The following is a 144,179-nucleotide window of genomic DNA, read 5'->3' on the forward strand; positions in this document are numbered from 1 at the left end:
GATGCGAAGTGATAGAAGCCTAACAGAAAGAATGCGGTGATTGACAGTGTTGAATGCAGCAGGAAGGTCTAGTATGATAAATAGGGAAGAGTGCTTAGTATATCAAGCAACTAGAAGGGAGTCAGTTACAGAGAGTAAAGTAGTTTCAGTAGAGTGAAAGGGTTTAGTTTAGTTTAGTTTAGTTTAGTTTATTATTTATAATGCGCCGAAAAGCCCAAGGGTAACAAGGCGCAGCAGATACAAGAATTTGCAAGACTTAGTTACAGACAGTAATATATGTACAGGTATGAATACAGTAATAATATCAATCAGCGGTAAATATAACATATGTACAGTTAGCAGTTGTGTATCCAGGATGTGGGCCAGGAGGTTCTAGATGATGGCTGTCTTCAGCCAGGATTTGAACTTTGAGCGAAAGTTTTGGTAGGGTAGGTCCATTCTAAGAGTGGGTGGTAGGGAGTTCCAAAGCTTGGCTGCTTTCACTGGGAAGCTATTCCCACCTATAGTTGCACGTTTGTAAGAAGGGACGGATAGGCAGTCTCTGTAAGCTAACCTCGTCGGTCTTATGGATGTTAGTCTGTGAAATCTGTTAATCAGATAGGTAGGGGCTGCATTATTAATGGACTTATGGGTGAGTGAGGCAGTTTTCAAGGAGATTTTATCTATAATGGGGGTCCAGTTTTGTTGTTTGCTATATGTAGTGATGTGGTCTCTTCTTGAGATGCCCAGGGCCGCTCTAAGTGCGTTATTCTGGAGAGTTTGTAATTTGCCAGTGACGGCTTTGGATGACCCAAGGTAGAGGGCGTTGCAATAGTCCAAGCGGGAGAGTATAAGGGCTCTGGCCAGGGTCAGACAACTGGCCTCGGATAAAAAAGGTTTAGCTGTCCGGATCAATTTACAAGTATACGACGTGGAGGAGGCTAGTGAGTTCACTTGTCTGTTAAAATTGAAGTTAGAGTCCAAGTAAAAGCCCAGTGTTTTGACTTCATGTCCAACCCTGATAGTATTACCATCAATTATAAATGATGAGTATGCCGGGCTCAGGTTCTTTAGGCTAGTTTTAGTACCCAGTGTGATGAGTTCCGTTTTATCATCATTCAGGCATAGACCGTGAGTGGCCATCCATGCCTGGATGATGATGTAGACCCTATTCACCAAGGCCAAATCCTTTGCATAATCTCCAGAAAGCGGAAGGAGGATCTGGGTATCATCTGCATAGTTAGTGTAGGTGATACCGAGATGATCCAGATCATCGAAAAGGGGCTTGGTAAATATGTTGTACAGTGTCGGGGAGACACAGGAACCCTGAGGCACACCGCAGGTGATGGGTATAGGGTCTGCCGCGTCTGTCGGCGAGAAGACCCTCATAGTTCTGCCATCAAGGAAGGATCTGATCCAAGTAATAGCCTCTGGGGAAAAATGGGCAGCCGAGTGGAGATGGGAACAGAGGACAGCGTGGTCGACCAGGTTGAATGCTGCGGAAAGGTCAAGGAGGAGGAGTAAAGCTGCTTGACCATTGTCTTTGAGCAGATCAATCTGTGTTTTAAGGTCGATGAGAGCTGTTTCGGTCCCATGTTGGGGTCGGAAGCCTGATTGTCTGGCTCCTAGCAAGTGGTGATCCTCCAGGTGCTTCTGTATTTGTACATAGGCGACCTTATCCAGAATTTTCAGAAGGAATGGTACTGTTGTTATAGGCCTATAGTTAGTTGGTATTGCTGGGTCGAGGGTGTTTTTTTTTAGTAGGGGCAGTACCCAGGATTGTTTTAGATTAGTTGGGATGGAACCGGTGGAGAAGGAAGCATTGATTAATTTAGTGATAAAAGGGGAAAGGTCACGGGCAGCGTCTTTTATGAGCTGTGCTGGGCATAAGTCTCCTTGGCAGTTAGATGGCTTTAATGACATGATGATTTTTTCCACTTCAAGTATGGTCACTTTAGTGAAGTTAAATCGTAAATGTTCAGTTGTGGACCGTTTCTCAGGTTTAGGCAGGGCAGGATTGTTCAAGGAGGCTTTTTTACAAGATATTTTCTTTTGTAGCGTGGCGATTTTGTTAGCTAGGGCAAGTTGGATGTTGGTACACCAGTTCTTGTCTTTTATACAGGTGTCTATGGGTGCTATGGGGGTTTCTACTTCTTTTAGAATTGAGAATAGTTCCTTTGTATTTGAACTGGCTTGGGAGATGCGAGAGTCAAAGGAGGTACGTTTAGCAAGGAGGATTTCTTTTTTTTACAGGGCCGCTAATTTGGTAAATTTAAGTTTGGAATCTAGTTGGAACCTAGATTGCAGGAGCAGGAGCAAGGAATGGAGGTTTAGAAAAGAGGGTACCTGGGAATAAAGGATTTGTTGTAGAATTTGAGAAAGAAAGGATAGGAGGGCGATAGGGTGGAAATTAGAAGAAATAGAGGGTACAAGAGTGGGTTTTTGTAGGATGGGAATGACCATAGCATTTTCAATGGTAATAGGACAAACAGCAGACAATAGAGAGTTGTTGAATAAGGAGGTGAGATGAGGAATTTAAAGAGGAAAGATTTGAGGATTAAGAGAGGACAGCACTGGATCTGTGGGAGCAGCTGTGGGGTTGGCCCAATCAAGTAAAAGAGTGCTATCAGTAAGAGAGGAGAAGAAGGGTAAGGAATAAGGAAGAGGGGGATTGTCAGTAGGAAGTAAAGTTTCAGAGTTAGTCGAGCAGGATGATGGAAGATTGAAAACTTTAGTGGGGAAGTAAGAGGCAAAATCATCAAGTGTAAGAGGGGAATACAAAGTAGGATCAGTACGAGGGGAGAGAAGGGAATTTAGTTCATGGAATATTCTGCGAGGATGGGCCGAAAGAGTCGTAAGAAGACTAGAGTAGTAGGGTTGGTTAGCAGAAAGTAAAGGGTTGTCATAGAGAGAATGGAAGTAAGAGCAACGCAAGGTCAAAAGACAAGTGATTTTCTTTCAACTATGCTCTACCAGGAGTAGCTGGGTTCTAAGAAAATGAAGAGAAGAAGTAAGCCAGGGTTAAGGAGTTTTACAGGAGGAGGAGAAAGAACGAGCGGGATGAAGATGATCCAGGAAAGATTGAAGACCAGAGGAAAAGAAATGTGCAGCAGTCTCAGCCGAGAATAATGCAAATTGAGTAACAGAAGGCAGAGTAGAACTAAGCAAAGAAGCGAACATAGATGGGTTAAACTTTCTAAGGTCAAGGCAAAAATATCAGATGGGAAGGAGAAAGGGGCAACGATTGTGGGAAGGAGAGAGAAAAAAAGAAGGGAGTGGTCCAAAAAAAGGATAGTGGAAATAGAAGAATAGGAGGGAAGAGAAATAAAGAGGTGGTTCAGTGAGGAACCCAAGAAATAAGGGGGAGGCCTAGGCATGTGGAACAAGTGATACGATTCAGTTGGAATGAAGTAACATGAATTATGAACAGTAGCAAGGTGGCGATTGAAGTCACAAAGGAAAATAGTAGGAATAGAAGTAACACGCCCAGGTCTTCACAGAAAGATGCACTAGGTCCAGGGGGGCCATAGATAACAATTACATTCAGAAGAAAAGCAGACTTAAAGGAATTAAAGTTGAATTCAAAGTAGGAAAAAGACAGTAGTTCAAGGCCCGGGAAGGACAATAGCCATGAAGAGTTTGAATCCCGGTTCCACCCCCACGACCAGTGGAATGAAGTGAGTGAGAGAATTTAGAGAGAGGGGTAGACAGAGCAGCAACAGGGGCAGTGTTAGAGGGAAAAAGCCAGGTTCTAGTAAGACACACGAGTTGTAGAATTAGTCAAAAGAATTGGACCCGAATAGAATGCGTTTTGTTACAAATGGAACAAGCGTTCGTTCGAGAGGGCTACAGAGAGAGTGGTATCAAGATAAGGAGTAGTGAAGGCATAACACAGGTTAGAAAGATTACGACCACCAGACAGGGAAGAATGAGATGGGGGCTGAGAGGAGTAATGTACAGGTATAGAGCCTGGTATTGTCTGTGAAAGAATGCGAATGGAAACAGTGAGAGCAGCACAGAGAAAAGGTAAAGAACAGGGAGTAGAACATTAGCTGAATAGAGGAGTAACGTGGTGCACGTGGACAGTCGGGCATTGATGAAAGACAACCTTCGATGAATGGTTGAGGGGCCCCTCTGAGCTTCAACAAAGCAGGAGAAAAGGAAGTGCGACCCAGGCATCTGCCTGAAAGGTGGAAGGATACAGGCGGAGTAATTGCTGGACGGGGATGGTGATGGTACCGGAGACATAGATCGAGAGAATAGAGGACCTAACCACCGAGGACAGCCGCAGGCAGCAGTGCAGTCACTTGCCCGACTTCGCCCCAGTAGCAGCTCTTGCTGCCTCGTGGTTCCGTCATTCGGTGTCGAGGGGGAAGGGCTCTGATGTAAAAGGAGGGCGAAGCTCACCATGTCGAGCAGGGGAGGAGGTGTTCCCTCAGGCAGATCTCGGCCCCAGCATAGGGGCAGCAACAAGCAACACCAGCAGGACGGGCTCGGCAAGTCCCCCAGGATGTTAGCAGTCTAACGTATAAAGTGTCTAAGCTTTGTATTGCCACATCCATGGGCGTCATTTTAGGGGGGGACATGGGTGTTTGTCCCCCCCAACTTTCATGGCACACCATTTTGTCCCCATTCATTTGGCTGGGGCGCCTTTTCTTCAGATGTCATGTTGCCCCCAGCATTTTCAGCAAAGTTACTCCACTGGCAGTCACGAGGATGCAAAGCGGCAGAAGAGGTGAGTCTCCTTCCTTCCCCAAAACAGTGCAGGTATCAGTGCAGTGACTTGGCTTATCCTACATACTGGTACTAAGCCACCTTTGATTGTGTTCAAGGTGCAGAAAATGTATACAATACCAACGACCAGGGGTTTTAGTTCTGATATGTGGATGGAAGGTTGTATCTCACAGAGTTTCGTTCAAATACAATTTGCTCCCACAGGACCTTAAATGGAATTTAAGTCTGTAGTTATTTTACTCTAGGGCAGCGGATGAGGAATTATAACCACAGATATCTTTACTTTCAACCGACTCAGTTTTCTTCATAAAAGGAGATGACACAATAGAAAGATAACGGAGTTAAATAACATTATTAACAATGCAAGTTATTAATGCAAAAAACTGCAATAAAACATTTACATTTAGATCTAATTGCATACAATGTACTCACATTTCTGATAGTGTGCAAAAAGTGCACATTTCTGATGGAAATATATAAACGTGCAAAAATACTCATTTACATTTTTTGACAATCCTCATTCATTTACCTTTTCAGGTTTACTAAATTCAAGCCATATTTTAAATGGCTGGAGATACAGTGTGGTCCCTCAGACAGATGAGTTCAGTGACGTGAAACAATACGATGGCATATTACGCCACAAGTCTACGCTGTTTCAAAAGTCTACGCTGTTTCAAACAGTTAGTCCTAATTCATAGTGCATGTTAATGATACAGAAGGTTGCAGTGTTCTTATCAGGTACAGCAAGAAGATGAAATAAAATTGCCCAGGTCGGGCTATATTTTTTAAAAAATGAGGCGTTTTTTACTTCTTAGGTTTGTTCGCCCTCATTTTTAATTTTGGCTGTTAGGTGGTTCTGTAAGCATCACCTATAATCCAAAATTACTGTCATTGGAATTAAAGATAGGGGAACAATGGGAACCTAAGGGGCACAGAGCCTATGGGGTGATTGGCCTTTTCCTACCCATTGAGCGCCCATGACCACTAGTCCCTAGGGCCACTCTGCCTCACTTTCCTTCCACTCCCTGCCGAAAACGTGTCCTCCAGTACCTCTCTGAGCTACCACTGTGCTTTCAGAGCAACCTTTTGAAAGGTAATGGCTCATTTGCGGCTATAAACCGGCTAAACCAGCTCCTGGTGTTATAGAAATGTCTGAACAAAGTATGGCTGTTTTATAAGCAGCATATGTGTCCTTGCATCTGATCCTTGCACTGAGTTCCTGTTTAAAAAAAAAAACAAGCATTGGCAAAGCCAACAGTGTTGGCTCTTGTATAGGCATTAAATAGGCACCAGTTTCCCCACCAGTCCAAAACTCAGTCTTGGTAGCATTCCAAAAACTAGTCTTGAAAGACTTGCAAAACAAATCAAATTCCAGAACAGAACACGATCCTCTTATAAAAGCCAAGACGGCAGTAATGTCTATTCAGTGCTTTTATTGTGCAATGTTAAGCACAACATATAAAGACCCCCAACACATTCAGGATATCAGCCTTAACTGAAATTACTTAAGAAACAACAACACTGCTAAAACATTCCACATTCCAATAGAACATTCCCTTGCATGGCTATTCTAGAATAAGCATGGTTAAGCAAACCATGAAATAGCTAGACATTTATAGAACACATCCCCCTCCCCTATTTTACAAACAATAATTATATACGAGAACACAGATTTTTGTCTTAAATAAATGAAAAACAAATAAAATTTAAATCATCTTTCAATCTTCGCAACTCTGGACATATTCCAGACTTGACCACATTAAATCATCTTTTAATCTTCGCAACTCTGGACATATTCCAGACTTGACCACTTTCCAACCCTACAGCGTTCCTGAAAACTCGCACAACCCTAACAGGGTCAGTGTACAGGGGCTCTCCTTTCTTCGAGAGCACAGCTTTTCTTATTCGAACCCAATCTCCAACTTCAACCACAGTTCTCTTTTTGGGATGTTTCTCATTGACTCTCTCCACCCATTTACCTTTGCGCACATCCATTTTCCCTTTTACCTCATCTACAACCACATCTGTCTCTCTCGCTCTGCCCAACCAGGCTGGCGACACCATGGTGTTGGCTTTTCGACTCCTCATGAGTTCAAAGGACTCATACCTGTCTCGACACCTGGAGCCATCCGCAACGCATACAACCTTTCCTTCACCGCCACTCTCCTGTCTAGGCCACACGCATTTGCTCCTCGAATGGCTTCCATAATACATCGATTTACCCTTTCAACCATACCATTTCCTTGAGGATAATATAAAGGAGTTCTTTTGTGCCCAATCCCACATTTAACAAGGTAATCCCGGAGCAACTTTCCCGTGAATTGTGGCCCATTATCTGTGAGAATACTCTTAGGTAGGCCCTCTCTCTCAAATACATTTTCCAGAAATTCTATAACACATTGACAAGTGACTTCTCTCCCAATCTTGAATTCAGTCCATCTTGAGAAGGTATCAACTAGGGCAAGGATGAACCTTCCTCTACCCATCCCCATATCAACCGCACCCAAAACATCCATGGCTAAATCCTGCCACACTCCCTCAGGAGTGCTTGTCTTCCCCATTGGCTGGGAAACTGCTAACACATTTTTCCCGGATTTGACACAATCAGTGCATGCACCAACTACCCTCTCAATTTCACGGTCAATCCCTGGCCACCAATAATCTGCTTTTATCACTTCTTTCGTTTTACACACGCCTATATGTCCTTGATGGGCAGATCTTATCAACTTTTCCCTCAAACTTCCAGGAACCACCAGTTTGTCCCACCGAAATAGGAAACCCCCTTTCACCGACAATTCAATTCTTACTTCCCATAGGGACCTTTCCTCTACAGTAAGTAATATTTTTTCAGGCCATCCTTCTTCTACAAAGGTCATCACACGTTTCCACATTTCATCTGATTCTAAAACACAAATCCATTCTTGCCTCTGTATAATACCTTCCACAGTTACAAAAACCATTTCATTTTCACCATATCCATTGCTGCCTCCCTCACTGGCACCATTCTCCACTTTCACCCTTGAGGCATAATCTGCTTGTACATTCTTTTTGCCTGCAACCACCTCTATTGTGAATTTGTGGCATTGTAGCCTTGTCACCCAACCCGCAACTCTCCTAGATATTTTGTCAAGGCCTTTACATTCAAAAATTGACTTAAGAGGCTTATGGTCTGTTCTTAAGGTAAAATCTTGTCCCCACACGAAATTCTTCATTTTCTCTATGCTCCAATGGCACGCCAAAGCTTCCTTTTCCAAAACAGAATAATTGAGTTCTGCACCTCTTAACTTGCGGGATGCATGCATGACAACCATCTCTGTGCCATCAACATCTGGCTGCAACATTACCACACCTATACCAGTATCACTGGCATTGACCGACAAAATAGTCCTCTTCCGAGTGTCAAACATTGATAAAGGTTTGGCCATATCAATCTTTCTTTTCATCACTTCAAATTCTCTCTCACAATCATTGATCCAAATAAATTCAACACCTTTTTTTAATAGTCCCCTTGAACTGGTTATACAGTCAACATAATTTTCAACGAACAGATGATAAAATTCAATAGTACCAAGAAATGACCGCAATTCTGCTTTATTCTTTGGCACTTGTGTTTTAAGAATGGAATCTACCAAATTCCTTTTTGGTCTGAGCCCTTGCTCCGATATCTCATGACCTAAATATTCAACAACCCGAGTCATAAAAACACATTTATCACCCCGCAACATTATACCCCTCGCCTTAAAAATGGTCAGGACCTCATCAAGTCTTCCCTTCAATTCTTCCTCATCTTTACCACATATGAGAACATCGCCCTGAAAGCACCACACTTCGCTAGCATATCTTAACAACTTGTCCATAACTTTTTGGAATACTGAAGATGCCGATATTAATCCAAAAGGCATGCGCCGAAATTGATATATTCCCTCATAGGTAATGAACGCAGTCAATTTGCGTGATTCAGCATCTAAACTAATTTGATGGTAAGCACTTGCCATATCAAGTTTTGCAAAGAATTTTGCACTTCCAATCCTACTCAGCAACTCACCCATGTTAGGGAGAGGGTGACGATCAGCCACAGCGCACCGATTGAGTTCTCTCAGGTCAACACATACTCTCAAATCCCCACTACTTTTCTTTACTACTACCACAGGAGAAATCCACTCCACTGCCTTGGCGGGCTCAATAATACCTTCTTTTTCCAATTTCATGAGCTCCTCACGCACAGCTTTTCGCATTGACAAAGGTAAAGGCATAAGTTTAGATGCAACTGGTTTGCTTCCATCTTTTACAACAATCTTGTGGACCATTCCTTTTAGGCAGCCTACATTACTGCTGAATACTTCTGGGTACTTAAGTAACATCTCATGACTTCTGGGATTATTTCTACTCGATCCAGGTATATTGGCCACATTAAGTACTTGCTCCTCACTATTGGGATCTAACTTAATACACAATCCTCTCTGTTCCTTCCAGCCCAGCAATGTTTCACCCCTTTTTGTGACATACATTTTTCCATAAGTCACTCTGCCCTTAAACTTGAACTCAGCATTGCAACATCCCAAAATGTCTATCTCGTCTCCATTGTACCCACCAGGCATTTTATCGGAGGGAAACAGATGCTCTATAGAACCACCAACCACATTTTCAAAAACCACTCTGGACATCAACTTGATTTTTAAACATGAGTCTGCTAACATTTTAACTAAACGTCCATTCACTTCTATCCAGGCAGAGGGGTGTTCACATTCATCAGACCCGGTGCACTTTACCATGTGAACAGTAACAATTTCATTCTCAGACATGTCACCTTCCTCAGATGATGCACCATCATACTCTTCAATAAGAAGCGTTCCTTTTCCACTACCAACCCGATAATTTTTGCAGCAATTCTCAAAATGACCCCATCTTTTACAAATACTGCAATTGACACGCCTTCCAGGACATATGGGAGACGTGGACAAATGTCGAGGGCTGCCACATCGAAAACACAATCTATCATCCCTTTTTATGTTACCCTGGGCGCTATCTTTCCGAATACTTCTATTTCCTTGTTCACTACCCCCAACTTTGCTTTGAGTAGCCTCATGACGCCTATTAGGTTTGAACTTCTGCCTCTTCTTTTCTTTCGGATAGGCTCCCTTCTTTTACCCACCCTCAAAACCTCAACATTTGGCACTGACTTATTTTCTTTAACCGCCAATTTTGCTACACACTGTAAGGTGTGCTCGATCCTTTTTGCAATGCCTATAACCTCCTCTAAATTGGGGTCGTCTTTCAACCAAATTTCTTCACGAATTTTATCATTCACACAGTGTAACATAAACTGGTCCCTTATATGTTCATCTAGACTATCACCAAATTTATAATTAAGAGACAAATGTCTCAGAGCCATAATATAGTCTTCGACAGATTCTCCCTCATTCTGGAATCTCATGCCACAATGGTATCTTTCCAAGACAGTACTCGTCTTAGCCTCAAAATGTTTGTCCAACTTAGACAAAGCCTCATCAAAATCGTTAGATCCCCCTTCCAAGTCCAGCTCAGGAATGTCTGGGAGAGTGTCATATATTCTCTGACCCTCATATCCCAAAAAGTGCATCAGCATTGCCACCTTCCGCTCCAACGACATTCCATTTTCACAGGTAGCTTTAACATAATGTAAAAACCCCTTTTTCCAGGGTGCCCACTTGATCTTGGGAGGGCCTGGAGTGGGCATAAACACTTGGGGACCAGGAACCCCAGAAAGCGCCATGTTATATCTTCACTCCACAACACTGGATATTAAATGAGCGTCTGGGATCCCTTGTCCAGCACCAGAGCACCAACTCAGATGGCCCCTCCCCTTCCGGTATAATTGGTGTCACAAAACTGGAGGCAGTCCTCCTCAAAGGGTTCCCCCTTGTCAAAGGGATTATGGGAATTACACAAGCAAGTCAGTACTCTTTCCCGCTGGGAAAATATTTTCCTCCCTTGCGGACACACCTCCCCAGTGCGATCTCACCTGGGTATCTCCGTGTACCACAGCACTCCCAGACCGGCTTCCCCAGAGGGCCCTGGGTGGGTTCAACACATCACTCGCTCCGCGCCGCAATGTGAGACCGCTAATTCAAACGCGGACTCACTTGCTCAGAGCCGCGATCCGAGGAAATACAAACACGCGGTTCCTTCCGTGATGATTGCTCAATATCCGGACACGTGACAATTCACGGGATAGGCGCATGCTTGGACGCGTTCTGTGCCACCGCCTCACCCAAAATGTAGAGCGATCTCCGCGCCGTGATCGAAAGCAAGCTCCTTCAGTGCATTGGGCTTTGAAAGGACGTGCCGCGCCTCCAGGTCCCGATGAGATTCCGCACCCGGCGTCTCACTGCTCCCTCCGCTACTCGGATCGGCACAGCTGTCTGGGTCAGCACAAATCCGCTCCTCTGCACAGACGAGGCGCAGGTGGCAAACCAACGCTACCACACTCTGGGCGCCAGTTCCTAATCACTGCATGAGACATGGCGAGGGTTGCCCTTTCGGCCAGCCGGTGTTGGGGGTCTTGATGGGGATCAATGATTGTTGATGAAGCGGGACAGGCTTCACAGGAACACACATCCCATCCTCGTCGCCATTCTTATAAAAGCCAACACGCCAGTAATGTCTTTTCAGTGCTTTTATTGTGCAATGTTAAGCACAACATATAAAGACCCCCAACACATTCAGGATATCAGCCTTAACTGAAATTACTTAAGAAACAACAACACTGCTAAAACATTCCACATTCCAATAGAACATTCCCTCGCATGGCTATTCTAGAATAAGCATGGTTAAGCAAACCATGAAATAGCTAGACATTTATACAACAGATCCAATTTATCAAACAGGGAGAATCAAGTCTTACAAAAGTTGTGGCAGAATCCTGATATAATCATCAACCCCGCCAATAAGGCGGGAGCCTTAATGAGCTGGGATACAATCAAGTACAAAATTGAGATGGAAAAACAACTGAGTGATCAAGACACCTTTCTTGAAATATTCAATGACCCAATCGAACAGGTACGGGAAATAATCAAGAAGACATTGGACGAGGCAGAATTAGATGAAATCATCACACATAAAACCAAAGCATTCCTTACCAACATACATCCCATGATGCCAGTCATTTATATTTTGCCTAAAGTCCCAAAACGTTTTGAAGAACCACCTGGACGCCCCATCATAGCAGGAACCAACAGCTTGTTAGAACCACTGGCCCAGTACATTGACAAAGTCATTCAACCTCTAACACATAAATCGAGAACATACATTTAAGACACCAATCATTTCCTGAAGAAACTGGATTCAGTCACTTTTGAAGAAAACGTGTACATTCTGTTTACAATGGACGTAACAAGCCTTTATACCAACATCACCCAGCATGCAGGGCTCGAAGCAATGGAATGGATGTTACATAACACTGAAGAAGTAGTAAAAGGTGATCGGTTATTGATTCTCAAAATTCTGAGCATTGTACTTAATAACAACTTTTTCTATGTTTGAGGACCGTTATTTCGTCCAAATCTCCGGAACCTCGATGGGGCCGTGATGGCCCCAAGTTATGCTAATGTCTATATGGCATACCTAGAGGAGACTCAAGTGATAAAAAATCCAAGATGGGAGAGAAAACTCAAATGCCTAGTAAAGTATATTGATGAGCTTTTTGGAGTTTGGTATGGTACCGAAGAGGAGTTGGGAGATTTTTTTCAATTCATGGACATTCTAGCCCCGAGGATTAAATTCACGCACGATAGAATTTCTAGATATTTTGGTTTACCTTAAATGGTACCAGTTAGAGACAACGACTTTTACCAAATCAACAGATAGGAACAGCTTACTATTAGCATCGAGCTTTCACCCAAAAAACTCACTATAGAAAGTATCCCTCGTAGCCAGTGCCCTAGATATAGGAGAATTGTATCTGATGTAGAAGAATATGACATCAAGGCTACGGAACTGACCAATATGTTTCTGAATAGAGGATATAATGAGGAGACAGTGTCAAAACATGCTACCAGAGTAGAAAATACACCAAGACCGGAGGCTTTGAAACCAAGCATGAAAACTGCCAAGACCGATTTGGTATATGTCACTACGTTCTCTCAACAAAGCAGTAGGATAAAGAAAATATTCAAGAAAAATTTGAAAATGTTATCATTGGATCCAATATTAGCAAATGTGTTGCCAACCCCGCAACTGTTTGCCTACAGTAAAAGCAGATCACTTCGGGATCACCTTATTAAATCTGATTTTAGTCATAAAAGATCGAACAAAAAGACCTTTATTGGAACTATTCCTTGTAACAACTGCAATTGCTGTAATAATGTGATCAAAGGTAATTACATTAATCACCCACATAAAGGACACAGAATTCCACTAATACACACATCCACGTGTGACACAAAGAATGTCAGTGTCATGGCCACTGGTCAAGGGACATTAACTGTGTGCCCTGCAGGGTCCCAATGGACCCAGTCCTGGCACCTATGGCACCAAGCTCATTTAAAAGTGTGCTGTGCACACAGTATGCTTAAAGCACATGCATCTAGTCCGGGCGTGGCCATACAGAGGCATTGGAAGCACATGCAGAAGACAGGGGGAGTGGCAAGGTGGGACCACAAGGCCTAAGGGAGTAGCTGGGGCCAGGCTATACAAGCCAGCCCCACCAGCATGTTGGCGCTTCGTGTTAGTCTGCTGGATCAGCGTAACACTTACCGCCGTCTACAGATCCTTACCTTTTCCAGTTCAGCATGAGCATCGTACTCTCCGGAGTCCATCCTGCATCTTACCTGGAACCAGCCACGCCATCGCTGGAAGCACTGCTACCCACTTCCAACTCTGCAGTTGCCGTGTGCATCTTACCTGGAACCACCCACGCCATCGCTGGAATCAATGGTACCTGCTTCCAACTCTGCAGTCACTGCGCGCATCTTACCTGAGGCAAGCCACGCCATTGCTTGAAGCCGTACTACCGCTTCCAACTCTACAGCTATCACACGCCTCTTACCTGTCTCCACGAAACCACCTCTTGCAGCTCCTTGCATCCCTACCTGACCCGAACGCCCATCAACACAGTCATCTTCCGGCGCAGCATCCTCGCGGATCCTTCCATCTGGCAGCCGGCAGGAATTCGGAGTACCGCTCGCCATCAAACACTGACGAGCTGCACCTGAAAAAGAGACAGAAAGCACAAGGTTAGCAATTGCACAAACTTTAAACGCTGGGCAGGACAACTTGCAAACTTTGCGCATCATCTGGAAATTCAACTTACCTCTTTTAGGTTTTCCGGATTGGACTCTCTTCCATCACCTCATACTTGTGGGGCCATCTTCATACCTGGAGGGAGAGGAAAGGACAATATAACGTTACGGACAATAATCATTGGGGATATCATCACCACGAATAGGGACAATAATCATTATTATAAAACATCTACCTTCAAGGCAGTATTGGTCGCAGCCAGTCTGGGCCACCACACAAAGGACCAGTGACGCAACTAGGTCCATCCACAGCGCCCCAGCTGAGAGAAAGCAGGACGGAGGTCATCCTTACACTAAAACAGGTGAGCTTGCATGGGCAAACTCTTGCTCACTTCATTCTGGCACAGAAGGGTCGAGGGGAATCACGACACCACCACGCCATTCTCATTGCCTCTCATCTTCCCTCAGGGGCAGTACCAGCATCCAGAGACTTCGATTTTGCATCAGCTGGGGGGTAAGAGTCGATCCAAGAGAGCCAGGTCCTGGGAGGGCTCCAACCGTGCCCCAACATCCCCGCAGAGACCAGGTGAGCGTAACATTCAGATATGGGAGAAAATGCCCATGTGGGTTATACTACGTGGGACTTATGGGCAGAAAGGCGAAAATCCGATGGGGAGAAAATAAATCAAACATCAGACAGTTCTCAGTAAAATCACCAGTAGCACAACATTTCAATTATCAGAAACACACAATTGCACAAATCCAGTTTGTGATTTTGGAACATGTGATCCTACCCAGGAGGGGGGGGCTAACTAAACTGCTCCTACAAAGAGAAATGTATTGGATTGATAAGCTCGACACAATGTACCACGTGGGATGATTTTCAATAGGGATCTGAACTGTTATTTGTAAATCAATGATTTAGCTAATTAATTAGCTAATTAATACAATTTTTACATCTGAATCTATATGAAATTCTTACAAGGAATGTGTTAACTAGATGTACATATGTGTTACACGATTGTATAATGCCTAGGAAAAACTCACACATTTGTTACCAGACATGACAATTAGAAAATCAGTAGTTATCTGATCAGTTTAGACTTTCATAACCAAATGGAGATTTATTTAGAGAGTATGTTATACTTACCATGAACCAACTTGCGAGCAGGATGTATGTAGAGGCTATATTCACAAATTACCAAATTGTAAAAAATTATATCTCTGCAAGTTAACTTAAAGGGAGATTTATTCAGAGAGTATGATACACTTACCATGAACTAACCCCTCAACAGGAGGCATGTACAGGTAATGCTCACAAATTACTATGTGTGAAATTTATCTTCGCAAGCTAATCTATGATTTTTATCAGAATGTTCACTACGTGCTATCCCCCAAAGATGAGGCATATTTAGTCAATACTCAGTAGTCACCATATGTAAAATGTAACAAACATATTTACAACTTAAATTGGTCAGAAAAATTATTGAAGATCAAGTACACGCATGCTTGACTTACTGTAACTGTATAGATTGTCCTGACAGTACATGCTTATTGTAATGCCAGTTGAATCATTACCCATTGTTTAGACAATGCCGCAGACTAAGTCCATTCATACATGATTTATTCTAATTATACGGCTTTCCATCGTAACATTCAGTGAACAGGTGTTCTGTGTAGCGCAAACAAGATTATCTAAATCGGACAGATTAGTTTATAATTTTTCACCGAAGAAATAACCATTCTCAAATACGTATAGAGTAAATGATTAGACGTATTCACTATACACGCAAGATGGCGTCCGAATGCCGACAAATGAGAAACTAAGTGCACACACAAAAGACAGACAAACATCGGGGTTGACCAGCAACACGCCGATGCACACTCTGTGTGAAGCTGATCAGAGTGGCTGAGGACCCACGGGAACATCAAACGCTACTGAGGACGACGCCACAGCGTTTCCGAGCAACACAGAAAAGACATGCGGGAACAGGACAAACGTTCCGTGCTTAAAGGTATGAGCGGACAGATATCAAATACATCCCTAAAAGAATGTTGTAACACAGTAAAAGTAATTAAATAGCAGATCATTAACACCCATGATTATTTCCAGCTAATGAAGACACAACACACCAGTAAAAAGAAGCAGCTTATACAATACACCACAGTAAACCTGCTAGGTGAATGTAATTGGCCTAATAGATCTAGCACATCATGAGTTTTTATGTACATTGGTCTCCTAGTGGGACACAACGCCTTACCACCGACTTGTCCCACAGGAGAGCATTTTTAGCCACTGTAGATACAATAATAGAGTATTCTTACCTCTAGAACAGGCAGGTGAAAACATTATTTCTGACAAACAAAAAGTGTCTGGCAATCTGGCTCTCTTCTGATTCTAAGGTTAGTGACCATGAGTTTTAAGAACCAATTTGTATTATGAGTGAGTAGAAACTGCAACACGAAGTATTAACATTAGTAAATTGCATAAAGCCTTGATAGCTTTACCTCAGGAAGGGCACTTCGAAGCCCGAAATGCGTAGTGAAGAATAGGGGATGCCTATTTTAGAGTTACCAACACGACTGCAGCATCCATAATTAGTTCCTATCAAGATATCTGGGTCCATAAATTACTTTGAATGCAATGTTGACAATTTTATTGGAATGTGATATACGCTTTGAGAAAATAATGTTGATTCAATGAAAGTCTTCATATTACCCGCAAATTGATAAACCTAAATGCTGATATGAGAAGCACCGTAATGAGGAATAATTACTTTGTATAACCATTGATCGTATTGTAAACTGAAACAATACATTTGTCTGTATATTTATTGACCTAGCACACTAATTGTAGAAAGTAAAAAAATCAAACTGTATGGCTGAAAATTATAGATTTTTTACCAATTATTTTGGAACAAGTGTGCCCTTGTTTCCCCCTCGTTTTGTTTCGTGGGGCTTGTATTAAATAGGCATTTGCCAGGCACTGCCATCATTTCCCCAGGCACTAACGACATCTTGTCAGGTGTTGCCATCCTATAGCCAAGAATGACAATGCATTGCAACATTTAATGGGTTAAGCGAGCTTTATAGGAATATCATCATGGAATCTATTTTAAGGGCTCATATAAAGGATTTCAGAGTGCCTGCCCCCTTGCAAATTACTCCTTCTCAACTTTTTCATCTTTAAGTGGTGCTATTGGTGAAGGTAATTACACCATCTATAAGGGTCACAGTCAATATTTTATGTGGGAATATTTTCATGTGCTGCAAAGGTAGCCATTTGTGGGGCTCCCACTCTTCAATGTTCCCCACTATATTGTTTGTTTGTTTAGGTCTACTGAGGACAGTTGGTGTGCATTGCGACCACAAACTGCGGACCACCGACACCGAGCGCTGTTGCTGCTGTGTCCGCAGCGGCACTGCTGAGTCAGTAGTTTGCATCAACTTTGCCAACTTGCATACATGCTCGAAGAAGGAGCGGGAAACTGCAGCGCAACCAGATTGCAGTGGTTAGGGCTGGTGTAATGGTCAAGACAGACCATGCCACTATGAAGTCCATGATGAAACGTTAATGAGACACTGTGGGTGAAATGCAAGCCAGGGTTCTTCTGAAACATGTGTTCATTCTTTGCAGCTTTTGCAGTCAGGGGACCGGCCTGGTTTTTTCACATCTTGCCTCACTTGTGTGCTGCTCATTGCTGTGCACTCTTCGGTCAATATGTTTGAAGCCTATTTTACTCTTATCCCTTGTAGTGTCTCCCTATTGACTTTGACGTACATGCGTCCGCGTATTGCCGTCTGCAGCCAACGGTTTGTAGCCATTTGCACATGTTGCAATGTTGTTTTAATCCATTTAATGTCGGTGTGTGATTATATTGCATTCCCCCGGACAAAGGTGTGGGTTTGTCTCTGCTTACCCCATCTGAAACCAGATAAAAATTAAGTTGTCTGTTCGTTCATTGTTTGTCAAGTCAGTAATGACTCACGGAGATTCAGTCACATTACTAGCAACGTTGGTTTTATCTCCTTTTAAAGGCCTGGGATTGGTGCAAGGTGACAGCTGCTCGCGCCTTCCGGCACATGTTATCCGCCTCTCTCCACACCTAAGGCATTTTCCCAGCCAAGCCCCACTTACCTCAGGCCTGCAGCTGCTGCCTCATCCTACTTACTGCCTGCCACGTGCGTTCCTCCCTCCTCGGCATCATGGAAATTAATGAGGGTGCTTCACTGGAGCCCTGGTGGCCATCATTAACATTGTTTTATATTGTGTGAAATAGGGTCCTGTATTTTGTGGTGCTGTCTCAATTTAGTGGGCTGTTGCCCCGCATGTAACACACAGGCTGTCGGGGATGAGATACATTTTCCGACTGGGACCCACTGTAGCAGGATAAGCTCTATAAAGCTTTCCAAGACCAGACTTCCCGCTTTTTCGTGTGATAGTTCAAATGGGAGAGGGGCGCCTCCCCTCCTCCCCTTACTTTCTTCTATGCACCTACTCTATCAGAATTGTCCCTGGACCTAGTATGATAGCAACCTTGTCTGTCTCCTCGCTCCTCCCCTTTCTTGTCCCCCCCCAGCACTATCTGAAATGTCGTCAGGCCTAGTACAATAGTCGCTTGTTTTTTTCCTCCCCTCCCTTTCTACACCCCTCTCCCTCACCTTTTGTTTTCTCCGGCTCTACCAGAAATGTCGCCAGGCCTAGTACAGTAGTCACCTGTCTGTTTCCATTTCCTTCTCCCTCTCCCCCTCCCTTGCTTATCTATGTCTTAGCTCTTGCATTATCTGACATGTCGTCAGGCCAAGTATGATAATGAATTTCAGATCCTTACTGTTCATGACCTGTAAGAATGTCATTGTATTTTCCCTTGTTCCCTCCCTTGCCTTGAAGCGCTTTGAAACACATTGTGTATGGGAATTATATAAATAAACTATCATATCATATCATATCCTCCTGAGGTCCAGCTTTGTTTCAACAAAGCATTACAATACGAGCGTAGAGGTTGATGACTCAGGCACCCAATACATGGGAAGGACTATTGTTCCATAAGAGATGCAAATGGTGGGCGATATGGGAGGGGAGCATAACACTGCATTTTATTTCGCTGGTGGATACAGGTTTAAACCCCCAATGAGATTTGTTTGGGTTCATGTACCTTTCCACGCTGCTGCTGAAATTGCCCAATCACGATGAGGACAAGTAAGGCTATGTGTACATTAATTTATCCCAACTTGTTTCTATAACAATTTATATGTAGTTCGGGTAGCTTCTTAGGTCGTTCGTGTACTTTTCAAGGCATTACAATAAAATGAATATTATTTATTCTTTTGAAGCCCAACCCCTAACAAATACGTATATGTACTAAAACTGGGAAAATATCTGGTCAGCTGCTTATATCATCCGCTAGGCCCAAATCTCGTTTCATCACTTAACTGAAGTGTGTAATCCTGGTCAAATGGTATCCCTACGAAATATCCCCACCAAAAATATTGCTGTACATATTGCCGTTTGACTCGCCATAGGCGATATTTTTGGGAGGGATAATTTGTGGGAGGGGTGTCCCGCGCACATTTTAAAACAATGCAGGAGTTGCAGGGGTGTCCCCCGCAAGGTCCATAGGTCAATATTGTGCAAAAATATGGCGAAATTTTTGTATCGCAATATTTTTGTGGGGATATTAACACATGGAAACGGTCAAATCTTCAATCTCACCTTGTTTTATCTGCGAAAATTGATAGACCCTGGAGGTGGTTCAGTTGGCACCCTTTTCTATTAAAAATACATTCTCGTGGTTTGCGCGACTGCAGAGTTGCTACATGTACAATAATAGTAATCATTAATTTATTGAACACCACAAAGTTATTTGGCTCTTGGTTTAAACATGGCCACTTTTAATTTCACTGCCACTAATGCTCGATAGTATCAAAGTATGATGGCACTCCTGGCAATGTTATTTCCTGCGATATCACTTCTGATGATGTCAATATATATATGCAAATGAGGGTGCTGCATGGCTTTTGCTACATAGAGCCTTGAAAATCCCAGCACAGACCCTGGAGACAATTCTAACAGATCAGTGGCCTATATGCAAAACACTCCGACAGGTTTCCTAGTTTTCTTTTGTGTTCAGCGTGTGTTAAAATGCCTGTGTCACTAATGTTACCATGAAAAGGGGCACACGTGATGCTGCATGGAGCCACGTAAACTGCAAACTACTACTGATGCGCCTCTGCATCTAAACTGTCTTGGGAAATCATTTTGTGAAATATGAAAAGACTGGCGGTATGCTTGGCGCGGCCCCTTTTTTCCATATGAAAAAGTCCCTTAGCACACCAGATATTTTGCTGGCGTTCTAACATTATATATGATGGATTCGATGAGCCTAACTGCATTATGACAATCCACTGATCTCATTAAAGCTGCTCATTTTGCTCAAGTCAATGAACCTGGCGGTGATTTGCCAATCCCACCCAGCATGGCCCCCAGAACTCACCATTAATGATTTACTTAGTATCATTGCGGGTTCTAGTTTACTTTTATGATATCCTGATCTCATGTCCTCTCCAACCCGATGAATGATTACTGGGTCAGAACTCGCATTTGACTTTTATTTTTGCCTCAAACTGTCCCTGCTGAGAATTACAGGAAAGTATACAATTGTGCTGACTTGAAAGAATCTTTATTCCGCAGCAGTAAACCTTTGAGCCACAGTAAAACTCTATTTTCTACCTGAGCAAACCCCAAATTAGAGATGAACGTTTGTGTTTTGTGAGGGGAAATCGAAAGACAGCAATTTGTTCCTAGCTGAAGAAAGCCAGAAATGTGTGCTTTTATCTTGTGCCGGCTTTCATCATATAAGTAGCCTGATTCCATAAGATCAGAGGCTCTTAATTCCTCTGGAGAATAATACAGAGGTCATTTCGAAGATGCTTATTTCGTTTTTGTATCTCTGCAAACTATTCTCTAAGTAACTGTGTTTTCTCAGGACACAGTATGAGTGTTGCACAGGCTGCTTATTACAACTTATTTTGCTTGTCACTGTGCACCATTTTCAATACCTGACTACTGTAAAGGAAACTGACAAAAACACGTTCACCCAACTGCCTTTGGGTTTGAGGGCAGGGGTGGACTGGGAAGCAAAAGAGGCCCTGGAAATAATTTTCAGCAAGCCCAACCCTTTTCTTATGGGAAAATTTGAAAATACCACACAAAAGAGGCCCACCGGGCTAGTCCACCCCTGGTTGAGGGCTCTGTGGGGAGCTGCCAGGCAAGGGCCTTGAATTTCAACTCTTCTTTTCCAGATCCTAATGTAATCAGGCAAGCCAAAGAGGTGCGCCTTATGGGCATTTGGTTCATTGATTTCAGTGAATTCCTTGCCGGAAGACAAGTCGCACAATAGGCAAGGGTGACACTTAGAATAAAGACAGGACAGATTGATGACATCCATGCAGAATTCTGCTAGGTCAGAGTTCAATATTCGGAGTTCGTTTAGGGTCCCCTCAACTTTTGTCTGGATATCTTGGGTTTTGGACTTTATTTTTCCTCCCAGCTGAACTTAATCCAAAACCTGACAGAGTGTGAACACTATTTTGTGTGCTCTGCCTTAGGAATCCGTATGACTCCTAAGGCAGGGGTACCTCAAAAGTACCCATAGTGTTCCAGAGTGGGTACTACGTCTTTGTAAGTAGGGTGGCTAGGCAGGTGGCAGCTTTACGCTTTGTGTAATATGTTTCCTCATGGCGGAATCCATTTGACCAAGTTGGGTGCTTTTTTACCCCCTAATTCTTTGTGTGTGTGGAGGGAAGTAGCCGTCTTTAGCCACAGGATGCCTGTATCCCACGTCTGAGGGCGGTAGTAATAGTATGATCAGACATTGGCCAAACACCCCTCTGTTTGAATGATATGATATGATATGGCATTTATAACACACCTATACACAAGTGTTTCAATGCGCGATGAGGCAAGGGAGGGGGAACAGAGGAAAGACAGACACAACGATATTACTAGGCCAGGTGACATTGAGATCGAGATGATGCTTGGTGTGTAATTTGGTGCTGCTTTCACTCACTGCCTCCCAAGGGGGATGAAAGTAGACCCTAGAGCCACTCATATAGTCTTCTGCTGAATTCTGAAGGACCAAAACTCTACACCTGCACCCTCTGACACTCCACTGAAACTGATCACAAAGCTCTACAAAAGACAAAAAGGAACTGACTGTATCTCTCTTTTCCCCTGATCAAGCAGGAATAACTAGATCACAGCTCCTGCTCAAAGGACCTATCTCCCAGAAGCTCCTGACTTTGCCTTCATCAACAGATCCAGAAGTGTGAGGCGCTTCCCTGCCAGATACCGGAAGACTCTCCGGCCTCTTGGACATGTGTTTCTTCATCCCAGGACATCGGGCAAGCTTCCTGGTTCCATATACCACCTCTGGGAATCTACATCAGCCTGTGCTGCACTTTGTCCTGCAATTGCACTCAGAACTCGCCTCCCGGTCCTCCTTCCATGCCTGGATCCTATAAAGTGAGCCTCTGTGGGTGAATTGTCAATAATCATCCTGCACAGGGATCTCATCAATCTGACCCCATATTCAGAAGATGAATCCTGAACCTGAGGATGGCAGAGGATCCCTGCAATTTCAATTACCACCGACCACAGCTTCATCATCTTTCAGCTTCTCTGGCTCAGAAGTTCGACCCTAAAGATACTGAATCTTCAACAATCCTCCTTCCCAAGGGTCTTGATATCCCTCCTGCATTGGTGTGTCATCAATGAAACCCTTTGTGGTCGCAAAGCAAAATGCACAGTTATTTCATTAGGAAACCTCTAAACGGCTGCTTTAGAATTGCTTTTTGGACACAGAGCATTGCTCTCCTGACTGCTGCTGACGAGTAATTATTTCCCCTCTGGGTCCCCTCTTTATCAAAAAGGTCTTCTGTAGATTATACTCCACCAGATCTCCAGGCGCTGCTTCTTTGCACATGTTTGCAAAAAATTCCCTCTTTCCAAAAAGCCAGGCCAAATCTTCCCAATCAGATTGACCCTTGGTAGCTCTGAAAATAAACTCTTTCTAGCTTAATTAGGAAAATTAGTTTACCGACCTTTGAACGCACTTTCCTTCCTGGGATGGACTCTTTGCTGAACCTTTGGGAGCTCTTTCAAAACTATTTCTGCTTACCTATTACAGCATTTATTTTATGAAGTTTACTTACCTGCTAGTATAGTATTTTATCTCTTGCATTTTTCACAAAAAGAATATATTTTTATCATTTATTATTTGTGAAAAGTGTGTGCTGTACCTGTTAACCACCCTGCTCAGCTCATAAGAGTTAAGCTTGGGCTGCTCTGCCACATTACCTCTCATGCAGCGTTGGAAAACCTGATAACATCTTTCTTCTTGGTATTCATTATCAATCCCTGACCTGGATTGAATCCTACTTTGCGCCTCGCCAATTCTTTGTCTCCTGGAGCATCAACACCTCTCAACTCACTCCTCTAACTGTTGTTGTTCCACAAGGCTCTGTCTTGGGTCCACTCCTCTTTACACTCTACACCTCTGCTCTTGGAGCACTAATCTCCTCCTTTGGGTTCTCTGTTATGCTATGGTTAATCAATATAAATTGAATCACAGAAGATCACCTTACCTTGAACCTTGCCCCGGGGATACAGCAGCTGAAGCTAATAGTAATCCCCCTGTGAGTCCCTAAGCGGTCCGGCCAATAAGAGCTTGACCAGGGAAACCCTCATTGGGAAAAAAACCTTGGTGGAGCTGATGGGGAGCACTGGTTAGATGCCTCTTCTTATGAAAGATGGTATTCCCACCAGTATGAACCCATCCAGCAGGTTAAGGTTAGGATTCGGAATCCCTTCTAGGCAGTACTAGAAAAGTAGGAGGAGACAATTAGTTTAGGGAGATAAGCCACAGAGGAATAGAAAGAATCCTACCTATCCCCGTCTTTCTTACCACTGTGAAAACAAAAGTAAGGCTTTCCTCAGAAAGTTGTGGTCACCAGAAGCTGATCTGTTGATTATGTTGTTTCTGGGTCGCTAACAAGAGGAAGTGAAAAAGATATGAATAAAAGTTGGGCTGAAAAAAGGGAGATACCCCAGATAAGAGGGAGGACAAAGGCTGACCTGTCAGGATGAGCCTTAATGATCCGATATGAAGTGAAGGATCCTGGGATATGTAGTCCCAATAAACAGTCCCGAGGACTAGCGTAACACAACTACAGAAAGGACGTTAATGAGCAATATAGAATATGATGGATACACAGGCGTATCCTTAAGTAGATTCTAACACCTAGCCGTGAGCTGAGCAGGGAACAGCTGATCAAGTGGAGAGCCGCAAGGTCGAATGTGCGTTCCTCCGACGCTGACCGCGGTGTGACAGAGAACTGTAAACCCAATAGAACATACGTCTAGCAAAGAAGGAAAGAAGGTTAGAAGGAGGCGGACACAGGGATGAAGATTAAAGTTCTTAGGTTTAGAGTTCCCTAAAGCAAAACTTACGGAGCGTGTGGCAACTCCTTGGAGAGTAGCTACGCAAGAGTCTTTCCTTCTGATGATGTTTATACCAGCAGTGACCCGCAGTGGAGGCGTGTCCCAATCCGGAAGTCGTTCTACTCCACAGTCCAAATGAACTAGACTGTTACACTGTTCAGGAGGGGACACGTTGGGGGGAGATAGTGCCCGCGCAATATGGGATACCGCTGGGGTGATCATCACAGTATGACCCTCTTAGAGGGAGTCCCTCCTGGTTTACCCGGATGAACTTGGTGAAACTTTTTCACCAAACGAGGTGCATGAACTGCAGTTGCAGATTCCCAGGACCTTTCTGCAGGGGAGTACCCCTTCCAGTCCACCAGGTACTGTAGCTTTCCACGATGGTAGCGTGAGTCACAAATATCTGCCACTTCGAATTCTGGCCCTAATGCGGTAAGGATGGGTGGAGTTCTTACTGTGGCCTTAGGATGAAACCACTTCTTTGGTCTGGTTTCAATTGGGATATATGAAAAACCGGATGAATTCAAGACCATGAATTTGGGAGACGAAGTCGGAAGGCTGCAGACCCAATTAATGCCAAGACCCTAAAAGGCCCAAAGAACCTAGGGGATAGTTTGTATGGTACCAGATGTCTTGGGAGAAAGCGTGAGGACAACCACACAGAATCACCAGGTTCGATGACAGGCGCGGGTGTTCGGTGTCTGTCGGCAAATCGCTTTACCCGATCTTGTGAGTCTCGGAGCACCATTCTAGCTGCGGTATGACACTGTTGGAGTTGTTTCATCAGATGATCTGTGTCAGGGAATTGCGAACTGATGGTTTAAGAACAGGAAAGGAGGAGGGATGGAACAAATAAGTGCAGTAAAAAGGACTCATCTTGATGGTGTAATGGTAGGAATTATTATAAGCGTACTCTGCTATTGGTAACTCTGTACGGACGACACCCAAATCTTCTTCTCTTTTCCTGAACTCTCCTCTGATCTCGCTTTCAAAATTTCAAAATGTTTCTCTGCCAATAAATATTGTATGGCTTTGCACTCTCTGATGTTAACCTCTACCAAAACAGGGGTGTTCTTCTTTCCTGCCAAAAGCTCTCTCTCATCTCTTCCTCTGCCTATCCAGTTCCCACCACACGCTCCCCTACACTTCTTCAGCTAGAAACCTTGGCATCATCTATTACCCTTCTCATAACTTCTTTACTCTCATCTCCAAAACTGGAACAGTAGCTCACCTTATCCTCCTAAATATTAGGAAAATCATACACCTCCTTCTTCTCAACACCGCCAAGCTCTGCCTCCTCGACTACCCTTGTGGCTCCTCACCCTGCCTGTGCTTCCTCTTGCTTCCGCTCCTTCTCTCTTCTTGCTCCACTTGCATGGAATTTTCTTCTTCCGGACATCAAAGAAACAGTCCGCACAGATTTGTTGAAAACCAAACTAAAAGCCTACGTCCTTGCCGCTGAGTTACCCTCTAAACCTACCTCTCATCGCCTGCTAGCTAACATGTGTTCCTCTCCTCTAACCTACCTCTGTCCCTCACTTTTGTCTCCCTCAGTGGTCAAAGTAAGCGGGAGCGGTCGGGAGCAGTACTCCTTTACTTTTTTAAATGACCTTTTACAGCTCCTACACTTTTATTTTAAATAGGAACTGTTCGGGAATGGTTTCATTTTAAAATAAAAGTGTAGGAAGACGTTGCAGCTTGCACTTTCAGTGCACTGCCCTGAACGTTCAGTTATACAGTAGGTGCAAGCGTTTGGGGGTTTGTATTGTTTGCGGGAGTGGGCGTGGTGATGGGGTTTGTGGGAGCGGGGACAGGCCAGCAGGGAACATATTTCCACTACTTCCTGCACGCTGGCACTTCACCCGAGCACAGCTGGCCTTACCCTGGCTGTACTGCCTATCTGCACTTAAAAATGTCAAATGTCAGTTGTCCTTAATCTGTGTATGTCTACTTATGTATTGTCCCTGTTGTCTGTTCCATTTACTCTCCTCCACAACCTGGTTAGAATGTCTCTCAAGCTCACCCATTCAAAGAAGCTCACTGCTTCCCATTTTCTGATTTCCTATCTATTGTACGTTCTTTGTGATCAAAAGACCATTGTTCCATCTGTACATTAATAAATATATAAAATCCATGGACCCTAAGTATGCAAGTCATACCTAAAGACCCTGATCACAGGGCATAAGGAAAATCTACCGAACAAAGATGCAGTGTGGAGATTGGGGTTATTAAGTAATTTATGGTTTGTGCATAAATTAGCACAAAAGGGGATTGTGGAAATGTGTCTGCATCTGGCACATTGGACTGCAGAAAGGGGAGGGAGGCAGCACAGACGGCTGGTCCCCTCTGTTGTACCAAATGCTGGCACGTTTTTGACACAGAAATCATTTAGAAAAATCGCTATGGCTATCTGCCACTTTATTATTTCTTTGGACATAAGATGTGCCATTGGCCCTTGGGGAAAGGCAAAAGTCTACAAATGGTAGGCCATTCATGCAGAGTGAATACAATGGGTAAAATACGACACTCCCTTATAAACCGGGGCATTCAAGCCAGAGGTAAAACAGGCAGCAATCACAATGGGAAGGGGGATAGGGACAGAGGTGATTGAAGCTGGAGCAGGGTGCAGGATGGATCAATCGGGGTGGCGGGAAGCCTGGAATAGAATAAATTAAGCAAAGGCGGTGGTGGTGAAATGCACGAGCATTTCTAGTCAATTTCATTCTGCGGGTTGAACAGGCAGGTGGTTTACACAAACATTTTAAATAGAACACATCAACTCGATAGTCACGATTATGAAACAGAATGACCTGTTGGGCCCAGAGCATTACACGTGCCCACTCAGAAAACATAAAGAACAACGGGAAGGAGGATGGGCTAGGGAGAAGAGAAGTGGGAAAAGATGGCAAAACGGGGAAACTGAATGTTATCAGTGGTGCTGATACTTTATGGGTACCTGTCGTACCTGGGACTCCAACAGGGAACATCTACTATCGGTTGGGTTGTAGCGGTTAATCCCCTAAAACCAGGCTCCTAGCTGATCCTGCCAAAGGTTCGAACATCAAACCAGCGCCGCCTGAACCTTCACCACTGTAGCCACGCTTCATGTCCCGTTATTTCTAAAATGACAGCCCCAGCCATCTGCGTGGCATCCTTACTGGACATGTGCAGTGGTAAACCCTTTGCCACATTGCTGGTATCCCTTACTCTTACAAAGTCTCCCAGAGAGAAATGGAATGCCCTTATCATCCAGTCTCCTGATGCAGCCCTACACACTCTTTAACTGCTTCTCTGTCACCCTCCTGCCCCACCCACAACAGTTTGCCCATGTCTGACTCAACAGGAATATCCTCCTGTGTCCAAGTCAGACTGAGTTTACAACACGGCTTCCTTGCCCTCATTAAGATGAATGTGTGTGGTGTAAAGGTGTATGCTGTTATTGCTTCACTTAAAAACACTTTCCAATTTAAATCACTAGCAGTAGTGAGCTGCGCAGTGCCCATGATGAAACAAACAATCAACTCTTTTGATCAGACTGTTGGTTGAGGGGTGACAGAAGGCAGTCCAGTGCTGCTCAATACATATGATCTATTCAGGAACTCCTGCATCTGTTGGGAATAACGCCCCCCCGCCCCCCATTATTTGTCTCTCGTGTCAACAGAGCCCCTTACCTCCTGAAAATGTTCTCCAAATATGGCAATGGCCCTCTCTTTGGTGACTGTGCTCATAATATCCCACTCTAGTTATTTGGAAATGTAATCCACTAACATAACCAGATTTATGGGAGCAGAGCTCAGGGACTAGAGTGTTCGTGATGCCCATTGCCAACTTCTCCCACACACACCTGGTTATTTCTACCTTAGTAAGGGGTAAACAACCCATGTTTTTCGATTGATCACTCTCTTCACGAGCTATTCAGTCTTTCCCAGATTCCAAACTATCTCCACTAGCCTGCCTGCACGCTGAGTGTCAGCTGAAAGAAGATACATAGATCAGCAGGCAAGGTAAAACATAAGCAACCAGCTGCTCTTCTCCACCAATTAACTGCTTATCGAATGCGGTATCCTGGATGCACGTCACAGTTCAGAGTTCCATTACAACACTTCTCCCCACGCCCCTCATGGAAGGAATAGAAGAAGACAGAAACCAAAGAAAAGACCGGACAGGAAGGACAAGAAGGAAAAAAAGGAACAAAAGGACACAATGTCAAGCCCATTACATCATGTAAATGGAATAATAGAACTTGCAAGGAAATTGAATCACAAAAGAAATTGAATCATCCAACTTGAATTGGAAAATCATTTCCTAGCTCCCCGAAGCACATAATCCTTACACTTTATGGAAGGCAGCTTAATGCTTGCGGTTTGACCCTGACCCAACACACTCCTCACCGGAACAACACTGCTCCTGGCCCATTACCTTTTGCACAGATGGAACAGGAGGATAAAAACCCTCCTTGCCCATTCACCCATCACACACTTCACCACCCGCACCAACACTCCTTTTTCCATTCACACCAACACTCACATGACGCCTTGCTTCGCGGACCACACTCTTGAAACCATCACTGTGTCCCCATGTACACACAGCTCCCTCACTTGAAACAACCTTGCGCAGAATAAATGATCCCTTCTGTACCACCAACCTTCTTTTGCTCCATCTCAAACCGTCATCAAGCACAAAGTACCCACCTTCTACCTTCACCACGGTGTAAGGTGACATGTACACGCTGCAATCCTTGGGCACAAACCACTGATTGTTCACACATACACAATATCCCACTGACACTTCCAGAGGCCTCCTGTCCAACTGCTATAATCTCACTTTCCTGCTGTAGACGCACCTTTGCCAAAACCTAAGTCATATCCACTGCCGTACAGATGACTCACCCAAAGCAGCAGCCCTCAATTTGGAACCAGCCCTTCTACCTCTCATGAGCTCAAATAGAGATTGTCCAGAGACCACTGAAGGTGTACGCCTATATGCCGACAAAGCCTCAGACAAAACCTCAGTCCAAATCCACCCATTGGCAACAGCCAACTGGTTAGCACCCTTGACAAAACAGTTCATCCTCTCCATCAAACGGTTTGGTGAGGGATTGTACAAAGCTGGTTTGTGGTGCCTTATTCCCAATTTCCTCAGAAAATCTTGCATGTAACTCAATTCAAACTGCACCCCGTTATCAGTAACAATACTGTCCGGCACACCTTCCCTGTCAAACACTTTACCCAGAAATGACGCAATCTTCTCAGCCGTGACAGACTCCAGAGCAGTGACCTCCACCCAGCGTGAAGTGTAATCTACCAGAACTACGACAAACCTCAACTCACCTCCTAAAGCATCCATGGGCCCCACAATATCCACAGCCAATTTTGACTACACATCCTTGGGAATCTCCACGGGGTACACCAGCTGCCTTGCTCTTATCGCTTACAGAGCACGCAACACAATCCGTCACCACCAACTCAACCTCTTCATCCATCCTTGGCCACCAATATGAATCCTGCAACCTTCTTTTCATCAGAGATCTCCATAGATGTCCTTCATGAGCCAAATCCACCAACCTGGACCTCAAACTGAGAGGAAGAACCAACCTGTACCCTCTCATGACACCCCATGCCCCTTCAGACAACTCGCACCACATGTGCACTTAACCCTTTGCTTTTTCCTAGCAGTCCAGCTCTGACCAACCATTTCTAAGACCCTCCTTAATCCATGCCAACTCTGGATCCACTGCACACTCTCTGTCCCATTTGTTTTTACCAATTGTTGGGAACACACTGGCCACCTGCGTGTTCTCCTCAATCTCCTCCTGCAAATCCTTGAATCCACCAGGCAACCGTGACAAACAATCTGCCACTGCATATTTAGAACCTGGTATATATTCCACTCTAAAGTTAAACTCCTGTAGATTGGCCTTCCACCTAGCTATCCTAGGAGAAACTGAACCCATTCCTTTAGCTGTCAATACAGATGTAAGGGGTGTGTGGTCCATCCAGACCACTTATGGGATACCACAGAGAAATGTTCTGAAATGCTTGGATGCCCAAACAACCGCTAACATCTCTCTCTCAATGATGACATAATGCTTCTCACCATTCCTCAACACTCTAAAAGCAAACGCTATGGCCGACGCTTTCATTCTGCCATTGCTTTAACACAGCTCTCAGACCCACATCACTGGCATGTACAGTAAGTATGGACTAGAGGTTAAATGGAACTAAAGATGGAGCATGATCCACATTGCTTTTCAACTCTACAAACTACCTTTGATAACACTCTGTCCAGTTAAACTTGGCATTGTTTTTCAACAAAGCCTGCATATTCACAGTTTTCTCAGCATATGAAGGTATGAATCTAACATAGTATTCTGTCATTCCTAAAAATGACCTGCGCTGCTCCCTGTTCACTGGAGCAGGCGCCTCCCTTATCACATTTACCAATTCCCCCTTGGGACTTATTCCCTTAACATCCAATGTGTGACCTGAATAGGTGACACTCGGAATTCCCACGTGGCACTTCGACCACTTCACAGTCAACCCACTCTTCTTCAGCACATTCAATACTTTGATTACTCTACAAACATGTTCCTTGCAGTCTTTGCCCCAAACCAAAATATCATCCTGGAAATATTCCACACCAGACACTCCTCTGAACAGCATCTGCATCAACCTCTGAAATAATGTGGGGGCCGACGCTAAACCAGAAGTCATGCAACAAAATCGGTACACCTCGAAAGGAGTGACAAAAGAGGTCAGGGGTCGGTATTCCTTGTGTACGTTTTTTTAGTGGTAGGTTCTAGACAGGTCAAAGGTGGATAAACAAATTGCACTCCCACTGATGCCAGGAGCTCATAAGCGTTAGGCATAGGGTGGCGATCAACCCATATGTTGGTGTTCGGTTCCCTCAAATCAACACACATCCTAAGGTTCCCATCTGCCTTCCGCGCCAGTACCACTGGTGATAACCATTCAGAACACTCAATTTCCTCAATTATACCAGCATCCATAAGTTTGGCAAGTTCGTTTTTCAATCCTTCCCTGGCTATCACAGGTACTTTCCTCATTCTATGAGCTTTGGGCACCTCTCCTCTTTTCAGCACGATTTTGTGCAAAAAAACATTTCGCTTCCCTAGTTTATCTGAGAGCACGTTGGGAAAGGTATCTTCAAATACTCGGCAGACACAATGCCCTCCATCAATATCCCATTCCATTCCTCCACACACAACACTGGAATTGTTTTGCCTGGACGTATCTCAATTTCCAAAGCAACCTGCTCATCCCACCCTAGAGCACTGTCACCCTTGTGTGCAACGTATGATTTCCCTTCAGCAGTATAGCCCTTAAATTCAATACTTGCCCACTCATAACCCAGAACATTTATGGGTACACAGCCATATGCATACAGATTTATGTCAGAGGGTTTTAGAGTAGACAATTCCTTTCCTTAGCGTTTGGTATACAATTCGGTGATATCATGGTATATGGAGACCCTGAATCAACAAGCATTTTAACCTGGGCCCCATTTATAGTCATAGTAGCCCATGGTCCTTTCTTCTGTGCTCCTCCCACACCCAACAACACTCCTTCTCATAATCCCTCACTCATATATCCCACAACATCATCCATACTTTCCTCAGCATCCAACATTCTCACTGTTTGTCTCCCTTCAGCGAGTGTTCTGCACATACGTGCAAAATGCCCCCTTCCATTGCATCTCCTACACTCTGCATTCCAAGCTGGACACTCCTTGGCTCCTGCGGAGTGACATGTCCAACCACATTTCCTGCAAATTTGTTTGCCTGTGGATGATCCCCTGTTGTCCTTGCCGGCACAAAAATCTCTCCTCACTTATATTTCCCCCTTCCTTCACCTCCACTTCTCTTGGTCATCAATGCGTGCACCAATTTCCCTTGTCCACCCTGGATCTCCTTGTCATTTCTCTCAGTTACTGCTTCCACACTCACTCATGACTCTTCAATTGCCCTGGCAATTTCAATCACCTCTCCAGGGTAGGGTCTCTGTCGATCCATAGTCTCTCTCTCACTTTGGCATTGCTTGTCTTCATCATTACTTGATATCTAATATATTTCTCATGCACGCCAGTAAACTTGCAGGTCTCTATTAGTGTACACAGTGCACTGATGTAGGCACCTATTGACTCACCAATGCCTTGTACCCTTGAGAAAAAATGGTATCTTTTTAATACAACATTGGGCCTTTCGCCAAAACGCCCCTCTAGTTTCTTAAGAGATGTTTTATAAATGCTCACAACCATTGCTCCTTCTCCTGCACCTGGAACACATATATCATCTCCAGGAAGGTCCCTGAACACACGTAGCCCTTCAGATCCCAAGCAGTTTAGTAACACTGCATCTTTTTCATCATCAGAATATTTTGCACCACCAGCTGCCCTTAAGTATACCTTGAATGCATCAATCCATGGATCCCATGCAGCTGGAGGTTCGCCAGGATTGGACATGAATGTGGGTGGGGGTGGGCACTGGTTTGCTGCATTATGGGATTTATGTTATGCAAGGAAATTCCCTACAACATCCTTAATGTCAGGTGCAGGTGATCCGTTTTAAAAAAACATTTTTATTTATGGTCGTAGTAGCTTATTGGCCGGGGAATCATCCTTGGTGCTCTGCCGCCACGTTGCTTGTTTACTTTTGACCTTGTTTACGACATTGCTTGGCAACTTAAGATGGCCGCCCACTGATCGCATCCCAACCTCTTCATCCTTTGTTTGTTTCGTTGCTGGGCAACAATGATGGCTGCAACGCCCGTTCACGTCGCAAAGGTCTTTTTCTTGCTATTCCTCGCGTTTAAGTCCTGGCGCGTGAGGTTGCTGCGCTTTCCATTTCCACCTGATTAATTACCAGTTAAGGCAACTAGGTTCCACTCGGTCCCCCTTTCAAATAAAGGGACCAGCGCTTCCAGGAACAGAAATGGATGTGGGGATGCCCTTCGATTTCTTCTGCGATGGTGGTTGGGCACAACAAGGTGGTTCGGTGTGGCAAGGGTTGCAAGACCAGTTCTCGCATAGATTTGTCACTCCAGATCCTCGTTGCCAGTGAAAGAAGGTGCATACATCAGCAGATAAGGTAAAACGTAAGGTTTATTGGCAACAAACTTCAGCACCCAGCCGCTCTTCCCTACCAAATCAACTGCCAATCGAATGCTGAACTCTCGACACACTTACAACATCAGATTATCCCTGCCCACCAAATTGCACTCTGACCTCTCCACACTCCTCCCTGTTGCCATGAACAGACTCTCAGAGCTCAGTGCATGGCAACCTCCATGCAGAGGTTCATACAAAATACTAGGCTGCCCAACCAGCTGAACTACAGTTCCCAGCTCACCCTGCGGATGACCTGTGACATACTTGGGATGCATGACCTGGGATGCATGACAGAAGGAATGTTTGTGGCCCACAGAGTGCATACCCATCACAGAGGCAAATGCATGACATGGGTGAGATACCACATGCCTCACCAGGAGTGGATGGTGGTTGATCCTGCCAGTGGTTACAGTAATGGTGGGTGCTTGATTCTTGTGATGCTGCCTTATTCACTTTTCGCTGATATCCAGCCACTGGGAGTTGACGGAAGTTGCCCTCTTAACCACAGTTCCCCTTAAGGCTTTCCCAGGCACTTATTGGTTCCAGGGTCATGTGCACAGGTGTCACTCATTCACACTGTTGCTATTAAGAAGTTCAAGGTCAGCGACACTGCCTGGAACTCGGGGCGTTGTTTACAAACAGCATTCTGAAATAGAACAGAGCAACTGGAAAGCCAGATTCCCAAATAGAATGGCCTGTATAACACTTTCCTTTTCCTATTTGCATTTTTTCAGTATGAGAATTTACGTTCGTGGTGATTAGTCATCATTGTAATTCATCATTTTGTTTGTTGATTGAATTTATCGTACTGGCATTTTGTTGCAATTCGACATTACAAAATAATGATGAGAAATGAATACAAACAATTTCCAACATAATATTTGTACCACGTTAAACTGTTTCTAATACACATCTTCCATGCAGGTCCAAAGAGGTGTTACCAGCGAAATACGATAACCTAATATTGAAAATAGGACACACTCTAAATTTGAATAAGGGCGAATAGAAACGACTTTTATTGATTATAATGTCAATGTACAATATCACAAGTGCAATTCCTACCCGAACAACAGGAGAAAGACTAAAGACATCTCATACCACTCTCACCCATGAAATAACAAAACTACATTTCGCTAAGTAAACCACAGCCAAATGATTGAACACATTAGAATGTGACTATATGCAATAATAATGAACTGCAATTACTAAAACCAACTTTTTTGTACATTTTGTAATTGCGAAAGTGCGACAATAGAATATAAAAACCCTTTAATCTGGATCGGAAGGTTATGCGGGGAAAAATGAAGGAAAGCACGTCTGCAGCAGCACTCTCGAAGACAGTTCAAGAATCAGGCCTCTGTGTGTTGCAGTGCAGCTCATCTGCACCATCCCATAACTCTTCAATTTCAGCCACAGGTAGAGGTTTCTGAAACACTGAAGACACATAGACCACATTCAGGAACAGACTATGTGTTGATATATGTACCTACTCTCCAATCCTCCCTCATGTGCTCTCTTTATCGTTGGTGAGAGCTGCACACCTGGTTGATCAACCACATAATGGGGGACGGACTGGCCATCAAAAACCGACAGAGGCCCCATGGCCACTGAGCTCTTCTCAAAGGCCACTTGGTGCTGTACCCATAACTGATCTGAAGCATCACGATGAACTTCCACCCACTGGGATAGCAGGTGCTGACCTCCTGACAGATCCACAGCATCATAAAGACACTGCCTCATCTGGTATATCAGTCTTGAAGGGCAAGGCCTGTGGGGCAGACAGAGGAAACAGACTAGTGGGAGGGTGGTCCTGACAATCTAAGGAACACAGGGGGGCTAGGGAAGAGGTAGTGGGCAAAGCTGCAGAGGAGGGAGAACAGAAACAGCCAACCAGTAGGCTATGCTGCCATTCCACTTTTCTAAGTCACAGGAAATTGCTCTGGATCAGAGCGGGGCCATTGAGGGAACAAACAAGTGTCAACAAATCCATATCACCAACATATATTTGCTCCTGAGGAAGGGCCCAGCCCGAAACACGCAGAATTCAAGATTTCATTAGAAGAAAAGAAGTTTGAATCTTGTTAATGTTGATTATGAATAACCATTGTGAATGTGAAATGGTATAATATTCAGATACTTTATTTAAAATTAGATATGAAACGTATACATTACTGACTGACTTAGTCAGTACAAAAGGTGTGCAGGGGACGGAAGTGTGCATTACCAAAGGGCACTTAGAATTTATTTGCTCATGTTTCAGCTTGCTGTGCCAGAGCTGTGTTTTTTCCCTGCGCCCAAAAATAGCTCATACATATTCTAGATATCATCTAAATAGCTAAAACAAACTTCCTAGCGGGTGTGCAGGTCACAATAGTTTTTCTATATTTTTCTATACCACAAATCCATAAGATTCAGACCCTGTGTAGGAAGAGCCTTAGACCCGAAGGATACTTCTACTAAAGCCAGAGCTCTTCTTTCCATAATTTCCTGATACATATTTAAAACAATCATGATCAATCCTGCCCTTTTTTACTGAATCATGGCACGTCTTGTCAGAAGTGGGACATTTCCAGGGTCCAGACTCAGTGTGTAACAACGTCTAACAAGTGTCTCGGAAGACCAGCAACTTCTTCAGGACCAAGCTGACACATATTGCGAGTCATTGCTATTGCCTTATGAGACAACCCGATAATATCATTTGCCAAGAGTGTTTTCAGAATACCACATTAAGCTGCTAGTGCCCACACAACTCCATCAGACGTCCTAGGCAGGAGGAGAGCCCAGATTCTTCTTTGTACTTTTTGGGAAGGTAGCCACAGAACCCAGGTGGCCACATGCTCCATGGGTATAATACATAACTATTGCTCTGGCCACATGCTCCATGGGTATAGTACATACCTATTGCTCTGGCCACATGCTCCATGGGTATAATACATAACTATTGCTCTCTCCAGCAGATTGCAAAAGGGACACTAGCCTGTAAAACCCGATGGGGACACTGTATATGGTGAAGTGAATCGGACCCTCTTTCACAGAAGTCTCTAAGAGGACCCAAGAGGTCTGGTGGCAGCTGGTGATCTCTTAACCATTATTTGAAGACGTTTTGTAATCTGAACATAGAACCATCCCCAATGCTCATATCAGGGGGGTGAAAGGTGGTGGATAGAGTCCTACATAAACCATTTGTTTTTTGTCTTGGAATTTATACGGATGTCAACCAACATTGTGAAAACCTCCTCCATTTGTCAAAAATGATCCGGTGCTTGAGTCCCAAGATCCTCTCTTAAAGCTTTAGTAGTGAATGATGTATATTTTGAAACAGTGTCTTTGAACATTGTCGGCCCATTTCAGTCGTACATGCTAGTAGTAATGCACTATACAGCCATGATTTCTGTAGATTATCCTTTTTAGAGTCTTGACAACGACGGCTGCCACAAATGCTCAAATTAACATCTACTTTTGATTGGTGTTCCCCCAAAGGAGTTCTAACAGACGAAGGCAGGACCTTTGAATCAGATGGATAAAACAACTACAGAAAGGATTGCTCATAGGAGATACAACCACATTCATATTTCATCCCCAAACAAGTGTTTTCATTCAAAGCATTAACAAATGATGAGTGTTTCCCTGAGGAAGATGGTAGCTAGTTACAGCAAACACTGGGGGTACTTCTGGCACCCGGTAATATTACCCCCACACAAATGGTCGCCATAAATATAGTCGCTGGGGAAAAGGGTGTGGCGACATTTTGGATGGCAACCATTTGTGAGGGGAGCGGGGTTGGCCCCCACTCGCCTTTGGGGAATTATTATTTTTCTTTTTTTACTGGGGGCTGCAGGGGTGTCCTCCGCAGGTTCACAGTGATAATGTTGCCACAAACCACAGCCTTTTTATTGTGACTTTGTTGCCATATGGCCTTTTGCAGGGATGTTATCACATGGAACCATACTTCCATGGACCCTTTTGCAATACAAATGGCCCCTCAAGCTTCAGCAGGCTTGTCAAACTTCAAACTAGTATATGGTTGACAACTTAATGTATTTTATTTTATTGAGCATTTGTAAGGTGCTTTATACAACAGAACTGTGTTTCTAAGTGGCACAAGGATAAATGGCAATGGAGCAGGGGATGTAAAAACAATGGCAATACAATAATATACAGTCGTGGTCCCACTAGGCCTTGTGGCATTCAGCCGTGCAAGTGCATTGATGGGAAGTGCAGGGGAAGGGGATGGAATAGGGAACAAAGGAGTTGACAAGCACTGGAGGAGGGTCCAGGAGGAAAGTGCTTAGGGGAGCCAAGGAGGAGAACCTCAGGCTAAGTGCTGGTACAGGTGACACTCAAAGGTGGGATGTGGCGCCACCAAGACGGGCCAGCAGGGCAATGCAGTGAAAAGGGAAAGGGGTGTTGGTATTGACTGAGAGAGAGGGTCTGGGATTCTGTAAGATTCATGAGGATCAGGTCTCCAGTCACAGTGGCATTGGGGTGATTGGTGGGGAAAAGCAAGAGGGAAAGAGGTAGAGAAGAGCAGAGTTTTGAGCAGTTTCTGGAACTTAAGGAGGTCCGGCTCAAGTCTGAGAGGGTCACGGAGGCTGTTCCAAAGGAAGGTACCAGCTGAGGAGAGAGATCTGCCCCCCACTCTCTGCTTGGAGAAGCGTTTGACAGCCAGAGAGTTGGAATTAGAGGAGCGCAGGGCTCTAGAAGGGGAATATTTAGGTAGGGAAAGTTGGAGTTAGCGTGGTCCCAGGCCCCAGAAGGCCATGTGGATGATGCAGAGGGTCTTGCATTTTATCCTTGCAGCCACCAGGAGCCAGTGGAGGGATTTTAAGGCTGGAGAGATACAGTGTCACGAACCTCGCCCAAAACCCCCTCTGGTAAACCCATTGGCCAGGTGGAGTCAGGACTCGGGCCTCTAGAACCTGGCATCCTTTTCCAAAACCCTCTTGGGGCCACTCCTGGCGCCTATGGCGCCAGGCTCAGAACACCATGAAAAACATATGCTTGGGAACTACTTAATGTGTTACCAGCCAACATGGAGGCTTCCACATAGCTTGGTTCCAAAGAACCAAGCTATGCGGTCTAGTGTTTTGGGTGTGGCAGCCTAGGGACTACTTTACCTGGACTATTTTGTTGGGGCTATTTAAACCACACCCGAGCAAGACAACACACTTCGCGTTACTTTGCAGCTTGCAACGTGACGCTCACCGTGTCCAGCTATTCCCTCGATCCTCGGAGAAGCAGAACCTGCAAGGAGACAAAAGGAACATCATTAGCAGCAGCATCTTACCTGCAGTCTTCATCTTTAGCCACTCGCAGCTACTGAGAACAGCTTCCTCGAATCTGCACGCCTCCCGGACAGAACGGCCTGAAAGAGGAAGATAGGGGCAACATTAAAGAAAACAGTAGAGACATTTGCAAGTTACGAACTGCTCAAAAGGCTTACCTGGCTGGTCGCCTCTTGGCTGGCACCACTCCGGACATTCCACTCGCGCTAAAGAACACCGTGACCTACAAGGAAGGAAAACACAGGTTAGCAAAGGCAAGACTTTGCTGCGCTGCGCATGGCGCTTACTTAGCGCATCATAGTGCTCTTAATACGCCATCATTTACAAGCGGGTTTCAAACAAGCCAATTCGCTGCTCTGAAGAGTCGCATACCTAAGGGAGAAAAAAGAGACATTTTTAAACAAAGAAAGGCATGCAGGATAACAACAAAACTAAAGAACAGCAATAAGACCTACCTGAACAATATCAAACGGGCCGGCGTCTGTGAAGTAACTGGACCGCACAAGCCCATGAAAGACAACGCGCCCCTGCAAAGAAGGCAGGACGGAGAGCACGCCTAACTGTACCACAAGGCAGAACCTTCCCCACAGACCACATCTGGGCAATGCTGAGAAGCATACCAACGAGTAACCCGGCTGGGTGGCGTCCCTGTGGATATCAGGTGAGCGTAACATACAGTCCCTGGGCTCACGGCAAAGGATGAGTCTTGCAGCTGTGTTCTGGATTAGCTGGAGGGGGCGAAGGGAGGAAAGAGGGAGATTTAGATAGAGGCTGTTGTTCTGTAGTCCAGCATGGAGAGGACCAGAGCTCTGGAGACATTGAGCTTCTGAGAGAAGGTGAGAAAGGAAGAATGCCTCTGAGGAGGTTGAGCTGGGAGTGGGACTTCTTAGTAAGGTCCATGATGTGAGGGGTGAAGGAGAGAGCAGAGTCAAAGATGATCCCAAGGTTTCTGGCCTCACAAGAAGGTGGGGGTAGAGGGCCCAAAGAGGGTGGCCAGTGGGTAGGATGTGCGGTGGGAAGAGTGGGAGAACCAGCCCTGAAAAAAGCAGATGGTTTACTCTTCTGTATGGTTCCAGGTGTGGATAATGTCTAAGAAACAAGCTGCCCTACACCAGAAATGTTTACGGATCAAGCAAGTCAAAAAGGTACAGTATAGCAAGGGTGGCAATCTACATAAGGCAGTTGATGATCAAATGATGGTATTGCAGCCTAATACTTCCTACAAGCTGTTAACTGCCATAAGAGTGCATATTTGCTCACATTTCTATTCATTGTTATATGCCTTAAATTAATCACAATAAATATTTAATTAAAATAAAACACACATTCCAGAAAGAAAATAATAATAATATTAATTGTAGAGCAAATTGCCAAATAGCATCATCCAACCATATAGTCCTAAAGGTGAACACATACTCAATGTAAAAAGAAAGATGTAAATGCATCACTATGTTTAACCTTGATATTTGTAGACTAATATAACCCAAAAGGGGCCCCTAAACTTCCATTAGTCATGTTGCATGTCTTTACGATAAACTACGTACAAAAAAGAGGTCGGGGATTAGACTGTTGGACCAAAAAGCCCCCTAACTTTAGGAACACCTAAATAACATAAACTAAAGTTTGGTCAACAGTATATTGCCACAGGGTCAGGTGTCCAACCTCACTTGCAGGAAAACTGAGAAAAAGGGGAAGAATCAGTTTGCCATATCTCTAACCAGTTGCTATTCACTGCATAAATTGCACAGTAGAGGGTAGATGCATGAAAACTGCTCAGTTAACAAAATATTCACATATCAATGTTATTAAACATTCAACAGTATTTTAAAATTCACCATAAAAATGCCAGAATGGCACAGTTAATTATTTCATAAAAATCTTTGGCACAGGCCATAAAAAATGTGCATAAATAGAAAAAAAGAAGAAAAATAACCAAAACACAGTAGTGACAATTTAAGTACACTGGGAATAGAAGTGTACAAAAAACCCATAAACAAAGTATGTAGTTTAAGAAGCAGTTACGTAAATAATTGCATCTCAATTAACTAGCTCCTTCTGAGCCCAGCCATAAACAATAAGGTTTAAAGAAAAATAACAAGGCTATATTGACTGCTAAATCTCATACTCCTTCACTCCCATTCAACCCAAACTTCCCTTAGCCATGTTGCATGTCTTTATGATGCCTTAAAAATGTAGGAGTTAAGAACCTGGTTTGAGTGCTCTGCTACATTCTTTGCTGATAACCCTGGATTAATATCAGATAGTAGCATTCTATTGAAACCAAATATGCCATTCTATTCTATGTCTACCGGAAATCATGCCAATTTTGGATGTACAAGGAATGGTGGGACAATTTGAAATTGGAAAAATGGTACACAGATTTACACAGGCAATGACACTCTCCTATGGTACTTAGGCCAAATCCCAAAGAAAGAATCAATATCTTTTATCAATTTTGGCAAATTTGATGGTGGCTCCCAAATTGATAACTGGCAAGCCCAAGAGTAGATTATATTAGTAGATTATCTTGCAGAGAATTTAGTCAAGGCCAGTTACAGCCTGACTAAAGGCTTCTGTCAAATTCCATTTAATTTCAATGATAGAGAAAACATATCCTTCCCCATTATCATCTATAGTGCAGATTGGAACTGCCCTCTGAAATAGCTTCCTACAGTTGCTGAACTTTACAAAGGCACAGTAAGTGACTAATCCCATGAAGTCTACCCTTGCGTGCAAATCTGCAAAATTACAAGGCTATATGGTGGGGAAAGTGAAAATCTGGTCCCCAACTATTGACTATAGAAGCCATTAAAACACCTCTTATTAAAACAAAGAAGTATGTGAGGGGTTTTCTTCCAAATCATTGGATAGTTTCAAATGCAAGAAACATCCCTGCTAAAAGAAGAATCCCACAAACAAATTCTAATGGACACTTAGTGTCCACAATACTTTCTTTGATCTAAAAGGCATCTTGTGTTCTGATGCAGGACTATGTGATAATTCTTGCCACCTTTTAATTCTCTAAATGGATGCATTAGATAAGGGACTAGAATCAAAATTTCAGAGAAGGAATAATTGATTGAGAAACTGTCCTGTATACAGGTCACACGTGACTATCCCCACAACAAGCCTATTCCAGCGGGTAAAAGGACAAGCTTGCAGCTTGGAAACATTGCTTGACAATCTAGACAAGCAAATTATGCCACTCCCATCTAAATGGTCGAACTCAAAGAGCATAATACCAGGATGCATTGCTGGCTCCCAGCTGTACATCCATTGCCATTCTCTTTAACACACTAGAAAGGCACAGTGCAACCAGTGTTGACTTTTGAACCCTGGAAGGGCCCTTTTAACCAGTCACACGTCATACAAGCATGGGGATGCAAAATAACTCTTGCACTAAGTAATAAGACCGACTCATAAAGTTGGTAAAATGTCTCCTCTGACTGTTTTATTTTCAATTGTCTAAAACAGGGAGTTACAATGGACATCAATGGACGTTCGATCGTGCTCTCAATCATTTTGCATAAAAACACATTTATATAATAGAAATTTGTCATACATGACGTCATACTATGTGGCAAACTAAGAAAAACCTATGGAAGATTGTGACAGGCTCAAGGGGAACATCTAAGTATACTTTTTTTAAGGGAACGGGTTGTGATTGGGTCTCTCCAGTCAGGTGGACAACTTATGCCCACCGCTAGTGCAAGTCATCTTCATCAGTTACTAGATACACGGCACACCATTGGCTATCAAACTTTAAGGCCCTTCATTATATGGCCTTCTAGAATTGGTTGGCATGCTTGTACCCTTCTGGAACATTCAATTCACTCGCAGCATTTAAGCTGGTACCCCAGGTGCCAGCGGGTGGTCTTGACCATATCTCCCCACCCAATTAGCCCAACATCTCTCATGCCTCTGCCATTCAGATTTTCTTTGAACTTGTCTTTGCAAAGTATCACTGCTCCTGAGAATAAAGGGCGTATAGGCACACTCTTATCCATTTCTGGTTGGTATGCCCAACTCCTATTTCCATCCTTGACACACGTGAGAGGAGACTGCACTTCGGCCTGTTTTGCAGCATTTAATTGTCTTGAATTAATAAATATGGCACTCATGCTGTACTTTCTTGCACCTTAACAAGGGATGATTCAGCTTCTCACGTTCACTGTTGTTCAGGGATAGATAACCGGTTTTTGGCCGCTCCATCCTTTGGCGCCAGGCCAGACAGCTATTGCAGGCCTTTTCTTGATCTTCAGCTATTCTCTTGCTGCGACACAGCCCTCCTCCTTCTTCCTTCATGGGTCTAAGCTTACAAAATATGTGACACGGATAACCAGAATTCTATACAATGGCGGCACCGCCTGCAGTGTATTCCCTATGTATAGCCAGCCTTTATGATCACTTAGTCTACTTGCGTTACTGCATCTGCACAGTTATAAAATGACTTGCATTTTCTGCAGTGCTCTTCACACGTGCAATCTTCGTTCCGCATATGAAAGTTCACTCGATTCTTTACTTAGCCATCAAATTCTATAATGTCTATGCGTCTTCTTCTTTGACCATTCTTCTTAGTGCGTCACATTCATTCCTTGTGACATCACCAGTCTCTTTTCCTCTCATCTTCATATTCCTTCGGTGATCTCCTCCAAGAGGTCATCATCTCTACAAGGGTACATCACATAGGGTTTTCTTAATGGATATCTTTTCTCGAAGACTCTCCATGGAACAGGCACAATCACTGGTGTCGTGCATGTCACAAATTCCGGTTTCCAACATATAGGCAAGATGGGGCGGGACTTCCTGTAGAGGCATTCAGCTGCTCCTCTACACTTGTTATCATTGGCTCCTCAATGTTCTTTCGGTTGTGGGATGTACTGACCCATTCTGCTATACTATGCGGTCTCACTTTGCTATTTATGGTGCAAGAAATAACAAACTGGCGGCAAAACCCTTTGTGTGTGCCAAAAAGCCTTCAAAACCATGTTTCAACACACAAAAAGATGGCTTCAGAACCTGCCACCAATGGTGCATGTGTGGTGGAACAGAGTACATGATGCAGAAAAAGTGCCAGTGGACTCCCTGATAAGTAAACATAGAGTACAGAGGGAGAAGCAGCACTATGCAAATTAAACTCTAAAAATGTGCCTGTAAATGACATTTAATTTGCTGCTGAAACTCAACAATGCCTGCACAAAACACCTTTCAACACTCAATATCTTGCTTGGTGCTAAAATCCATTTAACTTAAGGAAGCACTATGAATGTACAAAGTCCTGAAATGTTAAGAGCAAAACCTCCTCAGCAAAACTGGATTGCCTGTGAAGGACAGTTCCTGTCAAAAATCTGAGTGCAGCATACTGGGCTACCTGTGAATGACATTTCCTGTCAAATGGACTCTCCTGATTAAGCTTTGAAGTTATCTAAACTAAAAGCCTGCCAGATTACAAAATATAAAAGGATTGTTGCTGAAAGAAACACAGATTTCAGTTGTTTTTGATCCCACAGGTTTAAATCTAAGAAAGTAATTTGATGCAACAAGTTTGTTTTCTGCTGGATTTTAAGTCAAGAAATCAAGAATAAATTAGGCTGGCTGGGCCTATCAGAAGTTGAAAAACCGGTTTTTCCACCCAAGGGGAGGGCATTCCTCTCAGCAGATACTCACTGACATATGATAATTGTGGTGTAGGACAGACTTTTGTCTGCAGCCAGAGACTGAACAATGGCAGATTCTCCAGGCCAGGAAATGAATGTGTGAAGAGGTCATAAACTTGGCTTGCAGAAGGTTCCCAAAGATGGGGGCTACTCCTTGAGCTCCAGGGCGAGACAAAAGGCGGACCATTTGCTGCTAAGAACATAGAATGAACAATTTTTAGAGACTCATAACCTGTTATCAGAAAGGGTGAAAAATATCAAAAGGGCAGATTTGTTGGTCTAATTTTTGGCACTACATTTCAAAATGTAGTGGAACTGTGTAGCATATTCTGAACAGGAATGGCAATATATGTGATTTTATGGGAACTGTATTTATGCTAGAATTGTTAAACTTTACACACACATCCCTATGGTAAACACACATATTTGTGGAAATTTGGAGAAAGTTTGAAAAATGTTTTCATGGAGAAATTGACAAAATGCTGCAGAAAGGCAAAACAAGATCTCACAGCTGCAGGATTTTGATGAACAGATACTTCATAAAATATGGAATCCTTGTGTGTGATTTTTGTAGAGGTTACAAATGTATCAATATGTATTTAGGACAAAATTCGATTTTGGTACTAGTGGGTAGGTTTCTAAGGATTGTAAAAACCAAACCATAAACTTGACATCACCTGTGTTTGAGCCAATCACTCAGATGCAAGGTGGAGAGGAGGCTCTGATCCAATCCCAGTCCACAGGGGTGAGTTTAGTTAAGCCGGCCCATGCACCCATTTTTGTGATGACAGTTGAAAGGATAAATAGAGACAGCTGACAACACATCGGACTCACTTTTCTGATTCCAGCAAAGCACTCTGATCCATCATTCAACATCCAGCATTCAACATCCTTCCAGATCCAGATGCCAAGGACCAGGCCAAGCAGTAGCTGAACCATTTTCAGCAAGGCCTCAATCCTCAACTTATCCTTACAACCCAGTGAAGCACTGTGGTGTGAGAAAGTATCCTGAAACTAGCATCCTGAAACTATCTGGCTTGCTGCCATAATGCTTGCCTGATGAACTCGCCATCCCGCTGATTTGAAATACCCAGAAACAAGAAGGGCAGATCCTGTGCCGTTCCGGTGACCGGCCTAGCTGATCCAGTCCCACGCCTGATGTGCTGTCTTGCCTTGATAGATCCAATCCATTGACCAGAACCGTGACTGTCCAAAAATATTAAAATCCCAGTGGATTGTGAGTATTAATAGGACGCTAGAGAACTATTGTATACCTTGCATTATCTTGTTCCATTCTGATCTCTGATCTATCCCTACTTTCCTAACCAGTAACAGTGTCAACATCTGTAGTGTTATCTTATTCTGTCTAGTTGCTAAAGCGCCATTTTCATAGCCATCTTTATTTGTGCAACTCTGATCCATAAATCCCACTTTGAGTGTTTGGACTGGTGCCGCCGGGGAAGGTGATGGGATCTGTTACTGAACACATCAATCAGTCTCAGAGCGTACTTTGTCCTGACTTGGTTGCCTAGCCTGAACGCTCTAGCCTTGAGTAAAAGAATAAGACATATTTCCTGATTCGAAACTGAAGTCTGTGTCCAAATTCGTGTCTTTATTTTCGAAAAACACCTCTCACTAAAACCTCTATAACTCTCTCAGTTTTTAAGTTAGAAGCGAAATTTCAACTCCCATTTGTACCTAACATCCTTAGCCACCCCTAAGACGCATTGTGAAACAGACCCGTTATATCAAAAATCGCATAAGTAAAAGTTTGCCACAAATTGACATTTGGGAAAGTTTTACACGTGTTCATTACCTTTAAATTATTTCCCACTTGGCCTTTGAGATCCCAACTGTTTCCTTTTGATTAAATCATTGCTTGTGTTTACTTTCATCTGTTCAATGCGGCTCCCATAGGAATTTATTTTTAACATATTTTATGTTTTTGCTCTGCCATTTTCAAAACCATTCTGACAGTTGAAAGTCAAATCCATTTTTCTCTTGTGTTTAAGGGGGAAGGTGGGAGTGATATTCTTTTTGGTCTCCATTATTCCCGAATACCTGCTCTCTCCTCACATCTATTTAAATATCCTATTGGTGGGTTGAGGGGTGTTGCAGGGGGAACCTCTAACCCTAGCGCTATCTGTTCCAAACCAACTCAGAAGTATTCTTTTCTTTGCTGCATTCTTTTTGTGTTTATTACTTCATTCTTGGCACATTAAAGATATTATTCATTGTTCCTGTCACCCCATTGGTGATTGTTACCTATTAAGAATATATTGTGATTTTACATTCTAAATAAATAAACAAATAATTACCTTCACAACTAGCCTGATCACTGGTTCATTGTAACCTGGGGGGTATTTTGAGGAAGGTGTGTTATGAGTGGTATATCATTCAGAATATTGAACTTATAGATACAAATAAATAAGGGTTTCATTTGCGCAGTACATGCTGGGCGAGACTTGGGTGTCTGCCTGATTGAAATCACTTACACACGGTATACAATGATTTTAACGAATTCACAATAACGAATCACATTTATAACAAACCCTAAATAACAATCAAATATCAAATGTATTGTTTAAAGTAATGTATTGGGGGTCCTGCTTCTCATCTTTTCAAGCATCAGGCATGTATGAACACTTCTAAGGGAGAGAGAGAGAGAGACATCATGGCCTTTATTCGCTGTAATAACAAGACACACACTCAAAGAAATGTTTTTCTTTAGCCTGCTTTATAGTCACTTGAGATGATGCAAAATGTTTATGCAAATGACAACCTTGTACATGGCATACTTCTGATAGGCCCCCTTAGTAGAGAAAAACTAAATCCTTCAGTATCATAGGCTAGATTAACATATGTGTACAACAAGCCCACATTAGCATAGCTGGCATCCACAATTTTCTCTGATGCATGAAACTGATATGCTTATTTTAGACTTGGCTGGGCACAACCATGACCGTGCTCAACTCCTGCCAAGAACATTTTGACGCACTGATATCTAATCCTTATCTGATTGCTGAGGTCCTTCTAAGTTAGTTAGTGCTCTGTACTGTTGGAGAAATATATATATATACTCTATATGGTGCCAGACTAATATCGCTGGTCTGTCAGAATAGTCTGCATGATACATGGTGTGCCCTCTCCAATAAGAACATAGATAAATGTATCTAAACTTCCCTTACTTAGCTGGCCTCATCACAAGCTTGTCTGCTTTTTCTGCCAATTTCAATTTTTAACCTAACAAACCTAATTACTTTGCTGCAAGGTACTGCCAAAGACTATCTCCAATGTATCAGCCTCTGTTGCTTGTCTGAAAACTCTTGGCATGGGTCATAGCCCCCCACACCTGGCTTAGGCCTGGAAACCATTTTGCACTTGAGTTATCCATTTTGAAATATATTTTTGTCTGACACTGTATTTTCCTTCAGGGAGCTATTATTATTTTAATTAAGTATCTCTCACTTTGTATTCTTTATTCATAATATATCCTTATACACTTATGGTATGTGTGTGATATTTGAAGCACCCTTCATTTCCTGTTCCACCCTAATCCAAATATGCGCAGTGTGTCATGATCACTGCTTCCAAGGGGCTAGGACCAGCCCAACGTCCTTGGAAGCAGGCCTCTAACCTTCATCCTAGGCACCAGCCGGTCCCCATTGGGACCTTTTGGACCTTGTCCTGGCGCCGGTGGCACCAGGCTCATCAAAATCACTGGTCCCGGCACTGGAAGCGCCGGGCTCATAACATGTATAAAGATGCTTGGGTGGACTTACCTGCAGCAGACCATGCTGCTTACTTACCAGCCATATGGGAATCATCTACGAGCCGGGACTAGTTTCTTACCTGGGTGGGGCAGGCTCCACTCCCTGGATACAACACTGGAACTCTTCTAGAACAGGAACTCTTTTCTTTCCTGGGCGAGGCAGTGGAGGAAGACGCCTCATCACTCCAAGGCTATTTAAACCACACCCGATTGATGCAACGTGCTTCGCGTTATTCTGCATCTGCAGCAGAATGCTCACCGTGTCGGTTCCAGTCTTCATTCTTCCGATCCTGAACCTGTGAGAACAAAAGCTTACCTTTCTTGTATCCAGCCTTCAGAAGCACCTGCAAAGACAAAGAAACAACAGGTTAGCACAGCAACCTTCACTCTCAGTGCTTTCCTCACCTGATCCATCAGCAGTTACCAACTCTTCGCGCTGCTCCTCCGCCATTATAGAAGCCTGTGAAGACAAAAGCATAATTATTCCTGTGGGGAATTTACTTACCGGCACCCCTCAAATTCCGGTTTTCATCAACGCTGCATTCCTGCACCTGAAAGAGAAAAGGAGAGACATTAGGCAGGCTATTTACTCACGCGCCATCGCGCCCTCCACAATTAGGCGCCTGCAAATACCCCGGCGTTTTCCAGAGTCTCTTCAGCATCCGAACTCATACCTGCAAAAGAAAAGAGACAGTTGGAGTGCATTTCGAAAGCAGGCAACAGGCACTTACTTACGCAATCCCAAGCGCTTCATTCCTATGCGCTGGTTGGAACTCCGGCTCTCTTCAAACCACCATCTTCCGCCTCAAGAGCCCTGCAAGACAAAAGGCACCATTTGAAAAGAACATTATACAGAGCCCTATTCCATACTAACGTGCCCACGCACCTAAAGACTGTAAGGACATTAAAGGTGCCCGGAAACTCACCGTTCGTGCAGTTAACGACGGTTAGCAGTCCTCTGAAGTCAAGAGGCCTACGTTTCAACCCAGTGAAGGAACTGGTAACAGCACCCTGCACCAGACGCAGATGGAGAGTCCAGCATTCACCTATCTAAGGTGAGCACGTTGACCTTGGGGCTCCACGGAAAAGTGAGAGGGGGAGAGAGAGAGACACCCGACAATCCCAGGTCATTAACCCCATATTCTTTCACCTGCAGACATCTTACTCTTCGAGTTAGACACACAGTGCGAAGAGGCCCAGCCCCGGAAGCCAATCGAGTCCTGCACTTCACTTTTCAAGATACAGTTACCACCCTGCCAAGACCAGTGCCTCCGTGGGAATCAGGTGAGCGTTACACAGTGCCATGTGCACTTTTTACTTTTAATGAAGGCAATCTAATCCTGATTTCTACAATGATGGAACTATTTGATCTGCCTGCCATGTTATCTATATTCAGAAGAGGGAGGGGCGGTTGGCACACCCTATACAGTAAATATGGGGAGGGGTAAGGGATTAAAAGGGGTGGGGAGAGGGTTGGGGTGACATAATAAAGCTGGGGTAAAAGGGGGCTTGGGGAGGACCCCCCAAATTGAAAAACAAAAACAAATCTATATTTTTCTTTATTTATAATTTGTTACAAATGTTTTCGTAAATGTTTGATTCATTAACATCACACGGAACTCTTCTATCCACTTTCCCAACTTGGTGATGCTGAGGGGGAATGCATATGGTTAGTTGGTCAATCACAATGTAGGTAAGGGTTTGGCCATCGACAGAGGCCCTACAGGCAAATAGGTTCTTCTCGCTGCCCCAGGGTAACCCTGTGCACTGGGGCTCCCGATGCCATACCACTGACAAATCACCAGAACCTCAAAGGACTTCAGCCCACTGGGATATTGGGTGCTGTGCCCGTCAGAGCAGCAGAATCATAATAAAAGGCAATTATCTGGTATTTAAGGAGGGACAAACGGAGCCTGATGTGGAGGACAAAGGCGGCAGGGACCAGTGAGAGGAAGAGTCTGACCACCCAACAACTCACAGGAGAAGGGGTGAGGGCAGACATGATGTGGGTCAAGGCTAAACAATCCAATAGGTGGCCAAACCGACTAAGCATGGGATTGAGAAGTGCTACAGCTTGTAAGGAGGCCACCAGAGGATACAGAGACTAGTCTGTAAGAACACTTCTACTAAGCCAGAGATTTTATGTGCAGAAATATTCTAATAAACCACAAACTTAGTCTCAATCAAGGCCCTTTTCATTACATACTGAAAATGGCTGATCATTATGACATCACTGAGGTGGTGCATCTGATAATCAGACAAACAGACACCTGGTGCACTGATAGCTCACTCCTGGCTGCCTTTGAAATGGCCAGCAGGGTTTCATTAATCCAATTTGCTGTTGTATTATACCTCAAGGTCCTCCCCTTCCTAGCAGTAGGAGTGACACCCCACCACAGCACTTGCATTTTACTCATTGGTGACTCATTGAACATAGTTTAGGGGCTGTTGCAGGAATGTGCAATTGCATATTGGCTATCTTCATGTGAACCTTGCTTCTATTTCATAATGATGTAGAGTGTGTAGTGCTGGTAGTGGCACCCATGCTATGTTTCTAGTGGGTCTCTCTGGGTTACGGCTGACCTTTTAATAGTCTTTTTCCTCCATCTTTGCTAACCAATGTGCCTCTTGTGAGGATGTTGATCCTGTCAAAAACTTAGAGAATCTTATGATTACTGACCATGCACCTTTAACTGGTAGAGCAGCACCGCAGCCATGATTTAGGGAGCCAACATGTTGAGCCATGAGTGAGAAGAATTGGTTGGCAGAAATCCTTGAACCCCTTAGGCTGTGTGGCTGCGATGTAAATCTGTGCAAAGGAGGCACGCCAAATGATACATGAGTCATCCCATATGCAGGTGAGGCACACTCGCTTAAGAACATGAACAAGGGTCACGTCAGTGTCTGGTATCAGACCATGGCACATTACGTATGATGAATCGATCCGCTGTGAGCAGAGATTATGTCAATTGTGTAGGTCGAGTGGAATTATAAAGGCCTAGCATGGTGCAGAAAATCCATGCCCTGAAGGTGAGAGGATATTCTGTTAGGAGGTCCTTTGTTTATGTAACTGACTAAATATATCTTGATGATTGCCAGAACAAAAGACTGACAGGCTGTGAAGACGGCCCCCGCAAACTTGGTCTTCTGTTTCTACTTCTGCTGATCCTTTGGTACCCCTGTACATGACTGTTGCCCCCTAGGACTCTGTCCCCTCAATTGTAACAACCCCTGCTTCCTTCTCTGAAAGTTCCAGGCTGCAACCATGGAAGGTCAATGTACTGCTTCATTTTGAGCTCTGTGACGTTGCCTAGAGACCACAAACAGATTTATGTATAGCTTGTATGGTGTAAAACCATAAGAAATCCCTAAGAAAACTGCACTTGGAGGTTTGGGGACATTTTCAATACAGGGATAGTCTGCTGGTTTCTGTCTGCTTCTCTACAGCGGTACAGAAATAAACCTGAACCTGCTGCCGCTCTCAGCGTTGCTTTATTGGAGTTTTCTGGCAAGTTTCTACAACCTATATGGCGTGAATGCCACCCATCCGTTGCATGGCACTAATCATCACTGCGTTGATATCATAATCATCGTGTCCCTGACCGAATGGTAGTTTACAGGTACAGGTTTACTGTTATGAAAGGTGTAGAGGAGGTCCCAAATAAAGCCTGCACTCCAATCATCCATTTTGAAGTACCAGGAACGTTTACACCGAGATATGTGACATATGATGAGCAAATAAACCAGCAGAGAGCCGCAGTAGGGCTCTGCACAGTACCCATTAGAAGAGCAGCACCTATTGACGTACCTATACTAAGAAAACCATGGAAGATTAAGGTATCCATTAAGAAAACCCTACCAGCAAATGAGACGAAATGAAGATTGCCTAAGCACCATCCTGGAAGAAACCAAAAAGGTCTTAATGGAAGACGAATGGTGATGTCATGAGAGCCCGGACAGACTCCCAGATAGAACAAATGACAAACCAAGAATGACACAAGGAGACGAAACGCCATGAGAAAAGAGATTGTGAGCTTATAGTGATAGGAAGCAATCAAACGTAAGAGAGTTAAGCTGTAAGCAGGATGAAGATATTCAACCAGCTAACACCTGCACATATGCTTGAAACCGCAAGAAAGCTAAGAAAACAGTACGGCTTGCTATGCTAAGTAGAAGAATAGCACCGCAAGCGTCATTGTATATAATCTACCTCAAAACAAAGCACAGTATTATAAGTGCAATTCCACTTTAGGTGAAAAGCAGAATCAACTCAGGTTACTAAAGGCCAAACAAGACAAGATTCATATTCTAGCAAAATGAGAAGAGACGGCTGAATTGAAACTCACAGATGCAACTCTTGCAAGAGAGCCAAGGTCATACCAATAGAAGGAACGAACAGTAGCTACATCTAATTGAAACCTAAGAACAGAATATCTTGTCTCTGAAAGGTCAAGATAAGGAAGCGTAGGCAGGTGGCAAGCCGAATAAGAATTAAATGCACAAATCAAGACAAACTAGGCAAATTCGCAGTGTCTGCATCACATGACCAGCCGAGCGAGGAGCAGCACGAGTTCACACCTACTCCTGGCATCCGCCCAGCTTCGAGGGCACCCTGCACCTGGCTGACCATTCTGAATTTGGTTCAGGTCCATGATAGATGGGTTAGGGCACAGCACGAGGTTTTCTATTCTGAATTTTCATTTGTATTTCGGTTTCTCTCCCATCACACCTTTTCCTTGGCCTATAAGTGCAACTACTCAAGGAGACCAGCTGTGACCTCCTCTTCCACTTCCTGGTTGATGAAACACTTCCTTACCTGCATGAAAGTGGTGGTCCAAGCCTAAGATGAAGAATCTAGAAAACATACGTTCAATTCGTTGCTCCTGCAATTGGCACAACCTCAAGGACACCAGACATGTCTGCCTTTATGATTTTTGGTAATTTGTTTGCTATAAATGCGTGTAAGAGTGGATTTTGTGTCTGACTTTGGGATGGATTTCTGTATTCTGCATTCTCCCAACTAGCAGATCTCTGTATTTTGTATGGTCTCTCAGAAAGTCATCTCTAGTTGGTTTCCCTGGGGAACCCAGTGCTTGATTACATAGATGCATTCTATGCCACTTTGCTAGGCTATTAACCCCAGTGTCTCAAAAGGTTGGGCAATCAGCTGGCTCTATAATGTTTGAGTAGAGATTTTCTGTTCCCTCAGCAGAAAAACCCTCTCTGGTTCAAACTAAGACCAACCCTGAAATCCTTTGCCTCCTGTGTTTCAGGAAAGGCCGCTTCATGTTTAACCCATCTGATGAATCTTTGTATCCCTTAATGAGCTTTAACCGTGGGGGAACTGTGATGCCCACATCGGAATTTCGTGGATGGGTTTTGGCGCAGTCAGGCAACCAATCCCTTTCACTTATTCAACATTGAAGGAGCAGCTGATCCCACAGTTCGACTATTTTTAATGATGGATTCTGGAAAACCAGGCATAGCAGAGGTCCAATTTCATACCTTGCACTATGCAAAAGGCTCATGTTCGAACCAGTTTAATAAAGTATTAGACTTCTTGTCAAACAGGTTTGCCAACATACCCTGTACCTCTAATTCTAAAGCAACACCCATTTAAATGCCTGCAGCCTCAATAACACAGGGGCCTGATTTACAAAAGCGTGTTACAATGGCACAGTGCTTTTGAGAAAAGCTTTGTAAATCAGGCCCAGGGTGTCTGTGCAACCCGTTTTCCCTTCGGTGATATTAGTGGTTCAGCAATGCCACACACGTATTTGCAAATGCGGTTGATACATAGGGAAAGGAAACAGCTTGCAATTTACAAAGTACATTAAATAGCATATCTGGGGCCTTGACATAAAAGCCCAGGCAATCCCTTGCAGGATTAGAGACGCGGGCTTGTTACCGACGCCCCATCACCACCACAATTACAGCCCTGCTACAGGCTGAGAAGCGCCATTAGGAGACGAAAGACTGGCATAAAATGATTGCATTACAGGTAAATGTCCCGCGGGACTCGAAACTGCAAACAGTGATATTGCTTTTTTTTTTCTTTCAATGGCAGTGCACTCGGAATGAAACCTAATTACTGTGAGACAAGCACAGGGACAATATAGGTAAAAAAGAAAGACACGTGAATAGGCTGTGTGCTGGATGCAACATTTTCACTGTCTCTTCTAAAACAATATCGTGCTAAGGGCCACATCCTAGGGAAGTGTCAAAAAACAGGGTTGAAATCATGAACAGACAAACTGAGTTGAAAAAGCCGAATGTCAGGTCAATAAACATAATATAGACTAGTAAGTAATGTTCTCATGTACGTAAAACCGATAGGTATAACTAACTAACAAGACACCAATATTCTGGTTCTTGTATATATGCATGTTTTATTTTTAATTTGGTTCTATTTGGTAATTGCTACACAGCACAGATACAGAACAAGGCTGCTATGTAATGGAAGGCTGTCCGGATTCCAGCCAGGGTCAGCATACAATGTTATAGTTAATGGGCAGCTAACGTTGTTTCCGGCGCACCGGCCAAGTCACCATACCAACCAGCGTCTCCCCATATAAACCTCTTACCTTTATACCAGCTTCTGTGGTTACAACATTTGGAAACTAGCGGTGGAAATGCAGCCGGCCCGCCCGGGGTAATTCGCTTAAGGAGTGTGGCGGAGGCAGCCTCGCAACTTCCAGACCGAGGTCCAGACTTTGAGCTCACAGGCACTCCCAAAGTAAAGAGCATTGAACCCTGGCTGCCACTACATATGGGGGGATCGTGCCAGCGCCCGTCGTCCCCATGACCGGGCAACAATTAAGCGCGTGAGGACATTTTGGAGACTCCACCTGCCTGTCTTGCCACATGCTTGAAGGGTTGCCTCCACAGAGTAAGCAATCCTTGAGCTCAGCCGCTGGTATTTCTGGGTAACGTATTCCCCTACAATAGGCCTCATCACGACTTCGGCGGTAATGCAGCGGATTATCCGCCCGACGTAAATAGCGCTAACGCCAAGGCCCCCGGCGGATAATCCGCCAGATCACGAGTTATTGTGCACGCGCCCCGGTCCATGGCGGTATCGCGAATTGCGCAAACCTTTAAATCCGGCGCACCGTGCGCTACTGCCATATCGCGCTCCTAGCGCACGGGAAACGCGTCACCGCCGGAACGGGAAATTAAGTGCCGGCCACCTTGGAAATCACAATCCATCGGATATCACAGCCCCTGGAAGCCATCCACGCCATCCAACCCCATAACATGTCCCCCGGAGCGCACTAGGGGCAAGACCGCCCTGGACAGGGTGCGAAAGTCCAAATTCAGTTACCAGGAGCTATCTGTACTGGTCGAGGAGACCGAGATACACCACGAGAAGCTGCAGCAGCCCAAAACAAGTGGCCAGCGCAGAGCACAAATATGGTGATCAATCAGCTAAAGGGTCAGTGCTGTGGGGCACGTGCCCCGGGATGGGGAGGATTGCAGCAAGCGCCTGAACAACCTGCACGTGCAAGTCCGTGGCATCCTGTCACAGCACCGGAGTGCAAGTAGGACCACTGGAGGAGGCCCACCACCACCCCCACCCGAACTCACACCTTGGGAGGAGAAAATGACAGCCCTGATAGATGTTGGCACCATCGAGGGCATTGGTGGAGCAGAGGCAGGCACTGGCATCGACCCAACTGCAGGTGAGTCCCACTCCGAATGCATGCAGCTGAAAGTACCACACATGCAGACCCTGAGTGAATGAATGCGAAGAAATGTGTCTGAGGTACTGCATTCACCCATAAGTGAGGCCTACATCCATTGAACTGTAGTACTGCCTAGACGACCCTGCACATGCAGTGCATGAATGACAGGGGCAGGGGATAGACATCCATAGCCATAGGACAGCTACGTATAGTATGAGTGTGCATGAATACACCCCAAAACCCAGAGCGCAGTGCACCCCAACCACGCATGCAATCTTGTCACTCCGACATTCCCATGCAGTGTACCTCCATACACACTCACAACAAGCACCACATGGCGACTGAACAGAATGCAATTTTAATGCGTGATTGATACTGTCCTCAATCACACTTGTTGGCATGAACTGCATCGCACAAATATATGTAGCATTGAACTCAAACCACACCCTACGTACCCCACAGGCACACGTTGATCCCAACGGGACGAAGATGATGGGGAGGAGGCCACACCAACACAGCGCCCACGGCAGCGTGCCTCCACCAGCACCACCACCCCACAAAGAGGCCGCATGGAAGGGAGACGACCCAGGCCAACACCCACTTCACCCCAATGCAACCCCACCAGACAGCAGCAGCCACATGGCCGCAGGGAGGCCACCTCCAGCTCGCCCCAAGCCACCAGTCACAGCCCCGATGCTAAGGGACAGAGGTCTGGATCTGAGCCCAACGTGGGAGCAACACCTCCACGTGGCCATCATGCCGGAGGATAGCACTCTCCCGGAAGCAGTGAGGCCGAAGGGATGATCACACCCCAGGGAAGCCCAAGCCCAGGCACACACCATGCACTGTCCACACACCACAGCCAGACGTGGACACGCCATCATACAGCAGCCCAGAAGACCGGCACTCCGAGCCAGGCAGCCCAGTCCAAGCTGGCGCCATGCAGCCCCCCCTCGACAGCACACAATTCGCAGGCCAGCACATAACACACAAGGGGTGCCCTTTGTCACTGGGGCAGCAGTGATGGGCCGACTCGACATTATTGAGGCCAAACAGGCCAGGGTGGAATCAATGGCCAAGGTGCAGAGCCGGCACATCAAGGCTGTCAATGCATCTATACATCATGGGTGCAAATACATAGCGCGGGACAATGCGCGCACACACAGAGTCGTTGAACAATGTACCGCTGCCCTGACAGGCTTCGGGCAACCAGTGAGGGAGTTGACGGAGGCAGTCTCAGCACTTGATAAGCAAACAAGGGAGGGAAACAACCTCATGCGACAGCACATGATGGCCGCCCCTTCAGTCCCTTCGACATCGACCACACCCATGGAGGGTTCCCTCGAGCCATCTCCTAGGTGCCGGTCCATGCGCCACCTAAGGGCATGCACACCAGAGGGGCCCGGAAAAGGAAAGCTCCCACGACCATCCTAGTGGTGCATGGCATCGTTGTTGGTGCCCTGATAAGACACATTTGCCTATCTGCACAGTTGGGGGTAGTTCACTGGGGGAGGGAGGATTGTGTGCTGGGTGTTTACTGGGGGGAGGGGGGATTCTGTGCTGGGTGTTTACTGGGGGAAGGGGGGATTGTGTGCTGGATGTTTACTGGGGGAGGGGGGTTTGTTGGATGGAAAATAAATCACGTTAGAAAAATCACAATGCATGGACAGTAGTGATTGTTACTAATGCAATTTAATGTTGAAGTGACATATTTTCAATTTACCCATTACCCATTTCTAAAAAAATCCATCTATCAATCCCTGTCTTGCCAACCTCCCCTCCCTCAGCCCAATCCTTTGTGCATGTTCAACACCTTCTGGCACTTAATCGCCCTCACTACCATCCTCAGGTGGCTGCACATGAGCATCAGGAGGCAGTGGCACATTTCTGCGACAGCAGATGTTGTGCAGCATGGCACATGTCAGTACAATTTTGCCAACTTTTTCTGGTGCATACATCATTGCCCCTCCTGTGCGGTCGAGGCACCGGAAGCGTGCCTTCAGCAGTCCAAATGCCCTCTCCAAGCAGATCCGTGTATGGGCATGGCCAAGGTTGTATGCCCGCTCCACCGCCATGTGTGGGTGACGCACAGGGGCCATGAACCACGTGTACTAGGGATATCCAGAATCACCTTTAGGGGAGAGAAAGCCGGTATGGGGACAAGGTAAGTCCAGTGGGTGTACAGAGCTCTGTCATCAGTGTGATTTTGCCATATTTGTCATTTGGCCTATGACATTGTGGAGTGTGCTCTCCTACGGGCATGATTGAATCAATGGGGTACTCTCCACTTGGGACGCCTATGTTTCTGTATGTAACAGTACTCATTCACTTGTTGCAGGATAAGGGGGCCCTTCCATCTATTTCTAAATGACAGAAGTGGCTGCCTCATGTGCCATTGCAAATCCATTTGGTTACAGTTGCATTTGCTGGTCGTCACTATTCTGTACGGTTCTCCATGCATTTACCTGGCCATTTTGGGGACAATGTTCGTGGGATGTACATTGTCATTACTCGGCCTGCTTATGTGTGGTGCATTTGTGGATGTGCCAGTTTATGGTTTGGAATTTCATTACTGTCGGATGGCCAAGGTGGGATTTCTGTACTGTCTCAGTGTTGGGAGCCATGGTGCTACTCACACAGGAGGCTTTATTATGGTGGGGCTTCCATATGTCACTGTGCCGCCACATGTCTTACATCCTGCATTGGTGTGTTCTGCTGTGTTGGACATGTCCAAGGTTTATCGTGCAAGGTGCTTGTGTTTTGGCCTCGGTGCCTTTCCATGTACGCCGGCAGGGTACTGTTGCACAGGACCATAGAGTTGTGGGTGGATCCTGGGTAGCGGGCACAGCAGTGGCTGAAGGTGAGGTCAGGACCACGTGTCATCTGCACATTGAGGGAATGGTACTGTTTACGGTTTCTGTAGGCAGCCTCATGTGCCTGGGTGGTACGAGTGCCACATGTGTGCAGTCCAGGGCTGCTATTACATTCGGGACTTGGGCAATGGCATAGAATTGACCCTTCAGCTGGTGCACCTGTGCCTGTGTGGCTGGCAATGCAATGTGTTTGTTCACATGATTCAACAGTGCATCGAGCACCTGTCCCAGCATGGCACTGAATGTGGACTGAGACATTCCATGCATCATGGCAACGGTATGTTGGTAGCTGCCAGTCCCAAGCAATTGAAGCACAGACACGAGCTTCACTAGGGGATGTACTGCCGTGCTTGTGGCTATGCGGCTGCCAATGTCACCCTGGATTGTGTTCAGCAATTGGGTGATGGTTGCCCTGTCCAGCCGATATTCTGTCACTAACTGACCATCAGTCAGGGCCCAGGGTGTTGGCCTGACCCTGGGGATGGCTGGCCGCCTTGCTGGTGCTGCTCTCCTCCTCCTTCTCCTCATCCCCACTGCTCCCTGCACTCCCAGGGCCCTGGCCTGGTTGGCTGGCCTCTGTAGCTCCAGGCACAGCAGGTAGAATTCAACATCAAGGCTCCCGGCTCCAAATGGCAGCATGGTGTTGGGGAGGTTGTGTTGTGCATGGGTGGCTCCTTTGTAGGCCACTGATTTGCATTGGTTCCACCTGGGCCCTTATTGCTGTCTCCTCCCTGCTCCTGCTGGTGTAATGGTGTTGGGGAGGGTGTGTTGTGCATGGGTGGCTCCTTTGTAGGCCTCTGATTTGCATTGGTTCCACCTGGGCCCTTATTGCTGTCTCCTCCCTGCTCCTCCTGGTGTAATGGTGTTGGGGAGGGTGTGTTGTCCATGGGTGGCTCCTTTGTAGGCCTCTGATTTGCATTGGTTCCACCTGGGCCCTTATTGCTGTGGCCTGTGTTCTGTTACCTCCAGCTTTTTGCAGGAGGTATTTTCGGCGGATTATCCGCTGCTTTTCTGGCGCTAATAGCGCCTACGCCGGACTCGTGATTTCTGATGTTTTAGCGTGAATGGTTCCTGGTGCTGTTATGGCCGGCGCTTGCATAGCCGGCTGTACTTGCGCCGGCTGTAATGGCGTCGCCGGTATTTCGACTCGTGATCCGACGGACCCTTAAAATCGGCGCTAATAGCGTTACCGCCGATTTTAAGGCTTACCGCCAAAGTCGTGATGAGGCCCAATGACAATGGCTCCCAGATGCATTGTGTTGTCACAGGCCAGTGGAACACAATAACAGGAGAACTCACGTTTAACAAACCACCACCATATGCTATTGTGCCAAAACAGGAACATCACTGTGGCCATAGAATAGGAAACCGTGATATTGCTGGACCCTCAAGGAACTGGCATTACACATTTTTGACATCACAGAAACCATTTGCTATTTGTAAAAGTAGTTGGAAAAATGGCACTACAGAGATGTGGCGGCACAGAAACCCATTGCTATTTTTATTTGTGTTTTCCTATGTAAAAGTATATTTACACAAAAAGAAACAAGAAGTAAATGAAAATCTTTCATAACAAATGACATAGACAATACAACACCTAACACAGTCAAATCCTGAAGAAACTTTGCCGGGAACAAAGAAAAGGAATACATTTACAATTAAAATTAGACTGCCTGACCCAAAACATGATTCATTCATCAGGAGGAGATAGAAACACAATCCATAATGCCAGGACCTCCTCAATTGCTCACTTTAGTTTGGTGTCTCTGACCAAACCTTACACCTTTATCCAAGCAAAGAATCCTCTAAACGCAACAAGTCGCTGATCCCTTGTTTGGATACCCTTGCTAATTGTGAAAAAATTGTTATTAACATTTTATCCAATGCAATAACCAATGACGTTTGAGGGGTCGTCATCAGTCTAGGCCACAGATATTGCCTTAGGATCTGCGATGTAGAGTTTACAAATCTGCCCAGGCTTTCAATTCATAGTGACAGGAAACATGGACAGCTCAGCATGAGGTGCAACACATTTTCAAAGTCCCATGTGTCACACATTCTGCAGACTCTCAGGTCCTTAGGTATTCCTAGTTTCGGCCCCAAGTATTCCAAGGTGGGATGGCATTGTAGTTGAGACCTAAGGTACCAAAACCAGAGTTTTACAGATGGAAATCTCACCTAGTACCCCCTTGGCGCCTTTATTGGCAGAAAGAATTGCTCCTTACCCTCTTACTGCTTTAGTCTACTTAGATCTTGTGGATCTATTATACCATCCCAAGAAATTCTCTTTCTCTTCACTATTGCTTCTGATTTGGACCCTAACAAATCCAGGTCTTTCCTCATTTGATTCACTTGTTTTTTAACTTTCTTTAAGTAAGAATTTGAATCTGCTGCTAAAAGCGCCATAAGGAAACCCTTTCAATATTTCCCATTAGGGACAGAGACCTTCGAGTATATTGGGCCCACAAAGAGGTCAGGCCCAATTCCAGTCGGATGGTACTGACTGGTGTAGAAAGTTGAAGGCCCAGAACTCGTTTATGATTTTTTGCTTCGCGGACGTCGAGAAAATTCCTGTCCCTTACGTTTAGCAGTTCACAACCATATAAAACCATTGGTGACACTTTAGTTTTATAGAGCTGAATGAGGGGGCTTAGTGAAAAGGCATATAATTTACTTTGTATGCCTAACTGCAATGGAATACAGGAGCACATTTTCCCATGTAGTCATGACGTCAACTGATCTCGAAGCTTCAATACTGAGATTGGGAATCCTAAATAGCAATTGAGGTGACCCTTATAATAGAAATTGTTATCAAGAGACCAGGTAAAGAGTTTTAGCTTCTTATGGGTGTAAGCAATCATAATACATGATTTACTCAGGTTTGTCTATAAGTTGTTTGATTTTAAATATTTTTCTAGACCTTTCAGTTGTCGCTGTAATCCCACTTGTGTATAATCCATCAATATGAGATCATCAGCATAGATGAACCTTCATTTCAAATTAGGCAAACTGGCGACAAACCCGTCCCATTCTATACCCTTCATACACAAATCCACCAGGTACAAATTGAATAGTGTGGGTGCAAGCACACACCCCTGACACACACCTCTATTAAGGGGGATCTTGCAGGATAATTCCCCATTATAGTCAGCCTTACCTTAGTCGAGTTATTCGAGTACAGTAGTTGGATCAACGACAGGAGGCCCAGATCTTTCCCCCACTTAGCCAGTTTCTGCCAGAGTCTGGCGATGTTAATGTTATCAAAAGCGGCCGACACATCTATTGTTGCCACATGCAGTGAACGACCTGTCGGATGCCCAAAATCTGAAAGACATGCTGTTAGAGTCAACCCACTAGTAAATGTTTCCGCCTCCTCTCTTAAAGCCTGATTGAAGTGGTTTTAGGTGGGCCCCATCGACCCACCTAGTGAGTTCACCCAAAAGTAATGTCGCAAAAATCTTTGATGTTGTATCGATAAAAGGGATGGGTCTTTAAAATGAAAGATTCTCTCTATCGCCCCTTTGTTGCCTCAAATTTTTTTCCCCTTAACTTTATCCTCCCACTCTTTTAGTGTACACTTAATCAACTGTCACAGTTCCCTTCTCAACTGACATTTACACCTTTGAATTTCCCTATCATAAGTCTGATCGGTCCCAATTTAAGCGAACTTCGATTGAACAGGCATGTTTACCATCCTCTGTTTTCTCAATCTCAACAAGATTTCGGGGAACTTGGTTGGATCAGAGTACATTATCTTATTGTTCTGGGAGAGATTTTCCCACCATTTAGAGAGATCTAAATTGACTGAGTTAACATTAGTACTGTTTTGTACTGTCCTGTTCCCCTGGGTTGAGATTACCAGTGACCCCACCTCTGAAACCCCCGCCGCAACCCCCAAATACAGAACCCTCAGGGTTAAGTGCAGCATTGTGTGATCACTCAAAGTTGTCCTTACAATCCTAAAGTCAACCACCTCCTCCACATCTACATTTTTAAGGAAGATGTAATCAATAATAGATGTAGGCAGAGCATTTGACCATGTCGGAATCCCTGCATGCACCTCCCTGAAGAGTAGGTTTCATTGCATGAAAGACGAGCTTGACAAAAAATTAGACCATATTTTACCACAAGTAATTTTGTTTGATAAACAAGAAAGAGGGATGACCCCCTGCCTGTCGTCTAGATCTTCCCAGTCTCCGTCTGTAGTTAAGCAGCTACAGTTAAAGTCCCCTGCTATAATGACTACCCCGGAAGGTTGCTCACTGGACCATGTTATTAGAATTTTCTCCAGATGGTAGGTAAGTTTTACAGCAACCATGCATGGGGGGTTAAAGTAAAAATGAATCACCAGTATCACTTTTTGTTTGTGAACTTCATTGTCATCACAGATCATTGTTACTAAGAACGCCTCTGATTTGGTTGGAATTTGTATCATGGAATGACACCTTCTGATTTTCATACCTGTCAGGAGACCACCCTTTGGCCTCCCCAAGTAAGCCTTCTTTGCCGGCAGCGAGTGAATCATAAAAACTCCCATATTGAGTTGCTCCTACGCCATGTTTCTTGAATGAGGATGATGTCAAAAATATGAAGGAGCTGCTATTGGGAAACCACAGAGCCCTTGTCTCAATGTGACATTGCAGAGCACCCCCTAGGAGTCCAACATTGCTAAGAACAATTTAGTTACTCAAAGTGTGTCACAACATCAAAGTCACACCGAAAAGCCACAGCAGGTTTGAAGTGCACGGGACAAATCACCAGAGCCTAATGTCATAAGACTGACCAACACCACGTCCTGGTCTGCCGTACAAGAGTCATGTGACCACGAACATCGATCCCATCGAGAATCACACAGAATGTCCCCAAGTCCTGTCCCTTTCTGGCAACACTGGGAGAAAGAACAATCCTCTGAGAACAGTGGGTGAACTCATTCTAAGCACACCTCCGAACCATTGGTGGCAAAACATTTTAAAATGACCTAAAAGAGGAAACTCTCCTGAACTGCCTAAGCACATTTTAATCAGGCATGGCAGATGTTGGCAAAGAAACATTCACCAGGGAAAACAGCAGGGAATATGACAGTATACCAAACCCCCCCCACAGTGTATTGCTGGATCTAGGCCGTCCATTTTAACATTGTGCAGATGATACACAAATAGGATTTGAATTAGAAGACCATTGCATATCATGGATGAGATTTATTCCATCTTCAATATAATAGATAAATGGATGCAAGAGAATTGGTTATGCTTAAACCCTACAGAAACGGAAACTCAGCTAGTATAATTGTGCCGTGCGTGACCCTTCAAGTAGTGTCTAAAACCTCTAAGAACTTGAAAATCCAGGTAAGTGAAATATCAGAACAAGAGAAAGTTAAAACGCTAGTAGTATGTTTCAATTCTATGCTAACTATGTCTGAAGATGCTAAGTTAACGAAGCATTAGCGCCACAGTGTACCATTTTATGCCCCTTCACCGGGTGAAACCCTCCCTAACATGAGATCACTTAAGAAAACATTGCCCAAGCAATTATAAGCTCACAAATTGATTACTGTAACTCTTTGTTCCTAAGGCACCATTGTATGTGACAAACCGTCTGCAGGCACTCAATAATGCCACTGCATGAATTGTTATTATTAGATGTAAATAGTTATTGACCTCCTGCTAGACAATTAGAATGTAAAGCAGACAGGGAAACAATGCAATTTTCAGGCGAGATTTTGTTTCATACAAAAGAGGAAGATAAAACTTTAGAAAATGTTTTCACTTTCTTAAAGAGAAACCGTTTACTTTTGGCTTACTGCACAAAAACCCAGACTCATTTAAAAGTGGAAAAGGTCGCTTTAATGTGACAGGCCAAAGCTTACAATCAAAACGCTTAACTGGCTCCATGGCCTAACAAGCTAAATAGCTATTTGAACAATCAATAAATAACTTAAACATTTCCCATTTTCCCCCAACAATTAAATAATTAAATAACCAATTTCCTCCCTAATGATCCCTTGGATCCTACCGTATCCTTACCCCTTTTCCAGGCGTCCCGCTTTCTCCCCAGGGGCCATGCCCCTCCAGGCTCAATACCTGATCCCCCGGGGTGACCTGCTTGTGCAAACAGCGCCCCCCCTCCTTTCCCGTGTCATTCCCCCATTGTGCTTCCCTCCCCCCACATCAAAAGGGGCCATGCCCCCGGCGCCCCGGCCCACTTCAAACCCCGATAACTCCCCTCTACACCAAACTCCCCCTTCCTGTGACCTGCAGCCAGCCTGACCGGCCACATCAGCAACAATCTTACAACACCGCTCCCGATGCCCTGACCTGTCACACAAAACTACCACCCCTACCTCTAGCAACAAACCCCCCCACAAAATGTACCCTGGACCCTCTCCCGGCTTCAAACAGGCCTATGGCCTAAAAACCAAAATGAAGGGGTGGGAGGGCGGGACAATCGCCAAGTCCTAACCGTCGCCTGCCTCCCGAACCTTCCCTGAGCCCTTAAATACCTCGGGACGGGGCGCTCTGCACCCCACGGCCACTCGCTGGCCGTGTGCAGCGCCAAAAAACTCCCCGGGGGGAAACGCTTCGCGTTCCCCCCGGGGCCCCCCTTTTGGCTTACTGCACAAAAACCCAGACTCATTTAAAAGTGGAAAAGGTCGCTTTAATGTGACAGGCCAAAGCTTACAATCAAAACGCTTAACTGGCTCCATGGCCTAACAAGCTAAATAGCTATTTGAACAATCAATAAATAACTTAAACATTTCCCATTTTCCCCCAACAATTAAATAATTAAATAACCAATTTCCTCCCTAATGATCCCTTGGATCCTACCGTATCCTTACCCCTTTTCCAGGCGTCCCGCTTTCTCCCCAGGGGCCATGCCCCTCCAGGCTCAATACCTGATCCCCGGGGGTGACCTGCTTGTGCAAACAGCGCCCCCCCTCCTTTCCCGTGTCATTCCCCCATTGTGCTTCCCTCCCCCCACATCAAAAGGGGCCATGCCCCCGGCACCAGAAAAACCCTCCCCCGAGGAGTTCTTTCTGCCCCAAACCCCCCCCCCTTTATCCTACCTCAAACTTTTCACCCAGTCTCCCAGCCACGAACCCAAGTCCGCCAGGTAGTAACTGTTCCCGTACATGGACAAGTGTACCCCATCCTCTCTAAAGATAAGAAACCCCTCATATGTTATCTCCTTATGGTCCATGACCCTCACTTTCACCGACGCACACAATTTCTCCATTTCCCTGTTTATCCCCTTCCTAGCCCGCTCTATTGCTCCCTCATTCCTTGCTCCCCTCCAAACTCTTCTCGGTAACAACTTCGTCCACACCACCACCGCTTGAGGCCACATATCCCTAATCCAACCTAAGTCCCTCCTCATCTTTCTCAGCAGAGCCACCCCCGTATTCGTAACCAGGTCATTCTCCCCCGCATGCAGCATCACCACCTGAGGAACTCGATAGCGCTCCCTCATTCCTGCCAATATGGGCAGCAGCTGATCCCATCGCAGGCCCCCCAAACCATGCCACCTCACCACCACTTCCTTATAACTGCACCCCAGCTGTCTTCCAAACACCCTTTTTTCCGCCTCTTTGCCAGCCCACTTCACAATTGAATGTCCAACAATCCAAACTTGCGCCAACTCCCCCTTTCTTTGCGCAGCATCTGAAACAAAAATTACACAAATTACTGACAAGTCATCTTATTTCAAAAAGAAAACAACTTGCCCCCCAAGTCCTCCACCAACTGTCTTCAGCAATCCCCTTTCCCAAACTCCCTAACGTATCCCTTGTATTTTCCCGACCTCCAACGCCCCAAGCTTTTCACCCTTTCTTCCGTAAAACTCAGTCTGCTACCCTCAGATGCTGCGCCCATCCTAAAAGAATGAGTCCCAAACTCCTCCCCCTTTTCTCCTACCCTGCCCAGCGCCTTACGCAATACCCCCAACACCTGCGCTGCTGTAACCGGGGATCCATCCGAATGCTGGAAAACCAATCCTGATTTAAACCCACAGCGCTCCTTCCATACCTTACCCACCTTAATTGGGCATAGAGCCTCGCTCCCTCGACCCAGCCGGACCCAAGAGCCCCTTCCCTTCTGATCCGTCTTGGACTTTTTAATCTTGATGTCTAAACCTTCCTCCGTAATCTGCACATCTTCCCACTGCAGCCCCCCTATCCCCCCTTTTCCCCCGACCAACTCAGAAACCCTAAAGGCCCCAAAAAATAACCATGTAAAACAAGCCGCAAACAGTTCCACTTCCCATACCGACCAGCAAACTCCCCCCAAAACCTCAATCAACCTCTGCAGCAATTCAGCCGATATCGGCCTCCTCTTATCTTTGTCCCTCTTACTCTCCCTTGCCCATCCTTCCAACATCCTACTTGCCATCTCCCCCCCACTTGGTTGAAAACCCCAAAACCATTTTCCGTAAAAGGAGATCCCTGCTAGCTTTCCTGTTATCGTTGCCCTTGACCAGCCCCTGTCCATGCACCTCAGCATGAAATTAATAACGTCGTCCCTCCTCCGTTCTTCCGCGTCCCATCTACCCCTCCAACTACTAGCTCCTCCTCTAATAAAATCCTCCCAGGCCCTCCTGTATGACTTCTTGGATGCCGCGGCCAATGAACCCTCCACCAGTGCCAGCGCTCTCACCCTCCTATCTTCCACAGCTCCTTCGGAATCTGCCGCCCCTCCCGATCTGCCTCTGGAGCCAATCCACGGAATCTCTGCCATTGAAAACGAGATAATGCATCAGCGATGCCATTATCCTTCCCTGGCACATGTGTTGCTTTAAACACCACATTCCATTCCATGCAACGCAGGACAAATTCTCTCATCAGCCTTGCCACCCTCTGATCCCTCGCTGACTGCCTGTTCACCACATGGACCATGCACTCATTGTCTACATTGAAATTCACATTCTTATTTCGCAGCTCCTTCCCCCACAACTCCAATGCCACTAGCAATGGAAAAAACTCAAGGAACGCTATGCTCCTCCCTTCCTTCAACCATCTCTCCGGCCATTTCTCGGCACACCATTTTCCCCCCCAAAATACTCCAAAACCACCTGCCCCCGCTGCATCCGAGAGAATCTGCACTTCCCAAGTCACTGGATCTCCCTGCAACCACATAGACGTTCCATTGAAACCCTCCAAAAAGCGCAACCAAATCCTGCAATCCTCCCTCACTGCCCCCGATACTCTTATCCGGTGATGTGGGCACTTCGCTCCCGCCATGGCCCTTGCCATATTTCTGCAAAACGTCCTCCCCGGGGCCACCACTTTACATGCAAAATTCAAATGCCCCACCAATCTCTGCATCTCCACCAGCATCATTTTCTTGGCCCCTACTGTTTTTCCAACAGTACCACCAGTTTGCTCACCTTGTCGTGCGGCAAGCGTGAGGTCATGGCCACTGAATCCAACTCAATTCCCAGGAATGTTAACACCACTGCCGGCCCTTCCGTCTTGTCCTCGGCTAATGGTACCCCCAGCTCCTCCATCAAGTCTTGAAACAACTTTAGCATTCTTCTGCAATCCTCCTCCCTTTTTGCCCCGCTAATGAACAGAAAGTCATCCAAATAGTGCAACACACTCTCCCACCCTGAACTGAATGAGAAAACCCACTGTAAAAAAGAGCTAAATCGTTCAAACAGCGCACAGGAAATTGCGCACCCCATAGGCAATGCTTTGTCTATGTAAATACGGTCCTCAAACTGCAACCCCAACAACCAAAAATCCTCTGGGTGCACTGGCAATAATCTAAACGCCGCCTTGATATCGCACTTGGCCATGAAGGCCCCTCGCCCTTCTTTCCTTATTAGCTCCACCGCCTGGTCTACACTCGCGTACACAACCCCACACTCTTCCGGGGCAATGAAGTCATTAACTGACATACCCTCCGGCCACGACAAGTGATGAATCAGTCTGAACTCCCCCGGGGCTTTCTTGGGCACCACCCCCAATGGAGATATTACTAAGTCACCCGGTACTTCATCAAACGGACCCACCATCCTGCCCGCCGCCAATTCCTTGCTCAATTTTTGCCTTACCACCTCCGTATTCTCTCTTGCTGACTTCAGATTTTCCGCCCATCTCCGCACCCTTGGACCCTGGTAACCTAATCTGAACCCCTGCCCAAAACCCTCACTCAAAATCTTAGCCCCTTCCCTATCCGGGTAAAATTGCAACCATTCTTCCAACACCCCCACTTTAATTGGAGTAGAAGCTTTTCCCCCCAACCCCTTTTCCTGCACCTCTCCCCCTTCCCCTGTCTCCTTGTTGGAAACACTGCGTGAGAGGGTGTTTTCCCCCACACTTGCTGCACTCATGCTTGAACCTACACATGGTTCTTGCGCAGCTCTCCTTATTGTACCCCCAGCATGCTGCTGAGGACTGGCCCCTGCCTCCTCCCCCCGCCCCTTCATGGGCGGGGCGACCAAGAAAGGGCCGGAAAGGCACTGGCAGCCCGCTCGCCGTGTGTAATGTCGGTGCTGGCCTCGTTGGGGCCATCCATTGCAGCCAAAGATCCATATCTATCTCCCCCCAGACCGCCTGACTGTCCTCCGCCATTCTTGCTCTAAATTCCTCGTCATACCTTACCCAGGCAAAGCCCCCAAAGCTCGTGAAAGCCTTCCTTATTACATCCATGTATTTAAGCAGGGCCACGCAACGCTCCGGGAATTTTTCACAATACACGCTGGCATAAATGATAAACGCCGACGTCCAATTCTCAATGGTCACCGGGACCCTCGGGCGTGAAGCCAGCTCTCTCTCTTCCTCCTTAGACCCCTCTTTCGCTCTCACCTCCCTATGCAGCAACTTGAAGACATCCACAAAATCACCTCCCTGTATCTTCTCCCTGGTCGCTGCCATCAAATGTGCCCCCAATGGTTTTGTTATCCCCATGTATGGCAATTTCTTCTCCTTTCCCTTTACCTCCACCTCTTTATCTTTTCCCGCCTGCACCTCGAGCCCCAATGGCTCCACCACTTTGTCCGTTTGGACCTCCACTGAGCAAATGTTCTTTACAACCCCTTCGGCTCCAAAAGCCTGCACCCCGACTTCCTTCATCACACCTTGAAGACCACCCCGATCATCCCCCAACCCCCTATTTGTGACCCCTCTCTGCCATGCAGATGACCATACCCTTTCCCGCTCACCTCTTTCCACGCCTGCCATCTGCGGCCTGTCATCCACACCGCTGCTCCTCCTCTCCCTTCTCAGAGGGCTCCTGCTGCGGGGACAAAACATGTCAGCACAATCGCCCAGCCAATAATTTCCTCGACCCATTTCCCCCCGACCCCCTTGTACTTCCCTTTCCTTGTCCCACCTTGAACTTCTTCTCTCCTCCACCCTTTCCCTTTCCGCCCTGTAATCCTCAAATTCCCATTGACCCCCGTATTCCTCCCAACCAACTTCATCACCCCTTAAATACCATTGAGGATGCGGGCTCCTGCCCGAGATGATTTGCTGATCTTCCTCCGAGCCCGGGGCGTCCGCCCCGCCACTCCTCTGACGTCTTCTCGGCGGGGCTGTGGGAACCTCTGCCTGGTCCTCTTCTCTTGGGCGAGGCGTTCCGACCTCCACCCTGACATCCTCGTTGCTAGGGGCTGTGCTGTGCCCTCTAGGCTCTCCTTGCGCTAACCGAGGAGGGGCCGTACCAAAACCCTCACCCTCCATCTGCACAGCGGGGGCTGCGCAGCGCCCTCCGCCCCCACTCCTCCTATCCGGGGGGGCCGTTCCGCGCCCCACCCTACCTTCTTCCATTGACGGGGACCTCCCCCTCCTTCTCCCACCTGCGCTCTTCTGCAGGTATTTTCCCCCTCTTCCTCTCTGCCCTGCCACTCCCACCTGCCCTCCACCCCTACCCCCACTGGTGTTCCCTCGGTCCCTACCATCTCGAGCGCTCCCCTCTACCCCAGAGCTATCATACCCTTCCTCCGTCTCTGGCTGCCCCCCTGAACTCGTTAAACCCCCATCTGCCCTCTTATCTATCTCCCTCCTCATCTTCCTGCCCCTAGATTCCCAAATCTCCCCTCTCCCTGCCGTAGGGGTGCAAGCCACCACCGCCGCCAATGCACCGTCTGCCGCCGCTCTGCGCTGCGGCCGGCCCCCACCGCTCCCTTCCTCTCCCGTAACTTCCCCTACCGCACTTTCCAATTGGGCTTTAGTTGCCCTGCTAATGATTTCCAGGGCCTTCTTCAAGGCCCCGGCATCCACCAGCCCCTTCTTGCTCGCCCCCCGGCCTGTCATTGTGCACACTAAAATGTGTGTGCCCAGCAAATATACCCCTTCAAAATTGCCCTAAATACTCTATGCCCCCGAGCCGGGACCTACCCGTGGACTAGCCCTTTTGGCCCTGAAACCTCAAAAACTTAAAAGGAGCTAAGCGCCCCCAAAAACCCCAATCACCACACACACCTAGTGTGAATCCCTGAAAATAGTCTCCCTAATAGTGCCAATTAATAAAGGCAACAAATTTCAAACTAACCTTCCTTAGCTGGATTTTTTTTTTTTTTTTTTACTACCCTACTGCTAAATTGAAAATTATAAATTAGCAATTTTTTTTTTTTTTTTTTTTTTTGTTAAACCCGCCCAACTACCACTTAGTACCTTACCCTCACCCTCCCCACCACCTATTCCAGAAGCGGGAGCACTGAACCCCCAGAAGCAAGCACTAGTTAGCACTTGCTAACAGGCAGAACACTGCCACCTGGCCGTGTCCCGAGCGCACCGCACTCCACCAACCAACAATCGGGACGCGGCTCCTTTAAGCCCGCCGCCCGGCCCCCTTTATGTGCGAGCGCTGAAGAAAACGCCCTCGCACACGGAACCGACGCTCGAAAGCGGAGCGGGAATAGTCACAGGAGCCCCGCGGACAAAACGCTGCCGAGCCACTGAAGCTCCGCTCCCCCTTCTGCCCCAACGCCCACACGAAACGCGGGTCTGAGAGGATGACTAATCCTATACCAAACCAACGAGAAAACACAGAGCCCCAAGCCCCCCCCGCTCGCGGGCCACAAACCGGTAATCCGCGAGGGGTGTCTTATTTACGGCACCCCTCCTACCCTGCTAACCAACCGAACTTTTTCCTTTTTTTTTATTTTTAATTACCTACCCGCCCTCCCGCTAAACTAAATCCCCTATCTCACCTGCACTAAACCTCCAACTAGGCCCAAGGAACCAGGGAAGGCTCGGGAGCAGGCAACGGGACCTGTACAATCGCCAAGTCCTAACCGTCGCCTGCCTCCCGAACCTTCCCTGAGCCCTTAAATACCCCGGGACGGGGCGCTCTGCACCCCACGGCCACTCGCTGGCCGTGTGCGGCGCCAAAAAACTCCCCAGGGGGAAACGCTTCGCGTTCCCCCCGGGGCCCCCCTTTTACATGACACCTAATGTATGCTCAGACAGCTAATGTATGCTCATGTTAAACCTGTTGCAGTTTAACCAAGTTACAATACTTGACTTATGAAGACAACCATACTATTTAAATACCAAATAAAACAACATTTAATTTAATAAGTAATTTTGTCTATTTAACTTTACTCACTCTTCAAGCACCATTTGTAACTTCACCATGAAAACCCCAAAACGTGCATTGCTTCTACCCCCGTACGCTAATAGCTTTATACACCTTTGAAGGGGTCATTATCGCTTGGGAAAATGAATGACCCTTTGCATAAGGCCCTAACTTGGTGGTGGGTCACTATCCCGCGATAACGGCCCCTCCCCGGGTCTTTAAGCATATATTAGTGTCATGCATTAGACACGCATGAGCAATATGGCACTCCTCTGCATTTTTCACAGGACTTCTCTGGAATTCTCTCCCTGAAGAAATTCGATTGACTGACAGCGGGTTGTCTTCCACACCTAAAATCACTACCTGGATCTTTTGATCTTTTAATCTTTCTGTGTTTAGTCTCTTTCCTACACTGGGTAATGTAGTGGAAAAATCCCCATACAGCAGTAATCCAATCTTGGAGAAGATTGAAAAACGCCTCTTATGGCAGCCATACAAACAATCCACAGAACAGGACACAAACCAAACGTATGAACGGTATATGGAGCAGCATCCACCCTATCCGGGTTTACATGGTTATCAAACTTTCCACTACCACTTGTCTTCTATGGAAGGGGTGCCTCATACAACTTTCCATGACAACAGTGTACAATGTTTCAAGAGAATGCAATGTATCAAGGTAACATCAACCTGTTCCACAAGGTACTCATAACATGGCACATAAACATAGACTGCATTCTCACGTCTGTTTGAAGGCATTTTGCAACAAGGAGCAGATATCCTCAGATCCCATTTCTAGCAAGTCAGCAGATTCTAGTATTACTACAATTCCCATAGGACTTAGGTGGTGCATGGTTTGCCTAATGTTGCTAATTCTACATGCAAAGGCCGTCTTGCAGAGCGAAGCAAGAGTGTGGGGAAGCACTAAAATATGCTTGCATGAGCCAAAATGGAATGATTAAAATTGAACAGTCCATGAAGTAGGCAGCTTCTCGCACCTAACCTATAGCACATTTGGTTAGGACATATGCACAGCATAGGGCAAGCAGTTATAGGCAGTAAGGTACAATTCAACATGCCAAATGGGGAAGGCTGTGCTTTTGCAAGCAAGGTACAGTGTAGTACAGTCCAGGTTTATGACACCCAGGGGCAAATCTTTGGTATCTGCTGTTTACTGCAATGTGAACCACAAGTGTCATGACAGATGTCCTGGCTAATAGGAGACTCCAACCTGCAGGTGTGTTGCTAGTTCTGGAAAAGATCGGGCTATGCTAATGTTGGGACTAACAGGGCTCCGGGACAGCTAGCCTTTTGATTGTAGACCCTAAGCTTCTATCCAGGGCTGCAATCAAAAGAGCGGGCCAAACCCCATTTGTTTTTGTCCGAAGAATGTGCGCTTACATCTGTGTGGTCACCCAAAGTCCTCTATCATGCGGTCCCGTTAACGGCCTGCACAATCCGGGTACAGCGTCCTGCTCCAGGGAAAGACAGGAATTCTGATAACACAGCTCCTGTAAATCTCTCAAAGGATGTGCACAAAGCAGACTGGTCACTGCAGATGGGTGCGGCCCCTCCGGATGTGCGGCCAGGAAACCTCCATCCTAGCGCGGGAGTCTGGGATCATGTCGGGCTCACCAATAATGTAGGGCAACTCTTCGGCAACCAGACCAAGAAAATACAACCCACTAGGGAAAAAGGCTAGGTGCACCCTTTTTCGAGAAGAACAAGACCTCTATTTTGTACACAAAAAGGAATGGGTGATAGGGTATTACAAATCCACTTCCACAGAGCTCTGACCTCCTCCACAATATTAGCGTGAGAGCAGTAGGGAACCCAGACAAGAATGCACTTATACTATGAGTGGCATATAAGAATATGGCAATTGTAGAATAACCTGAACCATAGGATATGCTGCAGTCGTAGGGGTATTGGTGATTTCCCTATATCACCGTAGATAAAAAAATTAACAAAGGTAAGATAACCTCTGCTGGCTGCGCTCTCCCAATTAGTGATATTGTTTAGGCAGAAAGGAAAGGCAACGCTGGTTGCATATTTTTATGCCTGTGTGGCTTATATTTATTGCAGGAATAATATGGAATGAGTCAAAAGGTAGCACAAAGATCACACTAGATCAAAAGGTAACACAAAGATCACACTCTTATATGAGGCATATAATGAAAAGAATGCCCACTGCCTGCCATACTTGGCACGTAGAAACAAATATTCCACCAGCTTGCCTGGGAAGCAAAATAAGAACACCATTGGTATAACACAAACTGTTAATTAAACATGTATTCCAGCTTAGCTGGTAGCCAAAATAAGAACACCGTTGGTCAAACACAAACTGTTAGTCAAACATTAAACTCAATATAGCAGCTTGTTTGTTGAAAGCATTGGTATTTGTTTGCCCACTTGTATGAACAATAGGTGATTAAATGTGTGCCTGTCGACACATGTTTCGACCTTCTGAGGTCGTCTTCAGGGCTGCACTTAATTAACCATTTTAGATTGCATGTGTCAATACATTATGATCACATATAGTATAATCAGTGATTAATTGTATATTTCAATACATTGACGTCACATATGATGTAATCTGTGGTAAGTTGTGACATAGTCAAAGACCCTGGAAGGGGGCAATGATGAGAGAGGGCACAGGGTGGGAAAAAGGACAAAGGGGAGGGGAAGCGAGAAGAGAGGAGAGAAAAACGGAAAGGCGTTAGATAAACCAATATTTGTATTGAGCAAAATATTTGATTCATTTACTGCTGATTATTGCACGGTAAGGATGTTAAAGCCGGTTTGCTAATGAAAAGAGCAATTCGACTGTTGCCAAGTAACCCCTCTATACTGGGTACTGGGAAACTAGGAATAGCACCTGGTCTGTGTGTATTCTCTAAACATTGATAAGGCATGGTGATTAAGGAAAGGAACATGCAGGAATGCAGTGGGAATACGGCTGGTAACTTGCTATTGGTTCAAATATATGATTATAATCTGGGAGTTAGGCATTTGGATTACCTTTAATTAGCATAAATTGCGATACTTCTGATAAATGAAGCTGCTCTGAGGAACGCCTGTGGCGGTCCCAAAGCAGGACGGGTCAAAGATGCGAGTATGCAAGTATTCTGCCGATCGATTGACACTCAGTTTGAAGACCAAGTGATTTCAAGCGTGAAGTCTGTGGAAAACGGAATCTCTTAAACGGTCGTTTAAGAGATTGGTTTTTGCAGATTACTCCAGAACGTCTGGGGCACTGTTTTAATAGAAAAACGGAGAATACCTAATGTATGGGAAAATTACAGACGCTTATCCCATTGCATTAATGAAGAACACGAACAGTGGAGGCTGCTTACAATGCAGAGGGCGTTCCACACAGCACAAATGAAACTGGCGTGTGGAGCATCTGGGTATTTCCGTATTACATTTGGGTCACATGCATGGTCATGTGATCTGAGTGCTGTTGCCATGGCTACATAAGGGAAAACAAGGAGTACAAACTAAAAGCACAGTGTCAAGCTTCGTCCCTGGAAGCGTTGGCATCGGTGGAGACTGGGAGGAATTGTGCGCACTAACCGGCTGCAATGCTCTAGTGTACACCTAAGATGGCCGCCGCATGTTTATAGGTGGTTACTTCCGGATACACTTCGCGTTGCATCCGTCTAAGGACCCTCGATGCTTGTGCGCCTCGCTCGTACTAGCGTTTTTGTGCTTTCCCATTTATTCCACTTTCTCCCAGTTTGCCTTAATTTCCTTACCCCTTTCCAGTGTTACTTTCTGTTCTTCTAGCTATTCTTACCTTGATTTCCGTTTGCTTTTCTGCCTTCGGTTCCCCGTGAAGTAACGACTCTTCGTTACTTCCGGCTTTATCGCTAACCATTTCTGTCCGCCCTCTGGACATTCTCTGGACATTCTTGTTCTGGTAACAGTTCTTTTCTTTATCCTTCGACTATCACATTTAACTAGGCGTTTTCACCAGTTACTTCTTCTTTTTTTTTTTATTATTCTTACCTGGGTATTTTCTTGCTCCGGTCTCTTCGGTTTTGGCATCCTCTTCCGGTAACCGCACTGCTCGCACCTTTCGCGTGTTGGTTCTGAATTGCTGTTCTTTGTAATTTTTTCTCCTCTTATAGCCTCTTTTCATGCTTACCTTCTTTTCCTAGTCTTTGTAGATCCTTTCTGTTTTCCTTTTCGGTGTTAATTTTGGACGCCGTCCGGTTGCTGCAAGATCTATTGGAAGTTGCCTGGACATCTGTGTTCAATCCTGACTAAATACGGGAGACCTTGTTTCTGACACCGGGGGTCAAGAGTGATTCCTTAAAGATCTACACAGCAGGGAAAGAGAGACCTTTCCTTTTTTGCTGGTTCCTGTATATTTCAACTACCAAGGACATCATCTTGATGGTCCATACTGAACTGTCACCTCATCAGGGTTTTTTCCACCACATCAGCTTTTTCCCTGGACATTTTCTGGGGGCTTGCTCCTTGGGGTTCCCCCTGATTCTGTCTGTTTACAGGTCAGGGTGGCCTCTGAGGGAGTTCACCCTGATCTGCACGAGAAAAAGGAGAAAAAGAAGAAGGAAACTAAAGGAACCTGAAAGAAAAAGGTACTGGACGTCATAACGGAAGACCCAGGTGAGGGGATGGAACGGGGTGCTAGCACAGACTCTCACACTATACAACGCCCATTTACAACCATGCTTCCCTGCAACAATACCAGGAATGATCTAATGCCATTCAGGGGCTTTGTTTGGAGGTACAGACTCTCAAGGATCAAAACACCGCTCTGGGCCAACAAGTTGTTCTTCGAGAAGACACCCGAGGCGATCTTCCTGCTCTTCCATTCCCCTTTGGAAAGTATGACGGCAACCCCAAGCACCTTAAGGAATTTCTGGATGCCTGTCAAGTATATTTTTCCTTCCGCCCTAAAACCTACGAAACAGATAGATCCAAGGTAGGCTTTACGATTGCTAATCTAATAGGGAATGCACTTTCTTGGGCAACTCCTTTAGTCACTAATGCTGATCCATCAATGTCTAATTATATACAATTTGTTGAAAACTTCAAGAGCCGTTTTGACCGCACTGAGGTGCAATTCTCTTCATATGAGGCAATGGTAGACATCAGACAAGGAGCACAGGATTTACAGACATATGTCTCACAATTTCAACATTACTCTGCACAATCAGGATGGCCCGATTCGGCAAAACAGATGCTGTTTCACAGAGGATTGCATATTGAAATTAAAGATGAGTTGGCAAGAATGCCCGGACCCAACACGTCTCAGGAACGTCTCAGGAGCATCTGGGTATTTCCGTATTACATTTGGGTCACATGCATGGTCATGTGATCTGAGTGCTGTTGCCATGGCTACATAAGGGAAAACAAGGAGTACAAACTAAAAGCACAGTGTCAAGCTTCGTCCCTGGAAGCGTTGGCATCGGTGGAGACTGGGAGGAATTGTGCGCACTAACCGGCTGCAATGCTCTAGTGTACACCTAAGATGGCCGCCGCATGTTTATAGGTGGTTACTTCCGGATACACTTCGCGTTGCATCCGTCTAAGGACCCTCGCTGCTTGTGCGCCTCGCTCGTACTAGCGTTTTTGTGCTTTCCCATTTATTCCACTTTCTCCCAGTTTGCCTTAATTTCCTTACCCCTTTCCAGTGTTACTTTCTGTTCTTCTAGCTATTCTTACCTTGATTTCCGTTTGCTTTTCTGCCTTCGGTTCCCCGTGAAGTAACGACTCTTCGTTACTTCCGGCTTTATCGCTAACCATTTCTGTCCGCCCTCTGGACATTCTCTGGACATTCTTGTTCTGGTAACAGTTCTTTTCTTTATCCTTCGACTATCACATTTAACTAGGCGTTTTCACCAGTTACTTCTTCTTTTTTTTTTTATTATTCTTACCTGGGTATTTTCTTGCTCCGGTCTCTTCGGTTTTGGCATCCTCTTCCGGTAACCGCACTGCTCGCACCTTTCGCGTGTTGGTTCTGAATTGCTGTTCTTTGTAATTTTTTCTCCTCTTATAGCCTCTTTTCATGCTTACCTTCTTTTCCTAGTCTTTGTAGATCCTTTCTGTTTTCCTTTTCGGTGTTAATTTTGGACGCCGTCCGGTTGCTGCAAGATCTATTGGAAGTTGCCTGGACATCTGTGTTCAATCCTGACTAAATACGGGAGACCTTGTTTCTGACACCGGGGGTCAAGAGCGATTCCTTAAAGATCTACACAGCAGGGAAAGAGAGACCTTTCCTTTTTTGCTGGTTCCTGTATATTTCAACTACCAAGGACATCATCTTGATGGTCCATACTGAACTGTCACCTCATCAGGGTTTTTTCCACCACATCAGCTTTTTCCCTGGACATTTTCTGGGGGCTTGCTCCTTGGGGTTCCCCCTGATTCTGTCTGTTTACAGGTCAGGGTGGCCTCTGAGGGAGTTCACCCTGATCTGCACAAGAAAAAGGAGAAAAAGAAGAAGGAAACTAAAGGAACCTGAAAGAAAAAGGTACTGGACGTCATAACGGAAGACCCAGGTGAGGGGATGGAACGGGGTGCTAGCACAGACTCTCACACTATACAACGCCCATTTACAACCATGCTTCCCTGCAACAATACCAGGAATGATCTAATGCCATTCAGGGGCTTTGTTTGGAGGTACAGACTCTCAAGGATCAAAACACCGCTCTGGGCCAACAAGTTGTTCTTCGAGAAGACACCCGAGGCGATCTTCCTGCTCTTCCATTCCCCTTTGGAAAGTATGACGGCAACCCCAAGCACCTTAAGGAATTTCTGGATGCCTGTCAAGTATATTTTTCCTTCCGCCCTAAAACCTACGAAACAGATAGATCCAAGGTAGGCTTTACGATTGCTAATCTAATAGGGAATGCACTTTCTTGGGCAACTCCTTTAGTCACTAATGCTGATCCATCAATGTCTAATTATATACAATTTGTTGAAAACTTCAAGAGCCGTTTTGACCGCACTGAGGTGCAATTCTCTTCATATGAGGCAATGGTAGACATCAGACAAGGATCACAGGATGTACAGACATATGTCTCACAATTTCAACATTACTCTGCACAATCAGGATGGCCCGATTCGGCAAAACAGATGCTGTTTCACAGAGGATTGCATATTGAAATTAAAGATGAGTTGGCAAGAATGCCCGGACCCAACACGTCTCAGGAACTCGCTACAGCGGCACTACAGATCGAATTTTGCTGTAATGAAAGAAAGAAGGAATGAAGAAGAGGAAGACTTTACTCCCCGTTACCAACCTTCTTACCCAACCCAAGAGATCGTGGATCCGCTGAAGAACCTTTGCAGATAGGAGCTACAAGAGGACCGTTGTCCGCTGAGGAAAGAAGAAGACAAAGAGAACAAGGTCTCTGTGCCTACTGTGGCTCAGCTAAACACCAATTAAGTACCTGTCCAGAAATATTCTTAAAGGTCAGGGAAACAAGCAACCCCAAACCTATGCAGGGGAGGTATTGGGGAGTTGTGCATCAAACCCTGTGACTGTCCAAACCAGTAGAAGAAGAGGAAGACAATCGTCTTAAGGTGTTCACGATACAGTTACAGATTACCCCTCATCAGAGTCTCAAGACACATGCCATGTTGGACTGTGGAGTCGCAGGAAACTTTATGGATATTACCTGGGTCAAGAACAACTTGCTATAACTCAGAGAGAAAAACAAGCCTATCCCTGTGGAAGGGGTGGATGGTACTCCCTTATCATCCGGACCCATAATTATGGAGCCTCTTCCCATTCAGGTGACGTTGGTCAGTCATACAGAACATTTAACGTTTGACATAATTAGAGCTGCTCACTTCCCAGTCATACTTGGAATACCATGGCTGAGACGTCATAATACTAAAATAGATTGGAAATCCAACACTCTTCGTTTTGCAGCCACCGACTGTACACAGTTCTGCCTCACTGACTCTGAGAAGGTGTCACAGACAAGTGAACAAATCACACCCATCAAGGTATCTGTGTCTTTAGTACCCAGGCAATATCAGGAATACCAGGAGGTGTTTGAGGATAGACTCCCTCGGTTGTTACCTCCTCACAGACCTGAAAACTCTGGTATCGAACTCCAGGAAGGTGCTCAAATTCCATTTGGACTGATGTTTACTCTCTCTGTTCCAGAGAAGCTGGCCCTCAAGGAGTATCTGGATGCCAATCTGCATAACAGACTTATTCAAGTGTCTAAATCTCCAGGAGGTGCGTCCTTATCTTATTCTCCAAAAAAGGGTCTTCTGAACTAAGACCTTGTATAGATTACATAGGTCTCAATTCCTTGACCATCAGAGATCGATACCCTATGCCACTCATAAGGGACATTCTTCAAGCGGTTCGTGGGTCTCGATACTTTACTAAGTTAGATCTACGTGGAGCCTACCACTTACTGCGGATCAAGAAGGGCGATGAGTGGAAGACCGCATTTCCAATGCCATTGGGTCTCTACGAATACAGGGTCATGCCTTTCGGGCTTGCCAACCCCCCTGCTATCTTTCAAAGGTTTGTGGATAAGATATTCGCTGACCTCTTATTCTTGTCCATGGGTGTGTACTTGGATGATATCTTGATATTCTCCACTACCCTTGAAGAGCATCGCAAACAGGTTAAAGAGGTGTTGGGCAGATTGCAAGCCAACCAATTGTATGCCAAACCGGAGAAATTTATTTTTGAGGCTACTCAGGTCTCCTATTTAGGATTCATATTAACATCCAAAGGTGTTCAAATGGATCCGGACAAGGTCAAGGCTATCTTAGAATGGAAGGAACCTACAACAGTGAAGGAGGTTCAGAGGTTTTTGGGACTGGCAAATTTCTATAGACGGTTCATATCTAATTTCTCAGAAGATATCCTGCCCATAACCTCTTTACTTAAGAAGGGTGTTCCATTCTTGTTCTCCACTTCTGCACAAGAAGACTTCCAAAGATTGAAACAGTTGTTTACTGCAGCTCCTATACTTATACAGCCTGATCAGACACAACCCTTCATTCTAGAAGCAGATGCTTCAGGAGGCGCCATTGGTGCAGTGCTAATTAAGGAAAAGGAAGGAATTGAACATCCTATTACTTATTACTCACACACCCTGACCACCAGTGAAAGGAATTATTCTGTTCTTGAAAGAGAACTTTTAGCCATTCACCAAGCTTGCAAGGAATGCCGACATCTTCTCCAAGGTGCTACTCATCCCTTTCTGGTCAGAACTGACCACCGCAATCTCCGGGTTCTCCAACAGATGGAGTGCAAGAACTCTCACCATGCCAGATGGGCATACTATTTCTTGCATTTTGATTTCAATATCACTTACGTTCCCGGTTCAAAAAATGTTGTGGCAGACTCTTTATCCAGGAGTCTAGGCAATTTGTCTGGCAAGTATACCGACAATGAACCTCTCTTGCATAATCCCAGGTTTCTGGATGCTGTCATTCCATTTCTTAAGGATGTACTCAAAGCCACCGAGAGAATGAAGAAGGAAGGATTTCCCGAGAATTTGACTTCTCTGGGAAATGCTTTAATGGTCCATGAGGGAGCGCTCTTTTTGCCATCTCCTGCATTACAAGCTCAGGCACTACAATGGTGCCACGACAACCCTATGTCTGGCCACAAAGGACAAAATTCTACTGTGGAATTACTCTCCAGACAGTTCTGGTGGCCTCATATGAATAAGGATGCCAAGTTGTATGTCAAGTCTTGTCCCATTTGTGCCTGAGCAAAGTATCCAGGCAAAAACCACTAGGACTACTTCAACAGAAAGAATTACCATATAGGCCTTGGGAACCGATATCGATGGATTTCATTGTGGACTTACCTGTTTCCAATCACCATACTACCATAATGGTGACAGTAGATATTTACAGTAAATTAGCACATTTCTCTGCTTTAACTGGAGTTCCCTCAGCACCGGAGATGACCAGGATTTTTCTCATGGATGTGGTTAAATTACATGGGTTACCTCAGACCATTACATCTGATCGAGGGGTACAGTTCACCCCTAGGTTCTGGGCTTCTCTTTGCGAACAGATGGGCATACATCGGGTTCTTTCCTTGGGGTACCAACCTCAGATGAATGACCAAACTGAGCGATTGAATGCCACGCTGGAGCAGTACCTTCGCTGTTTTTGTAATATCGAACAAGATGACTGGGCTGCCTACCTTCCCATGGCGGAATTCTCATATAACAATGCCAAACATACCGCCATTAACATGAGTCCGTTTTTCTGCACTTATGGGTTCAATCCTCAACACTTACCCTGGGGTGGATTCTCTACCACCAACTCTCCTTCAGTGGATAACCGATTAACCTCCCTCGGACAGGTTCACACGAATGCCCTGAAATCCTTCGAGGATAGTCGCCGATCCTACAAGGGTCAGTCTAATCAGTTTCGTAGACTCAATCCGGACTGGATGCCTGGTACTTTGGTGTAGTTGTCGACCAAGTTTTTGCCCCATTGGGTTTGCAGGGGAAAGTTCTCTCCCAGATACATTCGGCCATTCTCTGTGGTCTCCAGAGTTAACCCAGTGGCATTCAAATTGAAACTACCTCTGTCTCTTAAAAGGGTTCACCCTATCTTCCATACGTCTCTTCTCAAGCTCTATGTCAAGGATCCTTTTAGAAGAACACTACCTTCAGTAAGACAACCAGGTGTTCAAGAACCTGACGAATATGAGGTGAACAGATTGGTAGATTCAAGATATAGAAGAGATGGCATCCAATACCTTGTACATTGGAAAGGCTATACTTCTTCTGAGAGGATATGGGAACCAGCCCGCAACATTCACTCTCCCCGCCTTCTCTGGCGGTTTCCTGCTTTGTACCCTGCTAAACCGGGTGGTGCTGGCTTAAGAAGGCGGCATACTGTCACGCTTCGTCCCTGGAAGCGTTGGTATCGGTGGAGACTCGGAGGAATTGTGCGCACTAACCGGCTGCAATACTCTAGTGTACACCTAAGATGGCCACCGCATGTTTATAGGCGGTTACTTCAGGATACGCTTCGTGTTGTATCCGTCTAAGGACCCTTGCTGCTTGGGCGCCTCACTCGTACTAGCGTTTTTGTGCTTTCCCATTTATTCCACTTTCTCCTAGTTTGCCTTAATTTCCTTACCCGTTTTCAACATTACTTTCTGTTCTTCTAGCTATTCTTACCTTGATTTCTGTTTGCTTTTCTGCCTTTGGTTCCCTGTGAAGTAACAACTCTTCATTACTTCTGGCTTTATCGCTGACCGTTTCTGTCCGCCCTCCGGGCATTCGCTATACATTCTTGTTCTGGTAACAGTTCTTTTCTTTATCCTTCGACTATCACATTTAACTAGGTGTTTTCACCATATACTTCTTCTTTAGTATTCTTACCTGGGTATTTTCTCGCTCCGGTCTCTTCGGTTTCGGCATCCCCTTCCGGTAACCGCACTGCTCGCTCCTTTCGCTTGTTGGTTCTGAATTACTGTTCTTCGTTATTTTTTCTCCTCTTATAGCATCTTTTCATACTTACCTTCTTTTCCTAGTCTTTGTAGATCCTTTCTGTTTTCCTTTTCGGTGTTGATTTTGGACGCCGTCCGGTTGCTGCAAGATCTATTGGAAGTTGCCTGGACGTCTGTGTTCAATCCTGACTAAATACCAGAGATCTTGTTTCTGTCTCCGGGGGTTCAAGGGTGATTCCTTAAAGATCTACACAGCAGGGAAAGAGAGACTTTTCCTTTTTTCCTGGTTCCTTTATATTTCAACTACCAAGGACATCATCTCGACGGTCCATACTGAACTGTCATCTCATCAGGGTTTTTTCCGCCCCATTGGCTTTTTCCCTGGACATTTTTAGGGGTTCCCCCTGATTCTGTCTGTTTACAGGTCAGGGTGGCCTCCGAGGGAGCTCGCCCATCTGCACGAGAAAAAGGAGAAAAAAAAGATGGAAACTAAAGGAACCACTAAGAAAAAGGAACTGGACGTCATAACGGAAGATCTAGGTGAGGAGGTGGAATGGGGTGGTAGCGTGGAATCTGACACACGGGGGAAACCATACATATCTGCAAGGTCTCGGATTGGCGCTAGCAGAGTGTATTCTGCCAAACCAATTTTAGGGGAATACTTCTCAGCAAACGATAGTTGGAAAAATCCATTCTTGAGCACAGGTCACATGCTTGGTCATGTGATCTGTTGCAGTTTCCAAAACAACGTTGGTGTTACACAGAAGTAAGGTGAAGGATGGAAACTGAATCGCTATTGAGTACCGATAAGGTTAATTATACCAGACTAGTCAGCTGATTGTGATATTTAACATGAAGTATTATTGAGATAAGTCAAAATCGCCTGCAAGAACTGATTAATTGTTGAATTGGTCTGCTGAGCGTTATATCTGTGGTAAATAAGATATCTAATTAAATGATCCTGGATTCCTATGTCGCAGCCTGCATGTTGGGCTATGTAATGAATTGGACTTAATTAATTAAAAACCTGACAGGGCCTAGCAAGCTTGGTGAGATGAATTAAGGGCACGGGTTTGGGAGATTGTCTTAAATGAATTACCTGAGCAAATTTGTTGTAATGTAACAGAGGTCTCAAAACATGATTGCCTGACAAATATTGAGTCATTTGAAAAGCTCCCAAACCGAAAAGGGATTGCACGACATTTTAGTAAAGCTCCCAAATGCGGGTGTTTGAACATCCTTAATTAATTTGCGGGCTAGAAACATGAACTGGTGGTCACAATGTTGACATACATGAATTATGATCAATAGAAAAACATGATTGATTTAGGAAATAATTTTAGAGAAAGACATTTAACTCATGTTCTCTGTTGCGGCCGAGGTGGAGGCAACAATGTTTGCAAATCATTCTGGCCTCACATTGTCGTAGTTGTAGTTGTCTGTCTCCTCCTCGGGGATGAGCTTTAATATGTCTAAGTCCAACAAATTGAATATCCTTCGAATTGTCTGGTTGATTTAGTGTCTTCCAATGCTGGGCAAAGGGGAGTCTTGGTTCTTGACTATGGAGATTGTGACTATGGCGATGTTCTCTGATTCTGACACATAACTCACGAATAGTGCAACCCACATAGACTTTGTTGCATACACATCTTATTCCATAGATTACAAATTTGGTGCGACAATTGATAAAGTCTGTGATGACAACTTCAAGTCCGCCATGGCAATGAATGACCTTAGTTGGAGATTAGGCAAATTTACAAAAGTTGCATGTGCCACATTTGTGAAAGCCTGCTGGTTTCGTTTTGGCAGCTAGCCAATTGGACTGTTAATTGGACTGTTCTGTGGTGTCAGGTTTGAGGAAAGAGGTACTGAATGCATTACGCAAGGTGGGTGATTTGGTGGATTTGATATTTGGTTGAGCTGAGATGTACTCCGTCAGTTCAGAATCTAGTTCCAGTATGTGCCAATGTTTGTGGAGTATCTGATACTGACATTTACTATCAATGGAATATTTGGTGATAAAGTTCACTTGATTTGGCAAATTGGTTTTGACTTGTTTGGTTCCAGTTAGTAACAGATTTCGGTCCACTTTGTGAGTAAATCTGGCCACTTTGTCAATAGTAACTTGGCGGTATCCTCTTTCCATAAACCTGGCACCAATTGACTTACATTCTACTTGATATTGAGACTCAGTACTGCAGTTTCGTCTAGATCTTAAAAACTCCCCCCTAGGAATATTTTCTATTACACTTTTTCTCTGACTACTGGGCGCATGTAGTATTGCATTAACAGCCGTGGTTTTCCTATGGGTACACGTGGAGATAGTATTACTCACAATGTTGATGTCTAAATCTAAAAACACCATCTTTGTATCATGGATATTACCTGTGAATTCAATCCCAAATCGGCTGTTGTTCAGATGGTTAAGAAAGTTATCAAATCTGTCAGGTGTTCCAGTCCAGATCATCAGTACATCATCTAAGCTAATGGGGGGAAGGGGTGTATTTCGCGCCCATAGCAATACCTTGAGACTGCAAGTAATAAGTTGTAGCGTGAAGTTGAGGAAACTTTTTATCATTTCCACATGCATTGTGTGTGAAGCTGAAAATGTCTTGGATAGAGATGTATAAAGCTTTAACATCCAATGTTACTAGAAAGTAATGCTTCTGTCAGGTAAATTGATTAAAAATGTGAAGTGTGTGGGTGGTATCTTTTAAATTTGCTGGTATCAATGGTACCATGTATTTAATGGCCAAGTCAATATATTGGGCCATACCTTCCATGGGACCTGCTTGTCCACTCATTATTGGTCGTACGGGTGGCAAAGGAAGGTACGTTTTAAGCACTTTTGGTAAAAGATATATAGTAGGCATTCGTGGTTTGAGCCTAATGAGAAAATCCCTTTCGTCATCTGTCAAAAGCCCTTTTTGATACCAATACTGGATCAGCATGTGTTGTTCCTTAACAGTATTTGACAAAGGATTGCAGTCAAGTTTTATACAGCATCCAGGTGTCGAAAGATGCTCCATGGCCATAATGATATAATCCTTAATGATATTGCCACCCTTATCTGCTTCTTTAATTGTAATATGTGGATCTTCCACTAAGTCCTTAAGAACCATTCTTTCTTGTTTGGTTAGATTACATTTTCTGCTGGTAAATATATTGGAACTTGCATCGATATGGTTGTGAATTTCTGTCGTGATAGCCCGATAAAGATTTCTATTGCGTTGTCCCCAAATTGGGGAGGCATAAACTTAGATCTCCTCTTGTGTTCTTCCATATCAATATTGCGCTGGTAAATACCCAATTCGCTTTGTATTTAAGCAATTGTTTTAATCTGATCTTACAACAGATTGGTCAAGACATGAATTTTTTCAATCTCTTGAATGCTTAGGTTACTCAAAGGTGGGGGCACATCAACTGATTTGAATGTTTTGGGTTTATTGTGAAAGAATTTTGAGCTGTCTGGTAAATGTGTGTAGGTCAATCTGAACCTCAGTCATGTCTGATGCCAAACATGGGGCAAAGGAGAGTCCATGGTTGAGTAGTGATATGTGATGAGGCGTGAGTTGTTTGTCTGAAAAGTTGGTGACTAAGCTTTGAGCATAGATTTGTTCATCCGATTTTTGAGACTGGATCTGGTGAGTCTTTTGTTGGTACTGTTGACGTCTCCTCTTTCTAGCTCCTCTTCCTCTTCCACCTCAGAGGTGGTTGGTGTTGTTATGGTATTGGGCTCTAAAGGGGCCTGTGATTTGAACCAAACTTTTTTAATAGGCTGATTGTTATTTGTCTGGTTGTAATTAAACTGGTTGCCCTTTTTAAATCTTTTTATCTCCGCTAGGAAACCTCTCCTGTTGTTTCTGGCTATATCTAATGGTGTCTGGTTTTCTAATCCTTCTTCTGTCATATTATTGGTTTCTGGATCTGAATCAGCCTCTGAAGTATTAGGGGTACCTGTGGGTGTTTTCAGTAAATGTAAATCTCCATCATATTTAGGCTGAAAAGTATAAACACAGTCATTAAGGTAATCCTTTTAGTCTCTGAAGAATTTGCAACAGTTTTGCTTCTTAATTTTGTCTTGGTATTCTCCTAGAATGTTGTACATTTTTTCATAATTTTTGTCTTTAGAAGTGGTAGGATTCTTCATTTCAGCAATCTCTTTTTAATGTTTTCAATTTCCGTAGTAACACGTGTGTGTTCGCGGTCAGCATGCATGATAAGGATCTTCATCATGTTTTCCGAGCTGGTGGTGATGTTCGCCTCCCAGTCTGCTGCTAAATCTTTTTAATCCTTATGCGTGAAGTTGGGAAATATAAGAATCCAAAGGCCTCTTGGAATCATATTTTGTTTAAGATAATTTTTCAGAGATACTTGTTCCCAATATTTATTAATTTCTTTTTTACACAAACGTTCCAATTTAATACATTTTTAGACTAAAGTTTCAGCTGTTGTGCTACGGTTTTTACTGTATAATAAAAAATATTGACTTCCTTATAAACGTACAAATCATTATTCATGACGCACTTGGTATACAGTGTTCATCCTGCACCCTCATTGGCTGCCTCCTATTACATGCTAATAGTTTCATATAGACCATCTTCCAATTGGTTGTGTTGTTTTCTATTACATCTGCACCACACGTGGGTAACAAGCTCTTCCGCCTTGATGCGCTACAAGGAAATTGGTTAGACTCGAATGGAACCACCCTACCTTTACCCCAAACCATGTGATGTGCACCTGGTCATTAACATGAACGCGGCAGATAACTTTGAGGTCATCATGGCCCTTGCAAACAAAGCAAACCTTTTCTCATCCCAGACACGCTGGCGTCCCCGTCATGTCTCCCCACTGTATGGTCATCACTCTTGGCTATCCCTGGTACAAATCACAGATAATGTTGTCCTATGCTCCCCCCTGTGTCAGTTCTTCTCCCAAGAAGTAAACTTAGTGTCCCATTAATCAATCCATTTCGCAAAGGATTTAAGACCCATTTTTTGCACATCTGGTGTAACTCAAATAGAATGACCATCATTCTGGGGGGTGCTAGTGTCTTAAATCTTGGTTCATGTTTTGGCAACTCAAGACTTTTGCTGTGACTCACAAGAGTATGCCCTTCGTGCTGGGCCGCAGCCCTTCGTGTATTCAGCTGCACACATTTCTGCCTAATTGTTCAAAGGCCTAACTGAATACATTTATATGTGGATGTACATGAGTGTTCCTTGCCACGCCTGGGGAATTGAAATATGATGATCAGGCAAGAGATGGGGCCTTTTTTTTCTGTGCCTCCAACATGGCCTGTGAGGATTCAGGCCTTGGACTTCATCACGAGTTGGGCGGTAACTCGAGTAACACGAGTCGGAATTCCCGAATGGGCCCAATGGGGAATGGGTATTAGCTCTACCGCCAAACCTCCCAGTGCTTTTAGCGCCGGATCACGGGTTTGGCGGAACGGTTAGTGCCCATCCCCCATTGGGCCCATTCGGGAATTCCTCATTCCCCATTGTGCCCAATGGGGAAAATGTGCGCTGAAAATTGGCAAATTTGTAGCGGATTTCCCCCCAGCTGAGAGCTGGGGGGAAATCTGCCAATGCCATGATCTGGAGGACCCTTAAATGCAGCGGTAATAGCATTACTGCCACATTTAAGAGTTACCGCCAGACTAGTGATGAGGCCCCTACTCTTAAACGCAGCAGTAATTCATGTTATAGCTTGTTAGGGAGAATTATCATTTCTGTGTTAATTCCCTTCAACCTTAGAGACCCCCAGCTCTTTTGCTGGACTTTAGGACTTTTTAATGTTAACCTTGGAGTGAGTGGGACCTTTTTCTCACTCTCTCGTGTGTTTTGACCTGATTTGGATTATGTGTTTTCGCTGTTTTTGGAGTCTCACAAACTCCATAGGCATCTAGTTTTTGTATGGTGACACACAGCACTTTCGGTGCAGTGTCACAGAGAAATCCTTTAGATTTTTCATAAGGTTTAAATACCTCTTCTTGTATGAACTACTCTTCCCAAGAATAGTAAAGTGAAATTGACTTTACTTACCTTTCCTCTTTGTGGGTACCGCACACGGCTCCCAGTCAATTGGTCGAAAACATTTGGTCGACAGGACAACTGGTCGACGCCATTTGGTCGAATGCCAAATGGTCGAATTTTTTTTTTTTTTTTTTTACCCCTTTTTTGGTTTTTTTTGGGGGGGTCCCCCCCCAACCCCCATTTTTTTCTTTTTTATTTTTTTTCCCCACACGAAAACCCACAAAACACATATATATATATATAAAAAAAAAAATTCGATCATTTGGCATTCGACCAAATGGTGTCGACCAAATTGCAGTCGACCAGTTTGCTGTCGACCAATTGACTGGACACCACCGCACACACCATCTTATGTGGAGTGCTGGGGGGTTACCTCATAGCCCCTTATCCTACATTCTCATGTATCATTTGTTATGTCACCGACAATACTTTAAATAGCTGGTGGCAATGGTTTAATTTTCCTACCATTGTGCTTTTCTCTCGCAGGCTGAATCCTCAGCTGCGGTATAACACCCTTTGGTGACAATTTTGTCAAAATGGCCCTGGTCTTCTTTTTTTGCCATTTTCTGTTTGTGAGGTCTTTCTTGGGTTTTAATCTGCACGCTGATCCAGGTTTGAACCCTTTTTCCTTTCTTTTGTCAGTCCTGAATGCGCCTCTGTCTCCAGTGTGTCTGGAAAGGCAGGATGTGAGGGAGGTTCCGAAACTCCCCTGTCCTTTGTCTCTAGGAATGCCTGAATGCAACCACCAATGGAAGCAGACCCGCCGGAACTGTTAGGCCAGGTCCTCTTTGCACAGAAATACAAGCAACCCAGACATGTTTCGGCCTTGTTGGGCCTCCTCAGTGAGGTGCAGCTTAGTTCCCTATGGCGAGTCTGCCGGGCCTAGAGACACAAACTACTCCTCATTGATGATGCCCAACCGGCTGAAACATGTCTGGGGATGCTTGTGGTCTTGTGCAGAAGGGATGTGACCTAGGAGTTCAGACTGGACTGCCGGTTTTGGGGTAGGACCAAGCCTGATTTGCATATGCTTTTTCTCCTTTCTGTAATGGCTTGGCAGGCTGAAAAACGATGGTCTCGAGGGTTGCCCAGAGCTGTGCCCATGGTTATGAATAATTCAAAACGGGCCTGGGCTTGGCAGCCATGCTGTAGGCAGCAAGGCTTCAGAGCTCAGTCAAGATCCTATATGCAAATCGGTCAAGCTGGCGAGATTTGCTAAACAAACACTGTTAAAACACAACTAGAAGGTGGCTGAGAGTCCAGAGAACTGCTGGGAGATTCTTGTGGAGAACTGGAGCAAGAAACGGGGGAAAAAGTAACACAGAAGGTCCTTGCCGCTGAATCCAATATTTTGGGTGCTTGCAGCGCGGCTCACTAAGGAGGACCCTTGCAGCGTGGGAGCCGACGACTGCCTGGCAAGGGACGAGAGGCGTGTGGTGGCATGACTAGCGGGCAGCCTCACCACAAGCGGTGTCCAGAGAGCACATCGAGAGCAGTGGAACAACGACAGGACTTTGGTGGGCCGAGGGTACCTGGTCTGCCCAGAAAGCGCAGGTAGCAGAGAACGCCGAAGGAAGGCTGACAGAGGTGCAGAGCACCAGTCGCCAAGACACCAGGCGAGTGAGAGCCAGTACTGGTAATGCGCTCGACAACTACCGTGAGTGAGCCGGAGAACCGGGCAAGCCCTCACCAGTGTCAACAGCGCCTGGGGCTGCCCCGGGTCCTGAGGCGCGATGAAGAGACTCAGGACCTGCGGTCCGTCCTCCCCAAACATGGGGAACAACAGCAATCCAAGGTGACCCAAGCGGAAAGTGACAGCAGCCCCCCATCCCGGGGGTGGAAGCGGAACATTGCCCACCTGAGCCACGACACACAAGGGAAAGACGATATCCACTTTCCGTAACACGCAGTCGGAGCAGACGGGCCGGTTGGCCTGCCAAGAGCTGCAGCGAGACCACAGTGGAACCCATGCCAGCCTGCCCCCATTACAACAGCGATAATAATTGCAGCCCCTGCACGGGGGAGAGAGGTGAGCCCGTGTTCGTGGGCCATCACCGCGTCTGGGAGGCGAATAGGAGAACCGGCGGGATCCGCACAGACCAAGCAGGCCCGCGTGAAGGTGAGCAGCACTGCATCTAAAAGGCGCCAGAGGGCAATGCAAGCTCAAGGCCTACTAAGGAGGGCACAGTACTTCGAAGATTTCAGATACACCCAGCAGTGTGGGAGGCCACAACCCACTGCTATATTACACTGACGCAGACGCTGTTCAAGACATTGGTCTGGGTCCATAGGGTCGGGCCAAGGGCAGACCGTTGAAGCAGTTCAGTGCTCTCCGGCCCGTCCAGAAATGGTAGAAGACACCATTTGGGGGCGCTTGACAAATCCACCAGCTTGCATGCACGATCATTGCGCGGAGCACCCTGAGGCATATGTGAGCACACCAGACATAGTGCGAAACCCCGTGACACGGGGGTAGAGTGAGAGGAGATAACCCCGTACAGTTGGGGGAAAAACATCAATACGGCCAATTGAACGGGTGAGGCACATGATACAAGGCCATGAGGGGACCTAGCCAAGGACAAGGGGAACAATCACCTCCGGACTACAGTTGGTGTAAACACCCGAAACAAGTGCAAATACACAAACATTGACATGTGGGAGGGCGCAATCCATGGTGTCCCCTGAGGCCAACTGAACTACACCCACACTGCATGGCCTGGCTGATAAAGGACAAGTGCACCCTGTGAGCATACACCCACCATGAGGTGGCAACAAGCAAGGCCAATATAAGCAAGAGAGGGGGGAAATGCCTTGGACCAGAGAGGAGCACCTGTGACCTGTGACAGCCAGATAGATATAGCAAGCAAGACACTGAGCGAATCCGCAGGAGGCCTCAGAGAAGGGCAGGAAAACTGAAAAACTACTCAAGAACTAGACCTGCCGTGCCTACGAGGAAGTAAAGGGGTGAGAGGAGACCCCAGTCTGGTCCAGCAGCAGGGGCAGCAGAAAACCCACACCAAGTAACCTCGCAGGAGACCCCATCACAGCAAAGAGACACTTTTATACATCCCCACAGAACCACCACCTGCGGGAGAGGGCCTTGCTTTAGTTGCTAAGAAGGTAGCCGAGTCTTGCATCAAACCAAGGGGAGAAGAATGCCAGACAAATCAAAGGGCAGAAAGGGTAAACAGACCAGTATGGAATAATTTGCTAAAAAGCATGACAAAAGCCAACCCACCACGTCAGACGCAAGCATGACTGCGACTAGCTCAGAACAACAGGAAGGAGGTCAAAGTGAGGGTCCCATATTAGCGACTATAGCGGCCCTGAAGGCATCCCTGGAAAACAAACAAGATTTAGTCATGGTGGATATGGGCCTCCTTTGGAAGGACGTACGCACTCTGGCAGACCGAGGGAGTACGGTGAAACAGCAGGTACAGAATCACACCACCGACATTGTTACTACCCAATCCCAAATGTCAGATGTATTACAACGGATAAAGACCCTCGAGCACAGGGTGGAAGATCCAGAGGGGAGGGCATGAAGAAATAATGTCTGGATTGTAGGATGGCCGGAGGGGGAGTAAGGCAGAGACCCCACAAAGAACGTCAAAAACCTCTTGTTGCAAGAGATCAGGGCAGGGGTGCAGGGGTGCTGTCCCAGGGATTCGCAGTGGAGAGAGCCCACAGGGCACTGACCAGGAAACGTCAACTGGGAGCCCCCCCAAGACCGATGATCGCCACGATCATAAACTTTGAAGATCGGGAGAAAATACTCATATTGAAGGGGGGGTAATAACCAGAAACTCCTCTAGGGTAGCAATCTACCCGGGCTACACGGCTCTGGTCCAGAGACAATGGGGGCGCTCTTTGGACCGACTAAGGAATGCCTCAGGGTAGCAAACATAAGATATATGCTACTGTACCCCGCCAAATTAAAAGTGATGTGAGAAGGCAGATTGTACTTCTTCGAAATGACAGAGGAGGCCCATGCATGGATGGACCCACAGCCCATCTACCCCAGTGACAATATGTGCAGAAGTAACACTGAATATGGACACCGATGATACCATCAATATGACGCAAGCCAGATGAAGTATACATGAAGGAGCAGCAGATCTTGGTCCTGCTGCAGAAGACGAAGGGACACAAACCCCCCAAAATTACTACAAGTACAGATGCCAGTTCAAAGGCATCACGCTGCTGCGGGCCTGTCCCAACTAGGGAGGGCAGTGCAAGAGAAGCAGCAGTGCCTGAGCAGGGTGAGGGAGGCTGGACGTTTGTTGCTCGGAAGAAGGCACAGGAAGGGGAGGGTATATTACATAGATAAGACGATACGAAGGCGCAAGAAACAAAATGAGTAAAAGTCGAAAAAGTGGAAGGCCGTGCATTACACCACCCAGCTGTAGGAACTTTGCAAGAGTCACATGGAGTGGGGAGGACATAGACACTTGGGGATTGACGATGACAGCAAGAGCTACGCTCAACAATGTGAGGACAAGAGACCAGGAGACAAGCAAGGAAACCAAAATAGGCCCACAGGGATTGATGGGCCAAGACAGGACACAGTGGTATGAACTCAGAAGAACTCACAATAGCTACCACGAACATCCGGGGACTGAATGCCTACATTAAGAGGCTGTGGGCGTACACCTGGCTCAACAAATCAAGAGTCAAAATAGCGATGCTGCAGGAAACCCACATGACGGTACGCAAAGAGTCCAAGATAGCAACCAAGTAGGCTGGACAAATGTTCAGCTCTACCTAGTCCACCTACGTCAGAGGGGTGCTAACTTGGAGAGCCCCAGGGGCCCCTTTCCAGCTGTTAATGCAAGATCAGGACAGAGAGGGCAGATGGATGTTGGTACATGGGATGCTAGAAAACAAGGAAGTGGACTTGGTTAACACATATGCCCCGAACCAGGATGCAAAAATGTTCTTTCAGAAACTAGCACCACGGCTGGCCCAATACAGAGAGGAAGCATTCATTTGGGCAGGAGATTTCAACTGTGTATTGATCCTGCTCCTAGATCGATCAGACAATAAATGCAAGGAGTCGGCCCCACCAACGGAAGCTTTGCAGAAAATTCTGGAGCAGCTAAAACTGGAGGACATCTGTAGAAGACTGCATGCAGATAAGAGGGGATACGCCTACTATAGCGCCTCACACGGTACGTTTACACGTTTAGATTATCTCTTTACTGGCAGCAAGACACTAGGGGAATTCACCAGTGCACACATTAGAGCAAGCACACTCTCAGATCAGAGCCCGGTGACAGCAATATGGGCATACACGCACAGAAAGGCCCCCATTCTGACCTGCAGATTGAGAGCAGAGGCACTGCTGGAAGGGGATGTCCAAGGGCACCTGCAGGATATAATGGACATTTTTTTCAACTCAACACAGGTAGCGCAGACAGATCAGCAGCGGTGTGGGACACCTTCAAGGTAGTAGTCAGAGGAGCAGCGATTGGGAGATTGAACGAGAAATAGAGAGGATGGAATTGCAGGCGGGCTCGTTGGGGGAGGACCCACTTGAACTTGTGTCCCTCAAGATACAGTGCAACACAGTCTGAGAGAAATAGGGGAATCTAAACTATGGGAAATACACAGAGAGACTGCATGCCGAAGGGGATAAGCCAAGGAGGCTCTTGGCCTGGCTAATCAAACAGGATGTTAGGAAAGTCCCGATCAACATGGTTAGAGACAACACAGGGGAGGAGGTGAGGACCCTAGAGGGGATTAACCAAGTTTTTTTAAACAATTTTACGAGGCCCTATACTGGAGCGCTCGTAAAGCAGACAGCTCTGACATTGCTGATGCCCTAGACCAGATTGAACTCCCAAAATTGGATGTAGAGCAGGCGCAGATACTCGAGGCTCCCTTAACGGCAGAAGAACTGGAAGCGGTAATAGACAGCCTCCCGACATCCAAGACTCCGGAACCCGATGGGCAACCTGCAGAGTTCTACAAAACATACAAGACCACTTAAGCTGCTAAATTAATAGATGTGTATCAGGAGGCGTTTGAAAGTGGCCAGTTACCAGACAGCATACGAGAAATCGTAATAATACCCATCCTGAAACCGGGAAAACCACCCCTGGAGTCAGACTCTTACAGACCTATTTCATTGATAAATCAAGACTGCGAAATCCTAACAGCAGCCCTTGCTGATAGGCTCAAAAGGGCTATACACAAGCTGATGCACCCGGGCAAACAGGCTATGTCCCAGGGCGCAACACCACATGGAATTTGCAGAGGCTACCATGTGGTGGATCAAACCAATGATATACGGGGCGAATGCACAATAGTGTCTTTAGACGCGGTTAAGGCCACGATTCTGTGAATTGGAATTGGTTGTTCAGGGTGCTGGCCTATTTTGGTATGGGTGTGGGCTTTCGTAGATGGATCAGGTTACTGTATACATACCCCAAAGCCAGTGTTAAAACGGGGAGGCATATCTCGGAAGCAATGAGGATATATAGGGGCACAAAACAGGACTGCCCGCTATCCTGAGCACCATATGCCAACACAGCAATACAAATAGACAACATCATACATCTAGTGTCACTGTATGCTGACAATGTGCTTTTGTTTGTCACAAACCCATGTGAAAACCTCCCGGACCTGCTTGAGGCAATAGATGCATATGCTAGACTATCGGGCATTTCCATAAATAAAGAAAACTCCATCTTGTACCCCCTGGCAGAACTCATACAGGTTCCCATAGAACAGTTGCCATGCCTGGGACTCACGTGGGCATCATGTACCTTCCGCTATTTGGGTATAGACATACATCACGATCCTATAGAGACACACACTGCCAACACGCAAGCAGCCCTAGAGAATATGGTCAAGTCCATGGAGTTCTGGAGGACATTGCCACTAGGGGTGATAGGGAGGGCAGCCCTGTTGAAAATGATGGTCCTACCCTGTCTGTTATATTACTTTACGAACATACCCCACACCATACCTTGGACATTTTTTAAGAAACTGAACACAATAGTGCAGGAATTCCTGTGGGGAGGTGGGCGGAACAGACTAGCCCTACATGCGCTGCAAATGGACTACTAGTCCGGGGGAATCAAAGTGCCAGATTACGAGAGATACTATCTAGCAGGGCAGCTGCAGTTTGTGATCCGATGGTTGGGGGATGAAGAATCCATAGACTCACTACTATTTCAGCCAGCACTCCAGAATTGCTATTTACGAGAACTTATCTGGCTGGAAAAGCCCAGGATCGAGGGCCTGCCTACCCTGCTCAGATTGGGGCTAATGCTATGGAAGAGGGCGTGGAAGATCCAAGGAATCCAAGACCCATGCTCCTTGCAGATTCCCCTTGCGGAACTCGTGGGCACCCGGCCAGAAGCCCTGGCTGCATATAGGACACATTGGGAAGCCAAATGAGTCGGCCAGGTGGTAGACCTGTGGAAGGAGGGAAAATGGGTGGACTTCAACACTCTTGGAGGAGAAAACAAAAAACACAAAGGACAGTTCATGCTGCACAATAGCATGGTCCAAACCATCAAGAAAAGGTGGCCGGATCTCACCAGAGAGGATGGACTAAAGGAAGACCTAGACACATGGTATAACATCTCCGAAGGAGGGCACACAACATCCAGGCTCTACGAACAGTTTATGAAAACCAATAACGTCAAGGAACTGCATGTACGAGACCAATGGGAGAAGGAACTCCAAATGTCCTTCACTGATCAGGAATGGTCAAGGGTCCTACGATATACAAAAACGGTCTTGAGAAATGCAAGATTCAAGCTGACACAGCACTATGTCACACACAGAGCGCATCTCACCCCAAAAGGATTATCCAAGATAGGGATTTAAAACACTCAAACTTGCCCCAGATGTGCCGCAGAAAACGCAGACATGCTCCACATGTTCTGGGAGTGCCCAGTAATACAGACATATTGGGAAGGCATCAAGGCAAGGGCAACAGTGGGCTGATTACAAATGCAAGAATGGATGCCAGAATGCTACTTGTTGGGACTGTTCCCAAGGGATGGCAAACAAAAGACACATATAGCCAAGCTGAAGGACTTGATGTGCATCCTGGCAAAATGCTGGATCGCATTGGCATGGAAGGCCGACACAGGGCCCAGCATAGAAGCATGGTGGGCGACCTGAATCGCTGGGCACTGCCACAGACAACAATATGGACCAGCGCAGAACAGAAAGGGTCAAGAGAAAGTAGCAACAAGATAATTGCTTGGAACACACTACTACAGGATATGCTGGGATCCAGAGAAGACAGGGATACTGAGGACCGTGACGGGACAGAAAGCGAGGTTACAAACCCAATGAACCAAGAGGAAAGCCCCAACGAAGGTGTCTAACCAGCCGTGGGAGCTATTCGAACACCAGTTCACTGGATTTGGTGAATAGACAAACCGCTGAAAAGAGGTAACCCGAGGATTGTGCACATAAACATAAGAAAGCGCCATGATAATCGCAATTGTGAGAGACTCCCTGCAAGCAGTGCCATTCTGTATGTTATCTTATGGTATTTGCTGTATTGTTTTTTAGTGTGGAATGTTGTAAAAACACAATAAAGCGTTAAAAAAAGGATTAATTCAAAACCTTCCAGCCATCACCTTTTTTTTGCTAAAGTTACCCCAAGTTGGACGGGATGCCCATACGTGGGTCCTGAGTCTGCCGGTCCTAGAGCCCCAAGCTACCCCTCACTGATGACACCCACCAAGGCTGAAACATTTTTGGGGATGCTTGTGGTCTTGGGCAGAAGGGATGTGACATAGCAGTTTGTGCTGGACTGCCCCTTGTGGGGTAGAACCAAGCCTGATTCGCATATGGTTTTTCCCCTTCTGTAATGGCTTGGCAGGCTGAAATAGGATGGTCTGGAGGGTTGCCCAGAGCTGTGCCCGTGGTTCTGATTAATTCACAACCTTCCAGCCATCACCTTTTTGTTATGCTAAAGTCACCCCGAGTGGGACAGGTATGCCCAGATGTGGATCCCGAGTCTGCTGGGCCTAGAGACCCAAGCTACTCCTCATTGATGATGCCCAACAACGCTGACACATATCAGGGGGTGCTTGTGGTCTCATGCAGAAGGGATGTGACCTAGACATTCGGGCTGGACTGCCTCTTTTGGGGGAGGACCAAGCCTGATTTGCATATGTTTTTTTCCCTTCTGTAATGGATTGGCAGGCTGAAAAACGATAGTCTGGAGGGTTGCCCATAGCTGTGCCCGTGGTTATGAATAATTCAAAACCTTCCAGCCTCACCTTTTTGTTTTGCTGGCTGTCCTTTCCACCCTACTGTGTGAATGACAGCCTAGGTTGTGCATGAATGGGAGAAACCTGCTTAAAAGTGAAGGGTTTTGGGACTGGAGTCAGAGTTGAGCACTGGGAGAAACACCTGATGAAGAAACTGTGAACGAAGATTGCTGTATCCTCTTGGACCTTTGAATCACCGGGTGAAGCCCTGCTGCTGTGCTGAAACTCCTTTTTCTGATCGACAAGAGAAGCACCGGAAGGGACGACTTCTTCCCTTGGGTTAGTGGGACCAACTAACCCTGAGATGAACTCCACTGGACCATCTTTCCTGATTGGCTGTACTTCTTCGCTGCTGCAAGAACTGAGTGCCAGGGGTCGAGAAATCTGTAGTTGAGTGCAAACTCAGCAGTCTGGCCAGAAGCTCTAGGAGTCTCCTAAGGACCCTCCAGAAGCAGGACGACTGGAACTTGAATCCCCTCACCAGAGTGCCAGACTCAAGGAGTGAAGGAAGCCGGACTGGTATACGAGATCCGCTGTGGTGCTGTTTACTGCACACTGAAACCATGAAGTGCTGCTGATCCGAAAAGACCCCGTAGCTTACGACGACCTCCAAATTGCAGCTGCAGAAGTCCTCCAGACGTCCTCTCTCATGTCCGCTCTACTGAAGCTCAGGAACCAAGGATCTGCATCACTGCAACAGAACATAATGCAGCTGGACCACTCTTCTTCAAAGCAGAGGTACTGTTTGGACTTGGGGTACTTACCGCAGTGTCATTAGCTGTTCTCTTCTCAGTTGAGACTTGCATTGGCTACTTTTGTTGGAGTTGATTTGAACTCTACTTTTTACAAGTGTAACAGCTTGTGAGCCGACAAGTGATTTCTACAAAACTCTCTAACTTTGTGCAAGACTTATTTTATCTAAGAATGACTCTGATCCATAGACTGTGCTCCAATTGACGTTGGCTTTCCCGGCTCCCTGCAGACTCTTCTAGTCCATTGACTTTGTTATTTCTGCCCCTGATAGGTGGTAACTTGTTTTAGACTGTTATTGCTGGGAAAGGCTTGTCTAGACTTCATTGGAAGATTTAAGTATACTCATATGCCTTGAGAACCTGTTGTAACCTTTTCCTTCCTTTAACCTTTCCTTTATGCAACCTCAGAATCTCAAAAGTATAACTATTGATATGTAAATGCCATTACTGTCATTGTGAATGGAGTCCTCTCCGGATGCAGGAAGTGTGTAAAAAGCATCTCTAAAGAGTATGCACTAAACATGTGCTGATTCTGGAAAAGTATTTTAAAGTATATTTGGTTATTACCTATTTTACCCTTTTAACGAACGCTTATTTAAAAGTTGATATTAAATAAATAATATATCTATTTATAACTGAAACTTTGATCGCAAGTGTTATTTGGCTACTTGTATTTGTAAATTTCATTGCTACAGCTCTACAGTTCACATTTACCCCTCTTGAGATGGGCCTGGCCAATCAGTCACACTACCAACTTGTGTACTACAGACCTATACCAAAAGGTGGGTTAACTTATACTAAGCAGATGAGTGTTGTGTAGTCTCACACAGTGTTACTACATCAATTCTTACCGAACATAGCTACCCTGCATATGTAATATATTCTACATAACTCTAACACAAAGCAAATGGTTAGTTCCCCCCTATGTAACTTCCCACTCCCGCCAGTTATTTCCATCCTTAAAGCACCTCCTTCCCCCCTACACCACCTGTTACATATTTTCCATGTTTTAATATATTTTCCACAATCTACATTGTCTAGGATGGGTGGAAATCTGAATATACACCCCAACAGTGAGTTGTATTGTGTAGGGTGCTAGAACTGTCTGTTTTGATAATAATAAAGTAGATATTTGTATACAACCATGACTGGACAGTCCCTTTTATCATTGGGTAATAATTGGACTTTTGCTGTGTTGCAACTAACCAATGATCCATGACCTTTTGGAGATAAGCCTGCTGTTCCATCCACATTCCCAAAATATGACAAGGCAGTGTATAATTTGCTTGTGTTTCCAATCTGTTCGGATCCCTTTGGTGTACTAGAGATGTGGGCCCGATTGATGGTTTAGAAACCGATGTTCATCCCTGCACCACTGGTGCCCTGTAAGTTGATTCATCACATTGGTGGCAAGCGGTCAGATCGAGTTGGAGCCTTGCGCACAGCTTAGTCTCCCAACAATAAAGGTACTGTTGCAGTCAACGTTTAGACACTGCTAGGTATTTGTAATAATCATGGATCTTGACATAGAGCCTGTGAAAGGCATGACCACGAATGTTCTGCGTGTCCTATGGCAAGAGAGGGGACTTTCCCACCGCACTGAGGTTAATAAACCTGAGTCGCTGACCAGCCTCCAAGCTTTGGTAGAAGCGAGTACAGCTGGGGAGAAGACCCCAGGGGATGGGCTAGGTCCAGTGTTCCCGAGCGGAAAAGTCCTTCTGGGAGGGAAAGTGGAAGATGACAAGGAAGACATCATGAGCAGCCCAACCATCCCTCCGGGAGGCCATCGTGGTTTCCCAGCACTCAGGAGTGTCAGTGAGGTCAGGGGCTAGTGTTGCATCCCACAGGTTCCAGGCCTCGGCAAGGTCTCTAAGTGGCCCTGCAATTGTTCTGGCTGTTAACAATGTAGCAGATGGAAAACTCCTGCTAGAGGAGATGAGACTAGCGCTAGAGAAACAGAAACAGTGGGACAAGGTCACCATAGAACTGTGCAAGCTGGTGCTTGAAGAGAAGAAGGAGGCCACCAAATCCACCTCTAGCTAAAGCAGCAGTAGTGGCTCAAACCAGGGTGCCCGGGATAAGCCTTGCCGGCACATCCCCAAAGACTTAGTGCAGGCTTACGAAGTGGGGAAGGATATTTCTGACGGGTTTGAAGCACTCAAGCTTGCTTTTGAGCTACAGGAGGTGGATGAGGTACTGTAGGGTGCAGCCCTGAAGAGTCGCTTAACAACACCAGGGACTGATGCAAATCTTCAGTTAACTCCTGAGGAGAGGCATTAAGCATTAAGGTGGCCATCCTCAGGAAGTTCTGTAAAACCCCTGAACAGTATCTCAAGAGCTTGAGAGAGCCCGGAAAGAAAGGTTGGCAGACATTTGAAGCATTCAGACACGTGTTGTTGAAATATCTGAACAGGTGGGTGGCTGGTAAAAAAGTTGACACATTTAAAGGGATGTTCAATTTGATTGTGTGTGAGCCTGTATTGAAGAATTGTGAGGTTGACCTGAAATAGAATCTTGTGGACAAGACTATCACAGACCCTAGGAAGCTTGCACAGGATGTCGACAGGTTTGTGAGTATGCAAGTCTAGAAAAAGGCTCAGGCGAGCACACCTAAACCGGAAGAGAAATCTTCGGACAGAAAAGTTAACACGGATGGGAAGGACAAAGGTCCAACCCAATCCTCTTCGCATTCAGACAACCAAAAGAATGAAGGGAAATCCCAAAACTTTAGTTCAGCTGTACACACTGAAAAGAAGAGCGCAGGCACTCTAACACAGGGACACCCTACGTTCTCACCACTCAAAGGTTGTTATGAGTGTAAGGAGCTGGGCTATAGGAAAGGGTATCCTGATTGCAAGGGCTTACCCAAGCAAGCCATAGTGAAGGTTGGACTCGTGGAAGAGGCCATCATTAGCATGGGCGTCCTACAGGAGGACTTTGCACTAGGCCAGGGAGTGGCCAAATGCGGATTGGTTACACTGAGTGGGAATGGTACCGGGCCTCCAGAAGGGATCCCAGTTCCCAATAATACTCAACTCTATCTAGAACATGTGCATATCAATGGACACATAACTCCTGCGGTCGAAAACAATCCTACTAGTTTCACTCCGGTCACCCGGCAGTGGGTTTAGCCATGCCAGTATATTGATGGGCCTGATTGTAGCGTCAGTGGGTTTGACGGAAAGAGTAAATGCCCCATGTCAATAGTAGAGATCTGCTGGCAAGGTCAATTGACCCGGCGCCGTGTTGCGGTGAAAGACTCCATCCCTGCCCCATGTCTGTTGGGCAATGGTCTTTCTGATTCCGAGATAGTCATAGCAGCTGTGAAATCAAGGGCACAAGAGCCCATCAGATTGAAGACTCTCTGAGCCTTAGGCTCTGGAATGCAGACTGCTGAGTCGTCTACTCCTGTGGGAGAGGGGCCAGTAGCCACTGAGGACCCTACTTTGGTAGCAGGGGACTCAGTGACTTCAGAGTTGCCTGCAGCAGTGCAGGAACCTTAGGTGGAGGACCAGTTGAGTGCAGATCTGAAGTGCCTGCCCAAGTTGGATTAGTTTGCATCAGCTGGGGGCCCAGATCAGACTGACTTCTTCAAAGCCTGGAAAGGATGTCCCACTCGGGTGGGCCTGTGGAAGCAGGCAGAGGAGCAGGCTAAGGGCGAGACCCCTGGCCTGTTCAAAGGGTACTGGGAGCATGGACTCCTTTACAGTGAGCCAAAAGACTCGGAGGTCAAGGGCATCAGAAGGTTGGTCATTTCCCAGTGCCACAGAAGTTCCTTTTGGATTTGGCTCACCAAATTCCTTTAGCGGGTCACTTGGGACTGATGACTAAGACATCAGAGCAGTTGTCTGCTCACTTTTAATAGCCGCAAGTTCGGTGTAAAGGTATAGGAATTTGTCCGGTTCTGCCCAAATTGTCAAGCTTCTGGCAAGTTAGGTGGTGCTACAAAGACCCCTTTAATTCCACTACCCTTGGTTGGGCGGCCTTTCGAGAGAATAGGCATGGATATTGTGGGTCCTTTGGATCCTCAAACCAGCTCAGGGAACAGATATATCTTGGTGGTGGTAGACCACGCCACAAGGTATCCTGAGGCTGTCCCTCTTAGGAGCATCAAAGCCCCTGTAGTTGCGAAGGCTATGTTTGGGATGTTTTCCTGTGCTTGATTCCCCAAAGAAGTAATTTCGATCAAACTTCATATCAGCGTATATGATGGTTAAAGGGAAGAGTGTGGAGTCATCTACCGGTTCTCTACATCTTTCATCCACAAAAAAACAGGCTTATTGAGCTGTTCAGCAAGACCCTGAAAGGTATGATAGGTGGCTTTGAAGATCCCCTTAGGAGAAAAAGGTATATTCTCCTGCCATGCCCTCTGTTCGCCTAAGGGGGTGCCACAGAATGGAGTAGGGTTAAGCCCCTTTGAGCTTCAGTGGACAACCTGTATGAGGTACCCTCAGTCTAGTGAAAGAGGGATGGGAGGACAACCCCTCATCCCCTTCACAAGATGTGGTGGACTATGTACTTGGCCTTCGGTCTAGAATGGCAAAGTACATGGAACAGTCAATGAAAAACCTAAAAGGCAGTCAGTAACTGATGAAACACTGCCACGACCAGAAGGACCCAGTGACAGTCTATTCTCCAGGCCACTGGGTGGTGATTATGGAGCCTGTCAAACCTGGTGCCCTCCAGAACAAGTGGACTGGACCTTACTGTGTGCTGGAAAAAGTCAGTGAGGAAAATTACCTCATTGATGTAAAAGGTACTAAACAGATGTGCAGGGTCTTTAACTTCAACCGGCTAAAACCCCATTATAGATGGGATAATTTGCTCATGGCATTAGTGAGTGAAGGAGAGACTGAGGAGGAGACCAATCCCCTCCCATGCCTCCTGCACGCTGAAGCCACAGATGGCTCAGTTGAAGGTGTCAGCCTTGCAACAAACCTGTCAGAACAGCAGCTCACAGACTTGTGCCGGTTATTGGGACAATTTGCCGGCCTGTGTTTAATGACTCCAGGTCGTGCAGATTGGTGCACCCATGATATGGACGCTGGAAACAGTAAGCCGGTGAAGATTAGGATTCACCAGATGTCCAATAAGGTAAGGGACACCATCAAGGAGGACGGTTTCAAGATGCTGTCCACAGGAGTGATAGAGCCATCCCACCGACCCTGGGCTAGCCCAGTGGTACTGGTCCCTAAAAAGACCAGTTGAGGGAAGACTGAAGTTTGCTTTTGTGTGGACTACATGTGGCTCAATTCTGTCATGAAGACAGATGCTCACCCCATTCCTCAGACAGATGAGCTCATTGACAAGCTTGCCGTTGCCAAGTACATGAGTACCTTTGACCTCATGGCAGGGTACTGGCAGGTCGGCTTGACAGATGGAGCGAGAGAGAGGTCAGCATTCTCAACCCCAGAAGGACATTAACAGTTCAGTGTGATGCCCTTCGGATTGAAGAATGCCCCTGCCACTTTTCAGCAGATGGTTAACCAGGCTTTGCCTGGTCGGGAAAAAAGTCAGTATTTTGTATTTTATAAAGCGCATAACGCGCCTTAAGACAAGGCGCTGTACAGAGGATATGAGACGGTACACATAATGAATAAACATAAGTTCAGAAGACAATCAATCAGGGATGTTGCAGCAAATGAGACTTCAGTGAGCCACGAAATAAAGAATAGACAGAAATAGAATAAAGAGAGCAAGGAGGAGCATTCCAGTAAAGAGGGTCTAGCAGCTCGAAGGTGCGAAGATGAGATTGGGCACAAGGAGGATGAGGTGCTACCAATAAAAACTGAGAAGAAGAGCGTAGAGAACAAGAAGGAGTATAGAAAGATATCAAAGCAGTGAGATAGCTAGGAGCAAGACCATAGAGGAACTCAAACACAAGACAAAGAAAATTAAATCTAATTTGAGTATTAAAAGGTAACCAGCCAAAAGTGGCAAGATAAGAGGAAATAGAATCTGGAAAAGAGAGAAGACAGAGGATGGATAAAAGAATTGAATACAGATTTGAGAGGGGAAGAAGAGAGCTAAGAAGTTGAAAGAGGGCAGTAGAGCAAAAGAAGAGTCGGAAAAAGATTAAGGAGGAAATTAGAAGTTTAGATGCTTGAAACGTTAGAAATTGATGAGCTTTGCGAATATTGTGAAGGAGGAAGTGATAGGAGCGCGACATTAAAGAGATATGGTGAGAGATGGAAAGATTAGAGTTGAAGTGAAGGCCAGGATTTCAGGCCGTAGGTGAGATTGAAAGCTTGGATGGAGGAAAAGAAATAAAGGAAGGCGGAGGGTGATGGGGAGACTGTTAGCGGGAAAAAAAAGAGGCTTTCAGTCTTCCCAGCATTAACCGCAAGATAGTGAGAGGACATCCAGGATTTAATGGCAACTAGACAGCCAGAAAGAGTATGGTGAATTCCAGATGAGAATGAAGAAAAAGAGAGAAAGAGTTGAGTATCGTCAGCATAAACGCGATCTGATAAACCAAAGAAAGAGATGGTAGCTGCAAGAGGGGAGGTGTAAAGAGAGAACAGAAAAGGGCCCAAGACTGACCCTTGAGGTACACCATGGGCAAGCTGGAAAGATTTAGATGACTTGCCGGCCCAAGAAACAGAAAATATTCTGTGAGATAGATAGTAATGAAACCAAGACAGGACAGAACCTTTGATACCAAAGGAAGAAAGTGACGCCAAAAGTAGAGAGTGGTCAACGGTGTCAAAAACAGCAGATGGTTCCAAGAGGATGAGAAAAGGTAAGTATTTAGAGTACTGCACAGAAGGAATGGAGTTCACCAACGAAAGAAGAGCAGTCTCAGGGGAGTGAAGAGGACAAAAGCCAGGCTGGAACTGTGGGAGAATAGAAGAGTTGGAGACAAACGTCAAAGAGCAGTTCTAATAATTTAGAGAGATTGAGTAGTAAAGGTATAGGATGGAAGTAAGAGAAAATCAGTGGATTAGGAGTAGGGTTCTTTAAAATTGGGACAATCGAGGCATGCTTTGAAGGACGTGGTAAAGGTAGAGGGAGTTTATTTATTTATTTATTCACATTTGTTAAGCGTGCAACATCCCAGAGGCATTGTGCCGCTGTTGCGAGATATTGAAAAAGGAAGTAAGGTAAGAGACTAGAGAAGGATAGACCTTAAGAATAAGTGCAGAAAGGAGTGGGTCAATAGGGGATGCAGTAGGGTGAGGTTTAGCTAATAGAAGGGAAAAATCATTATTAGAGAGAGGTTCAAAACTGGCAATAGAAGAGGTACAGAAATAGAAGGAGTCGCAACTTCAGATAGGATGGATGCTTCGATATCATTAGGAAGAGAGGTTACTTTAGACGAGAAAAATTGAGCAAAGTCAGAGGCAGATAAGGTGGAATTCGCGGAATAGTCGATAGTAGGAGGAGACAAAAGCAGAGTGAGGTTTTGAAAAAGGCACCTAGAATGGGCAGACTGAGTGTGTAAGAGATCAGAAAAGTAGAGACACTTAGCAGAGAGTAGACAGTCGTCATAGAGGGCATGATAGGAGAAATAAGAGGACTGACCAGATGTCGATTTGGTCTTAAGCTAGCGCCTTTCAAGACAACGGAGAAAACGGTGCATAGAGCAAAGCTGAGGGGCAAGCCAAGGTTGGGAGGGTTTGTGGGTAGTATGCAAGGGAGATAAAGGGTAAAGCGAGTCAAGGGAGGAAGAGAGAGACAAGGAGATAGAAGAAGCACTCTCGTCAGAAGTAAGAGCTGAGAAAGAGGAACGAGGAAGAAGAACAGAAGTACAAGCAGAAATAAAGAGTGATGGGTTAAAATTGCATAGATCATGCAGAGAAAAGGTTGAAGTGGTGGAAAAAAGCAGAGGAACATACAGGGATTTGTGGAGACAGTGATACAGAAAGAAGATAATGGTCGGAAAGATAGACAGGGAGAGAAGACACAGGAGAAGCAGAGAAGGACAAGATACACATCAGATCAAGGCAGGAGCCCGAAATATGAGTAGGAGGAGTAGAAAGAGGAGGAAGAAGATGAGAGCCAAGAATCGGAAGAAAAGGAGTATTGGAGTATGTTGACGAGAGATGGAGCTTGAAGTCTCCAAGCAGTACTTCAGGGACAGAACTAGGGAGAATGTGAGAAAGAAGATGATGAATATCCTCTAAGGCCAGGGAGCCGGTAGACAAGAACAAAAGAAATGGGATGGGGTTTTGAAAAGATTTTATAAGTAAATTGAAATGAGGAATAAGTAGGAAGGACAAGAGCATAAGAAATAATAGAAAAGGAAGAATGGTAAAGAATGCCAATACAACAGAAAAAAACGACCTTGAGTTCCAAAGTCACAGGTCAGTTACTGCAGTACTAGTCGAACATGAAGGGTAGATAAGATTATCATAGTTACGAGTATAGGTACATCTTGAAGTAGAAAGATTGCAATCTGGAGGCATAATGCTGAAGCCAGAAGTGAATGTGAACAATGTTACCAGCACCTTAATAAGATGGAGCATAGATCCCGGAATCTGATCATCTGGATGTGCTGGGGAATGGGAACCAGGACTGGATGACATTGCCTGTCAAGCTGGTACAACTTGCAGGCGCCCACTGACTGATGGTCGTACCACGGACCGTGTCCTTGCCATGGACAGCTGCAGACAGCAGGAGCTTGACTTAGCCCGACTTCACCCAGGCTTTCCCTGGGCTGGATGTTAAGTGCTATGTGCGGGATGGGAGCAAGGCTGGAGCTGTACCGTCGCCCGTTGCCTGGCAATGGAAATGCTGCAGGAAATTACGCCGGAGGAGCGGGCCAGGCAGCAACACCGTACTCCAGTACAGCGTGTTGCAGCAAGACCCTCACAACCAGGGAGGCAGGTGCTGACTGAAGGAAGCCATGGATGCCACAGACAGCAAGGGCTCAATTTAGCCCAACTTCGTGCAGGCTTCGCCTGAGTCCGATGTTAAGTGCTGCCTATTTAGACGACATTGCTGTGTTCAGTCACACCTGGGTGTGATCACTTATCCAACCTGAAACAAGTGCTTCAGGCATTGCAGAATGCAGGTGTGACTATCAAGGCCATGAAGTGCCAGAAAGCTCATGGCACAATGACTTACCTAGGCCACCTGGTTGGTGGAGGTAAGAAACAACCTCTTGAAGCGAAGGTCCAGGCTGTGAAGAATTTGGACATCCCCACCACACAGACGCAGGTGAGAGGCTTTCTAGGTCAATGCCAGCAACACAGAGATTCTTCTCATTGGTACGTCTGTTCCTAGTTTCCCCATCACTCTCTGGCCAGACTCCTTGGGTCCCTTCCCCACACCCACTTGTAAGACAAAAAGCTTGGGATCATCTTCGACACCTCCCTCTCCTCTCCACACATAAAAGACGTTGCCAATAAGTAAAATGTTCACCTTCATATCCTCAGGGGCATTCTGCCTTTCCTCGCCTTCCCCAGAAGCTCAATGTCTCCAGAGCCCTGGTGCTCTCTAGGCTTGACTACTGCAATAACCTCTTCCTCAACCTTACTCTTTCCTCCCTTTGCCCCCTCCATCCAATCCAGAATAGGACTGCAAGGCTTATCCTTGGCCTCAAGTTCAGGGACCACATCTCTCCAGCCCTAAAATCTCTCCACTGCCTCTGGATGACTGCAAGGATAAGATTCAAGACACTCTGCATCATCCACATGGCTGCCTGGGGCCTGGGACCTCTCTACATCCAGCTCTATCTCCCACAATACCTCTCAGCCAGAGTCCTTCAGTCGTCTGGTGCCAGGGCAAATGTTTCTCCAAGCATAGAGTGGGTGGTCTATCCCTCTCCTCGGCTGGGGCCTCCCTATGGGACAGCCTCCCTCACTCATCAGACTTGAACCAGATCTTCTTAAGTTTTGGAAACTTCTCAAGACGTTCCTTTTCTCCTCTTCCTTTCCTCTCCCCCTCCCTTGCTAAACTCTCCATCTGCTGCTGGTCTGTGGCCTGTTCCCCTCAGAGTCATACAATGGCCAGGCCACCCCCTACCAGTCTCCCCCCAGCATCCTCTGCCAGCATTTGCCCTTGGGCTCCCTTTCCCATACTATCCCAACTTGGTCCTCCTGTCCACTGCACTCCTCCTCCTCTCCCCCCTACACTCCCCTGGCACTTGCCACATCAGCCCAACCAGCACTTGCCCACCCCACCCATGGGGGCACACCACTTTTGCATTTCTCCCTCTAACTCCCTCCTCCTTGCACATATCACCTTGTTCATGCACTTGCATGGTAGGATTGTCACAAGACCAATATAAATGTTTCTTTGATGTTGTATTCTAATGATTTCCCATGTCCCCCCACACCTCTGCTTTATGTTGTGGTGCCTGCAAACACCTGTGTATAGGTGCCATAAAAATGTTCAATAAATAAAATAAATAAATATGGGACCATTGCCAAGCCCCTTAATGATGTAACTTCCAAGAAAATGTTGAAGAAGGTAACTTGGACCGCTGACTGTCAAACCTCCTTTCAGGATTTAAAGGATGGATTGTGCAGGGCCCCAGTTCTGAAAGTGCCAGACTATGGCCAGGAGTTCATTATCCAGAGAGACGCTTGTGATTTTGGGATTGTAGTAGTGTTAGCTCAGCAGAACTCTCAAGGGTAGAGCAACCTGTCACCTAAATTAGCAGGTGATTGACAAAAAGGGAAAGCAACTGGGCCGACATTGAAAAAGAGGCTTATACAGTCATGGGGGCCGTAAAGAAGCTAAAACCCTACATGTTTGGGTTGCACTTTATGATCCAGACAGACGACTGGCCTCTTCGATGGCTAATGGTCATGCAAGTGGAGAACCCTAAGGTTTTGCATTGGGCCATATCCCTACAGGGATTAGATATGGACATCCCAGCATGGAAATGCAGATGGCAAACCAGACCCTCAGTAGGGTGGTGGCTCACATGTTGAGGCTGGGGGGGCATGTGAGGAATTTGACCGTCCACACAGTGGGTGTGCGCTCACCTGGGATTTTTTGAACTTGTATAGGAAGTTGCATGATGGTAGATCAACCTCTGGAAAATGTTTGGGGCTAATCCGTGTACATTTTTCTGTGTTCACCACTCAACATACTCATAGACCAGTGTACCCTGGGTGGACACAGCCTACAGGCGCAGTCCTCCCTGTCATATTTAGTTGGGATCTGACAGGTGGAGTACATGATGAATCTCAGAAGGGGGGGGCCCTAACTGTCCTCTGTCATGGCCATCCTAATTAACACACAAAGGCTCCATGATCCACTGTGTCGTTTTGTGAACCCTGCAGATGGTGGCAGCCATTAACATAATTAAAATACAAATAGAATGTACTTCAAACAGGCCCACATAGGGCCTGGCTGCAGAGGTTAACAAAGGAGACAGGAAACCCCAACAAACTTTGATACGCACTGTGTCAACCTGAAGCCAGTTCCCGCCCTTAGTATCAATGGACAGTGAACTGTCATGTCTGGGACTGCGTGTATCACAGTAGTCATCCCCGCAGAGGGATCCCATTCAGAAGGGACGAGTATGTGGATTGATGGAGACAGAAAGCCTGGTCTGGCTGCATCTTATAGAGAGACCTGAAGCTTTAATCAGGAACCACAGAGGGCTCCATTATCTAGAGAGACCCTTTGATCCAAAACAGACAGGAAGATGGGTGAGACCTAGTATTGCATGTTTTCACCCCTTTCCCTTTTCTGTTGCAAAGCACTCTGGTTATGACCTCATGCATATATGTCAAGGATGACGTCATGAGGATGGGACATACCTGTTTTCTTCATGGTAGGCGTGGATCTTGAAGCCAGGCTTTCGGGATTCCAGGCTGCTGAAGACTAAGTAGCGCTGGGTGCCAACCGAAAACATCTCTGATTAACAGAAAGGTACTGGATCAGCTCCCAACGCCACGGGACGGCACTTCCCAGGTTTGTGTGATGTCAGGACAGTGCAAGCACTGATAGGGAAGACCACTGCAGATGTAGAGGATCCCGGATGTTCAAACCATGGCTATCAACAGAGAAGTTCCAGATGGTGGCTCAGGCTGACGCACAAGCAGAGACATCAGTTACGTAGACCATAATAGAACAAAGAGGTAAGTCATAAAAGACTGAATGAGAATCCAGTGAGACAGTAAACAGCGCAGGACCCAAGCAAGTGAGCACAGACCAAACCCAAGTAACAGGGAACCAATAGGAGCAACCCCTACCCGAACCCAACAGAGCAAGGCAAGAAAAGGGGGATTGGGGAGGGAAGGAATCAAGGAGCCAAGGAAGGCAAGAGGCAAGAAGAGCTCAAGGCAGGGCTCAGGGCAGAAGAACGAGAGAGCTGAAGGAGCGATACACGATTCAACGGGAACTGCATTGAGACGCAACTGGCAATGTCTGAGCGGAGAAAAACAGAGACCATGCATGCACAGACCCAGGTGAAGCAGCAACTCCCTGAAAGCCCAGTACAGTATGCTGAGTCAACCGGGAAAGGCACCAAGAGGGATAGAGCCTCAAGTGAGGGACAACTAAAGCTTGGCAAACCCAGCACCGCCCACGGGTGAGTGACAGGACAATCCAGGAGATTGTTGGTGGGGACCTAGGATTGGTTCATTAAGGTACGCTTAGCCTAGACCAATCACTGTGGCCAATTTGGCTTTAAAAGAGGGCTGAGTCCCTCTTTTAGCAGATTATCTGAAGACTTTGCAAGGAGTAGGAAGAATAACTCAGCATTGGAACCTGGCTGAAGGTACAGTCTGCCTTACATCTTCCGCCAGTGAATGAAGGCTAGGACCTCCAAGAGGGAAGCAAGATCCCTCCCCTAAACATCTCACAGGGAACAGAGGGAGAAACTGAATCCAGAGGAAACTCCAGCAGCTCCAGAACCGGTACCCAGCCAGCACACAGCGTGCCCAGCTAGGCTCTGCAGCAAGCTTCCTAGGTGGGAAGTGCCAGAGAGTCTCTGAACCAAACCAAGGACAAGGCAGCTACATGCAACACTCTTTTCAGCTTTGGGCCGTCCACCTTAAAGGATGATACAAGCCCAGTGAAGAAGCTAGGAGGAGTGCATCGCCACGCATCTACCGATGTCCATCTTAAAGGACATTTTTGAGCCAGTCGAGCCCCTTGAGCTGCAACCGACTGCATCGCTGACTGTTGTCATGCCGCAGTCGATAATGCCATCCAAGATGCCTCTACCAGTGCTACAGAACCGCCGACCAGCATTGAGACGATTCTTGACCCTGAGCCTCTGTGTAGGACAGCCTGCAGCTGTCCGTCCAGCTTTGCTTGCCGAACTTCCTGCCGCCTGATACCCGCAGCTGTTTCCCGTCTTCAACTCTGATGCAGAAGCTGCAAAGCGCCCTGAAACCGACTCCACCCTGTCGAGCACAAAGAACTCCTACAGCACAAGGTACATTAGGGTTCTGTCCCCCTGGTCCTCCTCCAAAGGCCCCTAGATACATTTTACGACCCATTGCTCTCTTTGAAACCGAGAATCCTTGAACTATTGTGATTAATTACTATTCCGACTACCCTTCTGTCAGTATCTAGAGTGCATACCTTTTTCTTCTTTGAAACTGTCTGTCCTCTGCATTCCTTTGCAGAGTGGGTTGTGTTTGGTAGTGTGCTAGAACTGTCTGTTGTGATAATAATAAAGTAGATTTTTGTATACAACCTTGACTGGGCAGTCCCTTGAATCACTGGGTAATTGTATTTTAGCTGTCTTGCAACTAACCAAGGATCCACCACCTTGCGGAGATAAGCCTGCCATTCCATCCACGTTACCAAAATTGGACAAGGAGGTTTATAATTTACTTATGTTTCCAATCTGTTCGGATCCCTTCTGGTGTACTAGAGGTGTGGGGCTGATTGATGGTTTAGAAACCGATATTCCTCCCTGGGCCACTGGCGCCCCAGAGGTTGATTCATCCTAATGTGCCTATGCTCCCATTGCTTGCATTTGTATCCCTCCACCTGGGGGTATCACGTGGTTGATTACGCACTGCTAAGTTAAAGTATCTGCCCTGCACTCTACTACCGTACCTACCCCTTTCATTTGAATGCTCTCCGCCTTGGGCAACGCCTGCTGCTCAATGTTCGATGTTCCACAAGACTCTTTCAATATGCACATCGAGCTTTTTTTGTGCCAGTTCCTCTGCAGTAGAAGAGTGCACAGGGGAGTGGAGCCCCTGTGCTTGAACCTTGTAGGTCAGGGTGAAAATGTCCAGTTGCCAGCTATTAGCCAAGCATGAAATTCACCAGGTGCATAGGGTGTAGAAAGGTCTACCACGGAAATACTCTGCTGCGATATAACTGTGTCTTATTGCCTAGAATCAGTAGATTTCTATCACTCGTCTTCTTATATTATTGTTATAAATGTTGGGATTTATATTCGTATTTTTCTTGGGCTTTTGGGCATTTTTTGCATGCTAACTCCCTTTCCAGCAGTGCAAAGCCATTTTGCACCGTGCAAAACATTCCATGAATCGGGTCCTTTGTTCTTTCTTGGCACTGTCAAGTCATTTAAAGCAGCGTGGCACTTGGTATATGTATAAAGGAAAAAGGCGTGCAATGACCGGCATATTACTTTTTTCTAACTAATTAAGGAAGTGTTGGAGCAAACACAATCGTGTGAAAGGCAGTCGACTACCTCCACTTTCAGCACTATACAACAACCCATAGCCACAGCAAAGATGAATGACTTTGCCAAAGCATGTTTCACTTTCTTATTAAATTGCCCCGCAGCACACCTGAGTTATCTTCTATTTTCGGCTAATATAAATGAATATTGCAGCAACATTTTCTGTGCGTTTTCCGGGAAAGCCACAGGGACTTTCTAGCTCTTAACAACCACCTCCTGCGGCTAAGCAGCGCCCCCTCGCCTTACATGGCTCAGCACATGGTGCACGCTCCAACGAATGCAAGGGTCGCCCGCTCCATGGAGACTGCGCCGCGTGAAGCTTTGACTAACGCTCTGTCAAGGGTCCCCTGGTGATGATAACATTGCTGTGCGTTAGAGCCACACGTGCTGTAGCACAACACTTCCTTTGCGACGTGCACAACCACAGAGAGCACATACAATGGAATGCTTAAGTGTCAGGAAGAGCAGACATTTCCCTTAAACCGTGAGAGGGAGGAGTGGTGGTGGGGGCGGGGGGGGACTCCCACATCACGAACACTGTCACCGTTTCTCATGGCGTTCTGTCTTTGAACGGTGGAGGTTGCTAAGGCAACTGACTCCTATATTGAACGCCAAAGTAAATAGTCGTGTTAAATCCACATTAACAGTAGCTGAGTTAAAGAGCCCAGGACACCTTTTGGCAATGCTGGCAGTGCTGCTCCTTTTGAAGAAGCATTTGAAGATTTCTTTTTTCCAGAGCATGCCAATTGTATTTTATGAGCCCAAGATTATATAAAAAGATTTTTATTGTAACACCATCTGCCAATGTGCCCACATGCTATTCACACGAGCTCAACTGACACCGCATTCTTACTTTTATAAAAAAAAACCTTGTGCACTGATACGCCCCTTCTTGTATGGTCTGTCTGTGTCAGTGCTTAATTTGTGGGGGTGGTTGCTGGTGGCCAACACCGGCACTCTTTTTTGGGCACCGGAACTCATGCGGGGCCAGCGCACATGCAATTGCTTTGTTTGTTCTTCCACTTTGCTTCAATTATAAATCATTGGGATTTGTCATCCTGATCTCGATCTCTCTCTCGTGCTTGCAGGTTGCAGGTCATGGCTGGCTGGGCCTGGGAGGGGCCAGCAATAGCAATGAACAACAAACTGTTACAAACAACAACCAATGAAAATTACCATTCGGTTGTTACTATGCTGTATTTTATACATTAGTATATAGTAACACAGAATGTGCAGTTTTCATTGGCTGTTCTTCTGAGCCAGTGAAATTACATGGTGATGTGTTGTTGTTGCCACAGGAGGCAGCACGGCGCCAGCTTCATTTCACAAGTTACTGTGAAGTGAAGGTGTTGAGGCGTGGCATCGTCAGACCTGACTTGTAAGAGAGAGAGCCTGGGTGGTGCGGCCTAGTCGCTTCCTGGGGCGCCCTCTGCCTGCTTTTTCATTTGTGCGGGTGCCAGTGTGCGCACCCGGCACCCCCCACCCTGAGGCCCCGACAGGAGACTAAGTCCCAGCCAGCAAAGCAGGTAAGTCACTTGTTGTTGCGTGCGGTGCAGGCTGAGCCTGTTACAGTCAAGTGATCAGGCAAGGCCCAGGTCGGGGCCCGGGTGGCAGCACGGTCCCCTGGTGGGGGCCTGACTGCCCAGGAGTCAGGACCCCACCAGGGGCCCGTCCGTGCCTGGGCTTCTGTCTGTGTGACCTGTGTGCAGTGTGCTGCTGACTGCAGTCAGTGCCAGGCCCAGGCCAATTTCTGTGACACGGGCTGCCGGCTGCCGCAGACTGAGTCGGATAACTCTGTCACGGGCGGCCAGGCCCGTGGATTGTGCCCAAAAGTAAGTTTTTTACTTTTTCTTTGAAAACCTGACCTTCTGTGGGGCCGGTGGCTCCAACGGAAATTGGAGCTCAACCAGCCTTTAGCATCAAGCATAGCATGACAGCACTCAGGCTTAGTTAGCGCTGGAAAGTGCTGGAAAGCACATTTTATTTTTCTAAGAGCTCAATCATCAGTTACCTGGACATGACAAGCAATAGCATCAGCTATTTGCATCTTGATGCTATACCAAGGGCTGATGATAGAGTCATCTGTACCAGATTATGTCTGAATCAATTGCCACTCAACAGTGTAAGAGTCAGGTGCGCACCAACATCATCTGATGATCTGGGACAATGCCTTTGCGCTAAGAGACCCAGAATCCAGGGCAAATGTTCTCTTTTGTTGCGCATGGAATGATACCGCGAGAAGAAAGTGGCTTATTCTGCTCCTGAGGACTTTCATCCCGCTGGTTTATAAGGATGCTGAAAGTTAATTTCTTTGCCTGCCAACTGCAACAGCTTTGCATACACCTAACTTTAATAAAAAAAATAGCTGTGAATAAACACGAATAAGGCTGAATTAATAATTTTAATAAGTGACTTGAGATATCGTGCAGTTTATGGTTGTCAAATACTTTTTGTCTTTTTAAATTTACTTTTGTTTTATTGGAATGCTTTATTGTTCACTTTATTTGCTGTTTCCATGTGACTGTTGTAATTAATTTGAGATAATATTGTACTTTGTGTAATGCTTTGCGCGACTCAATGTCAAAATAAAGCTATTCTTCATCCTCAAATCCCTGCATGATGTTCCTTTGTTTACTCTCACACCCCACCTGCACTAGACACTCATAGTGATCCGTATTTTTCAATTCTTCTCTCTCCTGACCCAACCCGATCTCTTCCTCCTCTCCCCTTTCTCCAACCCCTTGTCCAGTGGCGTTGTTAGGTTTGTAAAAGATCCGGGGCTTGAGCCCATGTCATGGCAAGTTTAGACATCACATAACTATATCATATGAACGCACGTGCCCCGTCACGCTTTAGAGCATAAATATTGCATACTATACTGCTCATACTGATTTGGAAGTACTGATAACATGCTGTACTGCCACTCCAAAGTGTGATCATTAATTCAATAGTGCTAGGTAATACTTTGTGAGGTTTTATAAAACAAAGAAAAGCCTTTAGACAGGACAGCCAAAGACTTGCTGTGGATTGAGAAATTGTATTTATGCAGCAGCTGGAGAGCTACCTATTTGCCACATTAGCCATGCAGTCGCTTGCTTCTGGTTGTTGGGCTGACAAACTAACAGGGGCTTAAAATGTGGTGGCAAAGAAAAAACAAAGAGGTGACGGCTGGAAGGTTTAGAATAAATCCTAACCTCTGCCATTGCTCTGAGCACCCCTCCAGATCATCGTTCTTCGCCTGCCAAGCCATTACAGAAGGGGAAAGACCATATGCAAATTAGGCTTGGTCACACCTCAAAAGGGGCAGTCCTGCCCGAACTGCTAGGTCATATCCTTTCTGCACGAGACCACAAACATCCCCAAACATGTTTGGGCCTTGTTGGGCCTCATCAGTGTGGAGTAGCTTGGGTCTCTAGGCCCAGCAGCCACTTAACCAACATCTGGGCATACCCGTCCCACTCTGCGTGATAAGGCAAAGGTGATGGCTGGAAGGTTTAGAAAGAATCTTAACCTCTGGCATTGCTCTGGGAAACCCTCCAGACTATCGATCTTCACCTTCTAGCCGTCACTTCTTTGTTTTTGCCGAGTGGGACGGGTATGCCCAGATGTGGGACCCATTCCTGCCGGGCCTAGAGACCTACACTACTCCTCAATGATGAGGCCCAACAAGGCCGAAACATGTTTGGGAATGCATTGTGGCCAGGCTGGACATTGGCTGGAATAATACACTATAATGGCATTCGATGTGTCCCTGACAGAAATATCTAACAATATATTCAGTAGTAGAAATCTTTGATACAACTTTGCATGTAAACTAAACAAGATACTATTTGACATACGACTCTTTAGAACATGTTTATTAGTGTTATATGTGAATCATCACTTACATTAAACACACACTTGCAAATATAGTTTATACATATGTTGATTGGCAATAAAATGTGAACTGCAGCATGCTCTATACATTGTCAGAAGGTACAAATGCCATTTTCCTATATGAATAGTAGAGGAAGGTAATCCATCTATGACGGGACAGTTTAATGTTCATTTTAAATTACTGTATCTTTTCTCTTAATGAATACTTTTATTTGTTCATAACAGTAAATGAGCGAAATAGAAAGCAAGTATTCTGAGCAAGCCCATACCTGCACCTTTAACTCAATACACTTTGGGTCTGATTCACAGAAGCGTTTTATAATGGTGCAATCCTGTAGGAAAACCCTCTGTGAATCAGGCCATTTGTAGTTAGTTGCCAGTAATAATATGACTGAGTCACTTTAATTGAATCCAGACATTTGCAAAGACAACAGATTTGGCTTTTGTGTAGGCATGGAATAGGCATTTTCCAGGCACTGTCATAATGGCATTACATGGCCATAAGATGCAAAAGCTGGAACATGGCTTGATTATCTAGACATATGCCTACCTAATAGCTATATAGAAGCCAAAACTGTTGACTTTGTCAAAGTTTGTTTAGACTGGACTTCAGTGCACGGAACATATATTAATCAAATGGTCGTAGGCACACCTACGACATTTTTATTAAACCTGTATCACTTTTGCAGCTGCAATTAGTTCATTAACATTTAACTTGCAGCAAGAATACTTAGAAACAGTGGCGTGTCCAGGGAGTGACCTGGGGAGGCACGTGCAACACCTGGAGTCTGATTTGCCACCCCAGGTGCCATTCCATTATCCTAAAACATGATCAGTATGTGTGTGTGCGCTCATACTTTATGCCACCCCTCCATAAGTAGTCCCCCACTTGTGCCACCCTGTCAAAAGAGTTTGGACACGCCACTGTTTAGAATTAACACTGACAGGCACATGTTTGATGTTTTTGCTTGATAGAGATAGCTCAAAGGACCTCCTAGGAGGATGTGTTTTGGGTAGGGTGGGAGGGGCCCGTAGCAGGTGGTAATGGTGAAAGGGATCAAAATGCCCATGGCTAGTCAGTGGGCTGATAAATAACTAAACCCCACCCTCAATTGTGTGTCCTTCATATGTTTTCACCTTCCTAGCTTTACTCCAGTGTAATACGTTTGCCTTATAAGCACCACCTGATAGCCAAAACGAACACAAATGGACTGAAGTAAAACTACAGTACAAGTAAAGCTGTGGTTGGGTACAAGTAAAGCTGTGGTTAGGTGTCCCTCTGTGTGTCACCCCCCCCTGCTTCTTGACTGTTCTGATGAGTCACTATCCTCTGATCCTTGGCTCCCTTGAGAGCTGCTCCTATGGTCCACCCCATGTCTGGCCCTTGACTCCCTGGTTAGTCACTGTCAAAAACAAACTGAAGCAAAAGGCTTCAATTTTCTGTGTGCTGTTGCTGTGTAAAGTGTACTTTGAAAGCCTCAAATTCCCACTCTTGCATGATGTGCCAATGCAATTAAGTTCGCTATTGATTTAAGAAAGATATGGTAACAATAGCCATTTCAAAATCACTATAATAGCTGTTTCTATCTCCCACCCTAAATGAAAATACATGCAGCACGCAACCCGTGTGCCAAAAAACACAGGTTACACAATGGCACATACACAATCTCAATGCACATATAGCACTAAATTTCCCTGAGCACTAAACTAATCAACCACAGTACACCTACATAACTCCCCACACTCCTTAAGCACCACTATCTGACGGCCCCATGTACAACCACACAAACAAGTACCTTATCAACCTGTAGTAAACATTAACTACCCCTCCAGATAACTCACAAAATATCTAGAACTTACACCACCCAGAGCCACATCTTCAGATCTGCGCACATCAACATTGTAGCAAGCAATCTTGCCCTGGTCGCGTGCTACTGCACCAGTCTCCTACCCCGCTGCTTGCAGATCCTGAAGCTCCTAGAAAGTGAGAAAATGATAGCAGCTGTGATATAAAAGCTGCAATAAAATAGCATAACAGGACATAGCAAAGAGTTTCACTCATTCTTTTGTGGGGTAGTACTCTGCATGGCACAATCAACATCTGCGACTGTCAGCAACAGGGGAGAAGATTAATGTTGGCTCTGCCACAGTTAGTCTACCAAAGATTCTAGTGTAGTGGACTGACTGGCTGTTGAGACTTTTGGACTTTTGGACTTTTGGACAGAGGGAGCGCCGGTGCACCAATAATGAAATTCTAGGTGACAGCTTTGGGGTCCAATAACAGAGAAGCACAAATGCACAGTGTTTTCTTCTTATCCATTGAATCTGTCCCATTGCAAGGGTGTCTTATTTTTCAAATAGTGTGATTACATTTGCAATAAGGACTCCACACACTGATTTAACTGCACACATTGATTAAATAACTGACCAGGATCACATATATTGACTAAAGGGTGAAGCAGGGGTGCCCACTCTGTAAATTTGACCAGATTCTTTCCAAGTTTTACCTCAAACACATATTTAAGTTTTGGATTTCGAGGCCAACAATAAAACTGTCTTTTAGAGCTTACAAAATATGCAAATTGCATAGTAGAGCAACATGACAACATGTAAATCCTTATAGGAACATAGGAAGTCGCAAGAATATCATTCTGGCTTTAATTTTCACATCCTGAATGCTAAAATATAAGTCCCAGAATGCAGGATAATACAAACTTGAAAAATCTACTCATCCCCACTGTACTTTCAGCCATTTAAGACATGCAATAAATAAATAATAATGAACGCAAATAGATATGGAAATTCTGTGTCACAAACCGCAACCTCTGATGATGTTGAGAACATTTGATTAGTGACGTACAGCAACTTTATTGTTTTGCATGTATGTACACAAATCTTTAAATGGGTGCTTTGTGTTACTCACTTTAACTATCATAGATTTGCAAGGTAACTGGAGCTTTGCAATGTCTTTCAGTTGGCAATGTGCCATCGTGCTTATAAAAGGCCCTGCTGCTGATAAAACAAATGTGTTTGCAAGGTGATTAAGGTGCTCAGGTTGCATGGACTCTGTGTTGTCTATGCCTGGCCGTGACTTGGGAAATTAGCACTGCTTGAATGTCCGGTATGAGCTGATTTCTATATTTGGCTTTGGAGAAAGAAAAAGCGTTGTGGATGCTTTTCTTGAGTCTTTCAACTAAAGGCACACTCTGTAAAATGCAAACTAGTGGTACAGCGCACCAATGATTTATATTATACTTCCATTTGTGCTCGGTGCTAGCCTTTTGGTTGCAGCCCCTGAGCTTCTATCTGGGGCTACAACCAAAAGACCCGGGGCTATAACGCCCCTAGTACTCCCCAACAACCCCTTTGCCCCTGTCTCCTGTCACGCACCAATGGTCTGTCTCAGGTTTCCCTCCCCGTGGACATTTCAGCTCCTTCACCTTTTTACATTTCGCCATTCTCTCTACACGATCATCTCCAATGCTATCTGCTTGCTCTGCTATGCTGGCTCTTCTATATGGGTATAACTTTATTAGCTGTTCTGCTATTTTCCTTTAAATGTTTTTCAATGGGGTGTCCCTTATGCTGCCTCCACCTATCCCTAAGAGTTCTGCAAAGTGGTCTGCAACATTTGCCACTCCAGATGTCTTGCACTACAACTCCCACCAGCAATGGCCAGCATAGCTAAAGGTGAAGGATCATGGGAGTTGTTGTCGACAACATCTGGAGTGGCTCAGGTTGCAAACCCCTGTGCTGGAAACTCATATTGGTCCCTGTCTTTTTCAGTCCTTCTCTCTGCTAGCCCCACCTGATCTCTTCTGCCTTTCCATTTTCTCCAGTTGCCTGACTGCTGCCACAGGTCACTGGTACCTACGCAGGTTTCCCACCCCTCAGACAATTCACCTCACCTCCCTGTCAATCGGCAGGAGCAGACCACTCTCCTGCGGTCACAGCCTCAAGCACCAGGCATGTGCCTCCATTAACAAAGGCTACACAGGTGAGGCGTTTGTGAATAACGTTATTTATTCAGGATCACACGTGAATTGCCGTAACTCCCCTCCCGTCATCCTGCCCCCTCCCTAACCCAACGTCACTTCCCATTCAACCATCGGGCCCGAACTGGGACCACCCACATAACGATGTGGGACAACATGGTGGCCTGTCGCTTCACAACTTGACATCTCTACCCTTTTTAACGTGCTGTGTCGCTCAAACCTACACCCCATTTCTTCAATGAGTCCCTGAGGTTTTATTTGGCATTGTTGAGGCCTCGCGTGACAAAAGAGTTCCTCTGCTGTTGCCTCGTCACCTCCAATGTTCTCTTCTCCTTCCGACTGCTAACCATCTCCCTGATAAGGGTCATCTGAGAACTGGTCATCTGTAAAGATTTGCGATTGTTACCACATCTGGGGCAGGCTGCCCGCAAGTTTCTTAAAGTGGGAACAGTTCCTGTTATGGAGAGGTAGTGTTCTCCGCTGGCGGTTATCATAGTGCCCTTTCTGCTGGTTACTACCAACTGTTCAGGCACGAAGGTTGGGTCTTTGTTTCCCATTTTCGGTTTGGCATACCACCACTTGGTCTCCTGGTTCAATTTCACATTCTTTCGCCCCTCGCCATGCGTCGGCTCTCTCCTTCATTCTTTCTTTCTGTTCTTGATCTCAATCTTTGATCAGTTGTTCTTGGGATGTGGTCTGAGTTAGATCTGGGGCTTCAGGTAGTCTCGTTCTAATGACTCGATGAAACATGAGATCGGATGGGCTGACTCTGATGGTGCTGTGTGGCGTGTGGCGGTATTCCCGGAGAAGTTGCTATAAAAATGGTTTATTGATGAGGTTGGCTGTCTGCAGGGTTCTCTTGATGTTGGTCATGAACCGTTCCATGACGCTGTTGACTTGGGGCCATGTGATGCTTGAGCTAAAACATGGTGCTGGTGCGCAGTGCATTCTGGAGCACTCAGAGCCATAATGGTTATTTATTCCATGCCTCAGTGGAAGCTGCACTTGCTGAAAAACATGTTTTCAATGTTATTCGTTGCTGAGAATGGTATGCATGCCTCTGCGAAGGACACAGCGCTGGGAAAGCTAGGATCCACAGGTGCCGGCTGGTACCAGATAAAAAAGGTTTGTTATGGCTTGCTATGTCTGCGCCAAGGTCTCAAGATGAGTTATGGAATTGTTTTCTGTGGTGCTTTAGGAGAGGGAAGAGCTTTGCTCTTTGGGGTTACTGTCGGTTGACCCGGCCGGCAGCCAACGGTCACTCATCAATGCGCAGGCGCTAATGCCAGAAGGTTCGAGAAATTGCCACCCCTTTTGAGCAGTGCATATATGCGGAGCTCTGGAAAGGTTTGGCGGAAAAAGCACAAAGACCTCAGTCGGAGGGGGGACGCCTTGTTCCGACACACCTGTGGGCTGTTGTGCTCTCGGCCTGGCTGTTACTGGAGTCTTCCAGCCGCTTCTGGCGAGATGAGGAATTCAGTTACGCACATGGTGATGTATTCTTGCTAACTTACTATCATTTCTGTGATTTACTTCTGTGTTATCTATCACTTACTGCTTTATGTGTGTTTAACTATGAATAAATAACTGTATAAGTGCTCAGTATCCTCTAACTGCACGTGTGGGTGTGAGTTATTGTTCCGTCTACCTGTGTTCAAAGTATTTGCTCTGCCCTGCAAATGTACTGGTGATAAATAACTGTCTGTGCACTCTTGGCGAGCAATACATTTTTGGCGACGAGGATGGGATATTTGTGATGAATTGCTCCAAATATTAAAGAATCTGTTTGAACGCAGATAGGCTTTGCTTACATTTTGCAAGCGAAAGGTTGTTTTCATTTGGCAGTGAGTGTCAGATTGTATTAATCTGTTTTTTTATGTGCGTGCTTGTGTGAGTGACTGCAGAGGAGAAAAGAAAAAAAAGAGGTTTTGCAAATTACTGTAATGATGAATAGTTGGTTCAGGAAAAATGGCGTTCCCGCTGGCAGTGAATGTCCCGATGTTATGATCCCAGGGTGGGCTAAAGGCCCATATGATAAATTGGCCCAGGTGTGGGCATGTGGCGCTGGGCTGAGTGAAACATGGGACGATGGTTTGGGAGAAGCTGCTCCGTCAGAAGTAATATTTTGCTTACAACAGATTTCAGTAGAGAGAGGAAAGGAATGCACCCCGCTATGCAGGCGGGGTTGGGTTCTCTTGCATGCCTACAGGAAAATACATCAGAAAAATATGGAAATGAAAGAGCATATTTTGCAATTCGAAAAAGAGTTGGCTGCCAAGCAGCAGATAGCGTTAATGCAGGAATTACAGATTAAACTTTTTAAAGACAAGGCTGATAAGTATCAGGCTGTGGCAGAGAGGGCAGCAGTCAGAGTGGCCCGGTACAAGTATAGGAAAAGACGAGGGGGGTTGACCAAAGAAAAGTGGCAGCTGTAATCGCTACGGCAGGTGTGGATTGGGACCCTGATAAGTGAGATGGAGATATTTTTAACTCAACAAGCCCAGAGAGTAGCTCGGCAAATGAGTCAGATTCCAAAGCAGAACTTAATCAAAAGACAGTGGCGGCTAAACCGGTTGGAAGACTCCACACGCAGAATCCTGCGGGTGGGGTTGTTGATTTAACCACGCTGGAAGATTACACTCAGCAGGAGGTTGGGGAAATCATTACTCGTTTGAGGCAAAAGTCAGGCGAACCTTTACTGACATGGATCGTGAGATTGCTAGATGGGGGCGCCGCAGGGTTGTTGGTAGATTCCACAGACTCACCGCGCTTTTTGCCTTTGTCAACTGACACCAATGTACAGGAGGTCTTAAGGGCAGGGCCGCCCCCTGATGATGATGGGCAAGCTTCACAGGTGTCTTTGTTGCACCTAGCAGCTCAGGCCTGTAACCGCAAGTATCCTATTTCCACAGACTGGCCCAGTTAGGAAAAGAAATGGTACACTTTGAAAGAGGTGATTCAAAAGGTCAGAGAGCATGCTATGAAGGAGGCAATTCATGTAGTTGAACCAGGACACATGGGGTTCATGCCGCTTTCAGTTTCAACCAGGAATATGGTGATAAGAACTTCCCGCCCGCATACAAAAGTGTCATTATGACTTCGCTCGTATGTGTGACGGGCAAACCCACTGATGAAATGGTGGATGCCATCCGGGAACTGGCAGACCTATGGGAGTGGGACAAGAGTGATGACAAGCTGCGGGAGAGAGAGGGGCGTAGTGAGAGAAGAACTGAAGGCAGGAGGCAAGATAGTAGAGACTCCCGAGTGTCCAGAAAGGACATGTTTTTGGCTTTGTTAAAAGATGGTGTGCCACGAGAAGAAATTGATGGCATTGAAACCAGGGTAATGTATGAACTATATAAAAAGAGAGGGCTTTCAGCCAAAGAGCACTATAAACAGGTTAAGAAACAGGTGGTGACTAAGCCACAGAGGGACACCTCACCTTCCGCCCCTCCTGAGGAAGAACAGGAAGAAGGGTGTATGGGGATTCCTTCCCCGTACCAGCCAACATATGCTGATTTAAGGAAGGTGGTGAGTGCGATGTTAGAGGCAGAGTCAGGTTACACTCATTCAAAATTTGACTAGAGATACGGCCAAGTTCCGGCAGCATCCGCTCGCATAAATGTTGATAGGCGACCTCATGTTAATGTTAAGATTTTTTGGGGGCCGGGAAATACGCAAGGGGTGCGAGCTTTGATAGACACCGGGGCGGAGGCCTCTCTGATTCATGGAAATCCAACACGATTCAAAGGCAGACACTTTACCATTACAGGTCTAGGGGGGAAGGAGACCCCGCAGTACAAACAGAAGTGGATATGAAAATAGGCAATTTGACTAGGCAGAAATACCAATTGTTGATTGTCCCGTTACCTGAGTACATAATTGCCTTTGACATTCTAGAAGGATTGACTTTGGGACTTGGAGGTAAGACTTATCAGTTTGAGGTGAGTGCATTGACCTGCACACCCATTACCGGAGGCAAATTGAAGATGTCCCCAGTGCAGGTGCCTGTGGTAACCAAGCGTGTAGCGATGAAACAATACTGCATTCCCGGGGGGCACAAGGAAATTTCAGACACCATCATAGGGTACATAGGGGCGGGTGTGTTATGCCCTATTACTACCGCATGGAACAACCCACTCTGCCCTGTCAAAAAAGGGGATGGGTCTCGGATGTTGACCGCAGATTACTGCAAGTTAAATAACACACTTCACCCTTAGTGCCCGCAGTCCCAGATCCCATTACCTTGATTGAGAATGTCTAAAAGTTTGAGGGGACCTGGTATGCAGTGGTAGATTTAGAAAATGCATTTTTCTCTGTGCCAATTGCTGAAGAGTGCCAAGAGCAGTTCGCATTTTATTGGAGCTGGCGTCAGTACACCTTCACGAGGTTACCTATGGGGTACATACATAGCACGACTATCTGTCACCGGCTGGTGGCAGAGCACTTAGACAAGCTACTGTGTAAACCTGACATACAAATTTCTCACTACATTAATGATATTTTGACTCAGGGCAAGGATGAGCAAAGTGTGCAAAACCAGTTAGAAGTCATTATGGAAGATTGAAGAAGGAAGGGTGGGAGATTAACCCGAACAAAATTCAAGGGCCAGCTGAGACAGTGATATTCCTAGGATTCAGTGGCATAATGGGCATCGAGAGATGGCGCCGAAGGCCCGACGGAAAATACTTGAGTTCACCACTCCAATGAACAAAAAGCAAGCTCAGCAGTTCATAGGGCTGTTTGGGTTTTGGAGACAGCACATTCCCCATTTAGAGCAGATACTGGCCCCCCTCTACAAAGTGACACGAAAGAAAAATGAGTTTTATTGGGGGGAAGAGCAGCAAAAAGCATTTGATTTGGCGAAAAACAGTGTGCAGCAGGTGCTTGATTTATGGCCATTGAAGGAAGGCGAAGTGGAATTGAATGTATCTGTGCAAGACAATTACGCTAACTGGAGTGTTTGGCATTAACAGGTGCAGGAAACGTGTGCCATTGGGGTTCTGGAGTCGTAAATTGCCCGATGCTGGTAACTCATACACTCCGTTCGAGAAGCAGTTGCTGGCATGTTATTGGGCCCTCGTCGATACTGAGCAAATGACAGTGGGACATGATGTTGATGTTGATGAGGCCTGAAATCCCAATCATGCAATGGGTGTTGAGCTCTCTTAAAACACACAGAATCGGACACGCTCAAGAAGCTAGCATAATTAAATGGAAATGGTACATTCAAGACAGAGATAAATCAGGGAAAGGTGGGGTTGCAAAATTACATGAGCAAGTAGCCAACATACCACCTCAGATAACATACCGCAGGAAGTGTCTGAGAAATGCAAGTCTCCCGTGAAATGGGGAGTACCTTATGGCGATGTGACCGTAGAGCAGACAGAGCATGCCTGGTTTACAGACGGCTTGGCCCGATATGTGGGAACCGAGTGATACTGGAAAGCGGTGCCATACAATCCCAAGACTAAAAAGATTTTGACAACGTCAGGGAAAGGGAAGAGGAGTCAGTTTGCAGAACTTTACGCAGTTTACCAAGCATTGAAACAAGAGACCCCTGGTCGATGTCACTTGTACACAGATTCATGGTCAGTGGCGAATGGGTTGTCGGTGTGCCTGCCAACCTGGCAAAAGAATGGGTGGAAGATTCATTCAAAAGCGTTGTGGGGAAAAGAACTGTGGCAAGATATTGCGGAAATGTTATCACAAAGTGAAGTTACTGTGTATCATGTGGATGCGCATTGTGCTACAGATTCAGATTTCATCTGTGGATGCAGAGGCAAGGGAAGACGATTTGGAGGGTTTGGCCAAGTGGGCTCACCAGAAATGTGGGCACCTTGGAGAAAAGGCTACTATCAGGTGGGCACAAGCTCGAGGAATCAGTATTCCTTTAGAGGTAGTGAAAACCATCATTTTGCAATGTCCAGTGTGCCAACACCAACAGCATAGGCCTATCCCTCAGATTGTTCGGCGTACGCTACAAAGAGGAAAGTTACCAGGACAAATTTGGCAGATTGATTATATCGGTCCTCTGCCAATCAGCAAAGGCTGTCAGTGTGCATGCACTATTGTAGATACATACTCTGGATATATGATGGTTTTGCCATGCAAACGTGCTACACAACTGAACACCCTTAAGTTGTTAGATCAGATCACGTTGCATTACGGAGTGCCTTTGCAGATTCAAAGTGACAATGGGTCACACTTCAAAGGCAAGTTAATTCAGGAATATTGTCAAGAAAAGAGTATTGAGTGGCTCTACCACGTGCTCTATCACCCCGAAGCATCAGGATTAATTGAAAGGATCAATGGTTTGTTGAAAGAACAGCTGCGCAAATCTGGAGATGGCAGTTTAGCAGGCTGGCGTGATCGTGTGTTTGACACGAATTATAACCTACAATATAACTCAAGGGGATGTCTGTTATTTTATGACCTGTCGACCGAGTGAGATTGGCAAATGCCAACAGTTGAATTTAACAAAACAGGAAAATCAAACTGCATTTGAGAAAAGGCTGTGTTCACGAGTTCCAAGCACATGTACCAGTGTGAACAATACTATGGGCCTCATTACGACCCCGGCGCAGGTGCTATTAGCACCATGGTCCATCCCGGGGTCCGCCATGGTGAATGACGGAATTACCGCCCCATTCCAAGGTTGGCGGGGCGGTAATTCCCCATTCAACATGGCCCCTTCCCCATTCCCATTTTTGGCCCTTAGTGCTCAATGGGAATGGGGAAGGCGCTAATTACGGCACCGTAAATTACAGTGCCGTAATTAGCTCCTAGATCCCTTTGCGGGTTTTTTTTAACGCCTGCTAAAAGCAGGCATTAAAGTGCAACCCGCAAAGGGACCTCGTAATCAGGCGTTAAGGGTTTAACGGGGCCGACACCTTTTACGGTGCCGTTAACCCCTTAACGCCTGGGTTGTAATGAGGCCCAATGTCTTGTAATCATACAGTGATAGCTGCCAGTCATCTAAATCATGTGAAACTTCCAACAGGATGGCTTTTCTCATGTGGCAACATCACATACACTTACATTCCAGCTAACATTTCCGGAGGTCCATGTGCCTCAGCTCGATTAGGACTAATGATGTTCCCTTTACACCCAGCAATGTCTCAAAGCAAAAGATCAACTTTCGAATCTGTGGATCTCCAGATTGTGATTCACATGTGCATTTGTTATCGGAGGCTGAGGTTCTAGCATTAACCCTTTAATTAGTGGGAGTTTGGGGTTTAGCTGCTGGGGGTTACACATCTTTAATTGAAATATCATGTTTAGTTGTAAAAGGACTTAATCATACTTCTCAAGCATTAGAAGAGTTGCTCTTTGATAGCAACGTTATTAGAAAAGCAGCTTTACAAAACAGGGCTGCCGTTAATTATTTATTGCTGAAACATAATTTGGGTTGTAATGCAGTTGAAGCTATGTGTTGTTTTAATCTAAGTGACCATTCACGATCCATTGAAAGTCATATCCGAGGTTTGTGGGACTTAATTTCCCAAGTGTCTCAAGATCATACTGGAAAATTGGTGGGATTGGTTATTTTCATGGATTCCTGATAATGGGGGTACACTGCGTTACGCCTTTGCTTGCATTTGTATTATATTAGCTATCATAATAGCTGGTTGTTGTTGTATTCAATGTATTCCCAACTTTGTTCTGATGTTTCGTCGGTTTCAAAGACCGGCTCCTGTACCACTGGGCTATGGAAAGTAAATATCCAAGGGTGGATTGTGATGCTTGAGCTAAAACATGGCGCTGGTGCGCAGTGTATTCTGGGGGCACTCAGAGCCATAATGGATATTTATTCCATGTCTCAGTGGAAGCTGCACTTGCTGAAAATGTTTTCAACGTTATTCGCTGCTGAGACTGGTATGCATGCCTCAGCCAAGAACACAGCGCTGGAAAAGCTAGGATCCACAGGTGCTGGCTGGTACCAGATAAAAAAGGTTTGTTATGGCTTGCTATGTCTGCGCCAAGGTCTCACGATGAGTTATGGAATTGTTTTCCGTGGTGCTTTAGGAGAGGGAAGCGCTTTGCTCCTTGGGTTTACTGTCGGTTGACTCGGCCGGCAGCCAACGGTCACTCATCAATGCGCAAGCGCTAATGCCAGAAGGTTCGAGAAATTGCCACCCCTTTTTAGGAGTGCATATGTGCACAGCTCTCGAAAGTTCAGGCGGAAAAAGCACAAAGACCTAGGTCGGAGGGGGGACGCCTTGTTCCAACATACCTGTGGGCTGTTGTGCTCTCGGCCTGGCTGTTACTGAAGTCTTCCAGCCGCTTCTGGTGAGATGAGGAATTCAGTTACGCCCATGGTGATGTATTCTTGCTAACTTACTATCTTTTCTGTGATTTACTTCTGTGTTATCACTTATTGCTTTATGTATGTTTAACTATGAATAAATAGCTGTATAAGTGCTCATTATCCTCTAACTGCATGTGTGGGTGTGAGTAATTGTTCCGTCTACCTGCGTTCAAAGTATTTGCTCTGCTCTGCAAATGTACTGGTGATAAATAACTCTCTGTGCACACTTGGAGAGCAATACAGGCCATCACAGGGTGATCTTGCAGTGTTGGAACCCTATGTAGCTAACAAAGGTCTCAAGATCATGGCTCATGAACGGTGGCCCATTGTCTGACTTCATTATCTTCGGTATTCCCTAGGTCGATAACATGTGGTCTAGTGCTGGGATGATGCATGTCGCCGAGGTAGATTCGATCAGTTGCACGTCTGGGAAGCGTGAGAGTTCATCAATTAGCACCAACACGTACATCCTATTGCATAGCGGTCCAAAGAAGTCTAGGGCCACTTCTTCCCAAACGCCCTCAGGGAGAGAGGACATCTGTAGTGGGTTGGGGTGCGGTGGCGGAGCCACCAGTGGGCAGGTGTTGCATCTGCCAACGATTTCCTCCACTAGAGCATCTAGTTTGGGAACCGCATCTTTTGGCGCAAGAGGCGTTTCATGGAAACTACCCCTCCGTGGCTTTCGTGCGCCAGCATGACTGTCTTTTCTAGCAGCGAAAATTGAATGATGACCTTGCAGCCCTTCAGAACAATGTGGTCGTCCACCACCGTCAGTTAGTCTTTCACCAGCTCCAGGGACCTGATGTCTTCCCTCACAGATGCCGGCTCCTGTCTGGCTTGGTGTTTGATGTGGGCTGTTCTGCCCGTTTGAATGCAGTGAGTCACTATCGCCAGGGCCGGATAACTTTCTGATTCCCTTGCCAGGATGGCCCAATCCACTGGTAGGTGTTGCAGGTGGTGGATGATGTAGTTGATGTATGCATCCGCGATAGAACGGCCCACCTGTGGTGAGCCTGTCAGATGCCGGGACAGGTAGTCGGCAGGGTTGTGTTCTTTGCCCAGGCTATGCACTATATCAAATTTATAGTCTTGCAGTGTCAAAAGAGAAATTATATTGTGCCTCCTGTTGCAATAAATATATGTATATTGGCCTACGCCAAGCTGATCGAAAGTCACTTGCAAAGGTATCCGTGTTGCAAGGTCCTGACCTTAAAATCAATGTAATCTGCCATTTTAGGTTAATCCGCCATTTTAGGATTCGCTTTGTAAAGTCACCCTGTGAGTTAAAATGGTGGACGATGTCATTCCAAAAATAAAACATGGCCGTCTTGACCTCTGTACATAGCTAATATGTAACTTGCCTGCAGGCAGCTTGTTGAGGTCGTGAACTGAGACCTTGTCCTTCGTTGACCTGCGTGTAAGGGATTACTCGTGTAAAGAAACTAATCCACGAGTATACTATAAAAACAATGTATTCAAATACTGAACATAGAACACTTGTTTAACCACATTGTATTAATGTTTAAGAAGACTAACATGGAAAATCCCAGAATACACAGTTGCTGTATAGGCTTGTTGATACATGTATTAAAAGCGAACAAGTTATATGCGGTTGATCGAGACTTGGCATGAACCCTAGATCGGTGATGTATTAAGTGGAATATTAACCCGAAGTGGGGCTGGACATCGTGCTCACAAAGTGTATAAAAAGCCAATGCATTCTAATGTATAGCGCCTCTCATTGAACACACTGAACCACGCTGGAGTTGGTTGTGTTGGTTGTGTACTGAGGGCTGATAGCTATCTGATTTTGCTCTGTTTTTGTAACTGGATTCAGTATAAAATAAAGTACTTTGTATGTTCGTTTGTAACCCGTGTTCGGTGTATTTCCTTTTGGGGTACTCAGCCTCGATATTTTGATTTTGTTTTCACAGCAGCTGCAGCCCCCACTTGGCTATTCTAGGGGGCATTCTTGCCTTGGTGTCACCGAATATTGTCGGAAGAGCCTGATGGTCGGTGATGACGGTGAACGCCTTCCCATATAAGAAGAGGTGAAGGTACTCACAGGCCCACACTACTGTAAGGCTCTCTTTCTCTGCCTGTGAATACGCCTGTTCCATGGCTGTGAGACTCGTGTTTGCATATGCCATGATGAACTTGCCGTTCGGGTCAGCAGGGTCTCGTTGTGTCAGAATAGCACCGCGGCGGACTGGGCTGGCATCGACAATTAACTCAGTCTTTCTGTCTCCGTCAAAGTAAGCCATGTCCTCTGCTTTGGAGATGTTGTTTCCGATGGTCTCAAATGCACATTGGCAGTCCGACGGGCACTCAAAGGGCTGGTTCTTCCGAGTCAGTAGGAAGAGGGGGTTGCTGACGGTGGCATAGTCTTGCAAGTACCTCGACCAATAGCTTGCTAGTCCCAGAAATGACTGTAACTCTGAGATGTTTTGGGGTGGCCGGGCCAATGCCACCACCTTCTCGGGGTCTGGCCTCATGCCTTTCTCTGACAATATGTGGCTGAAGAATCTGAGAGAGCTTTTCCTGAATTCACCTTTCACTCTGTGTTTTAGCCCTACTGCCTCAAGTGCTGAGCAGACCTTTTGTAGGGCCGCGTCGTGTTCCTCTTTTGACTTGCCAAAGACCAGCATGTCATCCGAGTAGTTCAGGCAGTTCAGGACAAGGCGGATGACCTTGTGGATTTACTCCTGAAAGATCTCTGCCGCTGACAAGGTGCCGAAGCAGAGCTGTTTGTATTGAAATAGGCCCATGTGTGTGCCGAAGGTGGTAGCCTTTCGTAAGGTCCAACTTCAACATGCAGTAGGTGTATCATGTCCATTATTCGGGTGGCCTGGTGCCATTCCCTTTCTATCACCTCATTCGGCCTCCTCATATCTACACATAGTCTGATGGAGCCGTCCAGAGATTTCTTTGGGACGGGTACAATGGGGGATACCCATGTAGTGGGCCCTGTCGCAGGCTCGATGACATGTTGCTTTAAGAGTTTGTTGATCTCCTCCTCCACCTGCCTCTGGATATTAATGGGTATGCCCCTGTAGTGTTGGGTGATGGGCTTGACCTCTGGGTTGATTTGGAGCTGGACTTTGTGGTTTCTCAGTTTACCTAGCCCTTTAAACAGATTAGGGAATGCAGCTTCAATGTCCTTGGGTCTTGCAAAGTACTTGTGGGCCATCAGCTGGTATAGAATGTGTACTAGCCCCATTTCCTATGGCCGTCTTAAAGTCGAGTATACAACCACTGTTCACTTCCGTCTTGAGAATATGCAGCAGGATCTTTGCAGCGTGAGCCTTGTGCATGCACATGGCAGAGATGACGCCTTTGCACGGTAGTGGCATGGTGGAGCTGTAGGGGTAAATGTCGACGGAGGACTTTCTGAGGTTCGGTGTCTTCGTGAGGGTGCCCTATGCCTCTTCACTGATTATGTTAACCATGGCTCCAGTGTCTATCAGGAATTCCAGCGGCGTGTCATTCACTTGGAGTATCAGCAACGGGCTGTGTTGGGTTGCAGTGCTGTTGTTTAGGGCCCAAACATATCCTTTTTCATCAGGTCTTCACTCGATGATGGGGAGTAACTGCTGGATCGTGACCTCATTTCAATGTAGCGGATGTAGCGTCTGTGGCCACTCAATCTGGCACCTTCCTACGGTCACGCTTGTCACGTCGCTGCCATCTTGGTTCATTGTTGTGTCCACCCTCGCAGGGGCTCAATGGTGCAGTCCTTCTGCGTTCCCTCATGCTTCTCCAGCTGCCCTGGGCAATGGGTGCATTTTTGCAGATGGCTCTGAAATGGTCATCGCCTCTACATGCAGTGCATTTCTGTCCCAGGGCAGGGCATTTGCCTGTGTGAGGGTATTCATAACCACAACTGTAGCATGTGTAGTCTGTGCATCTGTGCAGTTGGTTCGGTGTGGTGAAAAGTTTGTTGATGGCATCTGGTTCAAGGGTCTTTGGCTGTAGTGTGACTTTGTCTAGGCTGTCCACCTGGGACTTGGTCGTTGCTTCCATGAATGCCAGGGCTAGAATTTCTTCCAGTGACCGCTGCTTCTGGAGAAGTTTTCTTTCCAAATGACTGGGAGTCACACCCAGCTATGACCTGAGACCATAGGGCTTCCTTGTTGGAGTATCGATGAAATTCTTAATGTTTTAGTTTGATGAGCAGTCTCATTACAAAGTTGTCTAGGGATTCACCCTTGTCCTGCCGTGTGGTGTCAAAGGCTACCCTAACCCAAAACGTGACATGGGGTCACAACATTTGCAGCGAAGCTAGGTAGTGGCTAGCTTGAAAAGACAAAGGCCCTCATTACAACTCAGGTGTTAAGGGTTAACGCCACCGTTAACCCTTAACGCCTGATTCCCACCTTAACGCCTGCTTTTTGCAGGCGTTAAGTTCCATGGTGCTAAGGCACCTTGGTGCTAATTACGGCACCGTAATTTACGGTGCCGTAATTAGCGCCTTCCCCACTCCCATTATGCCCTATGGGGCAAAAATGGGAATGGGGAAGGGAAAATGGGAAATGGGGATTTACCGCCCCACTCACCTTGTAATGGGGCGGTAAATCCGCCATCCACCATGGTGTAAACGTAGTTTACACCATGGTGGTAAAGTTGGTGCACTTAGCACCTCAGTTGTAATGAGGGCCAAACACCTTAAAAAGGAAGAGTGTATCAAGAAAAAGGTTTATTAACACTAACACAATAGACATATTTTCAAAAACGAGACATATTTTCAAAAGAGTGCCATTGCACTAAGGGTGTGCATCATTGAGCACATAAATATCTGCTTTTTCGTGGGTTAGTAGGCAGAGTCAAGAATTAATACATGTATTGCTTGGAATCACAATACGATCGTTTTGTCGACACAAAGACTGGTGTTTCTGGTTCGGTGTATTTGATGATATGTTGCAGTGGCTGTACAGGGTGGAGCAGCGCTGCTTGGATGTACCGAACGGTCTTCAGGACTGTAAGTTGTGGTTGGAGTCATGGTGGTGAAGTGCGTCCATCTAAATTTTTTGAGAAAGGACTGGGTTAGTCTAGGGGCGGTGGTGTCAATGATTAACAGATTTGAAGAAAGAACGCTGCAAAAAGTGGACCTACCATGTTCGGGTAATTGTACGTCTAGGTCAAGGTCCAATACAATTATATTTGGACTGGCGGGCATCTGCGAATAAGTCAGATGTCAGGAGCTGTAAGTCACACAAATGAAAAGGTAAATAGGTATTGCCCTGATTTGTGGCAACGAATACTTGAAAGTGCCTACAAAGTGCTGTGCTGCATGTGGTGCGGCAGAGAGAACCGTCTGTGTTGGGTACAGGTGGTCGTGCAAAAATTATTATGTACAAAGGACTGGTGGTGCATCCAGTACTGGTTGGGCAGAGGTGCAGAAAACATGCAGAACTGTTAATGCAGGTAATCGTTGGTGCAGTGCTCGTCTTAATGTGAATAACCTGCGCTTTAAATTCTAGCGGGTTGTGTCTCAGTGGGCATGGCAGCGTGAGCACTCTTGCCGATAGACGTGCCAGCCTACGGATTGATTATGTGCGAGGATTGGGTTAGGGCAGGTGACCCGGGGGGGCAAGCATAGATACCTGGTATTAGTCGGCTGGGGAGCTGTGCTGCATCCGGTGCTCGGTCCCGAGGTCCTGTGGATAATGAGCTGCGTACCTCGTGAGGACAGATAGTGCGCCTGCGCGTTGGCGGGTCGTTTTTGAAAAAGCGAGACATGGGCTGCAGTGCGCATGTCGCCGGGGTTTAGTGTACAGGCGCATGAGTCGATGCGGACTGAGCGCCACTTCGTCAGTCGGGAGTTAGTGTCTGATCAGGCAGATAAGTGGTTGCCAGTGCCTATGATGATAGGCGATCTTGTTAAAGAGTTGTAAAGGCACCTAGACATGGGCCCATGCACTTAACGATGCATGTGGTATTTACAATAGAATACATGTTGTAGTACATAATCGTGATACTTCGCATGTTGGCATCCGAAAAGTAAACATTCACTATTGTGGTAAAGAAAACATTTTGGAATGGATGTCAAGAATGTGACAAAGTAGGCAGAAGGTTTTGGCTTACAGGTTAGATGGCACGCCAGTACATTTAGTGCACTTGACTACTTATACATACAATTTTTCATAGTAAGGTGGTCAAATTTAACAAGACCGACGTTGGTAGGAAAAACATCGATTGCGACATTTCTTAGGAAGGAACATTGGTTAACAGTAGGCACAAAAAACAAACATTGTGTATTGCGGCTCGTATGATGGATCCTGTCCGAACCAAAGTGGACATTTTATTACAGATATTAGCATTTTTTACACAGAGCTCTGTTGTTAACAAGTACACCTCAGTGTATGTTTTGGGTGACAGCTAAAATAGGCAGTTTCCTAACTAATTATGGGCAATAAGGCCAAACATGTTTGCTGGCTAATGCTTTGTTGTGAGGATCGCTTTATTTGTTAAAAAAGAGATTCCATTCGATTGAAATGTTTAAACCCTGTTTGACAGAGTCTAGGCGGTAGATCCATTTCTGTTCAAGTTTTCGCAGGACCAGGTCCCTGTTGCCTCCGCGAAAGGGGTTCCCTACTATTTGCAGTAATGCCCAGAAAATGTCGTTGTGGGTATGGTTCTTGGCTTTGAAGTGTGCCACCAGGGGTTTGTCGTCTACTTGGTTGCGCACACAAGAGCGATGTTCGCATATACGTTGTCTAATCTCCCTTTTGGATTTGCCAACGTAGATGAGGTCGCAGGGACATTTGATTATGTATACAGACAATCTGGTTTTGCAATTAGAGAAGGAATTAAGGGTCCACTGACGGCCCTTCAGGTCAATGGTTTTTAGGTTGGCTGTTAGGGAGCAGACCGAACAATTGCCGCATTTAAAGTGTCCTTTTACTGGCGGAAGGTGCCAGAGGGTGGTTTGTTGGTTTCTTGAGGTCTCAACTTCGGTATACGTGTGAACCAGGTGATCTTTAAGGTTGCGACTTTGTTTAAATGTGAATCTTGGTTTCTCTGGTTTAAAAGAGTCGGTTTGGAGTATGTCCCAATGTTTAAGGATCACCTTTCTGATGGTGTTGCTTAGTGGCGTAAAGGTGGTTACGCAAGTCATCTTAGTCGCCAGTTGGTCTCTTTTAGTTGGTGTAAGACATGATTCTCGATTTGTGTTTTTTACACGCTTGCGGGCTTGTCTGACAATATGTTTTGGATAGCCTCTTTCTTGTAGTCGGGTCGCTAGTTCTTTACTCTTTGATACGTATTCGCTCATTGTGGAACAGTTTCTTCTTATGCGTAGGAATTGGCCATATGGAAGATTGATCTTGAGGCCTGAGGGGTGGAAACTTGAGTACTCTAGGAGTGTGTTCTTTGATGTGGGTTTGCGGTATAGAGTTGTACTTAGAGAGTTTTCCAAGTTTTTGTAAATTTCTAGATCTAGAAATGGTATTTTGTTCTTGTTGTGGTCCATGGTGAATTTTATACAGTTGTTGCATGAGTTAAGCCATTGTAGGAAACAGAGGAGGTCGTCTTCTCTTCCTTGCCATACCATGAATATGTCGTCTATATATCGTAGCCAGCATTTGATCGACTGTTTGAAGGTATTTTGTTCGTTGTAGATTGAGTCCTTCTCAAAAGCGTCCATAAAAAGATTGGCTACATCAGTGGCAAATGTGGCCCCCATACTGGTTCCATGACATTGTTGATAAAAAATCTGTTTATAAATAAAGTAATTCTCCATCAGAGCTATTCTTGTGCATTCGAGAAGAAATGCTGTAGGTGGTTCCACTTTTGGTCTTTTATCTAGGTATGTCTTGAGGACTTGCAAACACTCCATTTGTGGAATGCTTGTGTACAACGATTCCACGTCTAAAGTTACTAGTAGATCTTCTGGTTCTACTACTATGGTGTCCAACTTTTTTATCATCGCTGTGGTGTCCTGGATGTAGGAAGGCATCTTGCAGATGAAGGGTCTTAAAATGTAGTCAATGTAGATGGACAAAGGTTCTAAAACTGATCCTATACCGGCTACAATAGGTCTTCCAGGAGGTGTTTGTTGATTTTTGTGGATTTTGGGAAGCAAATAGAAAGCTGGGATGACCGGGTGTTGGTTGACTAAGAATAATTTCTCATCGTCATCTATCCAGCCTTCATCGTGTGCGTGGCTCATGAGACTTGTTATTTCTGACAGTATCCTGGACGTTGGATTGATGATTAGCTGTTTGTAGAACAATGTGTTAGAGAGTTGTCTGGTGACTTCTGTATCGTATAGGGTGTTGCTCCACAGTACTATACCTTCACCTTTGTCGGCTGGTTTGATTAGGAAGGTCTTATTATTTTCTAGGGCCTGGAGTGTGAGTCTTTCGGAAGATGAAAGGTTGTTTTTGAAAAAAGTTTTTTGATCAACCGTCTTGTGTACTTCGAGGAGAATGCGATTTTCGAAGGATAGTATTTCAGGACATATCATGGTCGATGGAGGGGTAAAAGTAGATGCGGGTCTTAGTCCTGTGGTTTCGAGAGTTTCTTTTTCCGGGCTGTCCCTGAAGAAATATCGTAAACGGATGGTGCGAAAGAATTTCCGTAGTTCGACTTCCGTATCAAAGATGTTGGCAGTGGTACTTGGGATGAAACTAAGGCCTTTACTTAGTACATCTATTTCGCTGGAAGACAAAATGTGTTCACTAAGATTAAAGATAGGGATCACCATGTTTGCTGAGGTCGTGGGACTCACTGTCGTGTTCGCATGGGGTGCTGGCCTTGGTGTCGTGACCTGCCGCGTTGTCCCCTCCCTTGAAAACTTGAGGCCTGTTGTGGACTAGTTGATCCACTGGTTGTTGAATCCGAGTCACTGCTGTTAGAGCTGTTGGAAAACGTTACAAATGTTTTCTTCTGTTGTCTCCGTGGGTTTTGTCTTGATGCATTTGAGTTAAGTTGATTATAGAAGCCAGGGACCAGGTAAGGGTATGTCTTCTCTTCTTTGTAGTTTTTGATGTCGTTTTGCAGTTTCCACAGCTTTTTGTCAATCGTGAATTTTTGAAATTTCTTAATTTCTTCTTCAATCTTTTCCAGATGAGTTTTAATGTCTGTTATTACAGAATCTTTTTTGATTTGGTCTTCAAGGGTTTTTAGTTCTTGCTGTTGTGTCTTGGTCTCCTCTTCTGCTGTCTCTATTACTAAAATGACCCAATCGCGTCAACATTTGTTGCCAACGCCGCTGAATTTGGTCATGAATCTCGGATTGTCTAGGAAGACACAGGGTATATTTTTTACCTGTAGGCCTTCCGGTATTATGCCAGCTTTCAGATATTCTAGCATCAGTTGACCATGCGATTCTGTACGGATAAGTTTCTTCTTTTTTTGGAATAGGATGTCTAAGTCATCGAGTGCCGGATCTTTGGCTGGTGTTGCTGGGGTGTTTTTGACCCCTAGTAACGACGGGGTGTCTAAAAGTTTTTTATACAAATCATTGGAGAAACTAACTATGTTTACGTTCTCCATTTAGTGTTTATCAAGTGAATGATGCCCAACAACCAGGGGGTTGTCCTGAGGGATGAGAGAAAAAATGGGCGGAACCCTCTTTTTTGTAAAGGGGGCCTGACTCTTGAGGGAGGGTATAATGGAAGGAAAGAAAATGGAGTCAAAGCCTACCCTAACCCAAAACGTGACAGGGGGTCACAACATTTGCAGCGAAGCTAGGTAGTGGCTAGCTTGAAAAGACAAACACCTTAAAAAGGAAGAGTGTATCAAGAAAAAGGTTTATTAACACTAACACAATAGACATATTTTCAAAAACGAGACATATTTTCAAAAGAGTGCCATTGCACTAAGGGTGTGCATCATTGAGCACATAAATATCTGCTTTTTCGTGGGTTAGTAGGCAGAGTGAAGAATTAATACATGTATTGCTTGGAATCACAAGTATTGTAAGTATTGTGATTCCAATCTACTTTTACCCCTCCATCGACCATGATATGTCCTGAAATACTATCCTTCGAAAATCGCATTCTCCTCGAAGTACACAAGACGGTTGATCAAAAAACTTTTTTCAAAAACAACCTTTCATCTTCCGAAAGACTCACACTCCAGGCCCTAGAAAATAACAAGACCTTCCTAATCAAACCAGCCGACAAAGGTGGAGGTATAGTACTGTGGAGCAACACCCTATACGATACAGAAGTCACCAGACAACTCTCTAACACATTGTTCTACAAACAGCTAATCATCAATCCAACGTCCAGGATACTGTCAGAAATAACAAGTCTCATGAGCCACGCACACGATGAAGGCTGGATAGATGACGATGAGAAATTATTCTTAGTCAACCAACACCCGGTCATCCCAGCTTTCTATTTGCTTCCCAAAATCCACAAAAATCAACAAACACCTCCTGGAAGACCTATTGTAGCCGGTATAGGATCAGTTTTAGAACCTTTGTCCATCTACATTGACTACATCTTAAGACCCTTCATCTGCAAGATGCCTTCCTACATCCAGGACACCACAGCGATGATAAAAAAGTTGGACACCATAGTAGTAGAACCAGAAGATCTACTAGTAACTTTAGACGTGGAATCGTTGTACACAAGCATTCCACAAATGGAGTGTTTGCAAGTCCTCAAGACATACCTAGATAAAAGACCAAAAGTGGAACCACCTACAGCATTTCTTCTCGAATGCACAAGAATAGCTCTGATGGAGAATTACTTTATTTATAAACAGATTTTTTATCAACAATGTCATGGAACCAGTATGGGGGCCACATTTGCCCCTGATGTAGCCAATCTTTTTATGGACGCTTTTGAGAAGGACTCAATCTACAACGAACAAAATACCTTCAAACAGTCGATCAAATGCTGGCTACGATATATAGACGACGTATTCATGGTATGGCAAGGAAGAGAAGACTACCTCCTCTGTTTCCTACAATGGCTTAACTCATGCAACAACTGTATAAAATTCACCATGGACCACAACAAGAACAAAATACCACTTCTAGATCTAGAAATTTACAAAAACTCGGACAACTCTCTAAGTACAACTCTATACCGCAAACCCACATCAAAGAACACACTCCTAGAGTACTCAAGTTTCCACCCCTCAGGCCTCAAGATCAATCTTCCATATGGCCAATTCCTACGCATAAGAAGAAACTGTTCCACAATGAGCGAATACGTATCAAAGAGTAAAGAACTAGCGACCCGACTACAAGAAAGAGGCTATCCAAAACATATTGTCAGACAAGCCCGCAAGCGTGTAAAAAACACAAATCGAGAATCATGTCTTACACCAACTAAAAGAGACCAACTGGCGACTAAGATGACTTGCGTAACCACCTTTACGCCACTAAGCAACACCATCAGAAAGGTGATCCTTAAACATTGGGACATACTCCAAACCGACTCTTTTAAACCAGAGAAACCAAGATTCGCATTTAAACAAAGTCGCAACCTTAAAGATCACCTGGTTCACACGTATACCGAAGTTGAGACCTCAAGAAACCAACAAACCACCCTCTGGCACCTTCCGCCAGTAAAAGGACACTTTAAATGCGGCAATTGTTCGGTCTGCTCCCTAACAGCCAACCTAAAAACCATTGACCTGAAGGGCCGTCAGTGGACCCTTAATTCCTTCTCTAATTGCAAAACCAGATGGTCTGTATACATAATCAAATGTCCCTGCGACCTCATCTACGTTGGCAAATCCAAAAGGGAGATTAGGCAACGTATATGCGAACATCGCTCTTGTGTGCGCAACCAAGTAGACGACAAACCCCTGGTGGCACACTTCAAAGCCAAGAACCATACCCACAACGACATTTTCTGGGCATTACTGCAAATAGTAGGGAACCCCTTTCGCGGAGGCAACAGGGACCTGGTCCTGCGAAAACTTGAACAGAAATGGATCTACCGCCTAGACTCTGTCAAACAGGGTTTAAACATTTCAATCGAATGGAATCTCTTTATTAACAAATAAAGCGATCCTCACAACAAAGCATTAGCCAGCAAACATGTTTGGCCTTATTGCCCATAATTAGTTAGGAAACTGCCTATTTTAGCTGTCACCCAAAACATACACTGAGGTGTACTTGTTAACAACAGAGCTCTGTGTAAAAAATGCTAATATCTGTAATAAAATGTCCACTTTGGTTCGGACAGGATCCATCATACGAGCCGCAATACACAATTTTTGTTTTTTGTGCCCACTGTTAACCAATGTTCCTTCCTAAGAAATGTCGCAATCGATGTTTTTCCTACCAACGTCGGTCTTGTTAAATTTGACCACCTTACTATGAAAAATTGTATGTATAAGTAGTCAAGTGCACTAAATGTACTGGCGTGCCATCTAACCTGTAAGCCAAAACCTTCTGCCTACTTTGTCACATTCTTGACATCCATTCCAAAATGTTTTCTTTACCACAATAGTGAATGTTTACTTTTCGGATGCCAACATGCGAAGTATCACGATTATGTACTACAACATGTATTCTATTGTAAATACCACATGCATCGTTAAGTGCATGGGCCCATGTCTAGGTGCCTTTACAACTCTTTAACAAGATCGCCTATCATCATAGGCACTGGCAACCACTTATCTGCCTGATCAGACACTAACTCCCGACTGACGAAGTGGCGCTCAGTCCGCATCGACTCATGCGCCTGTACACTAAACCCCGGCGACATGCGCGCTGCAGCCCATGTCTCGCTTTTTCAAAAACGACCCGCCAACGTGCAGGCGCACTATCTGTCCTCACGAGGTACGCAGCTCATTATCCACGGGACCTCGGGACCGAGCACCGGATGCAGCACAGCTCCCCAGCCGACTAATACCAGGTATCTATGCTTGCCCCCCCGGGTCACCTGCCCTATCCCAATCCTCGCACATAATCAATCCGTAGGCTGGCACGTCTATCGGCAAGAGTGCTCACGCTGCCATGCCCACTGAGACACAACCCGCTAGAATTTAAAGCGCAGGTTATTCACATTAAGACGAGCACTGCACCAACGATTACCTGCATTAACAGTTCTGCATGTTTTCTGCACCTCTGCCCAACCAGTACTGGATGCACCACCAGTCCTTTGTACATAATAATTTTTGCACGACCACCTGTACCCAACACAGACGGTTCTCTCTGCCGCACCACATGCAGCACAGCACTTTGTAGGCACTTTCAAGTATTCGTTGCCACAAATCAGGGCAATACCTATTTACCTTTTCATTTGTGTGACTTACAGCTCCTGACATCTGACTTATTCGCAGATGCCCGCCAGTCCAAATATAATTGTATTGGACCTTGACCTAGACGTACAATTACCCGAACATGGTAGGTCCACTTTTTGCAGCGTTCCTTCTTCAAATCTGTTAATCATTGACACCACCGCCCCTAGACTAACCCAGGCCTTTCTCAAAAAATTTAGATGGACGCACTTCACCACCATGACTCCAACCACAACTTACAGTCCTGAAGACCGTTCGGTACATCCAAGCAGCGCTGCTCCACCCTGTACAGCCACTGCAACATATCATCAAATACACCGAACCAGAAACACCAGTCTTTGTGTCGACAAAACGATCGTATTGTGATTCCAAGCAATACATGTAT

This window comes from Ambystoma mexicanum, chromosome 8 (genome assembly GCF_040938575.1).
Source record: "Ambystoma mexicanum isolate Mex_15411 chromosome 8, UKY_AmexF1_1, whole genome shotgun sequence".
NCBI classification, from domain to species: domain Eukaryota; kingdom Metazoa; phylum Chordata; class Amphibia; order Caudata; family Ambystomatidae; genus Ambystoma; species Ambystoma mexicanum.